Source organism: Atractosteus spatula, chromosome 10 (genome assembly GCF_055471065.1).
Source record: "Atractosteus spatula isolate fAtrSpa1 chromosome 10, fAtrSpa1.hap1, whole genome shotgun sequence".
Classification (NCBI taxonomy): domain Eukaryota; kingdom Metazoa; phylum Chordata; class Actinopteri; order Semionotiformes; family Lepisosteidae; genus Atractosteus; species Atractosteus spatula.
In genome coordinates this window covers 16,314,538-16,458,716 of record NC_142715.1, presented here as the reverse complement: position 1 = coordinate 16,458,716, position 144,179 = coordinate 16,314,538, and the positions used below count along the sequence as shown (strand labels likewise).

The 144,179-nt window shown below is 42.0% G+C and overlaps 1 protein-coding gene, 5 non-coding genes and 7 pseudogenes across 6 annotated transcripts; 7 read left to right on the top strand and 6 right to left on the bottom strand.

Moving 5' to 3' along the window:
* The first annotated feature begins 15,157 nt into the window (after nt 1-15,157).
* On the top strand, nt 15,158-15,276 carry LOC148825508 (5S ribosomal RNA; annotated as a pseudogene).
* Nucleotides 15,277-15,898: 622 nt separating this feature from the next.
* Nucleotides 15,899-16,039, bottom strand: LOC148825507 (U1 spliceosomal RNA; annotated as a pseudogene).
* Nucleotides 16,040-29,451: 13,412 nt separating this feature from the next.
* Nucleotides 29,452-29,524, top strand: trnak-uuu (transfer RNA lysine (anticodon UUU)). Its single transcript has one exon. It is a non-coding gene; the product is annotated as a tRNA-Lys (tRNA).
* Nucleotides 29,525-59,541: 30,017 nt separating this feature from the next.
* Nucleotides 59,542-59,660, bottom strand: LOC148825505 (5S ribosomal RNA; annotated as a pseudogene).
* Nucleotides 59,661-60,197: 537 nt separating this feature from the next.
* Nucleotides 60,198-60,306, bottom strand: LOC148825504 (5S ribosomal RNA; annotated as a pseudogene).
* A 537-nt stretch (nt 60,307-60,843) lies between these two features.
* LOC148825503 (5S ribosomal RNA) lies at nt 60,844-60,962 on the bottom strand. The gene has a single exon (XR_016092905.1). It is a non-coding gene; the product is annotated as a 5S ribosomal RNA (ribosomal RNA).
* A 488-nt stretch (nt 60,963-61,450) lies between these two features.
* Nucleotides 61,451-61,569, top strand: LOC148825502 (5S ribosomal RNA; annotated as a pseudogene).
* A 537-nt stretch (nt 61,570-62,106) lies between these two features.
* On the top strand, nt 62,107-62,225 carry LOC148825501 (5S ribosomal RNA; annotated as a pseudogene).
* Nucleotides 62,226-62,761: 536 nt separating this feature from the next.
* Nucleotides 62,762-62,880, top strand: LOC148825500 (5S ribosomal RNA; annotated as a pseudogene).
* Nucleotides 62,881-69,295: 6,415 nt separating this feature from the next.
* Nucleotides 69,296-69,408, bottom strand: trnal-caa (transfer RNA leucine (anticodon CAA)). The gene is made up of 2 exons: nt 69,371-69,408; nt 69,296-69,341 (listed from the first exon to the last, which is right to left on the bottom strand). It is a non-coding gene; the product is annotated as a tRNA-Leu (tRNA).
* Nucleotides 69,409-87,105: 17,697 nt separating this feature from the next.
* trnap-agg (transfer RNA proline (anticodon AGG)) lies at nt 87,106-87,177 on the top strand. The gene has a single exon. It is a non-coding gene; the product is annotated as a tRNA-Pro (tRNA).
* Nucleotides 87,178-102,594: 15,417 nt separating this feature from the next.
* LOC148825497 (uncharacterized) lies at nt 102,595-114,099 on the top strand. Its single transcript, XM_088926203.1, has 2 exons — nt 102,595-102,982; nt 111,923-114,099. Exons 1-2 carry the CDS (start codon nt 102,595-102,597, stop codon nt 113,875-113,877), a joined length of 2,343 nt encoding a protein of 780 aa, XP_088782329.1. The 3' UTR covers nt 113,878-114,099.
* A 10,562-nt stretch (nt 114,100-124,661) lies between these two features.
* Nucleotides 124,662-124,733, bottom strand: trnam-cau (transfer RNA methionine (anticodon CAU)). Its single transcript has one exon. It is a non-coding gene; the product is annotated as a tRNA-Met (tRNA).
* Between the last annotated feature and the right edge of the window lie 19,446 nt (nt 124,734-144,179).

Sequence of the window (144,179 nt, the reverse complement as noted above, 5' to 3'; positions counted from 1 at the left end):
GGAACAGACAGTGAGCCTGTCTCTCAATAATAATAATACAGTTTTTGATTTCCTGTCCCAGCCTGGGGAACAGTGAGCCAGACTCTCAATAATAATAATACAATGTGATCTACTGTCCTAACCTGAGGAACAGACAGCGAGCCTGTCTCTCAATAATAATAATACAGTGTGTGACCTCCTGTCCAAGCTTGGGGAACAGTAAGCCAGACTCTAAGCAATAATAATAGTGTGATCTACTGTCCCAGCCTGAGGAACAGTGAGTTTATCTGTCAATAAAAATAATACAGTATGATCTCCTGTCCCAGCCTGAGGAACAGTGAGCATGTCTCTCAATAATAATAATACAGTGTGTGATCTCCTGTCCCTGCCTGAGGAACAGACAGTGAGCCTGTCTCTCAATAATAATAATACAGTGTGTGACCTCCTGTCCCAGCCTGAGGAACAGTGAGCCTGTCTCTCAATAATAATAACCTAGTGTGGAATGTCCTGTCCCAGTCTGAGGAACAAACCGTGAGCATGTCTCTCAGTAATAATAGAACAGTATGTGATCTCCAGTCCCAGCCAGAGGAACAGACAGTGAGCTTGTATCTCAGTAATAATAATACGGTGTGTCATTTCCTGCCCCAGCCAGAGGAACAGACAGTGAGCATGTCTCTGTCACGAACAGTTCTTTCCGGACCCTATGCGGACGACACAGTCCGACGGAGTGGGGAAACACTGGGGAAACGTCATGCAGGAAAACGGGGCTGAAGACAAGGGGGCGTGTCCAAGGTGCGCTGGTGCACGGGGAAGGTGTGGCCGAGGCGAACAATCCGAGAGAGTAGTCCTTAGGGATAATCCAAAACGCAAGGGTAAGTCCAAAACCAGGAGATCCATCAGAACAAGTTAAAAACCACGAAGGCCGGGTCGGAACCGGCGGACGGGGAACAGGAACGGGAACAGAGGTTAAAACCTTAACGGGACCAGGCGCTTCCAGGTCCCGGACTCGCACGATATGGAAATCAGATGCAGAGCCCGGATGAGCGTCAGCGCCTGGCTTTTAAGGTGGGCTGGGAATGGGAAACAGGTGCAGAGAATGAAGTCTTAAGTGAAAGGGCTGGAGCACCCTTAAGGAGGGGGAACTAATATCGTGACAGTCTCTCAACAATAATATGAAAAAAACTGTGTGATCTCCTGTCCCAGCCTGAGGAACAGACAGTGAGCCTGTCTCTCAATAATAATAATACAGTGTGTGACCTCCTGTCCCTGCCTGAGGAACAGACAGTGAGCCTGTCTCTCAATAATAATAATACAGTGTGTGACCTCCTGTCCCAGCCTGAGGAACAGTGAGCCTGTCTCTCAATAATAATAACCTAGTGTGGAATGTCCTGTCCCAGTCTGAGGAACAGACAGTGAGCCTGTCTCTCAATAATAATAATACAGTGTTTGACTTCCTGTCCCAGCCTGAGGAACAGACAGTGAGCCTGTCGCTCAATAATAATAATACAGTGTGTGACCTCCTGTCCCAACCTGAGGAACAGACAGGAGTGAGCCAGTCTCTCAATAATAATAAAGCAGATTATGATCTGCTGTCCCAGCCTAAGGAACAGTCAGGAAAGAGCAGGTCTCTCTATAATAATAATACAGTTTGTGATCTCCTGTCCAAGCCTGAGGAACAGTGAGCTTGTCTCTCAAAAATAATAATATAGTGTGATCTCCTGTCCCAGCCTGTGGAACAGTGAGCCTGTCTCTCAATAATAAAAATACAGTGTGTGATCTCCTGTCCCAGCCTGGGGAACAGTGAGCCTGTCTCTCAATAATAATAATACAGTGTGTGATCTCCTGTCCCAGCCTGAGGAACAGACAGTGAGCCTGTCTCTCAATAATAATAATACAGTGTGTGATCTCCTTTCCCAGCCTGGGGAACAGTGAGCCAGACTCTCAATAATAATAATACAGTGTGATCTTCTCTCCCAGCCTGAGGAAAAGACCGTGAGCCTGTCTCACAATAATAATAATACAGTGTGTGATCTCCTGTCCCAGCCTGAGGAACAGACAGTGAGCCTGTCTCTCAATAATAATAATACAGTGTGTGATCTCCTGTCCCAGCCCAAATGACGACACAGTGTGCCTATCTGTCAATAATAATAATACAGGGTGCGATCTCCTGTCCCAGCCTGAGGAACAGTGTGCCTGTCAATCAATAATAATAATACAGTATGTGATCTCCTGCTCCAGCCTGAGGAACAGACAGTGAGCCTGTCTCTCAATAATAATAATAATAATAATACAGTGTGATCTCCTGACCCAGCCTGGGGAACATACAGTGAGCCAGTCTCTCTATGATAATAATTCAGTGTGGGATCTCATGTCCAACTCTTAGGAACAGACAGTGAGCCTGTCTCTCAGTAATAATAATACCGTGTGTGATCTCCTGCTCCAGCCTGAGGAACAGACAGTGAGACTGTCTCTCAATAATAATAACACAGTGTGATCTCATGTCTCAGCCTGGGGAACATACAGTGAGCCTGTCTCTCTATAATAATAATATAGTGTATGTCCTCCTGTCCCAGCCTGAGGAACAGACAGTGAGCCTGTCTCTCAATAATAATAATCCAGTGTGTGATCTCCTGTTCAAGCCCAAGCGAAGACACAGTGAGCCTATCTGTCAATAATAATAATACAGTGTGTGATCTCCTGTCCCAGCCTGAGGAACAGAGAGTGAGCCTGTCTCTCAATAATAAAACAGTGTGTGATCCTCTGTCCCAGCCTGAGGAACAGATAGTGAGCCTGTCTCTCAATAAAAATAATACAGTGTGTGATCCCCTGTCCCAGCCTGAGGAACAGTGAGCCTGTCAATCAATAACAATAATACAATATGTGATGTCCTGTCTCAGCCTGTGGAACAGAGAGTAAGCCTGTCTCTCAATAATAATAATAATAATACAGTATGTGACCAACTGTCCTAGACTGAGGAAAAGACAGTGAGTCTGTCTCTCAATAATAATAATACAGTGTGATTTCCTGTCCCAGCCTGTGGAACATACAGTGAGCCTGTCTCTCTATAATAATAATATAATGTATGACCTCCTGTCCCAGCCTGGGGAACATACAGTGAGCCTGTCTCTCAATAATAATAAAACAGTGTCTGATCTCCTGTCCCAGTCTGAGGAACAGACAGTGAGCCTGTCTCTCAATAATAATAATTCAGTGTGCAATCTCCTTTCCCAGCCTGGGGAACAGACAGTGAGCCTGTCTCTAAATAATAATAATACACTGTGTGATCCCCTGTCCCAGCCAGAGGAACAGACAGTGAGCCCGTCTCTCAATAATAATAATACAGTGTGTGATCTCCTGTCCCAACCTGAGGAACAATGAGCCTGTCAATCAATAATAATACAGTATGTGATGTCCTGTCTCAGCCTGAGGAACAGAGAGTAAGCCTGTCTCTCAATAATAATAATACAGTGTGATCTACTGTCCCAGCCTGAGGAACAAACAGTGAGCCTGTCTCAAAATAATAATAATACAGTGTGGGATCTCCTGTCCCAGCCTGGGGAACAGTGTGCCAGACTCTCAATAATATTAATAATAATAATACAATGTGATCTACTGTCCCAGCCTGAGGAAAAGACAGTGAGTCTGTCTCTAAATAATAATAATACAGTGTGGGATCTCCTGTCCCAGCCTGGGGAGCAGTGAGCCAGACTCTCAATAATAATAATAATACAGTGTGATCTACTGTCCCAGCCTGAGGAACAGATAGTGAGTTTGTCTCTCTATAATAATAATTCAGTGTGGGATCTCCTGTCCAACTCTGAGGAACAGACAGTGAGCCTGTCTCTCAGTAATAATAATACAGTGTGTGATCTCCTGTCCCAGCCTGAGGAACAGAAAGTGAGCCTGTCTCTCAATAATAATAATACAGTGTGTGATCTCCTGTCCCAGCCTGGGGAGCAGTGAGCCAGACTCTCAATAATAATAATAATACAGTGTGATCTACTGTCCCAGCCTGAGGAACAGACAGTGAGTTTGTCTCTCTATAATAATAATTCAGTGTGGGATCTCCTGTCCAACTCTGAGGAACAGACAGTGAGCCTGTCTCTCAATAATAATAATACAGTGTGTGATCTCCTGTCCCAGCCTGAGGAACAGAAAGTGAGCCTGTCTCTCAATAATAATAATATAGTGTGTGACCTCCTGTCCCAGACTGAGGAAAAGACCATGAGTCTGTCTCTAAATAATAATGATACAGTGTGGGATCTCCTGTCCCAGCCTCGGGAACAGAGAGCCTGTCTCTCAATAATAATAATACAGTGTGTGATCTACTGTCCCAGCCTGAGGAACAGACAGTGAGTTTGTCTCTCAATAATAATACAGTGTGTGATCCACTGTCCCAGCCTGAGGAACAGACAGTGAGCCTGTCTCTCAATAATAATAATACAGTGTGTGCTCTCCTGCCCCAGCCTGAGGAACAGTGAGCAGTCCTAATAGTTACCGCTTTCCTGATTTAACTCAGCAGCTTTTATTTCGCATGAAGCGCAGGGAACTTGTGAGAACAGGTTGGGTTTGCTGTGCTCAACTGGCTCGGCGTCTTCGTGTCGTAGCGCCGCAACGGTGTGTTTTACTTCCTTCTCTTTTCAGCCCGGAAGAAACATTTTACTTGTTCCTTTTGTAGCCCATGCATGCCGACGCCTGTGTTGTGTTGTGGATTTTCTCCTTCTTGAATTTGTATTCCTCCTCCCTTTCTCTCCCTACCTCTACCTCTCCTTCTCTCTACCTCTCCCTTTTCCCCTCCCTACCTCTCTCCCTAGCTCTACCTCTCCCTCTCTCTACCTCTCCCTCTCTCCCTAACCCCCTCTCTCTCCACCTCTCTCCCTCTCCCTCGCCCTCCACCTCTCTCCCTCTCTCTACCGCTCTACCTCTCTCTACCTCTCCCTACCCCTCTCTGCTCTCTCTCTCTCACTCTGGAGTTTATTTTCCAGACAGAAATCCAGCTCCGTCCCTCCTGTGGTAGATTGGTGATGCAGGATGAGAGCCCCTAACCGAGAGCACTGCAGCGGCAGGTTCTGTGGTCTGTTTCAAATCCGCCCGCGCTGAGACACCGAGGAGAAATGAAGAGCCCCAGTCGCGCTAGAAAATCACCCGGGAAAGAGACTTTCAATGTAGGAAAAAAAAGTCGTTAGTAACGGACATAATATGTATGTTTGTTTTTTTAATCGCTGCGATGTGTGACTAAGCTCATATGACTAAGAGTTGCCCCCTTTGTCTAGATCTGGTAAACTGCTCGTCGCTGGTGGGCCAGATCGTGTCCGCCATCACTATACTGGGGCAATAGGACCCACACAGACCGCAGGGTGAGCACCCCCTGCTGGCCCCACAGAGAGGGAGAGGTAGAGGTAGGGAGAGAGGTAGGGAGGGGAAAAGGGAGAGGTAGGGAGAGAGGTAGGGAGAGGGAGAGGTAGAGGTAGGGAGAGAGAGGAGGAGTACAAATTCAAGCAGAGGCCTGAGTGGAGCACTGTCATATGGCCCTGACATCAATCCCTCAACTCTCTGCATAAAGCAGTGTCTTATGGCCATGACATCCCACCCCCACCTTTCTCAGTGGAAAGCACTGTGGTATACCCATGACATCCAACCTCCACCGCTCTCTGCGAAAAGCAGTATCTTCAGGCCCTGCCATCCCACCCCCGCCATTCTCTGCGTAAAGAAGTATCGTCAAGCCGTGACATCCCACCCCCTCCACTCTCTGTGTAAAGCAGTATCGTCAGGCCCTGACATCCCACCCTCGCCACTCTCTGTATAAAGCAGTGTCATATGGCCCTGACATCCCAACCCCGCCACTCTCTGTGTAAAGCAGTGTCATATGGCCCTGACATCCAACCGCCACCACTCTCTGCGTAAAGCACTGTCGTATGGCCCTGACATCACACCCCCACCACTCTCTGCGGAAAGCACTGTCGTATAGCCTTGACACCCACCCCTCCACTCATTAAATAAAGCAGTGTCATATGGCCCTGACATCCCAACCCCGCCACTCTCTGTGTAAAGCAGTGTCATATGGCCCTGACATCCCACCCCTGCCACTCCCTGCATAAAGAAATGTCGTATGGCCCTGACATCCCACCCCCACCACTCTCTACGTCAAGCACTGTTGTATAGCCCTGTCACCCACCCCTCCACTCTCTGCATAAAGCAGTGTCGTCAAGCCCTGACATCCCACCGCCACCACTCTCTGTGTAAAGCACTGTCGTATGGCCCTGACATCACACCCCCACCACTCTCTGCGGAAAGCACTGTCGTATAGCCTTGACACCCACTCCACCACTCATTGAATAAAGCAGTGTCATATGGCCCTGACATCCCACCCCTGCCACTCCCTGCGTAAAGAAATGTCGTATGGCCCTGACATCCCACCCCCACCACTCTCTACGTCAAGCACTGTTGTATAGCCCTGTCACCCACCCCTCCACTCTCTGCATAAAGCAGTGACGTCAAGCCCTGACATCCCACCTCCGCCATTCTCTGTGTAAACAGTGTCATATGGCCCTGACATCCCACCCCCACCACTCTTTGCATAAAGCAGTGTCGTCAAGCCCTGACATCCCACCCCCGCCACTCTCTACGCAATGAAGTGTCGTATGGCCCTGACATCCCACCCCCACCACTAACTGCGTAAAGTAGTATCGTCAGGCCCAGACATCACACCCCCACCACTCTCTACGTCAAACACTGTTGTATAGCCCTGACACCCACCCCTCCACTCTTTGAATAAAGCAGTGTCGTCAAGCCCTGACATCCCACCCCCGCCACTCTCTACGCAATGAAGTGTCGTATGGCCCTGACACCCACCCGTCCACTCTGTACTTAAAGCAGTGACGTCAAGCCCTGACATTCCAAACCCTCCTCTCTCTGCGTAAAGCACTGTCGTATGGCCCTGACATCCCAACCCCGCCACTATCTGCGTAAAGCAGTATCGTCAGGCCCTGACATCCCACCCCTGCCACTACCTGCGTAAAGAAGTGTCGTATGCTTCTGACATCCCTCCCCCGCCACTCTCTGTGTAAAGCACTGTCGTATAGCCCTGACATCCCACCCCCACCACTCTCTATGTAAAGCACTGTTGTATCGCCCTGACATCACACCCCCACCACTCTCTGCGGAAAGCACTGTCATATAGCCCTGACACCCACCCCTCCACTCTTTGCATAAAGCAGTGTCGTCAAGCCCTGACATCCCACCCCTGCCACTCCCTGCGTAAAGCACTGTCGTATGGCCCTGACATCACACCCCCACCACTCTCTGTGTAAAGCAGTGTCATATGGCCCTGACATCCCACCCCCACCACTCTCTATGTAAAGCACTGTTGTATCGCCCTGACATCACACCCCCACCACTCTCTACGTAAAGAAGTGTCGTATGGTCCTGACATCCCACCCCCACCACTAACTGCGTAAAGTAGTATCGTCAGGCCCTGACATCCCACTCCCGCCACTCTCTGCGTAAAGAAGTGTCGTATGTCGTATGTCGAGGTGAGGTGAGGTGCGACACGCCGGAGCCCCGACGCTGCTAATGCGGAGCACTTGTTAACTGGCATTGAAAGGACGTGTGCACACAGAGCGAGCCTTCCCTGTGGCGGAGCGTGGAAACTTTCTCCCCGCGCTGCAGGAGTTGTGTGCGCTGCAGCGGTGCCGAGAGAACAGCACAGAAGGCAGCAGGCTCTGGAGAGCGGGTAAGAGACAAACCTTGTGGGCAGGCGAGCAGGCCCGTTTTTTGGAAATTGCTGAAAAGGCTCCGGTGTTTGTTCGGTGTGTGGCATCGCTCACGACGCGAGCTTGCGTAGCGATCTGCTGGACTGGTGTTATGCAAATGAGGCCGAATTGCGTCCCGGGACATGCTGCGAATGCGATGTGTAGGAAACGGCGCGCTCGTTTTCTCGTTTTGCGGGACAGGGAGGCCTTGTCATTGATGGTTACATATGAGACGGGGATTAGGAGGAGACCCCGACTGATTGGTAAAGGGGAACACTAACACCAGAGTGACACCCCCGGCGTCTCTTTTTGAGAGACGCCCTGGGATTTCTTAATGGCCAAGGAGGGTCGGGACCTCGGATTTACGCCTCCCCCGAATATCGGAGCTGCCTCTAAATCTGCAAATGAAGATGAGTCGATAAACCACTTGTTTTTCGTATAACAATACATATATTCATTTATTACTGATTTCATTCATTGAGCACGGATACAATAGAGGTACAGCCATTCACTGTTTGACATGTCTGCACTGGTACAGAACCTAGCAATCAGAAAACGGGTGAAACTGTCTTGAGAATTAGCATACAGTACCGAGGCCCCCATGACCAAATAAAGGCTAACCTCGATAATCAGCCTAAATAATGCAGACTACAGCAAAACGACTGACTTTGAAAAGGGAATGAATGTCCGGAAGGAGAAGTGTAACCAGCTTGAAATGCTTCTACCTGCTGCTACCTGCTGCCTTGACTGGGACCTCGATGCCTTTGAACAGCCCCATGTTCCTCACTCTTCACAGGGCGTCTTTCCCACTGTTCACCACGGTCCAGATCCTGTCAAACACGTCAGGAGGAAGTTTGACAGGAGAGATGCCGTATATGACGAAAGCAGCAGTCAGGGTAAATTGGGGCAAGAGAGCTTGCAACCAATCTTCAAACTGTGCCCAGAAGGCCTTAGCAAAAAAGCAGGACCACAGGAGATGGGTCACAGTCTCCTCCTCGCCGCAGCCCACCCTAACGCAGCGAGGGCTGGGGGTGAGGCCCCTACGGTACAAGAAAGTTCGTACCGGTAAGCACTGGTGGACGACACTCCAGGCTAAATCTCTGTGAATGTTGCACAGAAACTTAGAGGATGTGTGTTTCCACACCTTCCTTGTTTGGGCTGATGTTAAAATGCCCACAGGGGTCTGCCTATTGTTCTGGGGTGCAACGAAATCTTCCAGTTTTTGGACGCTGACATCTCGGAGGGGAATATGGCCAATTGGGTGAGATCTTAGAAAACTTTTAACTGTCCCATAAATTGCAGGGCATGTGTCAGAGAGTGGGACATCCAGCTTGGGTCTGACACCCCACACTCTGAACACCTCCCTACCTATCCAGAGCCTGGAAAAATAAGTCCAGGTACGCGCTGCAGGTGCTGTTGCAAAGCCTCTCAGCACAGAGGCCAGGAAAATGCACAGCAGCTTCGTAGCAATATCTGGGACAGACTTCCCCCCTTAGGGTAGCGGCCTGTACATTATTTCCCTTCTGAGTCTTTCCTGCTTCCCACCCCATAGAAAATGAAACATCAATCTCCTCAGCACTGCCGCAACACGGTGTGGGATTGGGAAGGTAGAAGCCAGAAAATTCAAGACAGGCAAGAGCTCGGCTTTGATGACCAGCACCTTCCCTGTCATGGTGAGGTCTCGGTCCTTCCATTGCATCAGTTTTTTGTTTAAGATTGGCAATTTGTTCTGCCAATTGACTGTTCCCATCTCTTCTCCAAAATACACCCCCAGGACCTTAATTCTCTTCTCTTGCAGCCTGAGATCATGTCCTTCTTTTGGCTCCCTACAGTTCTGATAACAAATCTCACTCTTAGATTTGTTAATTGTTGCAGAGGAAGCCAAAGAGAAACGATCACAGCACTTCAGAGCTCTGCTAATTGAGACATTGTCAGAGAGGAGCAGGGTGACGTCATCCATGTATAGATATGTCTTTACCTCTCCTCCCCCACTTCCAGGCACTGGTATCCCATTAATGGCCTGATCCTGGCGCAAGGCACAGGCTAAGGGCTCCATAGCCAAAACGAATAACAAGGGGGATAATGGGCAGCCCTGCCTCACCCCTGAAAAGACTTCAAAGGGGCGTGATCTATTGCCATTAACCATTACTCTGCTGTTGCTACCTGTGTACAGCAGGTTAATCCACTTTCTCATGATGGGGCCAAACTTCATGTGCTCAAGTACCGATGTTAAGTACTGCCGGTTTAGGCGGTCAAAGGCCTTTTCTAGGTCTACACCTAAAATGCACAGAGGGAGGGAGCGATCCTCCAAGTACAGACAGACATCCCTCAACAAGGCCAGGTTGTCGCTCATCAGGCATCCTGCTATCCCACAAGTCTGTTCTTTCCCTACCAGTGAGGCCACTACATTTTGTAGGCGCAGGAAAAGGGCTATGGACAGGATCTTAGTGTCCACGCCTAACAGGCTGAGGGGTCTCCAGTTCTTTATGTCATTCTTTGCTCCTTTCTTAAACAAGAGAGAGATAGTGCCTTCTCTTAAGGAGTCAGGCAGCAATTCTGTCTTATAGCTTTCCTCGAATAGGAGCAGTAGCTGATCCTGAAGCAGATCCCAAAAGGTGCAATAAAATTCTTTAGGGAGCCCGTCAGCACCCGGAGTTTTCCCCTTCTGTAAGCTCTCCATAGCCTGTCTCAGCTCTTCTACTGTCAAATCCCTCTCAAGTACTTCCCTATCTTCTTCACTCAAAACGTTTTCTAGCTTTGAGGTGAAAAAATGAATTTCTTCATCCTTTACCTCTGTAGAGCTGTACAGTCTTGAGTAGAAGGCCTCGGTGCAGGAGAGGATAGCACTCGGCTCTGTTCTCTCTCGTTCCTCCTCATCAACTACACTTTCCATGACAGACTTGGAGCCTACCACTTTCCTGAAAAAGAAGCGAGTACACTTCTCATTTTCTTCTAAGAACTGCATTCTGCTTCTTAACAGCACTCCTCGACTACTTTCTTCGGCTATGCTCCGGATATCCTTTTTTAAAAGGGTGATATCCTCGAGCACATCGAAACCACTGTGCAGCATCGTGTAGAGACGCTGCAGCTGCCTCTGTTTCCTGGCTAGCACTCCTCTCCGTCTGGCAGCAGCCTTCCTTCCCTCAGCCATGAAAAAGGCCTTTGTCCTCACCTTCACCTCCTCCCACCACTCTCCTACTGACCCGTACAGACACTGCAAGGACAGCCACTGTGATAGTTTCTCCTTGTAGCGGGATACTACCCCCTCGTTCTCTAGCAGCTTTGTGTTGAGTTTCCAGAGGCCTGGGCCAAATACAGTCCTGCCCTGGAGTTCCACTCTACACCCTAAAGCCTGATGATCTGAGAAGAAGACAGGCTGAAGAGTGACCCCAACAACTTTCACTCTCGCTTAGACAAAGCAATAGTCAATTCTGGAGCTGCTATTCCTCCCATGACCATGTATATCCTGCTGTTGTGGGATATATACATCTATATGTGTCTGAGAGTTTAAAGTCTTAAACTAAGTTTTGCAGGGCCAGTGAGCTGGAATCCAATTTTATCGGGGAGCTAGACTGCCTGTCTGTGTGCTCTAAGATACAATTAAAATCCCCTCCCACTATCACGTCTGTGCTACATAACAATAGGGGAGAGAGTGCCTTGAGTAGCTCCACCCTTCCTCCCACGTCAGTAGGACAATACACATTGATTAGCCGCAGGTCAACGGTCCCCCATTCCACATCCACACACAGCAACCTGCCATCTATGACCCTCTGAATACTTTTCAATTTGAAAGCCCATCCTTTGAAAAGAATGGCCACGCCAGAGGCTCTGTTGTTATTGTCCCCTGACCAAACAGAAGGCCCTTTATCCCACCTATCTTCAAAGCTTTTATACCTCTCTTGATAGGCTAAAGCACACTCCTGCAACATCAACACATCTCCCTCTCTCTGCTGGAGGTAATCAAAGACAGACTGACATTTAACTCTGTCATTGATACCTCTGGTGTTAAGAGAAATAATGTTTAGAGCCATATTACATAAGAAAGTGGATCCAGTCTTTACAAAACACATTTCTCTTCTGTCTCACCTGTTACCTTCTTCTTTTTCTTTTTCTTCTTACCAATTTCCTGCCAGCCATCCTCTGAATGAGCCTTCATCAGGGTGGCAGCAGTAAAAGCGTTCACGGAGTCCATTTCAAGGAAGGGGGTAGAGGGAGGGGTGGAGGGGTTCCAGCTGTCCCCATCGCCATGCTCTCCTTCCTCCTCGCTCGGGGAGAAAACAGAGTCATTTTTCCTTTTCCTCACGTCCAGCTCCTGGGAGCACTGAGGGGAAAGGGGTGCAGCCGATGCACCAGTCTCCTCTTCCCCCTCACCCACCAGCTGCTGCAGATCCTCCGTGATGGACTGGATGGAGGAGAGGAGGGCATCTGTAGCACTTGCAGAGTCTGAGAAATGCAGCTCCGCTGAATCCTGGGTATCCTCGCTGGACCCGCTCCACCGGGGGGCCCCACACTGGCCCTCGTTCTGAGGAGCAGGAGTGGGGGAGGGGTCCTCGCCGTTCTCGGGGGTTTTCAAACCCTCGTGCTTGTCTGGTGTAGTCTGGGGTTGTGGGGGCATAGTGGATTTCTCTTCCACCAGCCCCGGAGCCACAGCAGGACTGATCCTGGCTGGAGGCTGAGAGTCTTTGTCCAACAAGGGTTCTTTGTTTGACTTGTTGTTTGCTTTGGCTTTTCGGGCCGGTTTGGCTGAAACAAGCACTGCCTCATCCTTTCTCATTCTGAGTTTATTGGCGTAGGCGTGAGGGCAGTTCTTAAAAACGTGTCCTTCCGAGCCACATAAATTGCACTTTGGCAGCATTGAACAGTCAGAGGCTAAATGTCCCTGTTTGCCACAGGTCTTGCAGCATTTCACAGTGCAGGACGATGCCAGGTGTCCCACAGCACCACAGCGCCGACACACCTTTGGTTGTCCCACATAAAAAACATAGCCATTGCAGGCGCCCAGCCGGATTGTAGAGGGCAGGTGCCTTAAGCCTCCATTTACATTGTCCTGTAGCAAGCGAACCTCGAATTTCCTTGCTCCTGTTTTTATACCGTCAACATCTCTAACCTCAGTTCCATGGTGGACGGTGCAGTACTGGTTAAGCCAGGTGTGAATGTCCTCCGTCTTTGCCAGTTCCGAGAACATAACAACATGCACGGTTTTCCTCTCTCTCTGTGTCAAAGGCTGCAAGTTGATCTTCTCAATAGCAGGAACTTTCCCTCTTTTTGCCTCAAACACATCCACACATTGTTCAAACAGAGGATAGGTAGCAAATACAACCTCAAATGCTTTCTGACCTGGGAGAGCGAAGATGAAATCCAAGTGCCGAGGTTCAAAGCCAAGTTCCTTCTGCAACACTTTTCTGCTGAACTGCATACGATCCATGAAGAGGTCATCCAAAAGCTCAAAACGCACAGCATTCTTGCGGGATCCAAAAGTTGCCATTTTGTAAACTGCAAAACAAACACTGCTTCCACAAAATAAGAAAACAATCCAACAACTCCACCTACAGGCTGATCAAGGTATCTCCCCTGCCAGGTAAGTATGAGCTGTACAAGCCCCTGCAAGCGGCCCGCACCTGCAGCACAAAGCTCGCAGCCTAGGCCAGCTCCTCGCCCCGCACACCACCGCCTCCTGCTGGGCCCACTCTTTCGCACACTCACACGCCACACTAACACTCAAAAGGGTGGGCAAAACGAGAAAACGAGCGCGCCGTTTCCTACACATCTGCAGTCGCCAATGCGCATTCGCAGCATGTCCCGGGACGCAATTCGGCCTCATTTCCATAACACCAGACCGGCAGATCGCTATGCAAGCTCGCGTCATGCGCCTGCCACACACCGAACAAACACCGGAGCCTTTTCAGCAATTTCCAAAAAACGGGCCTGCTCGCCTGCCCACAAGGGTCCGTCTCTTACCCGCTCTCCAGAGCCTGCAGCCTTCTGTGCTATTCTCTCGGCACCGCTGCAGCGCACACAACTCCTGCAGCGCGGGGAGAAAGTTTCCACGCTCCGCCGCAGGGAAGGCTCGCTCCGTGTGCACACGTCCTTTCAATGCCAGTTCAACAAGTGCTCCGCATTAGCAGCGTCGGGGATCCGGCATGTCGCACCTCACCTCACCTCGCACAGCCCCCTCCTTGAATGTCTGGCGCTGGGCATGCCCCGCTCTCCTCCACCTTATCTTATCGCATGTGACCACCGACAATGGCCACAATGCCGGGGAATGGCACCTGTAAAGTGTTAATTGGGGCACAGGAACAGCCCGTCTCGTCTCGGGGGCCGGCTTCAAAGACAATACAGCAAACACAGCGAGGCGGGGGAAGTAGACGACACGACACATGCAGGTACATTCAGCTCCGGCGGGAACGAGTCATTTGTCGGTCTTTTCAAGTGCTGGGAGCCGAGTAATCCTTTGCTTGTATCGTTTCTCCCCGGTGACTAGATCTCACCCTGCGACTCTCGACTGGGCTCACCCACGGCAGCCCAGCAGGTGTGAGCCTAGCCGGCACCCGGATGGGAGATTCCCCCCGGAAAAGCTCAGGTTGCTGCTGCTCCTGCAAGAGGTGTGACTGGGACCAGTAGGGAGCGCTCACCCTGCTGTCTGTGTGGCTTTCTTATGCCCCAGCATCCTGATGGCGACACTCTGCTGCACAAACAGGCGCCGTCCTTCGGGGGAGGCGTAAAACCGAGGTCCCGACCCTCCTTGGCCATTAAGAAATCCCAGGGCGTCTCTCAAAAAGACACGCCGGGGGTGTCACTCTGGTGTTAGTGTTCCCCTTTACCAATCAGTCGGGGTCTCCTCCTAATCCCCGTCTCATATGTAACAATCAATGACGAGGCCCCCCTGTCCCGCGATATTGTACTTGTCTCCTGGCCGCTGGCTGGTGCCGTGAGATTTAGTACTCACGCAAGAGACCAGGGGCAGAGCGCGAACGCGGTCCCCCGCCCCCACAAAGTGTGCGCTCCAGGTTCCCTCTCGGGGCTCTGCAACACAGCGGAAAGGCAGCGAGAAGGAGCCTCTTGCTCTGACGCCGCAAGGCCACAAGAGGGCGGAGGCGCCGCGCGCCCGGCCGACGTGTTGGACTGGTGCGCTTTATGTGCTGAAATAAGCACGCGACAGCCCAGAAATGTTTTGAGTGCTGTGCACTGGAGGTTTTTGTCTTGTGAAGACTTGCCTTGTGCTCCTCCGAGCAGTTTGTTTGTTCTCCTCCAGTGCGGGACAAGCCAACACAAGGGAGCACATTCGCCAACATCCAGGTAAGCAATGCGATTTGGAAAGAAGCTCCTTTCCAAAGAGTTGCACACGAACGATCCTTCAGTCCCACTCGGGGGGCACGGAGCCCCAGCCACACACAGCTTCAAGTAGCAAGTCAAACGGCATGGCTTGTGCTTGCGGCCACACCACCCTGAATGTTCCCGATCTTGTCTGATTTCAGAAGCTAAGCAGGTTTGGGCCTGGTTAGTACTTGGATGGGATTCCGCCTGGGAATACCAGGTGCTGAAAGCTTTTGCTCTCTCGGCCAGCAGGGGTCGCCGTTGGTACCGTAGGCTTTGGGAGGAAAACCTGGAGGATGGAAAGATGATCTATAGCCTCATCTCTAGAGATGTTTTGTTGCTATGGCATGTGTGTGACCCATATTAAAAAAACCCGTTTGTAAAACAAATATCGAAGCTGCCTCTAAATCTGCAAATGAAGTAGAGCTGATAAACCACTTGTTTTTCGTATAACTATACATATATTCATTTATTACTGATTTCATTCATTGAGCACGGATACAATAGAGGTACAGCCATTCACTGTTTGACATGTCTGCACTGGTACAGAACCTAGCAATCAGAAAACGGGTGAAACTGTCTTGAGAATTAGCATACAGTACCGAGGCCCCCATGACCAAATAAAGGCTAACCTCGATAATCAGCCTAAATAATGCAGACTACAGCAAAATGACTGACTTTGAAAAGGGAATGAATGTCCGGAAGGAGTAGCGTAACCAGCTTGAAATGCTTCTCCGGACCTCTAACTAAAAGAAACCGGGAACCAGCAGTGGCATCGACTCCTTTCAAACTGGGATCCTATCGCAGCTCGTGGGGTCATAACTCTTCCGTATCTGATATTGGACCAAGCACATCAGGGGAGAGCGCGAACGCAGTCCCCCACTACCAGAAATTATGCAGTCGAGATTCCCACATTTGGGGAATTCGCAGGGGTCAGCACAGCCGGAGTGCAATGGCCGAGCCTCGCTCTGGGTGAACCGATTCAATTTCGATTTTTAAGAACTTTATTTTCTTTTCACAAAAAAATACAGGACATCACAAATTAGAAAGCTTTACATTAATATACATACTTAAAACAGTATAAATGATCACATCTCATTACATTTTGACACGGTACCAGTTACATAGCAACAATTTCTTTTTTTCTGGTGCAAATCACATTCTTTACTTAAACATGATAATGTTTTTCACAGTCTCTTGAGATATTGACCTATGCTCTCTATTTCTCACAGATTTTCTGCTTCCTCCCTCCCTTCTCTCCACAGATCTCTGAGGTAATAGTTCTCTCGGGTGATGAACAGGGCCAGGCTACCTGCTGCCTTGACTGGGACCTCGATGTCTTTGAACAGCCCCATGTTCCTCACTCTCCACAGGGCGTCTTTCCCACTGTTCACCACGGCCAAGATCCTGTCAAACACGTCAGGAGGAAGTTTGACAGGAGAGATGCCGAATATGACGAAAGCAGCGGTCAGGGTAAATTGGGGCGAGAGAGCTTGCAACCAATCTTCAAACTGTGCCCAGAAGGCCTTAGCAAAAAAGCAGGACCACAGGAGATGGGTCACAGTCTCCTCCTCGCCGCAGCCCAACCCTAACGCAGCGAGGGCTGGGGGTGAGGCCCCTACGGTACAAGAAAGTTCGTACCGGTAAGCACTGGTGGACGACACTCCAGGCTAAATTTCTGTGAATGTTGCACAGAAACTTAGAGAATGTGTGTTTCCACACCTTCCTTGTTTGGGCTGATGTTAAAATGCCCACAGGGGTCTGCCTATTCTTCTGCGGTGCAACGAAATCTTCCAGTTTTTGGACGCTGACATCTCGGAGGGGAATATGGCCAATTGGGTGAGATCTTAGAAAACTTTTAACTGTCCCATAAATTGCAGGGCATGTGTGTCAGAGAGTGGGACATCCAGCTTGGGTCTGACACCCCACACTCTGAACACCTCCCTACCTACCCAGAGCCTGGCAAAACATTTCCAGGTACGTGCTGCAGGCGCTGTTGCAAAGCCTCTCAGCACAGAGGCCAGGAAAATGCACAGCAGCTTCATGGCAATATCTGGGACAGACTTCCCCCCTAAGAGTAGCAGCCTGTACATTATTTCCCTTCTGAGTCTTTCCTGCTTCCCACCCCATAGAAAATGAAACATCCATCTCCTCAGCACCACTGCAACACGGTGTGGGATTGGGAAGGTAGAAGGCAGAAAATTCAAGACAGGCAAGAGCTCGGCTTTGATGACCAGTACCTTCCCTGTCATGGTGAGGTCTCGGTCCTTCCATTGCATCAGTTTTTTGTTTAAGATTGGCAATTTGTTCTGTCAATTTACTGTTCCCATCTCTTCTCCAAAATACACCCCCAGGACCTTAATTCTCTTCTCTTGCAGCCTGAGATCATGCCCTTCTTTTGGCTCCCTCCAGTTCTGATAAAAAATCTCACTCTTAGATTTGTTAGTTTTTGCAGAGGAAGCCAAAGAGAAACGATCACAGCACTTCAGAGCTCTGCTAATTGAGACATTGTCAGAGAGGAGCAGGGTGACGTCATCCATTTATAGAGATGTCTTTACCTCTCCCCCCCCACTTCCAGGCATTGGTATCCCATTAATGGCCTGATCCTGGCGCAAGGCACAGGCTAAGGGCTCCATAGCCAAAACAAATAAAAAGGGGGATAATGGGCAGCCTTGCCTCACCCTTGAATAGACTTCAAAGGGGCGTGATCTATTGCCATTAACCATTACTCTGCTGTTGCTATCTGTGTACAGCAGGTTAATCCACTTTCTCATGATGGGGCCAAACTTCATGTGCTCAAGTACCGATGTTAAGTACTGCCGGTTTAGGCGGTCAAAGGCCTTTTCTAGGTCTACACCTAAAATGCACAGAGGGAGGGAGCGATCCTCTGAGTACAGGCAGACATCCCTCAACAAGGCCAGGTTGTCGCTCATCAGGCGTCCTGCTATCCCACAAGTCTGTTCTTTCTCTACCAGTGAGGTCACTACATTTTGTAGGTACAGGAAAAGGGCTTTGGACAGGATCTTAGTGTCCACGCCTAACAGGCTGAGGGGTCTCCAGTTCTTTATGTCATTCTTTGCTCCTTTCTTAAACAAGAGAGAGATAGTGCCTTCTCTTAAGGAGTCAGGCAGCAATTCTGTCTTATAGCTTTCCTCGAAAAGGAGCATTAGCAGATCCTGAAGCAGATCCCAAAAGGTGCAATAAAATTCCTTAGGGAGCCCGTCAGCACCCGGAGTTTTCCCCTTCTGTAAGCTCTCCATAGCCTGTCTCAGCTCTTCTACTGTCAAATCCCTCTCAAGTACTTCCCTATCTTCTTCACTCAAATAGTTTTCTAGCTTTGAGGTAAAAAAATGAATTTCTTCATCCTTTACCTCTGTACAGTCTTAAGTAGAAGGCCTCGATGCAGGAGAGGATAGCACTCGGCTCTGTTCTCTCTCTTCCCTCCTCATCAACTACACTTTCCATGACAGACTTGGAGCCTACCACTTTCCTGAAAAAGAAGCGAGTACACTTCTCATTTTCTTCCAAGAACTGCACTCAGCTTCTTAACAGCACTCCTCGACTACTTTCTTCTGCTATGCTCCGGATGTCCTTTTTTAAAAGGGTGATATCCTCGAGCTCATTGAAGCCACTGTGCAGCATCGTGTAGAGACGCTGCAGCTGCCTCTGTTTCCTGGCTAGCACTCCTCTCCGTCTGGCAGCCTTCCTTCCCTCAGCCATGAAAAAGGCCTTTGTCCTCACCTTCACCTCCTCCTACTGACCCATACAGACACTGCAAGGACAGCCACTGTGATAGTTTCTCCTTGTAGCGGGATACTACCCCCTCGTTCTCTAGCAGCTTTGTGTTGAGTTTCCAGAGGCCTGGGCCAAAGACAGTCCCGCCCTGGAGTTCCACTCTTCATCCTAAAGCTTTCTTGATCTGAGAAGAAGACAGGCTGAAGAGTGACCCCAACAACTTTCACTCTCTCTGAGACAAAGCAATAGTCAATTCTGGAGCTGCTATTCCTCCCTGACCATGTATATCCTGCTGTTGTGGGATATATACATCTATATGTGTCTGAGAGTTTAAAGTCTTGAACTAAGTTTTGCAGGGCCAGTGAGCTGGAATCCAATTTTATCGGCCTTTTGGCTAAGATCAAGTTCAAGTGGCATGCCCGCAGTTCCTGTCTTTCCAAAGTTCGAGAAGGCGATCGAAGATCCTGAAGAGTGCTTGAGCTGGTATCGCCCTAGGTTGAGCCTAGGGGGTTAAGGCCAAGCAGCAGCTGAGCTGGGTGGAATCCGGCAGCAACGTTCTCTCTCTCTGCTCTCTCCTCTCCCCTCCCCCTTTCTCTTGCTCTGCCTCCTTGGCCTCTTGGCTGGGAGTAGGTACTCGTGGCCTGCCCGCAGTGCTTGTTTTCTTCCTCGAGACTCGGAAGCGCTATCCGCTCCCTCTCTCTCTCTCTCTGCCTCCTTGGCCTCTTGGCAGGGAGTAGGTTCTCGTGGCCTGCCCGCAGTGCTTGTTTTCTTCCTCGAGACTCGGAAGCACTATCCGCTCCCTCTCTCTCTCTCCTCCTGCGCCTGCACCTAGCTGGGCTTTGCCCACAAGGACACAAGGACGCTGCTCCTTTAGCAGCTAAACCCTCCTCTCCACAGGACCTTGCTCTCTCTCTTTCTCTCCTTTTTTCTTTTTTCTCCTTTCCAGATGGCAGACAAGAAGACACTGATCCGGTTCCACTGGACCAAGAAAACAGAGACGATGCCAACTGCAAAATCCTTTTTCATTACCTTCCTGAGAGGGATCCTGCAGTTGGTGGCCGGAGATCTCTACTGCCTGCAAGACAACAAGGCAGAGAGATACATGGAGGCCTACATGGCCACGGACGCCTCATATGAAAAGGCAACGTAAATGATCAGAGAAAAAGGTAAGCACCCCGGTTACTCTGAATTCAGGCCGGAGCCTATGAGGAAGACAAACCAGAGGACCATCACAGTCCTCAGATACAACCCCTACGTACCAATGGAACTGGTAACAGCGTACCTAGGGAGGTATGTAACTGTGGTGGGCAAACCGACGGAGATCAGGGACAGTTGCGGCGTCTGGTACGGCAAACGCCAGTACCAAGTCCTCCTAAAAGAGGACCCAGAGGGCGTCGACGGTTTCCAGCACCCCCCGGCCCGCTTCAACATCGGAGCCGACAGGGGGTACCTTTACTACCCCAGGACGCCACAAGGAGAACACGTGTGACATCGTCAGATGTCACAACTGTAACAAAGAGGGGCACCTGGCAAAAACCTGCAGGGCAGCCAAAAAGTGCAACGGATGCGGCGCCGAGGGACACCTCCTTCACCAATGCAAGGTAAGCAAACCTTCGTTTGCCCAGGTGGTGGAAGCCGGCCGGCAGAAACCGGTCTCAAGACAAAGGGAGAGAGGTGAGAACAAAGAACCCGCACCTCCCCCGCAGAGAACCGAAACTGCCGAGGCCACACCCCCAGCCGCACCAGTGCCACAAGATGGCTGCCAGGACGACGGACAAAATGGCTGACCGGAGAAAGGGCCCTAATAACTCCCAGCAAGAAGGGAAAGAGAAAGCGGGAGAAGAGATGCAGGGCGGATCCACCTTCGGAAGGACAAAAGAAAAGAGTGGTAAGGGAGAACCGTTTCCTCGTCCTAGAGGAAACTGAACTTTCTTCCCCCGAGGCCCAGGAACAATTGGAGGAGGCAGCCCAGGAAATGGAAACCCTCCCCCCTGAGGCCCACAGACTACAGGAAGTGACAGCCCAGGAAACAAAACCCCCCTCCCCCGAGTCCCAAGGACAACAGGAGGAGGCAGCCCAGGAAGAGGTAACCCCCTTCCCCGAGGCCCAGGGACAACAGGAAGAGGCAGCCCAGGAAGTCGGAACCCCCTCCCCCAAGGCCCATGAACAACACGAAGAGGCAGCCCAGGAAGTGGAGCCCCCCTCTCCCAAGGCCCAGGAGCAACTGGAGGTCCCCGAAACTCCTGGAGAAAGGGAAGAAAAAAGCCTTCCTGAAGCGGTGGTGGAGAGTATCCTCAAGGAAGACAAGGATTACTTTGAAGCCACCCTGGAGCCGGGACTGATGGTAGGGCTGGACCTGTCCAGCATGTTTACCTTTCAGTCCCCAGCGAGACCTGGAGGGAGCCCAGCATATTCCCCCCAGGACCCGAACGAGAGGAGTTACCTCTAGGCTAAACAGTGCCCAGATGCAGACTCCCAAATTTTCCACTGTAAGCACAAAGAGAGGAGGTTCAACTTTCACTTGTTTAATCATGATTGTGAAACTTACCTTTCTAACAACTAACGTGAGAGGGCTAATAGACCCGTTGAAAAGACGGGGAGTCTTTCATGATCTGGCCTCAAAGTCTCTCAGTTTGTTTCTTACAGGAGGTCCACCTGAAGGATGAAAGCGACAAGCTGACATTCACCAGGGAATGGACGAAGGGAGAATCATGCTGGAGCGTAGGAGGGGTCCACTCTTCCGGAGTGGGAATCCTCCTCGGAAACCCAGAGATGACGCTGGTTTCCTCCTTCTCGGTGGTGCAGGGCTGGATCCTGGTCGCAGACATCGACTGGAGGGGGCAGAAGTTGAGAGCAATTAATGTCTATGCTCCAACAGAACCCTCTATCCTGAAGGAAGTGTTTGCTGACCTGGCCAGCTGCTGCACCACCAACAGACAGGTGGTGCTCGGCGGGGACTTCAACGTCGACCGGGAGAAGGGGAGCGACGCTAACACCGCTGGTTCCGCCTTTGCCTCTTCCAGACATCTTCTAGTTATCAGCTGTGAACACGACACACACTGCTCATCTTTGATGTATAATAGACATCTTTCTTTGATGTCTATTATACATCAAAGAAAGATTTTTATAGGTGTAGAAACTAGTAAATAAAGCCAATGATTTGTTTTAGAAATGTATTCATAAAATATACAATTATTCACACCTGAACACCTGAAGTTCAAATTATACATTATATACAATATTGTATTCATTTGAATTGTATTCAAATGTCTAATCATCATAAAAAACACAACTAGTAAACTTCAGTTACAAATTCTAGTAACATGGCAATATATATAGTAATGACAAACACAAACTAATTACATGAACACTCTAATATTTAACTCAAAACCACATTTCGATTCAAATACAAATTTTTAAAATTTACAACTTCTTTATTTCCACGAAAATATTATTAATGTAGCATAAACGCTACTTTCTAATAAAGACAGAAAGAAACTGTTTGTTTTGTGCCTACTGGTGATCCTCCTCTCGATACTAATGAAATGTTTAATATGATCCCTCGAGAAAAAAAAGGAATCAATTTCCGCCTGGAATGATTGATGCCCCATCAAACATTTTGTAATATCCCTGGAAGTTTATACAGTAGAATTCTGGTTCGTGGCTTAAATTCAAGGTAAATGAGACTAAGGAAACAAGTTGGAAACTTAATGTCGAAGTGGGATTTAAATCACCCATTTCACATTTTACTTCATTGGGCAGTATGTGCCAGAGAGCAATCCTGCAGTATCCCTTCAATAGCTCAGTTGGTAGAGTGGGGGACTGTAGGGGGGTCAGCAGGGAATCCTTAGGTCGCTGGTTTGATTCCAGCTCGAAGGAAGGTGCTTTTCGTGTACTTTAATCAAAGAGTTAAAAAAGCGAATCTGTTTTATTCAGACATTGATCAAAAGCTCAATAATCGACGAAGCAAAGGCTCCTGTTCCGAATTCAGCCCACGTCTGATTGTCTTGTTTTGGCCAAGATCTGATCTTTGAATTAAGGGACTACACTGTCTGCTTTGTAATTAAAAAATACATACAAATGTCAAGTTTTTTGTAGATATAAAGGTGTTCTCTGTTTTCAAAGGATAGTTACTTAATTGGCATAATGATTTGGTATTGATTTTGTATCGTTGTATTATAAAGTTTGTGCTTTCTGTGTTTTTATCGTATTGTGAACTTATTTTTTAAACAAATGCTTACAAAGGCAAACACGGCACACATCTGTTTATACCAGCGGTGAATTGTACATTTTAATTAAGTATAAGCTACTGTGCATTTCTGGGAGTATAACAGGTTCAATATAAAGTGGCAAAAATATAAAAGGGGAAAATACCCCAGACTGCATGTAAAGCCCTCGTTGTGACTGTTTTAGATAAAATGGCATACTATGCGCGAAATGTTGCAGAAACACAATCTGATATTTTGATACAGGTAGGCCAGTGCTTCCAAAGCATGCAGGTGTAGAACAGGACTTAATGCATTTTTATACAAAAATTTGTATTCTATATTCTGGTCGCTTGCAGATTAGAATGGCATATATTTAGCAATAATATTATTTATGGTACCTGAAAGTTTCAGGTTGTTGCACAAAGCTAAGGTATCCGTATACGTGATCTGACAACTGGAATCAATTTCCTGTCGTTATTTTTAAGTTGAGGCCCAGGATCCAAATCTTCAGTTCTGATTTTTTAAAGTGATATCTTTCCTTCCTGTCGTGGAAGTCACACAATGTGAGCAATTGTTTTTTTTACGTTGCGATCCAAAGAGCCTCAGACGCACAGTCTAACAGTAACCAAACCAGAATGGATTCTGCTGGGAGCCGGGCTGAGCTCATTCTCACTCCCTGTGCTGAAAACAGAATTATTTCTTCCCCGAACATCGTCTACAGATCACTTGTGCGCTTTTAACCTTCTCGCAGCTACGGGCGAGACTGACGCTCATGATATGAAGGCACCCGCTGGCACACATTCTCTAACTCTCACAATCGCGACAGACATCGCTTTTTAAAAAAAAAGTAGATATAGCCCTGAAAAAAGCATTAGCTTTATCAGTTTTTACATTAACCTATTTTGAATCAAAGTTTGATTTTTTTATTGCATTTTACATTATAATTATAATAATCATTATTGCTTACACTTATATAGCGCTGTTCTGGATACTCCACTCAATGCGCTTTACAGGTAATGGGGACTCCCCTCCACCACCACCATTCTCCTGAATGATCACAGAGAGTCAGGACCTCGGTTTTAAGTCTCAGCCGAAGGACGGCACCTGTTTACAGTTTAGTGTCCCCGTCATTGTACTGGGGTATTAGGACCCGCATGGACCGCAGGGTGTGCGCCCAGCGACAAAAACCAGACGTGTGTCGGGCTCGGCTGCGAGCAGGACAATGACGTCACGGGGACAAAGTAGAGGAAATCAAAACGGTTCTATAAAAGACCTGTGTCAGCTGTTGGTTTGCACTCTGGACTCTAAATCCTCCGATCTGATTTTAAATCTCTCTAATACCTGAGCTGCGGCTTCTTCCGAGTATTTATTCGTATACTTATTATGTGTAAGTGTATAGATGAAACCTTTCATATATTGTTCAGTTTAAATCAAAATGCTTTACTAATACAAGAGAGAAGTATAGTATGAAGGATGTGACAAATGTATGATTTCTTGGAACAAAACGGTTTTTATTTGCGTTCGAAATGAAGCAGAATTTTAGCGCGACACAAACCCTTTGTCTTTTTTAGAGTGATTTTTAAACAGACAAAAATGTAGAAAACGTGTTTTTTTAGTCCTACAATAGCAGGGTCAGTGACGTAATGAATAACGCGTCAGGCCTCGCGTCAGAAAATTATAGGTTCGACTGCCGTCTGGCTTGTTGAGTTTATACCACTTCCATTGTTGTCTGCAGCCTCATGCGAATTTCGACAACTTACCCAAAACACTGTACTGTCTGGAGATCAGCTCCAGCTCTGAACTCAATTGCAATGAAAAACCATGCGTAACAAAACTGGAGAATAGCTGAACTTGTCCTCAGTTCGGTGATGAGGGTTCAGAACTGGCGTTGTTGTAATTAGCCCGAACTGCACAGGCTCTGAATCAGACCATGTCAATTAGTCTGATCAGTGTAGGACACGTTAATGTAGAATTATTAATAGGTTTATTAGTTAGTTAGTTCAGGTTTACCCACCTGAACTAATGTAGAATTATTACTTGGTCTGTCTCTTGTTTGTATATAAATGAATGTCTCTGACAACTTAATGTTAGTTTTTAATTTAGTTTTACGATGTAGGTCAGGCGTTGACATATGCAAGAGTTTACGAAATGTCTCACTCCTGATTCAACTCATGTTCTATAGAAGATTGGCGATTCCTCCTGTTTCTCGTACAACCATATCAGAACAGAAGCCCGTGTCACCCAGCTGTGATTCAAGATCGACTCGCATCTTTATCCCTTTTTTGTTCGTGATCATTATTTTCTTTAGTTATGATCAATATTGAACTTTTTCTAAATGAAATGACAATAATCAAACATGCAGGCAGATTTTTGAAAAGTATTCGGAATTGACAGGGTGCCCCTTTGGAACAGTCGTCAGGAAATGTGAGAAAATGAAAGTTATGTAAGCTCTCACACAAAGCATTGAAGATTGGAATCTGAGTGTAAAAAAGCTACCCGTCTCCCAATGATAGGCAGGGATACACACCATGACTCGAATAGACTCAGCGAACTTTAACACCTATGATATTACGAGTGCGTTGCACGTGTCGAATTTCAAGAAGGAACTACTACAACAGTTGTGGACATAATTCATTACCACCGGCAAAGTCCAATGCCGGCAACTTCTGAGAAAATAATGTTCACTCATGGAATTTGGTCTTTGAACGGCTGGCGGGAAAATTCATTTATACTCCTGTTGCACCCTCAGCTGAAACATGTTAAAATAACAACGCAGATTTGTTGGAGAACCTGACAAGAATTATTGGGTTAGCACTGTATGTATTCTGGTATATTTACTTTAATTTTAATATAAATGTAAACATGCATGCTGTATAATCTATTGTAATTTTAAAATATGTTAGCTGAGGATGCAAGGGGGGCTATTATACCTTGTGAAACACGCAAGGAACTGTAAAAAAGGCTGGTATTTGAAAAAAATTGGCGATCACAAGAAAACCACAATTTATGTGGTATTATCATCAATATCCTTCAAAATCTATGTTCAAATGAAGGATTTAAAGAAACTATGAAAAAAGCAACAGTAATAGCAGAGGATTTTGATTTTTGCTCTTCAAGTCAGTAGATAGACGTAGAGTTGCACCCCTACAAACAGCACAACGGATGAAACCCACCTCTTTCGTTATTGCTGTTTGTGCCGGTGAAAGTAGCATTTGTGCTATTGAAAGCATCTCAGAAGATGAAGGTGCAGTCACTTCCACATGTCATGATATCATTAGATCCGACGACAAGAGCTGAAGCCCCCGACATTTCCAAGCCAGCAATGTGAGGAAGTTGGGCATGGAGGAAGGTAGCGTGGCTGAGCGGTCTAAGGTGCTGGATTTTAGGCTCCAGTCTCTCTGGGGGTGTGGGTTTGAATCCCACTGCTACCAAGCAGTACGATCAGTAAAAGCGCTTTTTGTTAGGCTGCGGGAGGTGTTTAGTGATAGACTTTCTAAAAGACAGGCTGTCAGCTTAACATCAAGGCAGAAAAAATATTTTTTTTTCTCAACATAAATTCTCTTTGGCATGTTCAGCTTTATGTAGGGAACAACATCTGCCGAGATCACTTTTGAGGCAGTGCACATGATAGTGTACCGGCAAGTACATTTAATATTGGCTGTGGTGGTGAGCTGCTTTTGTCTGTGAAACTTTTAATTTTTCACGCCGAATCGTTGGCAGGGGTAAAGCTTATTAAATCTTTGAACATAGCGCTCCATCAGAAATACTTTGTTCATGGTCAAAAGAGATCAGAGGATTAACTTCATGAATTCACATAGCATACCTTAAAGGAAAGATTTAAAAGGGGAATTGATTGTGCTTCCTGATGTTGTTCCTGTGGTTTCTTTGGATACAAAGGTGAATGTTCTTTGACATTCTGCTAGAGTATCCACTGGGTGGGCTTTATCAATCAGCTCGGATAGGTCATCAGTGCTCCATCTCCGGAAAATAATCAGCACTGTCGTGTTTTCCTGTGCTGTCTTTTAAAACATATAAGATCACGCGTTTACAGATTTCTCCAAATAACAACTATACATTTTAACCCAGCGGTTATCATTCCTTCAATCCAATAGTTTTACTCCTGGTAAAAAGCAGCGAAATATATAGAGAGATGATATTCAAATATTTCAACATTCTTATTAGATTACCTGTATGGATATATCGCTCAGAATTCCTAATATGATTTTGAGTTCAGTTTTGCTTTACTACTTTCAGAGTCTTTTATTGACCTTGCTGAAGCAGAGAAGTGACATAATCACAAATGCGACCTACCTGTGCTGCTGTTTTTGGTTAATAATGATTCAAAAAAACAGCTCTTGCATTAAGAGCAAGAGCAACCAACACGCTCGTTGGTTGTGTTTGGTATTTTCCATGGTGCTCTTCCTCAGCTGCAAAGTTCTTTGCTCGCCAAATAACTCTGAGAAGGAGTCTGAATCCGTCAACAACACAGGAATTCTAAGATCGCACTGCCGTCTTGTGTACAGAGATCTGCTTTTTCCTTATAGAGTGTTTTGGTGTTTAAGAACACATATCCTACCTTGAATGCTAGTTTCAAAAGATGTTACCGGATCACAGATTTTCTTGAAAAGATTTGGGGATGCGCTTACAGGGATTCAAACCCGGCTCAATTATTTAGAAGGCACTTATACCACCAACGCACTTCTGAGAAACACCGGCACATTTCCGCAATCCTCCCTCTCACCTACAAAGTTATGAAGAGACAGACGTCCAATGAAAACTAATTTGATTCACTCAAGGCTCCGCTCTTTTGTTGTTATGTCATTTTAATTAATGTTAGCTGTGATAATGTGTCGTTTCTGTCTCTTAAAGTTTAAGTCTGCTCCTTTCTTCCTGGTTTAGAAATAATGTTCCATGATTGTTTACAAACACCACTATCAATTATTTGTTCAGCTCTAACACCTGTGTGTGTCAACAAGGCATCTCCAAAGGACATATTAAATAACATGATCCTTCCTGTTACCATTCCTGTGGTTGGAGCGTTGTTTCGCCCTTTTTCGTTCTTCTACAATATTTGCAGACAGGACTTTATCACTCGAGCTGTACAAAACAAGTCGGTCCATGAAAATCATCAGTACTGCTGTTGTTCTATGCGTAGTTTAATCAAGGTAGTTGAGTGAGGAGGTAAAAAAGCACTCCCCGTCGATAAATCAATCATCGTCGCCCATGTGACTGGATATAAACATAACGGATTCATTTTAACCAATTTCTGGAAGCTTCGATGCGGTTATTTTTCCTTCCTTATTTCTTCATTCCTATGAATTTACTCTGTAGTAGAGGAAACGCAAAAGTGGGAAACTGCAGGCATCCTTCGTTAGTGGTGGATTGTGTTCAGAGAGCATCAGCACATCTCAGTTCCGTTAATAAGTCTGTTGGGGATATACCTCAGTGGTAGAGCGCATGCTTCGCATGTATGAGGTCCCGGCATCTCCAGGTGCTTTATATTTCTGTGCTCACATTGCAATCTTCTGTTGAATGTGAACTCTTTGCTCATGTTCATAGAGAGCCAAGTTCACACAATTAAACTCAGGCACACTCGAAGTGCTACAGTGTTGCTCTGCTGTTTTAAATGTACCTCTAAAGCATTTAGTTCTGTTAACTACCAAATGATTTGAACTAATTTTATGTCATATTCAGGGAATCCAGAGGTCTTCAGACGTGTCGTGGCTGTTGAAGAAGACACCTTTTGAATCTCACCCGGGATTTCTTGAGAGATCATTCAGTGAGCGAGTCCTCCCTCTGGACTCCACACTGAGCTGAAAACTGCACGAATTCCATTGTACAACCGAGAAAAAAACTGATGGACCAAACAACGACATTTGATGATTACAAGAAATTCAAGAAACACAACAGTCCGAACACAGGTTTGAATCCCGAACGCTTAATTTAAAAGACAAAGCGAAGGATACGACCTGTAAACTCTCTTTGTGTCTTACAGTTTATGATATAAAAAATCTTACTTTCAGAATAATTTCTTGCTGCTGATAGACTATTTATTGAATTTTAACAAAATGTTTTTTAATTTTTAACAAAAAAGTGTGCACACTTATAGAACCAAGGCATTGAAAGTTTTTTTTAATTGTTGTTCCAAAAAATGTTCCATTTGTTTTCGTTCTTAATGTTGTTGATTAAAAGATCTTATTAAATGCGAAAAAATCTGAATGTGAAAAAAGGTCAAAATGCTATTGAAAAAATCAGTAATGTGAGGAAAGATGAATTGTGGGAGCCCCTTACCTCCCCATGTCATGCTGTATTTCTCACTCATTCTACTGGGAGTGGTGCTGTCGCTTCTGGATAAAGTCTGTCAGTAGACATTCCAGAAGGGTCAGGTACTGTATGACTGCGCTTCGGCACAAGAAGAGACATGTGACTTGCGAGGATCACGATAGTGTCATTCACCATCCAGAGCCCGGATAGCTCAGTCGGTAGAGCATCAGACTTTTAATCTGAGGGTCCAGGGTTCAAGTCCCTGTTCGGGCGTTTGTGTTTTCCTTAAGTGTATTGTGAATTTAATTATAAATCGTATTTTATCTTTCACTCTTCTAGCTGTACTATCGATATTTTAAAAGTTAATCACTTGTATTTTCTTTAGTGTTTCCTTTCACAAACCGAAAATGTTCAAGACTATTTTGTCACCACACTCCACGTAGATAATCACAGGAAAAGAAAAGGAAACGCAGTGAGGAGCTCACACAGTGAGTACTCTTGAATACAACAAGAGGAAAGGCACACTGTACATCTGCGGAACATCACGTCCGAGTTTACAGTGACGGCTTCTATTTCCACTGATGAATGAGACAGATTCATGAGGAGATCCTACGCACAACTAAGCGAACACATCGCTATTTTGGTCTGATGTAGAGGCTCCATTTGTGTCAGCAGTACTATAAATGTAAGTCTTATACACTTTCAGGGGCTGCATCTGTAGCGCTTCATCTAAGAAGACTGTTTTACTTTACCACACGGTTACATTCACCCACCCAATTTATTCTCAGAATACCCAATGGCTCAATAACCCTGTTTTCCCCTGGGAACCACCAGTGTACAGTCCCATTCCATTCAAAAATATAACAAATATATTAAATTAAGATATTCAATGAACAAATATATTCAATGAACTGTGTAACACAAAGCTGAAACTGTTTTTTGGGATGGCTGAGTGGTTAAGGTGTTGGACTTAAGCCCAATAAGCAAAGGTCTATGTGGGTTTAATCCCTGCTCCTGTAATTCGCTTTTGAAGTGACAGAACACTTTGAAGATTTACACTCTATTAAAATATGTATTTACTAAATTTCAGTTCTCTTCACTCCCTGGGATAACTGAACTCTCACTATCACATACTTAAGGCTTTACATGCATTAGCTGTGATACAGCTCCTAATAAAGACAGAATGAAACTGTATCAATAATAAATGACATGTTTTAAACAAACGTGTATTGATAAACTTCATTATTAGTAAAAGTGGTGTGACGGAAAAGCAAATTAAATATTACAATGATATTCCAAGCAACTGATGTGTGCCGGAACCAAATGTCATCCACTGTGGGCTTTGTAAATTGTTTAAAAATTGTAAGTGAAGTTGAGATAATTAACAATTTGTTGAATCCTGCAGTTACAGATTAAAATGTGAAGATTTTCTCTGGGTTTATCTCTGTCCGAGTGCCTGATGTGAATATGCTGAACGCAGTGTCTTTGATTTATGTACTCAAACAACCAAAGAATCCCATTCTTGTCATCCTATGGTTTGTCAAACGTGATTTTTTCAAAGTGGGTGCGATTTCGTTTAGTCTTTCGCTCTTGTACTAGAGCAGTAATGTTTCTAGACACGCATGAGCATGGTATAGCAGGCTGACAGCAGGAACACGTGGCCAAAAGCAGTGACAGTATCAGAGGTGTCTGCAGTATGTTGGATTGTGAGCAGCGATAAAATAAAATGCCGAGGAAGCAGATGTGCCTGCATTAATAAAGCTCCATCGAGCGGAAAAAGTAACAGAAGAACCAACCTAAATCCAACAGAAAGTTTCTGCAGCTGAAATCACAGGCAACACTGCCGCAAGCTTGAACTCACAACCTCAGCATGACTTCACTATGTACTGCTATATAAGTACGATGCACTGACCAACTGTGCCACTGGAGCTGCACAATGGGTTTGTTACATGTCTTAGATGTATTTATTGGAAGGTTGCAGAAATCATAAATCACTGATTTCATTATCTGCATGTTTAATATCCAGGAGAGAGAACTCCTTCAGGTTCTACAGCTCATAAGTGCACTTTAAGAAGTCTGCTTTTGTGAGATGGATCTCCGAGGTGCAGCTTTTTTCTTATTACTAAAGATACCTCTACATTGTAAACTATTTGAAGACCTAGAAAAAGGAACATGGCGTTAGTTGAAATAAGCACTGAATGGGTTAAAACCCACGCTCTTTGAATTGCTAAAGCGATGCCTTGAGGAGAATAAATCAACATACTGTATTCACACAGGTCACTCGGCCACGGACAAGAACGATCAGCTACCACCACTATTATTATCATTATTATTATTATTCAACCATTTGGGGAACAATACAGTTGAACAATCCCACTGTTCTTATGGCAAGAAAAATAACATGAGACCACTGTAAGAGGACGAGTGTTGTAATTGTTTGAACAATTGATTTCTATTTTTCCCTCTTATGGGCGACCCTGTGGTATTTCTTTTTCTCTTCGTTGTTGTGCACGGGCTAGTTCTGCAGCGATATTTGTCGCAGAAATTTCTGCGCAGCTCTGTATTAAATCTGTTCTCAACTGCAATGGACAGAAGATGACTCCAGTAGATAGCTGTGTAGTTCTGTAGGACCACACACGACACAGTGATAGTGCAGCTCTTAATGGACCGGTACACAGACCACATGAGAGGCAAGCAAAACGCTTTTAAAATTCCAAAGGCTCACCAAGTCAGAGGAACAGCAATGAACTGAAAAGATCTGTTACAGACGTCTATGTCAACCTCTTTAGAGCTATAAATGCCATTTGTTTAATTTATCTGTAGATTAACACTCCCAAGTTACAGCACTTTACAGTATATTAATGTTAATTCCGCTGGTGGACATTAGCTGGTGTTTTTTGTAACAATTTGTTTGCTCTGCTGTAAGGAATAGTAATAATAACATCACTTTATTAACCCTTTACAATTTATTGCATTAGGAATGATCTTTTTGCATACCCCAGCTTGCTCTCCATGAGACACACAGATAAGGAGAGAGCCTGGGGTCAGAGCACAGGATCTGCCATTGTATGGTGCCCTGGAGCAGTTGGGGTTAAGGGCCTTGCTCAGGAGCCCAGTGGAGTAGGATTCCTCTGCTGGCAGAGGGATTTGAATGAGCAACCTTCCAACCACAGGCGCAGATCCTTAGCCACAGAGCCACTGCTCCACCCCAAGTATGTAAAGTATAGTAAAGAATATACAGTATATAAAGCACGCAAACTTAAATGTTCAAAGTTTTCAGGCTCTTTAGCATTTTCCTTCACATATGGAAAAAGTTTGATGTGTTCTTGTCACATTTCTCCAAGTAAATAATCTACACAAGAGCGCATGTAACAGTACAGGACATACACTAAAGAATTCTCACAGCTTTCAGCTCAGTGCAGAGTCCAGAGGGAGGAATCGCTCGCTGAACGATTTCTCAGGAAATCTTGGTTGAGATTCAACAGGTGCTTCTTCAACAGCTATGACAAGTTGGAAGACTCATTGAAGTCTGAAGAGATCAGCCTCTGTGACAGAGTGTCCAGTGACACTAACTAACTGTCCTACTGTTCTCTGCTAACATAGAGGGTGAATGTTGATTTAGGTGAATGTAAGGTTTCTTTCTTGTAAAATATTTTCGAGTGTATTTTTGCTGCTGAAAATTAATCTTGTGTATTTGAATGAATTCTGATATTGTCACCTAATTCTATACATTGTTTCATCAGACTAGAACATTTAGAGGAGCTCAATTGCATTAATTAATTGCATAGTGATATTATTTCTTGCCGTTTAAATACTTCAGTCAAAACTGTAGAGAAGTTGCTCCTGTTTTCACCATTATAAGAACTGTGATGCACCAGTATTATTTACTCTCATAAAAGTATTGTAATTGTATTGTTCTGTTCCGTTACAGCCTTGAGTGACACAAATCTTCTCCTTTACTGCACTACACTTCTCCAGAGGCCAGTTCAGCACACAAGGATCCTCAGTCAAACAAACACTGCAATCATTTGATAAATGCCATTTCTCATCCTTTCTCTTAGTGTTGGTGCTACTATTGTATGCAAAGGAGGCGACTTGACAATGAAAGGTGTAATCATCTTAAAGAGAGTCTTCATGAAGGTGTGTGTCAGCAAGCTCTCCTCTGGCAATTGACCGGGCTTGTGAAGAAACCAATCTCATTCAACAACCATACAAATTGCACAGCTTAAGGCACATGAAGCACAATTCGTGGGCTAATTGACACAAAACAATGTCACTTCACATTATCCACAAAGCTGTTTTGCTTGTTGACCACCTCTTCCTACATTACAGTGAGCACATACTGTATATTTCAGTATCTTTTATTTACCTTACTATTTTACTGTCCCTTTCAACCATGTGGAGATGTATCCACAGCCAAAACCACGAAAACGTTCAAAAGACTTAATGCTCCAGGGAAGGTCTGAACACACAACCTCATTATAACTCCACTGTGCACAGCTACATGCATACCACACACTGACCAACTGACAAAAACTACTACTAGACTAATAATACTTATAATAATAGTAATACTCTCATGAAAACTAACATGATGATGATGAGTGTTAATACTCTGACACTAACACTATAAGTATCACTAATATTACATAAATACTAGCATTAAAACTAAAACTATCAGTAATGCTATCATCATTAATACTCACATAGACACTACACACACTGACAGACATGCCCACACATACACTTACAAATATAAAACTACACACTGACAGACACCACACACTCACGGACACAAACCATACACACACATTCTCAGGCATGCATTCACAGAAACAAATAGACACTATGCATACTCATAGACACACACTTATAGACACCAAACACTCAGAGACCCCACACGCTCACACATTAACAGACACAACAAGCTCACAGACACATACCTACACACTCACAGACACACAGCCCACACACACAGACACCACACACTTCCAGAAACGCACCCACACACGCACAGATACCACAAACTCACTTACCTACAGATACACTATAACACAAATATAAATACTACTAATACTACAACAGTAACACTATAATTATAATTAATATTAACATGAATATGAACATTAAAACTAAAACAATCAGTAGTGCCACTGTCATTAATACTCACATGAACACTAGCATTAAAACTACCAGTTGTAATCTCACTAATATTAACATGAAGACACTGATATTAGTATTAGTTGCTGCTCGTGACGTCACACCGCTCTCTGTGACAAATGCGAGACACTTAGACGCGTGCAGTGACGAGGCGCCTGTTGCCGTGGTTACCATTCTTATGATTTATAAACACTGGAAAAATGCATTTAAACTGTTACTTACATACATTTATGAACTTGAAATATCATTTTCTAGCTCTAGGATACAGTTACCTAAATAATAATATGAATAATCATTGTTTAATTTCGGATTGAATATTATTAACCCTAAATGCACTATGGTAATTGGTCGATACAGTCTTTATTAACTGTTTTCTAGATACTTAAACAGGGTCAAGAAAAGAATCAGTACTCACCAATCGGTGAAGTTAATCGATTTTTCTAGGGTTCTTCAGTTGAAATAATTGGTTGTCGATAGATAAGTGATCAATAACTCTTCTCCGTGAGCTCCGTGCGCCTCCCGCGCTCTCTCTCTCTGATCCCGGCGCTCTGGCTGGTGTCTGTGACGTCACAGCCCTTATTCTGATAGAGCAGAGCACGTCTCTGCTGCTTTTGTGTGTCTTTTTCATGAATGCCAGAGGTACTCGAAATGTTGCAAAAAGACAAGCGTTTTTTTTTTGTTTTGTAAAAAAGTGAGTGCTGATTTTTATTTTATACAGGAAACGCATGCATGTTGAAACACTATTTAAATTCTATAAATAACTGAGAAATAATAAAGCAAGGAAAACATGATATATGTAAAAATACAATTTGATCACATAATTTACTTCATTACCTCTGGTGGTTATATGTTTTTTTTCTGTTGTGTTTTTTTCTCTTGTACATGTTTCTTAATCTTCTGGTTGTAGTTAAATTTGTAAATTCTATACGTTTAATAAAAAAAGTTTTAAAAAATAGCGCATCTCTGCTGGAGGAGACTCCTGGTTTTCATACAAATATAACATCTCCAAAAAACTAAACCGGGCTGTGAAGAGAGGCGATTTATAACAGTTGGAGAAGGAGAGCGACAAACCGAGGAATGAAAATCATTAAACAGAAAAAAAATAGTTTACTTCACAGATTAATGCGTTACAAAGCGTACCCGTGTGGAGCAGTAGAGAACGAGCACAAGTCCCTGAAATAAGCGCTTTTAAGGGTTTTACACGAATCTTCAGAGTAAAAGAGCCAGGAGGATCAGACTCCTGATCCTGGAGGTGTATACTGGTTTTATTTCCACCAAGCTCTCACTTCTATAGGTAGTCTGATGATTTCACTTTATAACTGTAACAAGACTTCATCTAATTGTACATTTATAAGACTGTGAGACACTTGTGAGAGCAGCTGAATCCCAGGGCTGGTGTGGAATCACACACAGACAGATCTTCTTCTGTGTGATCTGAGTCCCACTGCTCAGAGCTACAGACTGGTCAACTGGTCACTATTGTAGTCATAACCATCGGTCTTTGGCTACTAATAATCAATATACTGATCAGAGTGTCAATACTGGTGTTTATTACATAAATACAAAAATAATTCCACACTCACTTGTGTTATAAAACACTTAAAAAACATGTTTGGAGGCTGATATACATTAAAGAAAGTAATACTGAAGGGCTGGAAGTCCTGGAAAGGGTTTATTGAAGTTTCTTGCTTCTGCCCTGGAACAGAGCCCACAGCTGCCAGATCAGTGACCCCTGAGCCCAGTTCACAGAGAGGAGAATCAGGAGCTCTTTTATGTCTCTAAGAGGGCTGGGAGAAAGGGGAAAAGGGGGAAATGTGACTTGAGTCCAGGCTGTTCTGTCTGATATTGTTCATGTAGCACTGATTGTCTGAATATCTTCTGGTTCTGGATTGTGAGGATAGAGAGCAGTACAGCATTGAGCTTCTGTCTGAGTGTGAGTCTGAGCTGTGAATCTGACTGAGAAGAGAATAATGATTTTTTATTATGCCTCTGAGAATTTTTCTTCTTTGCCAAGTGGTGTTACATCCCCTTCAGATACTCTGCACAGACTGCCAGAGTGAGAGAAGAGGAGAGAGAGACGGACAGATAAGAGCACACACAGCGAGAGAGACATACGTCTTGATTTACTTTGAAGCAAGTTTCAACGGTAAACGCAGACGTCACTTTGAGCACTTGGTCTTTTATAGTACAAATATCACACTGTGCTCTACATGGGCGTGTCTCCAAGATCGTTGTGAACCAAACCTTCTGCTTTCCGAGGCAACTGATTCTTTCGTCGTTAATTCCCAAATCTTCAATGAGAATCAGTGAAACGAAAACCAAGCACATGTACACACTCGCGTCCTAGCGTGAAAAAAATGATGGAAGCATTTGAGAAATAAGAAGAGTAGTCTGAACAGCTCCGGCCTATGAACTGCTCTACAAAGTGATCGCTACCTCCACACCCAGTTTATAACACTGACAATGATGCAGGAAGCACAGCAAAGTTCTAAAACCAGCGGTTTTCTCAAAAGTAAAATCTTCATCTTTTAAATATTGTCATCCATATATTTTCGTTTTTCTCTTTTTCACATTACACGCTTTCGAGAAATAGACTGTCTTGTAATGAAGGCTGCATTAGAAAATGTGTATCTAAATTAAAATCGGGTTTATGACTTGCGTTATTCAGCTTTCTTAGCGCTTGGGTCTCGATTCAGATATTGCAATGAAAGCAACAGGGGAGTAAGTTTTCCTTTTCTAAATCAAAGGTGATCTGCTCACAAGGAAGTATAAAAACTTCAGCGTTTACTTTTTGAAGACCGCAAATTGTCGAAACACTGTTGCTTCATAAGCTAATAAGTAACGTTTCTGAGCACGCATTGTATTACTAATGCTGTTATTAATACAAAAAAAGCTTAAATTCACATAATGGAATTTGGAAGGCTCAAAGTAGTCTATTCCTTGTACAACTCTACTTGCCCGCTGAGTAGAGTTTAAAGCAACGGCAGCAGATGTAGCAGTAATAACAACGGCATGGTTAGAGTGACACAATACACTCTATGAAAGAATTGCGGCTTCAGATCGTTTTGTTCTGTTGAAGCTACCTACAGGCTCTGAACTGTTGACATTGGCTGTGATCTTCTTTTTTCAGGTTTCATGAAATTCTTCACATATTTGAAATATTTCATTCGGGTTCGTCCAGTACACGGTGCAAACCGTACCTGCAGCAGAATGCTGTGGCACATTAAGCCGTTTTGTTTATCGGTTGTAAGGATTGAGGAGCATACTACAAATCGAGCAAGCGAAAAGAAAATTAAACAGGAGTCACTTTCTGGATTGCTAATCCATTGTGCTCTGCTCGTCTAGGTTCAAATCCCATCCTTGTCATGGTTAAGGCCTGAGACCTGTGTGTTTTTTCTAAACGGTGTTTGCATTTGTTTCCTCTTCTACTCTTGTACTGGAGCAGTAATATTTCTAGCGGTGGATGAACATGGTATCACAGGCTGACAGCAGGAACACGTGGCCACAAGCTGCAGTACATTGGTTTGGGGACAGCAATAACTTTCCTGTGGAGACAGGTGCGCCGGTATTAATACAGCTCTTTCGAGTGAGAAGAGTAACAAGAACTGACTTAAACTTACCAGTTATATTTAATAGCTAAAAACACAAAACCAACCTCTTCAGTGGTTGAATCTAAATTACAGATGCCAATGCTGCCATCAAGGAAAAAAAAAATCTTGAGTTATGTAGTTTTGAGACTAAATATCCGACTTTCAGTTTGAAGAGGTACAATGGATTCCAGGTCACATTCATTCTTAATTCATATATATGAGTGTGTTAATGGTTAAAACTGTGTTTACATGAGGTACAAACGGAAACCTTTTCATTCCGAGAAGAAAGTCAGTCTGTATGCATTTCTCAGCGTGCACATTGTCAGGAACACTAAACCCAAAGTGGCAGCAAACCTTTCGATAGTCTGTAGGTACTGCCATTGCAAATGTAACAGGTTGTTCATACACACACATGATATCGTTGCTATCTCGCAATTAGGAGATAATTTTGTATTTCTTAATTAGGAGAATTCTGGATTTTTTTCCTTGGTGGCAACAATGCACTTCCGCAATAAATCATAGACTCTGCTTTCAAAATAGCTGCACCAGGCACTTGGACACAGATAAACATAGGGATTTAAAATTCAGGAATATGAATGGTCAATTGCTTAAAGTTGGGTTTTCTACGTTTCGTATTTCGTGATTTGTATATCAATCTTTTAACAATTCATTAAAATGCTAACAATATATAAATATATAAAATAAAAACAACAGCACCGTTAAATGCTGGGGAGACGGGTAGTTTTTTTTTACAGATGCCAATCTCTAATGCTGTGTGTGAGAGCTTACGTAACTTTCCTTTTCTCACATTTTCTAACGACTATTCCTAAGGTGCACCCTGTCAACTCCTAATACTTTTTAAAAGTCTGCCTGCATGTTTGATTATTGTCATTTTATTTAGAAAAAGTTCAATATTGATCAAAACTAAAGAAAATTATGATTAAGAATAAAAATGATTGTATGAGAAGCAGGAGGAATCGCTTCTCTCCTATGGAGCATGAGCTGAATCAGGAGTGAGACATTTCGTATGCTCGTGCATATGTCAACGCATGACCTACATCGTAAAACTAAAACTAAATTAAAAACTAACATTAAGTTGTCAGAGACATTCATTTATATACAAACAAGAGACAGACAAAGTAATAATTCTACATTTACTTTCAATTAGTCCTACACTGATCAGACTAATTGAAATGTATGGAAGCCCGTTTCCGGTATCTCAGAATTCCGACAGCTGGCAAGGCCTGGGTTCGAGCCAATGCAGTGAACTAGGGTGGGAGCGGTGAAGGCACAAGCCCTAGAACCCGAATCCGTTACAATAACAAAAGGACAGACAATTAAATATGGGCTATTTCGAAGTCGCAAATGTGAGATATAAAGTCAGAATTCTGAGTTTTTAAGTCGCAATTCTGAGATACCATAGCGCGTTTTTTTTACTCCCTGGCGCAAACGGGCTTCCATAGGTTCTCAGTGCTGCGAAGCAAAACCAATCTCCGAAAAATCAGACAATTATTATCAGATCATGTCAAAAGCTGATCAGTATTTCTTTACTGGGAAGCAAAGAAATGCTTGTATTACACATTTTAATGTGACATGCAATTACACGTGAAAAATAGTAAAATTATTTTCATTGCGGTACGTCGATAGAACACCCCCCTCGATAAAGGAAAGTGTGGACGGACTTGTCGCATGTTCCGTACTCTGTCTGACAGCGAGTTTAACACACTGTCCTTGGAAATTAGAAACTAATTGAACAATAAATTCATCTGAGCCAAATCTACACGTGTGGGTGATTTAATTCTGTCGAAATTGCGTGGAACTCCTCCGCTGAGGTCGGATACACACAGGAAAGTGTTCAGGCGGCTTCACGGAGTCCCGCCTCAGACTGGAAGCAGGTTCTAATTAGACGCTGAGAACAATCCGGGTCTCTGTGTGTAATTGATTGTGTTGATTGAGCGGCAATGTGACCAGGTGTGTGGGAGGAGGTCCTGCCAGTATAAAAACCTAGTCACCGCACTCACACTTTATGCTCTCTTGCTTCAACACAGTTTGGTGGTTTACTTGTCTTACTCCTGTAGCAGTTTAGCGGGACGTCAATTTGGCGATGCGCTTGTTTCTCTTTGTGCTGTGCCTGTGCGCAGTGGCCGGGCTCCCTGCACTGATCTCAGCCGGCCGGCTGGCTGGGACTCTCGGGAGTTAGCGGTCCAGGCCGACTTCCCAGCTCTCGAAGACGCAGCCCAGTCCTTAGTTAGTCATGGAAGAAAACAGAGAAGAGGTCGGAGTGGCCTCTGTAGTTCATCAACGATCCAGTCAGGCAGTACTCCTCTGTTTCTGACGACGCGTCATATACGACGCGTCAGTCGTATATACTGACCCCTATACGATCACGGCGAGTTACAGAGACACACACAGCTCCGACCTTTTCCGCCCCTGAATAGGATTGGTGAATTGAATTCACATTGAATATCACTGCCAAAGCTCAGCGCTGGGCCACTGGGCATGGTTTCGCACTGTTTCCTTAGTATTGTACCGTTTGCAGGTTCTTTTCAGAACTAAAGAACAGTGGAGACGCGATTAACCAACCAAACACTAGCTTTATTTGTTAACCACACGATATACACACACATGAGGAGACTGACGGAACACGTACACTTCTTTAGGGTGGTAATTACCAAACAACACACTATACTTTTACAGGACTACACAGGGCACTAGAACTACTAGGACATTATTTACACAGGTAGGGTCAGCCGCTGGTCATCGTGCTGACCCTCAGACTCTCCCCGGCTTCCACTCCCAGCATGCCCAGCGGTACTACGAGCGCCTAGGGGCGCTTCCTCCTCACCACCAGGCGAGGGCGTTACAGTATCATTAAGGACAATCACATAGGGCTTGATTTTGTTAAATGCAAGTATTTATTTCCTTTCTTGGAACCACTTGTTTTTCGAGAAATTCAAACACTTGTGAAATATGAAATAGAAATCGTGTTTATCGGTGCAGAAGAAATTCTGCCAGCTGGCAAGAAAATGACAGCATTTTTTTTTATCCAAAAACCTGCATATGGAGATGTAGAACAAAAATCCACTTGAGACGTTTTCGTTGGGGAGGAGGGTTGTGGAAGGGCAAAAAAATGAATCTGTTCCGTTATGAACGGCGAATGTCACAGATGATTCACTCCTCTTGACTAGGTGGCGTTAGGAGGTGCAGTGAAGATTATATCCGGCTGCAGAAACTCCTCTTTCTCAGCTCCGCTTCTCAATTGTTTTGAAGCCGCGGCCGCGCTAACGAAAGACGTCATCATACTGCGCGACCCTGCATGTATTTCACCCACGTGTTGGTGATTCAGTCATTTTCTTCAGATAAAGAATAAAGTTGTTGTTGTTGTTTTTTTTAAAATAACTTCAGGTTATGAATACTCAACGTCTCGTCAACTGTGTTTATGCTTGAACAGATCACAGCCCCGACAACAGGATCTGTGAAGAATAAAATAGTTGTTCTGTTTAAACTTCGGAAATCAGCCTTTGTTTCTGATCGGCTCTGAAGAAGGATGGCGGAGTGCTTGTTAAATCTGCAAACCCAGCTTGACTCTTTCATGCAAGTTTTGCTCAAATCGATCGTGTATGAAGTGTCTGAAGTTTTTCGAAACAGGATGTCTGACTCTGAAAAGGAGTTTCAAGACAAACTCCGCAGCGTCTCCCAGATCCTGGTGAGACGGGCCGTGTTTAAAATCACACAGTGTGTGGAGGACAGTGTCGAGAGTGAAATGGCGGAGCTGAAGAAGGAAAACGAGAGCCTGAAGTGGAGATTGCAGCTGTGGGAGAAGGAGTCGGGAGCAGGAGGAGATCAGGGATCGACAGATCGTGTTGGACACACGCTTCCCTGTGAAGTCACTGCAGGAATAAAAGAAGAAATGGACACGAAACTGGAGCTGCCAGGTCAGTGTGGTGACTTGTATATAGTCAAGGTGTGTGTTAGTTCAAAAACAGTGTCTTTAACTTCCTCACTGGTGCGAATATAGTGGAGAGATGCAGAGTTAAGTGGGAAAGTATGAAGTCAGTGTGTGTGTGTTTAAAACCACTTTCTCACTGGTGAGATTTTTTTAAATAACAAACTTATTTTAAAGAAAACATCTTACAGCAGTAAACATTCTCATTATCAGTACGCGTTCTAACAATCAAACTGTCATCAAATAAAAAAAAAACTTTCCTCCCTGGTGAGAATTTAGTGGAGCGATGCAGAGTGAAGTGGAAAAGACTTGTGTGATGTACCAACGGGATTCTTTTCTGGAAACTGAACTGTTTTGTCCGGTTACGGTGCTGAAAAAAACTCGTTCACATTCAAACATTGTTCCACTGAATCAATTTGTAATCAAACGTCATTAGGAAACAACATTTATAAGTATTGTATTTACGTTGTATTGGTCTAGATTTTATATGTATACTAATGATTGTGTACATAAAAAATATTTTAATTGGTTTAAGTATTACTGTCCAGGGTCTGTGTCTGTATTAACTCCTCTGGAATATTAATCCAGTGTGTCTGTATTAACCCCTCTCTCAGTGCAGTGTTCATTTACTGGAGTGTCCAGTCAGTGTGTCTGTATTAACCACTCTCTCCCAGTACAATGTTAATGCATTGTAGTGTCCAGTCAGTCAGTGTGTCTGTATTAACCCCTCTCTCTCTAAGTGCATTGTTTATGTATTGTACTGTGCAGTCAGTGTGTCTGTATTAACCCCTCTCTGTCTCAGTGTAGTGTTAATGTACTGTAGTGTGCAGTCAGTGTGTGTGAATCAACCCCTCTCCCTCTCAGTGCAGTTAATGTACTGGAGTGTACAGGCAGTCTGTCACCCCTCTCTCTCATTGCAGTCTTTATGTCCTGTAGCGTTCAGTCAGCATGTCGCTATTAACACCTCTCTCTTAGTGCAGTTTTAATGTACTGTTATGCCCAATCAGTGTCTGTATTTACCCCTCTGTCTTAGAGTAGTGTTAATGTACTGTAGTGTTCAGTCAGTTTGTCTGTTAACCCACCTGTCTCTCTCAGTGCAGTGTTAATGCACTGTAGTGTCCAGTCAGTCTGTCTTTATTCACCCCTCTCTCTTCGTGCAGTGTTGATGTACTGTTGTGTCCAGTCAGTTAGCGTGTCTGTATTAACCCCTTTCTCTGATTGCAGTGTTAATGTCCTGTAGTGTCCAGTCAGTCTGTATTAACCCCTTTCTGAGTGCAGTGTTAATGTACTGTAGTGTCCACTCAGTGTGCCTGTATGAACCCCTCTCTCTCTCAGTGCAGTGTTAATGTCCAGTAGTGTCCAGTCAGTCTGTCTGTATTTACCCCTCTCTCTCTGAGCATTGTTAATGTACTGTCATTTCAAGTTTGTCCGTGTCTGTATAAATGCCTCTGTCTCAGTGTAGTGTTAATGTACTGTACTGTCCAGTCAGCATGTCTGTATTAACCCCTTTCAGTGCAGTGCTAATATGCTGCAGTGTCCAGTCAGTATGTATCTATTAACCTCTCTCTCAGTGCAGTGTTAATGTGCTGTTATGTCCAATCAGTGTCTGTATTTACCCCTCTCTCTCTCAGTACAGTGTTAATGTAAATGTAATGTGATTGTGATATTATTACAGTAGACTTACTTTTTACATGGTAGTTAGGTTTCTCCCAAAGCTAAATCAGAACATCCCCTTATACCCACTTATTCCGCTATGTTTAAACAACCCAAATTGATCATCAGTGTACTAGTACGCGTGTGTGTAGTGTAAAGCTTTTTAAAACACATGGCCTCAGCTATCACTACTGAAGAATGAAGAGATAAGAGAGATGCCCAGGAAGTGGGATAATAATATCATTTTCATGTTTTTGTATGTTTTTTGCAAACTATACAGTCTAGTGGCTTGACGTAGGCTTTGTGCTCAAATGTATATAAACATGCTGCCTGTCCTTGGTCAGTAAGATTAGGGCATGCATTTGGTAAGCAGGCTGTACGCCCAGAATATGTAAAGAACTAACTGTTGTCTAGTCTGCAACTTAGATATAATTAATTGGCAGGTGTTGGTTTTTCATCATTTGTTTAGAATATGTCATTGTAACTTTTTGTGTCTTAAGGTATTAAGGACCATCTTCAGCTACTTATTTTTTAAGTCTGGTGGTCGCAAGCCGGACATATGAATAAAAGGACTTCTGCTTCACAGACACCTGAACTTTGTCATTTGTTTGACACTACACTACTATGCTGATGATACTCAAATATACATCCATACCAAACCTGACGCTGATGGGGCTGTCTCTATTCTATTTAGTTGCATCTCCAATATAAAATATTGGATGACTCAAAATGTTCTTCATCTTAACTGTGACAAGACTGAAGTCATGCTTATTGGCACCACCCATCAACTTTGTAAAACCAATGCTATAACTCTATCTGTAGATTGTCTTATACTTGAGCTTCAGTCTATATTGGAAAAACTTGGAGATGATATATGACGTTCAACCCACATGTGCGGCATGTTGTCAAAACATCTTTCATTCACTTCAGAAATATTGCCTGACTACGCTCTATGTTATCACTAACTGTGGCTGAAAAGTGTTGTCTAATCTTGAATCGACTACTGTAATGCTCTACTCTCTGGGGTTTCTAAATCCACATTGAACGAACACCAGTATGTCCAAAATTCGGCAGCCGGAATCCTGACCAGGTCTATTGCAAGTGTTCAGATAACTCCTATCCTGGAGTCCTTGCACTGGCTTCCTGTCAAGTTTCATGTCAACTTAACAATCCTCCTGCTCACTTATAAGGCTCTCCATGGCTTGACACCTCAGTACCTGTCTGAGTTATCGCTCTACTCCCCACCTCACAACCTTCGCTCTTCTAATTGTGTTCAAATATTTGTCCCCCAGTCCGTCTACACTCTTTGGGTGACATGGCCTTCTCCTGATTTGCCACAAGCTCTGGAACTCTCTCCCCAAGAATATCAGAGAGTCACCTTCTCTAAACTCCTTCAAATCCAGACTCAAAACCTTCTTCTTCAGAAGAGCCTTTATTTAACTGTTCTTTACCCCTCTGCTCCTACTGGACTTAGTACCACCATCTACTGTCTCGTCTAACTGTGTTTTCTCATCGTGCTTATATTGATATATATATTTTTTGTTATTGGCCTTTTGTAAAGAGCTTTGAGAAGCTACCTTTAAAGGTGCTATATAAAATAAAGTTTATTATTATTATTATTTTATTATTATTATTATTATTATTATTATTATAAAGGTCTTGTCTTTTTGTCCTGTGTTTACAGGCTCAGAAGCCAGTGCTCTCTCTGATGCTGGGGAAAGGGCTCCTCTTGAACAGCAACACAGTGAGGAGGAGTGGGGGTCCAGTCTAATGCAGGAGACAGAGCTCACTGCCGCAGAAGGGAAAGAGACACTCAGGGAGCAGCACACAGTGAGCAGACGGATTGTCGAGGATCTGTACTCTGTGCCCATGATGAACACAGAACCTGAGAGTGAGACACCTGGGCTCTTAGTATGTGATGATTTTACAGAAAAGAGAAATAATCTGGACACAAACAATATTACACAAGGTTGTAATGAACTGGGCTGTGTCTCTGTACAAGAGCACAGTGAAGAACTGGATGTTTTAAATCTTACAGAGCAGGACATGGAGCCCAAGTTGATTGTACCTGGTGAAGAGAACAGTACTGATTCACAGCACACAGAGAAGAGTCAGAACAGGGAGGAGCAACAGCAGCTCTTACAGCGCATGATGATAATTAGGCCTTGTTCTGTTCAAGTGGAGAGACTGTCATTGCAGAGTCTAAAACAATCATATGATCCCTTGGTATCTGATCACTTTACACCCAGGTTTAATAATCTGATTACTGAGAACATTGTTGAAAGTTTTAATGAGCTGGAGAGTATGTTTGTTCTTGGGCAAAGAGAGGAAGAACTGAATGAACTTGACAGTTTTAGTCTCAAAGAGCTGGAGAAGGAGCCCCAGATGATTCACACTGCTGAACAGCACACTGAAGGACACGGTGGAGAAAACAAATCTCAGTTTCAGCACACAGAGCAAGACCATTCCATGGAGCATTTGCAGAATAAGAGACCCCAGCATGATCAGAGAATGAGGAAGAGTCACTCAAGGCCTTGCTCAGATGGAGTGGACAAACTGCAATTATGGCACAGGGAGGAGCAGCGTTTCTGTGAGTCTAGCATTTCACAACCCTACCAGCACCTTCACACAGGAGAGAGACCTTTCAGCTGTAGTCATTGTGGGAAGAGTTTTAGTTGGTCAGGTGACTTAAAAACCCACCAGCGCATTCACACAGGAGAGAGACCATTCAGCTGCAGTCAGTGTGGGAAGAGTTTTATTCAGTCATATGACTTAAAAATCCACCAGCGCATTCACACAGGAGAGAGACCATTCAGCTGCAGTCAGTGTGGGAAGAGTTTTGTTAAATCACATAACTTAAAAATGCACCAGCGTATCCACACAGGAGAGAGACCATTCAGCTGCAGACAGTGTGGGAAGAGTTTTATTCAGTCATATGACTTAAAAATCCACCAGCGCATTCACACAGGAGAGAGACCGTTCAGCTGCAGTCAGTGTGGGAAGAGTTTTATTAAATCACATGACTTAAAAATGCACCAGCGCATCCACACAGGAGAGAGACCGTTCAGCTGCAGTCAGTGTAGGAAGAGTTTTATTCGGATAAGATACTTAAAATCACACCTGCTTATTCACACAGGAGAGAGACCATTCAGCTGCAGTCAGTGTGGGAAGAGTTTTATTAAATCACATCACCTAAAAATGCACCAGCGCATCCACACAGGAGAGAGACCATACAGCTGTAGTCAGTGTGGGAAGAGTTTTAGTCGGTCAAGTAACTTAATAACCCACCAGCACATTCACACAGGAGAGAGACCGTTCAGCTGCAGTCAGTGTAGGAAGAGTTTTAGTCAATCGCTTGTCTTAAAAAGGCACCAGTGCATTAACACAGGAGAGAGACCATTCAGCTGCAGTTAGTGTGGGAAGAGTTTTTTCCAGTCAGGTGACTTAAAAACCCCAATCTAGTCACCAGGTCAGTCACCAGTCAAGTCAACTAAAATGTCTTTTAGTTCAAGTAGGTAGATGCGTCAGCATGTGACATCCGAAGAAGGCTCCACAGCCGAAACATTTATTTTCTTCTCTTTTCAGCATGAAACAAACCTTTACTTGTTCCCAAAATGTCTATTAGTGATGTCTATTAGTCACTTTGTAGTCAGACACTTTTGAGTTCGTCTGGTCAATTAAATTATGACTATACTCTTATTTACAGTTAACTAAAACTGAAATAGTTTTGTCATGGAGTTTAATTTATGTGTATAATGTATAAAGTTTTTAGTTTTATTCAATTTTAAAATGAATTAGGTCTACATTGAATTAATTTCTTAATTGCATTGAATTCCTTATAGTCTTGGAATGTTAAGTATAGTCCTGTTTAATTTAATAATAATAATAATAATAATAATTGCTTACACTTATATAGCGCTTTTCTGGACAATCCACTCAGAGCGCTTTACAGGTAATGGGGACTCCCCTCCACCACCACTATCCAGCATCCACCTGGATGATGCAACGACAGCCATAGTGTACCAGAACGCTCCCCACACATCAGATATCAGTGGGGAGGAGAGCAGAGTAATGTAGCCAATTCATAGAGGGGGATTATTAGGAGGCCATGATTGGTAAGGGCCAATGGGAAATTTGGCCAGGACGCCGGGGTTACACCCCTACTCTTTTCGAGAAACACCCTGGGATTTTTAATGACCACAGAGAGTCAGGACCTCAGTTTTACGTCTCATCCGAAGGAAGGCACCTGTTTACAATATAGTTTCCCTGTCACTATACTGGGGCATTAGGACCCACATGGACTGCAGGGTGAGCACCCCCTGCTGGCCCCACTAACACCTCTTCCAGCAGCAACCTTAGTTTTTCCCAGGAGGTCTTCCATTCAGGTACTGACCAGGCTCACACCTGCTGAGCTTCAGTGGGTTGCCAGTTGTGAGTTGCAGGTTGATATGGCTGCTGGCTTACAATTAATACTGTTCTCATTGGATAGACTTGTAATTGTGTAACAGCTTTTAACTTACCATGTTAAGCAAAGAATGTGTATAAAACAGATTAGGGTCCTTAACTGTCACTCTTAAGGAAATAAAAGTCACATCTGATTAAAGTCTACAAAAAGAGCTCAAAGTCTTTGTTGCACAATCTAAAGTGTATTTATCCCCAGAGAGGATATATATCAAATACAATAAATATTTATGCAATAAAGGGTAAATAATAAAGAATAAGATATTGTATGACTCTCTTTTAATATGATAATCTATTTTGGCACCATTAGTAATAATTCCATATTTTAATTTTAATTTCAGTGCAGCTATTTTTTTTTAAACAAGACAGGACAAGAAATATATACAGTGCCTTCAGAACGTATTCATGCCCCATTGTTTATTTCTCATTCTGCTGTTTTGCAAAGTAAAATTAAATAATATTTAAATGGGTTTTTTTCCACTCCTATAGAAGCAATACTCTATAATGTTAAAATGAAATTAAGTATTTATAATTCTGAAATTCAGGAACAAATGAGAAACAGAGTAATTGAGATTTATCAGTCTGGAAAAGGTTATAAAGCCATTTCTAAAGCTTTGGGACTCCAGCAAACCACAGTGAGAGCTTCACTTGCCTCAGTTAAGGTCAGTGTTCATGACTCCACCATAAGAAAGAGACTGGGCAAAAACAGCCTGCATGGCAGAGTTCCAAGATGAAAACCACTGCTGAGCAAAAAGAATATAAAGGCTCGTCTCAGTTTTGCCAGAAAACATCTTGATGATCCCCAAGACTTTTGGGAAAATACTCTGTGGACTGAAGAGATAAAAGTTGAACTTTTTGGAAGGTGTGTGTCCCATTACATCTGGCGTAAAAGTAACACAGCATTTCAGAAAAGGAACATCATACCAACAGTAAAATATGGTGGTGGTAGTGTGATGGTCTGGGGCTGTTTTGCTGCTTCAGGACCTGGAAGACTTGCTGTGGTAAATGGAACCATGAATTCTGCTGTCTACCAAAAAATCCTGAAGGAGAATGTCCGGCCATCTGTTCGTGACTTCAAGCTGAAGCGCACTTGGGTTCTGCAGCAGGACAATGATCCAAAACACACCAGCAAGTCCACCTCTGAATGGCTTAAGAAAAAAAAATGAAGACTTTGGAGTGGCCTAGTCAAAGTCCTGACCTGAATCCGATTGAGATGTTGTGGCATGACCTTAAAAAAGTGGTTAAGGCTTGAAAACCCTCCAATGTGGCTGAATTACAACAGTTCTGCAAAGATGAGTGGGCCAAAATTCCTCCACAGCGCTGTAAAAGACTCATTGCCAGTTATCACAAACACCTGATTGCAGTTGTTGCTGCTAAGGGTGGCCCAACCAGTTATTAGGTTTAGGGGGCAATCACTTTTTCACACAGGGCCATGTAGGTTTGGATTTTTTTTTTCCCTTAATAATAAAAACCTTCATTTAAAAACTACATTTTGTGTTTACTTGTATTATCTTTGTCGAATATTTCAATTTGTTTGATGATCTGAAACATTTCAGTGTGACAAACATGCAAAAAAATAAGAAATCAGGAAGGGGGCAAACACTTTTTCACACCACTGTATATATCTCGCTTATCCAGATTCACAGTATCACCACCTAAGCACATTGTGAGAGGTATTGATGGGGTCTGTTAATTTAGCATCAAACAAAAGTTAAACTAAGATGCCATAAAGCTGACTTGCTTTAGCAGCCCCAGTGGCTTAACTCTACATAATAAAAGATGGGAACAACACCCACAAACAGGATAAACCAGACTAATGTCTGCTGCATATCAAAGGACAGAACCTAGAGCAAGGCAGAGTAGGACAAGGAGTAATTACATGTCAAAGAGCAGGACAAGCACTCAGATTGTGGAACAAACTTTCTTCTGACTGTATATATAAGATCTGGGAAACCATTGCAGTTTGTCTGTTCTGTGGGGCGGTTTGAGCTCAATAAAACTGAATCTGCACAAGACTGTGTCCTGCTCCTGTGATGAAGAATTTCCCACAACAGTTGGCATAGTCGACAGGATTCTCCAGGTCTCCGGTAATTCCCAGATGGCACACAGGGTGAGTATATTTTTGATGTTACCACCCAATTAGGTTGCCGAAAAGGAAGGACAGGAAACATACAGAGAATATAAAGAATCATTTATAGGGAAAAGAGTAAGGACCGAGACAAGACACGATTCCTCTGAGCTTGGTTTCGAAACCAAGACAAGAGGTGGTTCCACTGAGCTCGGGGCAGGTCTCTAAACCAGGGCGCTTAACCCCTGGGGCGAGGCAAAATCCCTAAACAGAACAAGGTGAGCTGAGCGATGGTTTTGTGCCAGCAAGATTCCCTCTGAGTCCAGACAGGCATCCCTAAGGAAGCTAAGGTTAATATAATTAATAATATGAGTATAGACCAGTTGTGCTAGCACTTTAATCACCAGTGACTACTGAGCTGAGTGTTAAGCGAGGAGTTGGCCCTGTATGCTAACACCAGACTCATATTCACTGACTGCCTCACAAGGGTACTTGTAAGTGTGCTGGCAGCTCCACTGGGAGCACTGATAGATCTGGATATGGTATCTAGTCCAGATAAAACAGGGTCGGTTCTAGACCACTTAAGGAGGAGTATTATAAGGGCTAAAGGTAAAGGGAACATGGAAACAAAAGTTGTGTATTAAGATTGAAATAAAACATCATAATAATAATAATTGCTTACACTTTGATAGTGCTTTTCTGGACACTCCACTCAAAGCGCTTTACAGGTAATGGGGACTCTCCTCCACCGCTACCAATGTGCAGCCCCACCTGGATGATGCAACGGCAGCCATAGTGCGCCAGAACGCTCACCACACATCAGCTCTCAGTGGGGAGGAGAGCAGAGTAATGAAGCCAGTGCAGAGATGGGGATTATTAGGAAGCCATGATTGGTAAGGGCTAATGGGAAATTTGGCCAGGATGCCAGGGTTACACCCCTACTCTTTTTCGAGAAACGCCCTGGGATTTTAAATGACCACAGAGATTCAGGACCTCGGTTTTACATCTCCTCTGAAGGACGGCGCCTGTTTACAGTATAGTGTCCCCATCACTATACTGGGGCATTAGGACCCACATGGACCTCAGGGTGAGCACCCCCTGCAGGCCCCACAAACACCTCTTCCAGCAGCATCCTTAGTTTTTCCCAGGAGGTCTCCCATCCAGGTACTGACCAGGTTCACACCTGCTGAGCTTCAGTGGGTTGCCAGTTGTGAGTTGCAGCTGCTGCTAAATGAATGGCAATAGTATTGTTATTAAGTTATGAGAATATGGGAAGGGAATTAATACGAATGTTGTTTAGCAATGCTAAGTCAAGAAAAGAAGACAAACTTTTAAAAAAAGTTAAAAGAAGGGTTGTGCGACAAGCAAAAAGGGTAAAAAAAACAGGTAGTGATGGGCTGCGAGAGGTGGTGATGACGGAGAAGAATGTGAGGTGTGGAGAGGACAGAAGTATAAGCCTGGATGGGTGATAGAAGAAAGAACTGGGGTATAAATGTAAAGAATAACCTTCTGCCTTCCACCTTATAACCCTGGTGAGGCAAGAAAGAATAATACAGCACACAACAGTAGAGAACGTGTGCTCAAAAGTACGATAAGCAAAAAAAAAATTGATTGCAATCTGATTGGAAGTAACAAACATTGCTTGTTGGAAAAAAACTGAATGGAATACGTGATACTGTGTTTATTAAAAGTTACACAGCTGTTAAAATAGATACATGTAAAAGTAAAATGGACGCTGTCATTTCGTATAGTTTTCACTGGAATGTTATTTTGTTCAATCTTTTTATCTGTTATCTACCCGTAGAGTCTACAGTTTTAATCGATAATTTACTACTTATGTCTGTGAAACACAGTGAGAGGGAGCTCCCATTGCCTTTCCTCATTCACACTAATCAAAGCCACTGATGAGGAAAGAAAGAGTTGAGTAACTATAAATCATTTCCCTCTTCAGGTAAAAAGTGTATAAAACACAATTGTGATTTGCAGAAAACTTGTCAATGATTTATTATGACAAAAGTATTTTCCGGTCAGATTTGAGTGTATTTGTTAAATTATATCGAGTTATTAGAACAAAGTTGGTAGCGCCAATCCTCATGGTTAGCATAAATGCCATGTATTTGGTATATTAAATGAAATGTGAATGTTTTAGTGATTAGCAATTTAGTTAATGTTCGGTAATAGCCTTAGATTATTTCACTGTTCCTGGTTTTCTTTATTTATTGGTGTTTTTTATAATAACCAAAGTGCTCCACATTTATATTGCTAGTGAACATTATGTTTTTAAAGAAATACTATCGTGGTCTTGTGATATCGCCGATTTAGATTGTGTTTTACTGAAATGTAGAATATACTAAGGAGAAGACTGAATAAGACATAATGCAGAATATTTTCTTAATGTATAATTAGAAAAATATTAAGAAGCATTTGTGTAACTTTCAGCTTATATTCTTTGTTATATTGTATTACTGTAAATTGTTTATCCTATATAGAATCACACTAAAAGCCACTGATGAGGAAACGAGTTGAGTGACTGATTATTTTATCATTTCCCTCTTCAGGGGCGCAACACTTCCCCTCTCATGGCAAGATCTCGACTTCTTTAACACCTCTGGATAATGTTCTTCTGTGGAGCACGCTTCAGACCTCTGCGTACAGCACCCTTGATGTCATTTTATTTTTACAGCATCCGCAATCAGTACAATCAATACAGCAGTCTTACTGGATTTGACTAGGATTCTGAAATGTCTCTTGCAAAGTTATTCAGGTTTGCTTGAACCTTTAATAAAAAAGTGATTTGAAACTACCCAGCTTACAATCTCTGAGGTAGTTGTCACTAAACTCAGATGTGATGTGCCGTGTGCCTTTACCTTTTTTGTGTTCAAGAGTATTCGTTGTGTGAGCTCCACACTGCGTGTCCTGTACTGTACTGTAATTTCGTTTAGATTATCTACGAAGAGTACAGCGACTAGAACACCTTGAACGTCTATAAGAATGTGTATATATAAAAATGCTAAAGAATTTTCTGATTATGTCTCGGCATCATTTAATGAATTCTCTTAGTGACAGGTCATTTCTTTCTGGTATTTTATTCTGGTGCTGTTATTGATCGCATACGAAACCTTATTCTCATCAGGAAAATGTCACCTACAAAGTCACTGTGAAACTTGTTTTGGGAAAAGTTTCTTAATATTTCTTTTGATTAGCATACAAGAAAATTTAATCATAACCTATGGAATTTCCCGCAACTGTGGAGCTTGAAATCACAACCTTAAGATTTAGAGTTTAAGAGTCACAGGAGAGGTCGGCCTGGTCTTCAGTTTGCCAACGATAAGCTCCGGCAGTGCTCCTCTGTAAAGCAGATTGTTCGGATCGGTTATGTGGGACGGCACTTCGATACTAAGATCGTTTGCAGCACACGCATGGTTTCCCCCCTTCATGCAAAAAACATAGACGAAGGAAGCTCTCTTGTCTTGGGCTGCTGTCTCCCGGATTTAAAGCACTCTGGGTGCCAGCTAAGTCTCTAACAAGCACACTATAAAGACAGGAATTACACTTTGCTCACGTCACGCATTGAATGGCGAGGCTACTTGTTCCAATATTATCTAGTCTCACCTCATATGGTGCCGATTCCTGGTTTTCATTCAGGAAAGAGCACTGCAAACACCGTAAACAGTGCAGCACGTGAGATGAAAGAAGTCTTTTCCCCCATTTGTCTAAAGCAGAATCATGCCGAGGGTTGTGAGATCAAGATTTCAGTGGAGCACTGTCGTCTACATCTTTAGCTACATGAGTTGGACATCCTCTTGTACACGGAAAGCAGATTGAGATCCTCTGACATGAAAAGTGCCAGATAAAAGCCATTTCTCATCCTTTCTCTTAGTGGTGGAGCTATCGCATGTAAATGAGGCAACTTGCAAGGCGAGCAGGCTCGGTGCACACCGAACGCAGATGTCTCAGAGCAGTTGAGACGTGTCCAAGTGGCTGTCAAAGGACAGCACTTCGCCGTCGCCGTGGCTTAGTTGGCTAAAGCGCCTGTCTAGTAAACAGGAGATCCTGGGTCCGGTTCCCAGCGGTGCCTGTCTTACTGTACAGAATTTATCCTTACGGGCAAATCCCATGCCTTTTAATTCAGGTGAATGCAAGTGTTCATTTCCTTTCTGGAACAACTTGTTTTGAAAGAAATCTATACAGCTTGCGAAAGATGAAACACAAATCTTGCTTATCAGTGAAGAAGAGATACTCCCAGCAGGCCAGCTAATACCAGCAAAGTTTTTTGTTCACCCTAACCCAGAGAATGGAGAAAAGCAAGGCGCCTGTGGCTCTGCAGTGTAATCAGTTCGTGAGTTCGGCGGTTAGCTTAAAGAGTGGTAAATGGAGCTCGCCCCAGCCCGTCCTTATTCTTTTAAACAGGATAAAAAATTACCTTCGCCGCCATTACTACCAGCTTTAAAAGACAGCCATGGGCATAGAAAAAAACACACTACAGATGACTTTTCTGGAACCGAAGCAGAGATTCCTTTACGAACCAACTGATAAAGCTCAGCCAGTGAATACTGTTAACAGAATGTGAAAGCACGATCAACTTTGTAACTGCAACCACAGGAAAAACAGCAAGAAGCAGACTCCATTCCCCATTTAAATCTGTCGTGCGAGGCATGCTTTTTGAATGCATGAAGTAAATCCCACGATCGCTTTTGAACTTGGACAAAGTACTTCCAAAGGAGCGCTATGCGCAAAGATTTAACAAGCTCAACCCCCGCCGACGATTCGGTGTGAAGAAGCAGAACATTCAAGTTTCACAGACAGAATCAGCACGCCAGCACAGCCAACATTAAAACAGAGGGCACACTACGATTTGCATTGACACAAAAGTGATCTGGGCAGACGTCGTTCCCTGCATAATGCAAAAAGTGGCAAAGCGCTTTTGGGTTGAGAGGACGCAAGAAGGTTTTTGTTTTGTGCCTTGATATCAAGCTGAGAAAGTATCTTTAAACACTTTGCTTAGTTTCTCGAGAGACTGCCAAAAAGCAGTTCCCTCCCTTTCGTCTGAAGCCAGCTGAAAAGGGGTCTCGACAGAAGTACCTAGCAGCAGTGGGATTTGAACCCACGCCCCCGAAGAGACTGGAGCCTTAATCCAGCACCTTAGACCGCTCGGCCACGCTACCCACTGTGTGCTGTTTCTTTGTCTCATTACTTGCCCGGAGGAAGCCGGGTGGGTTTTGCTCTTGTCACCCGACTTAGTGGCGTTATGACCATGGAACCGACTGCACCTGCTTTTTCTGAGATGCTTCCCCTCTCATGGCGAGATCTCGACTTCTTTAACACCTCTGGATAAAGATCTTCTGTGGAGCAGGTTTCAGACCTCTGCGTACAGCACCCTTGATGTCATTTTATTTTTACAGCAGCCGCATCCGGAAAGTTGTGTCTTTTACGTTTCATTTGAACAACAAAACTACATAAAATACAAACAAGAGCACACATAACGTATCAAGAAAATCGTCAGGGGCACATGCTATAATACAATTACACTTTATGAAAAACGATTACACAAGGTAAATAAAGATAAGGTCCGCACAGCTTGTTCTTACATTTCGAAAGAGTCCGTAAATACCCCTTTACGTCTATTTTGAACTGTTCAAACGTAGGACTCTTCCCAGACCATTTCACTTTATACCACATTCCTAAATGAGGATGCATCTCCTGTTTTAGAACTATTTTGGGCGGTATGGCTTATACAACACACCCACAGTATTCTAATGGTGGACTGCAGATCTGTGCTATAGTTCAGTCGAATTCGAAGGATCCAGCAATCGTACTGGATTTGACTGGGATTCTGAAATGTCTCTTGCAAAAGTATTCGGGTTTGCTTGAACCTTTGATAAAAAAAGTGATCTGATCTGAAACTACCCAGCTTACAATCTCTGAGGTAGTTGTCACTAAACTCGGACGTGATGTGGCACACATGTGCCATGTGCCTTTACTTTTGTAAAAAACTGGTATCGGGAAAAGTTTCTTAATATTTCTTTTGATTAGCATGCAAGAAAATGTGATCATTACCTATGGAATTTCCCGCCAGCGTGGAGCTTGAATTCACAACCTTGAGATTCAGTGTTCAAGAGTCACAGAAGAGGTCGGCCTGGTCTTCAGTTTGCCAACGATAAGCTCCGGCAGTGCTCCTCTGTAAAGCAGATTGTTCGGATCGGTTATGTGGGACGGCACTTCGATACTAAGATCGTTTGCAGCACATGCATGGTTTCCCCCCTTCACGCAAAAAAACATAGACGAAGGAAGCTCTCTTGTCTTGGGCTGCTGACTCCCGGATTTAAAGCGCTCTATTTAAAGCTGTCTCTAACAAGCACACTATAAAGACAGGAATTACACTTTGCTCACGTCACGCATGGAATGGCGAGGGTACTTGTATTCATCCAAAAATGCCAAGTTTCCCACTGGTGATACACACAAGGAAATGAATGTACATTTCCCGCCCCCCCCCCCCAAATCAACCAGTTTAAAATCAAATACCTCCCTCCTCATCTGTAGGTGGAGAGATTAATGTCAGAAGAAATACAGGTTTAAAAGTCAGGAGCATTGATAGTCCTATTTTAAAATGACACTAAAATGCTCACAATATATTAAAAAGCTCTGTAAAATGCAATAATAATAAAAAAATATTAAAACAAGGTAAAAAGAAATAATACACAGCTACAAAGCTCAGGAATTATCAATGGGAAGTTACAATGGGTTGATTGTGTTTCATATGATTTAAAAACAAAATGTTTGAAAAATATCCACTTACAATATGCTAAAAATGGCAAGAATACTTAAAACAGGTGTGTATTTTTTTTTACAAAAATAAATAAAACAAGTTAAAAATAAATACTAAATGCGTTTAAAATTCAGGAATGTAATTGGTCAGATGCTTACAATGAGTGATGCTTTTGTGTGATTTAGCGAATTCAAAAAAATATTCAAGAGCAAGAGCTCGTATGAAAGTTCGTAAGTATGTACGTATACATTCGGAATTTTTCATTCTTCTCACGATGGCACACCTGTGTCTGTAAAACAGAGTGAAAGCTCTATTCACATTGCGAGTATTTCACAGCCCTGGTTTTACATAGATCTTTTTTTTTGTATAAATAAGTATAAAATAAGTTTTGCAATGCACCAAAAGTCACGTCTAGTATTTTTCCATCTACCTTTACAAGTAAGGAGCGTACATACTCATATGGCGAGCGGTCGTCAATTATTTTTCTCAGCAAGTGCTTTATACTCCGCTCAGTATCATCTGTAAAAGTATAGGCACCCAGGCCTCTGGCGATGTACAGAACAGCCGATAAAATTCAGGCTAAACTGAGACACTTATACATTTCTAATGCGGCAAACAACACATCTTTGTACTGTAACATGACTAGGGGAAGGGTCATTCATAACAGGTATTTTCGGAATGACCTACTTAAAATACTAGATATGGACCTTAGCAAAATGGCTGCCAAAAAGAATCAGATGACCAGTAAATGGAAAGGGTCTACCCTGAGAAACAATGAGACACAGCTGAGCCGCATCAGGAACCGAAATATAAGTGCCCCGGAGGCAGTGAACAGGGCGGAAGCCGATAAGGTGAATGCGGTTTGGAGGAAAAGAGAGGAAAGAGGTGTATGTTAAAGATCGGGCTAAGGAATAACGGACTACTGAAAGGAGAAAAGGTTTATGGTTTTTGGATTACGGACACTGGATAAGGATACATCGCGGATTGGCTTTATTACGGACTTTTGGAACTCGGATCGGATCAGGATTAAGGGAACGGATTACGGACTGTATTTGGAAGATAGTTGGAGGAAGAAAAGCCACGAAACTCAGGAAAGAAAAGTGTGGTGTGAGTAATACTTTCATTTACATAAACTTTCCCCCGGAAACACCACAGTACTCATCCGTGCACCGGACAACCAGGCATGTGTGACCCCATTGACCTGGATGATTAATCAAACAGGCCGCGCATTCATCAACCACAACCCCCTTTAAACAATGGTTGAAGGTGCAACATACCACCGACTTTACAGTCTGATCCATAGCATCGGGCTCATTAGAGCCATCGTTAGCTAAACTAGGTTGAACATCATCATTAATCACATTTTGGCAAACACACATGAACAGACACGAAACATTCAAGCTTGATGGTAGTTTGAAGATTGATGCGTCGACCTCTTCGTTATTCTATTAAAGGAAAAAAGAAAAGGAAGGCTTAACAAAATAAATAGGCATGCTTTTTACCTAAAATATTTACAATTGTAATGCCTCTTTTGTGTTAGAGTTTTTCGTTTGCTTCGAACTTGCTGTGGTTTATTATTTACCATTTGTAGCAACTCTTCATCAGTCGTTGATGGACCCCCAACACCTGAATCACCGTCAGAGTTCACATGACAGCCACTGTCACACACCACTGAGTGCTGGGTCAGCTTTTGCTAAAAAGAAGACAAAGTGTTGAAAACGAAATACGCTAAACACAGATTGAAACGACAATTCCACTATCAGAAAAAATATTTTAGCAACCTACTTCTTCAGTTTGCATAGCAGAGGAATCCGATGATTCACTACTCAAAGAAGCCATCTTCGCAGCAGTCAATATCGGGGCCTGACAGCTCAGGTGTCACACTTCAAAACCGGCAAGTCGGCTAATTTAAGCATAAACTCCAAATTTGTAACCATGCCTACATAGTTCAAGACAGTTTTCAAATGGTTGTGATGTTTTAGAACGCCCCACCATATTCCCCCGCCCCAAAATCACACGTGTTTTATCGAGAGTGAAAAGTAATCACGTTGAATTAAAATATGTAAGCTTATTTCAATGACAAATTCTCAACAACTTTTCAAAAGTTTGAAATGATTTTCCACGTACCGTGAACGTAAAGTCTTTAAACCTTAAAAATATTAACATGCAACCCAAGCCTCAAATGATGTGTTTCTCTAGAAAAGAAATTACATTGAATCAAAAAATGTAAAACTTATTTTATCTTTTGAGAAGAGCGTTGTAGGGCAGCTCTTTATATTTTAGTGGATAGGTCATAAAAGTGTTAAAATAATTGAAAAAAGACACATTTAGCAGCGATAAATTATAAGCACGAGCAAAAATTGATATTTATAACGCTTATAGATTTTAACAATATAACAGAAAATGTTTACTTTTAAATTAAATATTACATCAGAACATGTCCACACCCAGGCACCTGCCGTTAAAGGTTATGGGATGTAGAAATACAGTATATAAGGTTCATGATGAGAATTAAAAACGCTCATGCTAATACACAAGCACCTGTGTCTCACCAAAGCTGACAAATAAAAAGCCAAAAACCCGCACTGCACGTGTGAACAGGAGAATGAGCGAGTGAGCGAAGATAGGGTGCCTCCTGCAATTAAAGGCTTACAGCACCTGGTATTCCCAGGCGGACTCCCATCCAAGTAGTAACCAGGCCCATCCCTGTTTAGCTTCCGAGATCAGACGAGATCAGGAGTGCTCAAGGGGGTGTGGCCATAAGCAAGAGGAAGGCTCGCTGGCACCATTCTTATAGAGAGGACAGCTCCGTCACCTCTTTTACGACGCTGCTTTTGTTCCTTTGCGTTTTTCTCTTCTACCCACGTTCTCTCTCTTCACTGCCTTCGTCCCCGCTCTATTTCACATCAGCCTTTCACTCTTGCTTCCTTCCAATGAGGACGGAGCTGCGGGAGAAAGGGCGCTATAGAGGATCGCTGTGGAGAGCTGCTGCTGTGCTTTGACATCTGAGCTCTGTGGAAAACGATCTCAATACAATTATGAAAAACGCGACTCCCCGAACGCCAGCTGAACAAGTCTCCACAGCCGAAGCGCTGTGTCTCTTTTCAGCTGGCGATAAACCTTTCCTCGATCCTTTGCGGACTTGTAAAACTGTTCATGATCAGAATAAAAAACGCTCACGCTAATACACAAGCACCCGTGTCTCGCCAAAGCTGACAAATAAACAGACGGACAAGCCGCACTGCACGTGTGAACAGGGGAATGAGCGAGCGAGCGGGGATAGGGCGCCTCCTGCGCTTAAAAGCTTACAGCACCTGGTATTCCCAGGCGGTCTCCCATCCAAGTACTAACCAGGCCCATCCCTGTTTAGCTTCCGAGATCAGGCGTGCTCAAAGGGGTGTGGCCGTAAGCGAGAGCAAGGCTCGCTGGCACCCTTCTTATAGAGAGGACAGCTCCGTCACCTCTTTTACGACGCTGCTTTTTTTCCCTTGCGTTTTTCTCTTCTTCCCACGTTCTCTCTCTTCACTGCCTTCGTCCCCGCTCTATTTCACTTCAGCCTTTCACTCTTGCTTCCTTCCAATGAGGACGGAGCTGCGGGAGAAAGGGCGCTATAGAGGATCGCTGTGGAGAGCTGCTGCTGTGCTTTGACATCTGAGCTCTGTGGAAAACGATCTCAATACAATTCTGAAAAACGCGACTCCCCGAACGCCAGCCGAACAAGTCTCCACAGCCGAAGCGCTGTGTCTCTTTTCAGCTGGCGATAAACCTTTCCTCGATCCTTTGCGGACTTGTAAAACTGTTCATGATCAGAATAAAAAACGCTCACGCTAATACACAAGCACCCGTGTCTCGCCAAAGCTGACAAATAAACAGACGGACAAGCCGCACTGCACGTGTGAACAGGGGAATGAGCGAGCGAGCGGGGATAGGGCGCCTCCTGCGCTTAAAAGCTTACAGCACCTGGTATTCCCAGGCGGTCTCCCATCCAAGTACTAACCAGGCCCATCCCTGTTTAGCTTCCGAGATCAGACGAGATCAGGCGTGCTCAAAGGGGTGTGGCCGTAAGCGTGAGCAAGGCTCGCTGGCACCCTTCTTATAGAGAGGACAGCTTTGGCGAGACACGGGTGCTTGTGTATTAGCGTGAGCGTTTTTTATTCTGATCATGAACAGTTTTACAAGTCCGCAAAGGATCGAGGAAAGGTTTATCGCCAGCTGAAAAGAGACACAGCGCTTCGGCTGTGGAGACTTGTTCGGCTGGCGTTCGGGGAGTCGCGTTTTTCAGAATTGTATTGAGATCGTTTTCCACAGAGCTCAGATGTCAAAGCACAGCAGCAGCTCTCCACAGCGATCCTCTATAGCGCCCTTTCTCCCGCAGCTCCGTCCTCATTGGAAGGAAGCAAGAGTGAAAGGCTGAAGTGAAATAGAGCGGGGACGAAGGCAGTGAAGAGAGAGAACGTGGGAAGAAGAGAAAAACGCAAGGGAAAAAAAGCAGCGTCGTAAAAGAGGTGACGGAGCTGTCCTCTCTATAAGAAGGGTGCCAGCGAGCCTTGCTCTCGCTTACGGCCACACCCCCTTGAGCACGCCTGATCTCGTCTGATCTCGGAAGCTAAACAGGGATGGGCCTGGTTAGTACTTGGATGGGAGACCGCCTGGGAATACCAGGTGCTGTAAACTTTTAAGCGCAGGAGGCGCCCTATCCCCGCTCGCTCGCTCATTCCCCTGTTCACACGTGCAGTGCGGCTTGTCCGTCTGTTTATTTGTCAGCTTTGGCGAGACACGGGTGCTTGTGTATTAGCGTGAGCGTTTTTTATTCTGATCATGAACAGTTTTACAAGTCCGCAACGGATCGAGGAAAGGTTTATCGCCAGCTGAAAAGAGACACAGCGCTTCGGCTGTGGAGACTTGTTCGGCTGGCGTTCGGGGAGTCGCGTTTTTCAGAATTGTATTGAGATCGTTTTCCACAGAGCTCAGATGTCAAAGCACAGCAGCAGCTCTCCACAGCGATCCTCTATAGCGCCCTTTCTCCCGCAGCTCCGTCCTCATTGGAAGGAAGCAAGAGTGAAAGGCTGAAGTGAAATAGAGCGGGGACGAAGGCAGTGAAGAGAGAGAACGTGGGAAGAAGAGAAAAACGCAAGGGAAAAAAAGCAGCGTCGTAAAAGAGGTGACGGAGCTGTCCTCTCTATAAGAAGGGTGCCAGCGAGCCTTGCTCTTGTTTACGGCCACACCCCCTTGAGCACGCCTGATTTCGTCTGATCTCGGAAGCTAAACAGGGATGGGCCTGGTTAGTACTTGGATGGGAGACCGCCTGGGAATACCAGGTGCTGTAAGCTTTTAAGCGCAGGAGGCGCCCTATCCCCGTCGCTCGCTCATTCCCCTGTTCACACGTGCAGTGCGGCTTGTCCGTCTGTTTATTTGTCAGCTTTGGCGAGACACGGGTGCTTGTGTATTAGCGTGAGCGTTTTTTATTCTGATCATGAACAGTTTTACAAGTCCGCAAAGGATCGAGGAAAGGTTTATCGCCAGCTGAAAAGAGACACAGCGCTTCGGCTGTGGAGACTTGTTCGGCTGGCGTTCGGGGAGTCGCGTTTTTCAGAATTGTATTGAGATCGTTTTCCACAGAGCTCAGATGTCAAAGCACAGCAGCAGCTCTCCACAGCGATCCTCTATAGCGCCCTTTCTCCCGCAGCTCCGTCCTCATTGGAAGGAAGCAAGAGTGAAAGGCTGAAGTGAAATAGAGCGGGGACGAAGGCAGTGAAGAGAGAGAACGTGGGAAGAAGAGAAAAACGCAAGGGAAAAACAGCAGCGTCGTAAAAGAGGTGACGGAGCTGTCCTCTCTATAAGAAGGGTGCCAGCGAGCCTTGCTCTCACTTACGGCCACACCCCCTTGAGCACGCCTGATCTCGTCTGATTTCAGAAGCTAAACAGGGATGGGCCTGGTTAGTACTTGGATGGGAGTCCGCCTGGGAATACCAGGTGCTGTAAGCCTTTAATTGCAGGAGGCACCCTATCTTCGCTCACTCGCTCATTCTCCTGTTCACACGTGCAGTGTGGGTTTTTGGCTTTTTATTTGTCAGCTTTGGTGAGACACAGGTGCTTGTGTATTAGCATGAACGTTTTTAATTCTCATCATGAACCTTATATACTGTATCTCTACCTCCCATAACCTTTAACGGCAGGTGCCTGGGTGTGGACATGTTCTGATGTAATATTTAATTTAAAAGTAAACATTTTATTAAAGTCTGTTATATTGTTAAATCTATAAGCGTTATAAATATCAATTTTTGCTCGTGCTTATAATTTATCGCTGCTAAATGTGTCTTTTTTCAATTATTTTAACACTTTTATGACCTATCCACTAAAATATAAAGAGCTGCCCTACAACGCTCTTCTCAAAAGATAAAATAAGTTTTACATTTTTTGATTCAATGTAATTTCTTTTCTAGAGAAACACATCATTTGAGGCTTGGGTTGCATGTTAATATTTTTAAGGTTTAAAGACTTTACGTTCACGGTACGTGGAAAATCATTTCAAACTTTTGAAAAGTTGTTGAGAATTTGTCATTGAAATAAGCTTACATATTTTAATTCAACGTGATTACTTTTCACTCTCGATAAAACACGTGTGATTTTGGGGCGGGGGAATATGGTGGGGCGTTCTAAAACATCACAACCATTTGAAAACTGTCTTGAACTATGTAGGCATGGTTACAAATTTGGAGTTTATGCTTAAATTAGCCGACTTGCCGGTTTTGAAGTGTGACACCTGAGCTGTCAGGCCCCGATATTGACTGCTGCGAAGATGGCTTCTTTGAGTAGTGAATCATCGGATTCCTCTGCTATGCAAACTGAAGAAGTAGGTTGCTAAAATATTTTTTCTGATAGTGGAATTGTCGTTTCAATCTGTGTTTAGCGTATTTCGTTTTCAACACTTTGTCTTCTTTTTAGCAAAAGCTGACCCAGCACTCAGTGGTGTGTGACAGTGGCTGTCATGTGAACTCTGACGGTGATTCAGGTGTTGGGGGTCCATCAACGACTGATGAAGAGTTGCTACAAATGGTAAATAATAAACCACAGCAAGTTCGAAGCAAACGAAAAACTCTAACACAAAAGAGGCATTACAATTGTAAATATTTTAGGTAAAAAGCATGCCTATTTATTTTGTTAAGCCTTCCTTTTCTTTTTTCCTTTAATAGAATAACGAAGAGGTCGACGCATCAATCTTCAAACTACCATCAAGCTTGAATGTTTCGTGTCTGTTCATGTGTGTTTGCCAAAATGTGATTAATGATGATGTTCAACCTAGTTTAGCTAACGATGGCTCTAATGAGCCCGATGCTATGGATCAGACTGTAAAGTCGGTGGTATGTTGCACCTTCAACCATTGTTTAAAGGGGGTTGTGGTTGATGAATGCGCGGCCTGTTTGATTAATCATCCAGGTCAATGGGGTCACACATGCCTGGTTGTCCGGTGCACGGATGAGTACTGTGGTGTTTCCGGGGGAAAGTTTATGTAAATGAAAGTATTACTCACACCACACTTTTCTTTCCTGAGTTTCGTGGCTTTTCTTCCTCCAACTATCTTCCAAATACAGTCCATAATCCGTTCCCTTAATCCTGATCCGATCCGAGTTCCAAAAGTCCGTAATAAAGCCAATCCGCGATGTATCCTTATCCAGTGTCCGTAATCCAAAAACCATAAACCTTTTCTCCTTTCAGTAGTCCGTTATTCCTTAGCCCGATCTTTAACATACACCTCTTTCCTCTCTTTTCCTCCAAACCGCATTCACCTTATCGGCTTCCGCCCTGTTCACTGCCTCCGGGGCACTTATATTTCGGTTCCTGATGCGGCTCAGCTGTGTCTCATTGTTTCTCAGGGTAGACCCTTTCCATTTACCGGTCATCTGATTCTTTTTGGCAGCCATTTTGCTAAGGTCCATATCTAGTATTTTAAGTAGGTCATTCCGAAAATACCTGTTATGAATGACCCTTCCCCTAGTCATGTTACAGTACAAAGATGTGTTGTTTGCCGCATTAGAAATGTATAAGTGTCTCAGTTTAGCCTGAATTTTATCGGCTGTTCTGTACATCGCCAGAGGCCTGGGTGCCTATACTTTTACAGATGATACTGAGCGGAGTATAAAGCACTTGCTGAGAAAAATAATTGACGACCGCTCGCCATATGAGTATGTACGCTCCTTACTTGTAAAGGTAGATGGAAAAATACTAGACGTGACTTTTGGTGCATTGCAAAACTTATTTTATACTTATTTATACAAAAAAAAAGATCTATGTAAAACCAGGGCTGTGAAATACTCGCAATGTGAATAGAGCTTTCACTCTGTTTTACAGACACAGGTGTGCCATCGTGAGAAGAATGAAAAATTTCGAATGTATACGTACATACTTACGAACTTTCATACGAGCTCTTGCTCTTGAATATTTTTTTGAATTCGCTAAATCACACAAAAGCATCACTCATTGTAAGCATCTGACCAATTACATTCCTGAATTTTAAACGCATTTAGTATTTATTTTTAACTTGTTTTATTTATTTTTGTAAAAAAAAATACACACCTGTTTTAAGTATTCTTGCCATTTTTAGCATATTGTAAGTGGATATTTTTCAAACATTTTGTTTTTAAATCATATGAAACACAATCAACCCATTGTAACTTCCCATTGATAATTCCTGAGCTTTGTAGCTGTGTATTATTTCTTTTTACCTTGTTTTAATATTTTTTTATTATTATTGCATTTTACAGAGCTTTTTAATATATTGTGAGCATTTTAGTGTCATTTTAAAATAGGACTATCAATGCTCCTGACTTTTAAACCTGTATTTCTTCTGACATTAATCTCTCCACCTACAGATGAGGAGGGAGGTATTTGATTTTAAACTGGTTGATTTGGGGGGGGGGGGCGGGAAATGTACATTCATTTCCTTGTGTGTATCACCAGTGGGAAACTTGGCATTTTTGGATGAATACAAGTACCCTCGCCATTCCATGCGTGACGTGAGCAAAGTGTAATTCCTGTCTTTATAGTGTGCTTGTTAGAGACTTAGCTGGCACCTAGAGCGCTTTAAATCTGGGAGTCAGCAGCCCAAGACAAGAGAGCTTCCTTCGTCTATGTTTTTTTGCGTGAAGGGGGGAAACCATGCATGTGCTGCAAACGATCTTAGTATCGAAGTGCCGTCCCACATAACCGATCCGAACAATCTGCTTTACAGAGGAGCACTGCCGGAGCTTATCGTTGGCAAACTGAAGACCAGGCCGACCTCTTCTGTGACTCTTGAACACTGAATCTCAAGGTTGTGAATTCAAGCTCCACGCTGGCGGGAAATTCCATAGGTAATGATCACATTTTCTTGCATGCTAATCAAAAGAAATATTAAGAAACTTTTCCCGATACCAGTTTTTTACAAAAGTAAAGGCACATGGCACATGTGTGCCACATCACGTCCGAGTTTAGTGACAACTACCTCAGAGATTGTAAGCTGGGTAGTTTCAGATCAGATCACTTTTTTTATCAAAGGTTCAAGCAAACCCGAATACTTTTGCAAGAGACATTTCAGAATCCCAGTCAAATCCAGTACGATTGCTGGATCCTTCGAATTCGACTGAACTATAGCACAGATCTGCAGTCCACCATTAGAATACTGTGGGTGTGTTGTATAAGCCATACCGCCCAAAATAGTTCTAAAACAGGAGATGCATCCTCATTTAGGAATGTGGTATAAAGTGAAATGGTCTGGGAAGAGTCCTACGTTTGAACAGTTCAAAATAGACGTAAAGGGGTATTTACGGACTCTTTCGAAATGTAAGAACAAGCTGTGCGGACCTTATCTTTATTTACCTTGTGTAATCGTTTTTCATAAAGTGTAATTGTATTATAGCATGTGCCCCTGACGATTTTCTTGATACGTTATGTGTGCTCTTGTTTGTATTTTATGTAGTTTTGTTGTTCAAATAAAACGTAAAAGACACAACTTTCCGGATGCGGCTGCTGTAAAAATAAAATGACATCAAGGGTGCTGGACGCAGAGGTCTGAAACCTGCTCCACAGAAGATCTTTATCCAGAGGTGTTAAAGAAGTCGAGATCTCGCCATGAGAGGGGAAGCATCTCAGAAAAAGCAGGTGCAGTCGGTTCCACGGTCATAACGCCACTAAGTCGGGCGACAAGAGCAAAAGCCACCCTGTTTCATTCAAGTAGGTAATGTGGCTGAGTGGTTGAAGGCTCTCGCTTAAGGCTTCAGTCTTTTCGGAGGTGTGGGTTCCAATCCCATTGCTGCCTGTTTTTTTTGTGTTAAAACCACCTTCCTACTGTTTAGGAATCCAATGGGGGACATGTGTTTTTTTGATAAATGGAACAAAAGCTATTTTATCAGCTTAACATCAAAGCAGGGAAAAAATGTTTCGTCTTCTCAACACAGATTCTCGTTTCCACCTTCAGCAGGGAAGTTTGTCTACCAAGATCACTTTTGAGTCAGTGCAAATCACAGTGTGCCCTCAATTATGATGTCGGTTGTGTTCCTTTTATCGTTCTGCGTCTTCAAATCGAGTCGTCCTCAGAGGTAGAGCTGATAAAGTCTTTCTGCATAGCGCTCTATCAGAAATAACTTGTCCAAGTTCAAAAAAGATTGTGGGTTTTACTTCAAGCGATCACAAAGCATACCTCACATGTCAGATCTAAGTGGGGAATTGATTCTGTTTTTTTTATGTTCTGCTAGAGTATCTATTGGCTTGCCTTTATCAGCTGTGTTGGAAAGATAATCTGTGCTTCGTCTCAGAAAAAATCATCAGTACCGTCATTTTATTCTGTGCGTATGGCCGTTATTTAAAGTATATAAAAATCACGAGTTCATAGATTTCTCCAAATATCAACGACACCTTGTAAACCTGTGATAAGAATTCCTTCAATCCAATAGTTTCACTCCAGGGAAAAGGCAGGGAAACATAGAGAATTCTTATTTAAAGACAACATCCGTATTGGATTGCATGTAAGCAGGCATCACTCAGAATTCCTAATATGATTTTGAATTCAGTTTTGCAGTTCTTTAGTGTTTTACTACTTTCAGAGAGTCCTTTATTGACCTTGCTGAAGCAGAGAAGCGACATAATCACAAATGTGACCAGTTTTTTTGCTGTTTCTGGTTAATAATGATTATTATTTTGTATTTTGATTAGTATTTTTCGTAGCGTTCTTCCTCAGCTTTTAAGTTATTTGGTGAGCAAGAACCACTGAGAACGAGTCTGAATGTGTGAGCCCATTTCAAAAAATAAAAAAATAAGTTATATAAATCAAACCTTTTCTTCTGTAGTAATTTCATTTGATATTAAAATTAGTCCTGATTTACAATTTTTGGACATGGTTCATCTTAAATAATTTTGTAATAAGTTTCAGTTTAGGAAAATCATGCCCAGAAGCTACCAAAACTGGTAATGTTCACATAATGTGTAATGCAATAGCAGCAGTTGGGGTGGGAAACAAAAGGCATTTTTTTGTATGAATCCTAAAACTTCATAGAGGGCGTTCTAGGATTTCTTGCTTCAGATAAAGCTGTCAATACAACATAGATTTCTACTCAGTCAATATCAGCAGTGTTATCACTACCGAACGCTAAATATAGATTCTGGCAATACTTCATGAGTTGTTCATTAGAAAATTGTTTATGTTTTTTTTAACATATTTTCAATACCAGACAAAAAGTCGAAAGTTTCAATTTCATGCAACTGATGAAATCTCTCTTCGATGGAAGTTATAAGTACAGTACATCCAAAATACTGCGGAATCAATCAAATTTACATGTTTCTTGTGGATCCAGAAGATCATTTTGAGACTCAAAACATGCCTGTCTTTTCTTTTTTCGAGGACGAAGGAGTAGCAGCAGGAGTAGCAGTAATGGCAAGAACGTGTTTAGAGTTCAGCACTTCTCATTTCTAATGCAAAGCCATCGACTCAGAAAGCACCGCCCGTGATAAAAGAAATTGCAGAATTGCTGCCTACACGCTTTGAATTGCTGGCATTCTCTGAAAGCGTTCCTTTTTGAGGGTTCATGAAATTCCTCACATTTGAGCCAACACTAAAATATTTCATTCGGGGTGGCCTAATTCATAGTGCAAACCGAATCTACAGGGGAATGCTGTGGCACATGAAGCCGTTTGTTATTCTGTTTTGAGGTGTGAGGGGCGGAATGCAAATCGAGTTGGTGAATAGAAAATGAAACAGGAATCACTTCTTGAGCTACGAATTCCAAAAAGTATGAAAACCTGTGCATTTTAACAGTGCAGAATACTCACAAATTGCACTGAGTTGCTTGCTTTCTTCTGCTGCTTTTATATTTCAGTCATTCACTGTCAGCTAGCACTGGAACAATTCAAGAGAGGTAAAAACAGGAGCAGTCAGGAGTGGGATTTGAACCCACACCTCTATTGGGAGACCAGAATACCCACGCTAGCTGGAAAGACACAGGTTCTTGAATCTGGCACCTTAGACCACTCGGCCACCCTGACAAACAAGAGAAAGGGGTGTGCTGAATGCACCAGTAGTTGACTAAACTGAGTTTCTTCCCTGAAATTATTTGCTTGCGAAGAGCCAAGTTGCCTTGAATGGATCTTGGAAAACAAATATACGGATGGATTGTTATTCGGTTGTGAGTTTTGAGGGGCGTATTATAAATTGAGTTGGTGAAAATGCGCTATTTGTTAGTCTGTCGGGAGGCTGCACAAGGTGTTTAGAGGGAGAACGTCTAAAAGGTAGGCTCTCTATGTTTAACATCAAGGCAGATTTTTTTTTTCTCATTGGAAATGCTCTTTAGCGCTTTCAACTTTACGTAGGGAACAACGTCTGCCGAGATCACTTTTGAGCCAGTGCACATGGTAATGTGTCACCCAGTACATTTAATATTGGCTGTTGTATTGAGCTGCTTTTGTTTGTGAAGCTTTTACTTCTTCAAGATGAATTATCGGCAGGAGTAGCTTATTAAATCTTTGCTCATAGCGCTCCATCAGAAATACCTTGTCCATGTTCAAAAGAGATCAGGGGATTTACTTCATACTTTCACATAGCATACCTTACACGAAAGATTTAAATGGGGAATTGATTGTGCTTCTTGATGTTGTTCCTGTGGTTGCCTTGGTTACATTGGTGTACATTCTTCCACGTTCTGCTAGAGTATCCACTGGGTGGGCTTTATCAATTGGCTCAGATAGGTCATCAGTGCTCCATCTCCAGAAAAATAATCAGCACTGTCTTTTTTCTGTGCGCATGACCGTCTATTAAAACATATAAAATCACGAGTTCATTGATTTCTCCAAATAACAACAATACATTTTAACAAAGCGGTTAGCATTCCTCCAATCCAATAGTTTTACTCCAAGTAAAAAGCAGCGCAATATATAGAGAGATGATATTCAAAGATTTCAACGTTCTTATTGGATTGCCTGTATGCAGATATCGCTCAGAATTGCTAATATGATTTTAATTCGGTTTTTCTCTACTACTTTCAGAGTCTTTTATTGACCTTGCTGAAGCAGAGAAGTGACATAATCACAAATGCGACTAGTTGTGCAGCTGTTTCTGGTTAATAATGATTAATGCGAAAAAAAACAGCTCCTTGCATTCAGAGCAAGAGCAACCAATGCGCTCGCTTGTTGAGATGGGTATTTTACAAGCTACTCTTCCTTAGCTGTAAAGTTATTTGGCAAGCAAGGACCTCTGAATCCATCAAGAAGACAGAAAATCTAATATCGCACTGCCGTCTTGTGTACAAAATATTTGTTCAGCTCTAACGTCTGTGTGCTTTGACAAGGCATCTCAAAAGGACGTATTAAATAAGAAAATGATCCTTTCTGTTACCATTCCTGTGGTTGGAGCATTGTTTCGCCCTTTTACATTCTACAATTTTTACAGACAAGGTTTTATCACTGGAGTTGTACAGAACAAGTGTGCATCAGTCCATGAAAATCATCAGTACTGCTGTTTTTCTATGCATAGTTTAATCAAGAGCACTTAAAAGATGCAAAAGATAGATTGTGTTCTGTGAGCACCTGCACATCTCTAAGTCACTTCCACAGCCTTCTAAGTTGGGGATGTAGCTCAGTGGTAGCTTGCATGCTTCACATGTATGAGGTCCTGGGTTCAATCCTTGGTATCTCCAAGTGCTTTATGTTACTGTGCTCACATCGCAGTCTTCTGTTGAGTGAGAACTCTTTGCTCGTGTTCATACAGAGCCAGGTTTACACAATTAAACTCGAAGTGCTGCGGTTTTAAATGTACCTCCAAAGCATTTAGTTCTGTTAACTACCAAAGAATGTGAACTAATTTAAAGTCACATTCAGGAAATCCAGAGAACGTCTTCACACTTGTCGTGGCTGTTGCAGAAAAACCTCACCCGGGATGTTGAATCTCACCCGGAATTTCCTGAGAGATCATTCACCGAGCGAGTCCTCCCTCTGGACTCCGCACTGAACTGAAGCTGCGCGAATTCCTCACTGCGTGTCCTGTACTGTGTAGCACAGTGACAAGAACGCCTTGAGCTTTTTTCGTATGTGAAGGAAAATGCAAAAGAGCATGAAAAGTATTGATGGTATAAAATATCCATGGTACAACTCGAGAAAGAACTGACGGACAAAACAATGCCATTTGATGATTACAAGAGAAACACAACCGTCCGAACATGGGCTTGGATCCTGAACGCTTGCGTTAAAAGACAAAGCAAAGGATATAACCTGTAAATGTCTTCATGTCTTACAGTTTATGAAATAACACAATTTCTTACTATTGATAGATGCTTTTTTGAATTTTAACAGAATCACAGAATTACAAACATTTGGGGTTAAACTGTTATTCACATACTCTAACGAAGAGAAACGTTAGTGTCTTCCGGTGTGTGAGCCCATTTCTCAAAAAATAAAAAAATAAGTTATATAAATTGAATTGTTCTATTTTGTAGGTTTGCATAGTCTTATTCATATTTCAGTTAAACCTTTTCTTCTGTAGTAATTTCATTTGATATTATATTAATCCTGATTTACAATTTTTGGACATGGTTCATCTTAAATAATTTGTAATTAGTTTCAGTTTTGGAAAATCGCGCCCAGAAGCTACTAAAACTGGTAATGTTTGCATAATGTGTAATGTAATAGTAGCATTTTGGGTGGAAAAACAAAAGGTATTTCTTGGTATGAATCCCAACACTTCATAAGCGGCGTTCGAGGATTTCTCGCTTCAGATAAAGCTGTCAATACATCATAGATTTTTACTCAATCAATATCAGCAGTGTTATCGCTACCGAACGCTAAATATAGATCCTGGCAATACTTCGTGAGATCTTCGTAAGAAAATCCAAAAAAGTACAGAAGCAATCAACGTTTTTTTTGGATCGAGAAGAGGATAATTATGAGACTCAAAATATGCCTGTCTTTTCTTTTTTCGAGGACAAATTGATTATTGAGGTGTAAAGATGGGTTCAAAACCAAAATCATCTGCTATTGCTGCTGTATCTTTGATAGTTTCTTCAAATCCTTCAATTGATCATTGATATCGAGGAATAATATTATACAAATTGTGGTTTTCTGTTAATTCCCAATTTTATTGTAATTACATCTTCGTTTACAGATGTCTTGCATGTATCACAAGGTATAATAGTCGCTGTGTGTCCTCAGCTAAAATGTTTTAAAAAGTACGACAAAAGTTCAATATGCTTAACATCATTTATGGTTATATCTATATTAAAATGAAGGTAAATATACCAAGATATTAAAAAACAATTTTACAGTCCTAAACTAATAATGCTTGTGAAGTTTTCCAATAAATCCGAACTGTAATTTTGAAATATTATTGCTGAGAATGCAAAGAGAATACAAAGATCAAATTCAATGGGTGAACATACAAAAGTAGTTCACTAAACTGAGTTTCTTCCCTGAAATGATTTGATTTGCTTGCAAAGCACTAAGCAGCTTTGAACGGATCGCGGGAATCAAATATACAGATGGGTTCAGAGTGTGCTTTCCAACTTTTGTGTAACATTTTCCTTTGATAGGGCAGAGTTGTCTTTACAATCTGGGTTACATAAAAAGGAGTGACGTCAGTACAAAACAGCTTTCCTTCTTGGGGATCATATTTCTAACTATTTTGGTTTCAAGATCTCAATTTAGCGTGAAACATAAAAGCAAGCTGGATAAATCTCTTACACGTCATTTACAATGGCCTTTCAACTAATAGCCCGTGCAGGGATCAAACCTCAGCTAATGGTACGGGTTGCGTAAGGCTCTGCAACATGCAGGTAAGAAACTAACCTGTGCTTCTTCATTATAGATGCAGCCATTCAAAGTGCGCGTTACAGACACGTACCGCAGGTGACGTCGCTCAGTATGACGCAAGATGACGCGTGGCACCGCAGTACGTGATTGGTTGACCGATAGGGGCACTCGTGGTCTGTTGGTCTGTCGTAGAAAGACTTACAGTAAACGTCTTTGCTGTGCCCATTGTAGGTATTGAATTTTACCACTGAAGGGAAATCTTAGTAGCTGAGCATAAAAAGAATAGGAGCATACTGTAACGCGTGTGAAGGCCATAAACGATATTAATTTTGGAACATAAACATACAGTGTATAGCTGGTCTTGGTACTTTAAAGAAAAAAATACACACCAGTATTCCATTTCTCCCTAAACATTTTAAGCTTCGAAGTCTTTAACTAACGCGATACCGGAGTCAACAAGCATACTTTTAGAATTTGATTAAAAGGGAATATAATATGGAATCGCGTATCTAAAGAATTTAATAACGGTATTCGTGTGCTGCGACAGGGCTGTGTAGGGCTTTTTCGCCTACCTGTTCATGCGAGCTGTCTTGTAGCTGACTGGTCTAGGTGCGTGACTACCAACTGGCAGGTTGTGTGTTTGAATCCAGAAGGTGCCGGACTTTTCCTTTAACAAACATTTCTTCGAAAAAATAGAATAGCGATATTATGGACAATCAATTGACTTTTATATTTCAAAATATCGCAACATGATCGATATTTGCGATATTTTGAACATATCTTCCCTTCCGACAGCGGTTCCTGCTTCTATTGTGTGTGTGTGTGCAACAGAGTAAATTTTTATAGAGAAATGGAGGCTGGACAGTATGCGTTACAATATAAACATTTATATTGATTTAAATCGTGTTCTGATTTAAATCGCAAACGCGTGTTTAATTATGTGTTCTTTAATCATAATCAGGATAATGCATTTCTACATTTTCTGTATAAACCAGCTTAGAGGTTCATACAGAAAGACAGCTTGTGTTTAAATTGAGTGTAAGGTAATTTATGCTTCTAAAGTCATGGTCAGCATTTATTATTGTACTTACTCTAAACTTTTTCTGTGCCTAGTCACATTGTTTTATAGCGTTTTTATTGCGTTATTAAATCCGGTGGCGATGTGTGTTAGTTTCCTGACTCCCATTATTTAAACTGCAACACTGATCATTCATCTCTAAATAAACTTTATTTTATATAGCGTTTTAAGCGAATAGGTAATTAGATTGCTCATAAACCTAATCGCTTTTTCTACATAAACACAGCATGATTGCTCTCTGAAAATGCTTTTCCTTTATTTTTAAAGTAGGCTCAGATTTCAACTATAGATCGTATTATTATAAACTTTCTTGGAAAAATGTATTTTATGTAAACTATGTTTGCTATTAATTCATTTAGGGCTAAAATACGTTCATTGTCTTCCAATCGAGTCGAGTTGACATTGGAAGCCTGCCACACCCGGACTGTTAAACCAACGCATTAGCACGTCAAAGCCCATTGAGGGTATTGAGCCAGTATTGGCTTTAGTATTCCCCCCCTCTCCCCTCAATTCAATTCAATTCAAGGTGTTTTATTTGCATGACAGATGGGTACAAGCAGTGTTGGGTATGTATATTGTAACGCTTACGGCAGACAGGCACTGTGTAAGAGCCGGCGCACCAGAGCAGCGCACCGGGGGAGCGTCTGCATTTATAACTTAGTTTTTAAAATTAGTCAAGCAATATGAAGCATCTCCTTTTACTTAGTGCCTGAGCATAAAAAGAATAGGAGCATACTGCAACGCGTGTGAAGTCCATAAACGATATTAATTTTTGAACTTAAACATACAGTATATGGCTGGTCTCGGTACTTTAAAGAAAACATACACACCAGTATTCCATTTCTCCCTAAACATTTTAAGCATCGACGTCTTTAACTAACGCGATACCGGAGTCAACAAGCATACTTTTAGAATTTGATTAAAAGGGAATATAATATGGAATCGCGTATCTCAAGAAATTAATATGCAATAACTGAGTCAAGGGACTCAGAGGATCCAAGGCTAGACTGAGTATAATAGGCTTCGGGCTTCTATTGTGACATCTACTGTAAATTACAGAAATGTTAAAAGTAAACAAAATAAAGTAACTAAAATGTGGTCTGAAATCACCCCTTTAGACACCCCTTTTACTTCACTGGTGTCAGATATGAAAGGCAATAGTCTCCCGTTCTGTCTGCTGTGTGTTGCAGCAGAGGGACTCCCTGCAGCTGAAAGGGGCAGAGTAACTTGCATGCCCTCTAGTACAGTTTACACATGCACGACTTTAAAAGCTAGCAAGACAGGTTTCGATTCACATTAGCTGGCGAGCCTTGTTAAAAAAACGAATGATAATGTAACATGCCACTGTTCATGAACAAAGTTATACTGAGATTTCCTAAGATACGCGATTAAAAAATAAATAAATAAAAATTTGAATCTCCTGCGGAACACATTCCATAAGAATCAGTGGTTTTACAGTATATATCGCCTTTAAAGGTGGCTTCTCAAAACGCTTTACGGGATAAAAACAACCAGAACAGCAGCAACAACAATATTGTATTTCGTTGCACTTTGAAAACCAAGTAATAACTTAACTATAAAGTACGTGCAAACGTTTCGTATGTTGCTGTCGTGAATGCCTGCGTACCCATAAGTATCTTATTTGCCTTGAGTCTGTCTACAGTATCTCTGTCCCACTACCCCATCTCTCCCTCAATTCAATTCAAGGTGTTTTATTTGCATGACAGATGGGTACAATTCTTGTTGGGAATGTATACTTTGATATTTACACCCGGCGCGGCACCGAGGGAGAGTCTGCATTTATAACTTGTTTTTTAAAATTAGTCAAGCAATATGAAGCATTTTTACTTTTAAGTCCCTTAAATACATTGAGCACAGCTTTCTCACCATCCTTACACAAAGCAGAAACTGTCCGATGACTCACAGTACAAGTGGAAAGATTACAGATTTTAATCTTCTTTAATTTTGTCTTTAATTTTGCCTGTGGGGTGTATCTTATTAAGCTCTAAATTGCATTTTGAGCGCGGTTTTTTACTTTTTTTTTTAATTGCATTTTGGGCGCGGACAGCACATACAAGGGTTAATGAACTGCGCCAAGAAATTTAAAATAGTATTCTTTAGGTGTGAGGGTAGGAGTGGACCGCAGCAGGCATAATCAGCAAACCAGGAAAACAAAGAACAGGACAGGTGAGATGTGTATCCAGAAAGTGAGTGATCAGAAAAAGGAAATGGAAAACGCAGAAAAAGGAAACGCTTTACAGGATAAAAACAATAACAACAGTAGTGGCTGGGCAAACGATTTTTTTTATCGAAATACAAATTGAGATACTGTACTGTATAATGATGTGCATGAACAAAGGTATACTGCAATTTTCCTTAGATACGCGATTAATGCTTCGTAGGAGGAGGCGGTCTTTTCCTCTTGTCTAACAGTCTGTCCACAAACAAAACATTCCTGTTAGACAAGAGGAATTGAAAAAAAACAATTTTGTCAATGAAAACCGGTGTGTGTGTCTCTCCCTGCTGGATGTTCCTCTCACAAACTGCTGAATGAATAAAATCATTTTATTGAAAATGCGTTTGCGATTGTCTGGTATTTAATTTGGTCCCTTTTAACTGTTTTTCGATCTACTGTATTGCTTTGAGATGCCACTTTTAAAGGCGATATGTAAAATAAAGTTTTTTTTATTATTGTTATAGAGAAACATGATCAGATTTTCCCTGGTTCAGAAAAAAGATCTAAAGTGCTACACATAACTTTCTTAATTCGATGTATTTAAAGCAGTGAACTACTGTAGGTGTCACATAACATTCAGAAATACAATCACGTATTTGACAAATAAAAACGATTATAATCTAATCCTTCCACGTTTGATCCCAAAATCCCAAGAAATATAAATCTTGACGGGTAGAAAGCTATGCTGAAAGTTTATTAAGATACTTAGAAGACAAAGATACTGTATCAATTTATGTTGCATTAGCCTGATTATGATTAAAAAACACATATAATTAAACACGCGTTTGCGATTTAAATCAGAACACGATTTAAATCAATATAAATGTTTATATTGTAATGCATACTGTCCAGCCTCCATTTCTCTATAAAAATTTACTCTGTTGCACACACACACACAATAGAAGCAGGAACCGCTGTGAGAAGGGAAGATATGTTCAAAATATCGCACATATCGATCATGTTGCGATATTTTGAAATATAAAAGTCAATTGATTGTCCATAATATCGCTATTCTATTTTTTCGAAGAAATGTTTGTTAAAAGAAAAGTCCAGCGCCAGCTGGATTTGAACACACAACCTGCCAGTTGGTAGTCACGCACGTAGACCAGTCGGCTACAAGACAGCTCGCATGAACAGGCAGGTGAAACAGCCCTACACAGCCCTGTCGCAGCACACGAATACCGTTATTAAATTCTTTAGATACGCGATTCCATATTATATTAGCAGAAAAGCTTAAAACTACCACTTTTTCACACGCTATTTCACATGCTAGTTAAATACTTCGATGCTTAAAATCGTTAGGGAGAAATGGAATACCGGTGTGTATTTTTCCTTTAAAGTGCCGATTCCTGGAATCTGACTGGCTGACACCCCTCTGAAGTGGTTCCATAAAATCTGGTATACGGAAAAGAAAGCGTTGATAAATACAAGTGTCTTTTAATACACTCTTTGCTGTGCTCTTGAGGATCCTTGTGATATTTTAAGCTCTAGTTGAATGATAGGTGTAGCATTTTAAATCATTTTCGTAGTTAGAAATTATGAAATGCCCAGTTAAAAGCAAGGAAGTTTTTATGCCCGTTGAAGTAAAACAAAATGCCTGACAAAGTATGGCTTGGACAGATTCCAAGTGCTTGTACAAATGTGCTAAAGAAATTATACTTTGAGTATACAGCTTGTCCAAAGTCATCCATTATTAATACTATTAGTAATATCTTCAGTAAAGGCTTTGATGCATAAATATTTCTGATAAAGGTAGGTTGTGTACTTTTGTCCAACTGAGCAATCTTGCTTTCATAAAATATACCAACATTTTAATGACTGATGATTAACATGCTGTAATACACAGTTCAAAATTAAAGGCTCAAATGCTGTACATGAGAGGTTAAACTCCCCCTGGCGGGTTTACAAGGCGACGCCGGATAGTTTACCACGTGACACCACGTTAACTGCATCATACCGCGTGATACTGCAACACGCCCACCGGGGTATCCCGTGAAATACCTCACGCATTTTGAATGGCTGCATCTGTATATACACAGTGAGCTATATTTGCGAGCCTACTACCAGCTGCGGGCTCCGTATTTAATTGTGGTACAAGACCGGCCGTGGAGATGAAGTGAGACAGGTGTATACATTAAAAGGCTCATAGCGTCCCTGAGAGGTCTCAAACCACCACCCTTTTGGTTAACAACCGAGCCACAAAGACTCATATAGAGCTTAACACTTCTCGGTCTCGGTGAAAGTGATACACTCCGTAAAATTTCCGGAGATTAATTTGTTTTTAAAGGAAAATCACCAACAGCGGCCGAGATCTACTGGAGTTTTTCATTCTATACTGCGATTTCTGTAGGGTACCCTGTGAAAATACGAGTTTTGACGAGAAGGGATGGACATATAAGGTCAGAAGGCTTGGGGAATTGAACTTTAAGGTGAAGACTGCGGGTTCAGTAGCAGCAGAACCTGATCAGTATCAGTTGACTCCGATATACTTTGAAAATTAACTTCGGGATTTAGAGTCAGACGTGCTACCGTTGCACCATGGGGTATTTAATTAAAAAAAATTGAAAAACAGTCAGTGTTCCTGGATCTGTTATCGAGAACAACACCTGCACAAGAGCTGCGCAGGAAGAATAAAATGTGGTCTGGGATGAAGAGACTCTCTTCGGAAGAGCGGCGCTCTTCACAGGAGAATTTTTTGTGAAGCTGATTTGTCTCCTTTGGGGAATTCAAAAGTGCTAATGGCTGTGACCTCGTGGCGCAAAGGTAGCATGTCTGATTCGAAATCAGAAGGCTGCGTGTTCAAATCGCGTCGAAGTCTCCTATTAGTTTTTCAGGTTCTGCTGGTCCTCAACACGGAATTCACACCATGTAGTTGAGTTCTATCTGTACACCACATAGATAATCTAAACAAAATAGAACCCTACAGGACACGCAGTTAGGATCTCACACAGCGAATACCCTTGAACACAAGAGAGAAGGCACAGTTCAAATCTGCGAAACATCACCTCTGTCTTTAGAGACAGCTACATCAGAGAATGGAATCCCGGAAGTTTCAAATAACTTCTTTTAATACAGGTTCAAGCAAACCTGAAAGTTAGGGAGTTTCCGGACACTTTTGTTTTATTAAAAAGTGTCTGAAGCCTGAAAATGTAATTTGAAAAAAAAAAACGCTATTGGACATGAGCAGGTACTTTTTGTAACGATTTGCTATTTCATGCTGGAAAACAAAGGAAACAGACCCAATGTTTGCTTTCGGGTGCGGTTCATTACATAAAAGACATCTATTACTGAGGAGCTTGAATAAAATTTACGCGAGCCAGGTAGAAGTCGAACCTACAATCTTGCGATCCGAAATCAGATGCGTTATTTATTAAACCGCTGGTATTTCACATAACCTGAATTCCCCCATAGTGTGCTCAGCATCGCTACTAGTAATCCACCGCCCTGTCTAAAATTTCAAAGTGAGAAACATGTGTTTTCTGATTTTTTATGAGTTTTAAAATATTATCTCTTTAAATCAGACAAAGGGTTTATGTTTCGCACTGAAATTCCGATTGATTGAGAATTCAAAGAAAGACTGTTTTCTTCCACAACACCGTATAATTATCACATCCACCAGACTCACCAACTTTTCCAGACCTTGCTGGGTGAGCATTTGCTCCGATAAATTAGGTCACGTATCATGTTAAATCACTTCTTCTCAACACAACATTTCCTGGTGCACGTTTTTTCTATGAAAAAAAGACATTTTTCCCTTGCACGATTTTTCGTTTTTTATCAAAGCATACAGAAAGAAAAAAGAAGAAGAAATAGTGTCGCAAAAGAACTCTGTCACCCTTGGGAGATGTCAAACGCATTGGACATGAAAAATGCCCAATAAAAGCCATTTCTCTTCGTTTCTCAGTGTCGGGGCTGCTACTGTATGTAAAAGAGGCAATTTTCTCTGAGAGCAGTTTCAGCGCTTTCTGAATGCAGATGTCTCAGAGTGGTGTGTCCAAGTAGCTGTTAAAGGTGATGGCAATTCTGTTACCATAGCTTAGTTGGTTGAAGCGCCTCCCTATTAAACAAAAGAACCTATGTTCAAATCCCAGCCATGTATTTCTTCCTATCTTGTAGTACAGAACGTACCATTTTGGGCACTCACAAAGGGCTTGATTTCGTTAAATGCATGTGTTCATTTCCTTTCTGGAAAACTTGTTTTTGATGAAATTCACACAGCTTGCGAAACATGAAATTCAGTTCTTGGTTATCAATGCAGAAGAAATATTACCGGCTGGCAAAATAAACGGTAAGAGATTTGTTTTTGATTCGAGGAAAGTCCCGTGCAATCGGTTAGCGCGTTGGGCAATTAACTGAAAGGTTGGTGGTTCAAGTCCATCCAGGGACGGGTTTCTTCTTCGATGTAAACATTGTTTTCGCATAGGTCGATTGGATTTCTCAGCTAAACCACAGCCATTTTAATATTTGTAGGAAATGCGACTGTTCAACACGTGTCAAAAATGTCCAATAATGCCCAACAATGCAACTCCCCAGAAAACCATATTCACCCAAGAAAAATGATCGTCGAATCGTCATTTATACTCCCGTCACATCCTCTGCTGAAATATTTTAAAAATACAATGCAGATTTGTTTGAGAACTTGACAAGCATTGTTTTGTTAGCACTGTGCAGTTGGATTTTGATATTTTGACATATTCACCTTAATTTTAAACTGTAAATACTGTACAATCTATTGTAATTGTGTTGTAATATTAAAATATGTTAGCTGAGGATGCAAAGGGGTGAAAGGGAAAGGTCAGAGGGTAAAGTAACAACAAGGTTAGGATTGGTGGAGGTGGTAGGGGTGTTGATGGTTTTTCTCTGTAGAGGATGATTGAGTTTTTTATCCTTCTCTGAAGTGAGAAACTGGAAGAGTTGGGAGTTGAGAGATCTGATGAGGTTAGTTATAAAAGGAAGTTGATGTGGAGCTGTTAGCTGTAAGAATTCCTTAATGTCTTTGATGTTGTCATCAAAGATAAACTGCAGTAAGCAAAGATAAAAAGAAAATTATCTTTGCATACTGCCCTGTCTTTCTAACACCTGAAGAAGGCTCCACGGCCAACACATTGTGTTTCCTCTCTTCTCATTTCAGCATGGAATAACCCTTTACTTGTTCCTTTGCAGCCTACGCATGCTGACACAGCTACTCACCTGATATATAACATTCCTATAATCACAACTATGAATGTCCACTGTGGGTATTTTTTCCATGATTATTTATTCTGTCATTGAAGCATATTTTATGTCATACCGAAGTGTCACAATCACTGAATTTTTTTTTCATTTAGAAAGTAAGAAAATGATAAATCACTATGAATTGCCTTTAGCCTGTTCTGATCTAGATTTTCTATATACTTTAACATGCCAAGTTCACAATGTCACAACTGATATGCAACAGTGAAGTGTTGTAATGTACATAGTGTTGGAACATTGAGATGTTTTGGTAATGAGGAAGGAGGGACATGCCATGTTCACAGGGTCATATTTTAAAAAAATGGCACAGTAAAATTTCCTAAAGTTCAGGATTTTGATAGTCTGTTCCATTCTCTCTCACACCTCAGTGTCAGAATTTGTAGATGTTTTTATAACCAGGGGGTAGGTTTATAGCAAGAAGCAGAAAGTGCCATCACCCGTTGCTCATCCTCGGTTAACCATATATTCTCATGCCATGTTCTAAATGTCCCATTTATATTAAAAAGTTCTTGTAAAATGCAAGATTTTAAGACTTTTTATGATCAGAAGGTAAGGTCATGGTAAATATGCAGAAAGTGCCTGTGAACTTATGTTTTGCCTTTGTCTTATTTACTTATTGTGTTTGTGTTATTGTGAGTTTTGAAAATTGGTTTACAATTTTCTGAAATGTGTTTCACACAAAAATTCTATTTGGATAGTCACTACTTTACCCTTTACTGAGGATAAATACAGTAATCCATCCCGATTAGTACTTTTAAAAATTACTGTAAAGAGCCATCTACAGGTGAAAGGTGGCATAACATCACAGCAGCAGCATTTAAGGCAGAAGAAGAAGCTGGCGAATAAGAAGCCAGCTTCAGCCTCGTTAATGCAATACCATTGGGTGAGGTGGAAAAATATTTCTTCCTCTGAATCCAAACATTTTTATAGGAGGTGTTCTAGTACTTCTTGCCTCAGATAAAACTACCAATACACTTAGTTGTACTCCATCAATAGCAGCAGTGTTATTGGTACTGAGTCCTAAATGTATGTCCTGTCATCATATAAAATGTCAAAAGTTTCGACTGCATTCAACTGATCAAATTTCTCTTCGATGACAGTTATAATTTTATCCAAAATACATCCGAAACAAATTTGCACTGTTTTTTTTATCCAGAAGAGCATCATCATGAGACTCAAAACATACCTGTTTTTTCTTCTTTCCAGGAGGAAGGATTGTTCAGATGCAAACATTGGTCCAAAATCAATGTACTCTCCTATCGCTGTTGCTTCTTTAAATCCTTCATTTGAACGTCGATATTGAGGGATGATATCATACACATTTTGGTTTTCTTTTAAAGCAAATTATATTAAAATATGAGCCTCTGTTATAGTTGTCTTGGAAGTTTCGGAAGGTATAATAGACCCCCTTGTGCCATCAGCTAAAATATGATAAAATACAACAAAATTTATTTACATAGAACAGCATTTATGGTTACATGTATATTAAAATTAAGATAAATATACAAAAGTATTAAAATACAAACGTACAGTCCTAACATCATCATGCTGTCCAACTGTCTTTTTTGCTTGTCAAGTTCTCCAACAAATCTGTGTCGTAATTTTAAATATTCTAACTAAGGGTGCATCGAGAGCATAAATGAATTCTTCTGCCAGCCGTTCGAAGATCAAAGTCCTTGGCTGAATATGATGTCCTTGAATGTTGGTCATTATTGGCCATTCCCAGTGATATTGACTTACGTACTTAATTGTTTAACAAAAACATTCACATTTCTTGCAAATATCAAGTGGGTTAAGGTTTTGCTAAGAAATCCGAATTAGTAGAGATGAGGTTTACATTGCAATAATGAGAAGTGCATTTCTGGGTGGGCTCAAACCACTAACCTTTCAATTAACAGAGACTCACGTGTGTCCCTTTTCTCCATTTGCAAGCTTCTGATTAAAAAAAGAAAATAATGCTTCTTTCTTACCAGCCTGCGATATACAAGGCAAGATTTGTATTTCATCTTTAACAAGCTGTATGAATTTCATGAAAAGCAAGTTGTTCCAGAAAGAAAATGAAAACTTGCATTAAACAAAATCAAGCTGTACGTAATCATCCATAGTGATACATTTTGTAAGACAAGACAAGAAGAAAAGCACTGTTGAGATTTGAACTCAGCATCTCCTGTTTAAGAAGAAAGTATATAAACCAAATCAGCCATCAGGGTATCAACACCATGTCTGACTCAGTGATTGCAGCTGACTGTCACTGGAGGACACTTCATCGTGAACAAGTCAGCCTGCATAATGAGGGGGAAGAGACTGACCTCTGTGATGCAGTATCGACAAATACTAACCTTCTGTCCAACTGTTCTCTGCTGCATTCTGGATTAGCAGGTAATTTTGGTTTCCATGCGTGTGTAGGGGTTTTGTGTATTTACTGGGACAATTATTAATTGTAGCAGTAAGTCCCAAAATGATTCTTTGATGGCTATTAGAAAACCGACCGTGCGGGTTAACTCATTAATGCACACACACAGATACTAATACACTTATTAATACATAAAATGTGCATATAAACATAACAGATCTTAAGAGTGTGGGTTAGCAGAATACAAAAGGTATATATTAAATCACGAAGAGTTCCAAACCAAGAGGGACATACATTCAGTATACCATTCATTTAGACTGTTTCGTAAATGAACTGGGATTACAACTTCTACACTAGATACTCAAAAGCAAGTACATCACTCATAGGTATTAGATTGATATCAATTGTGGTTGAGGTAACAATTGAATTCTCGAGCTGTAATGCAAAATGTTGAATACTCATCCGATCTGTGTGGATTCAGATCTCCCGCGGACACAAAGAAGCAGTGGCAGGCTGTTGCTGTGTGCAATCGGCACTCTCTGGCTCGGTGCCAGGCAGTGGCCGGTGCGGCTGGCAAGAAGGAGAGGAGGGAGAGATTCCTGCTGCGATGCGCTGCTAATGCTCTTTGAAGACCGGCTAGTTAGTGTTGGCTGAAACTAGCAGAGCTTGTGCACATGGAAAGTGACTGCGGATCCAAGCAAGTCACACTCTTTAGATGGGTAGAAGACCAGTTCGTTCCCGATGTAGCGCTAGTCCTGAATCCTGAGATTCAGCTGTCGACAGTTCCAACCGTAGTTCACTCGTTGATCAGGCGAGCTTTGGCGGTGGAGTACCGGTGGTTCACATGGCTGTCAGCTGGGCTAACCTCGGGCAGATCTTTTTGTTATGCACAGGCAACCTCCATTCTCAATTCTTAGAACAAAGTTAAGTCCTGGCACTCGGACACACTGGCCATCACGTGATTGTCCGAGCTGAGCTACCAACATTACAAATGCTGTTTACACATTAGATGGTTATTTTTGGCTTCTGATATTATGGTGGATAAAGAGCCCTGGAATCTTTGTAGAAGGACAAAAGACGTAAAGAAAGGGCAGTGTAACCATGGCCAAGAGAAGGGAAATGTTGGAGAGATCTTTTTTCATTCACTTTTTATCATTGTTTTTCCAGCCCAACAAAGATCAAAATATATGAGCAGGCGTCCTGTGCCAAATCCAATCTGCCTTCCTTCCAAGCATACAGGAATGTCAGTGAATTAAATATTGACATATGAAAATACACAAAAATATGCAATCACACATATGCAGTTTGAGCAAATATAAGACAATAACCAAGTACCACAAACTACCAGGCATCTAGTATCATTAGCAGTTCAGGTGGGGAGCTGCGTCAGCATGTGTAGGCTTCAAAGGAACAAGTAATAGGTCTATTCCATGCTTAAAAGAGAAGAAAGAAAACACAACATTTCAGCCGTGGAGCCCTCACACCTGAAGAAGGCTCCACGGCTGAAATGTTGTGTTTTCTTTCTTCTCTTTTCATCTAGTGTCATTAGCCTTTTAACAGTTCATGTCAAAATAAAACAGAAATGGATAACAGGAAGCCCCACTGCCTGGTGTGGACGGTAGCTGTGCATGTTGCAGCAGAATTGTGCATGTGAGATCAAGGGGGCATGTCATGTGTTTCAGCACTTCACTCCCTTCAGTAGCACATGATTCCCTGAGTTCTTTGGATGACCTGTGGACCGATCTTTCATGATGAAGAATTCCTTAAGAAGAATAGATCTCGGCCCACCATCCCAATGCCTTCATCTCACAACAACAACCTCCCACTGCCCTTAGTCTGCAAGGCAGACCTTTCAAGTGCAATGACGATGCCTGGACCTTCGTTGCCTATTGTACGAGCTGAACTTTTGTGCTCATCAATTCAACACTCTTTCCATCAACTCATCTTGTCTTTTGACGCTTCGTGTTTTGCGCTCCTTTGACTATCGGCATATTGGGTGACTGCAAACACTGAAGTTCTTGCTTACGGAGTGTGGAACATTGTTTTCAAGTGATCGCTGTTCTGTCATGTTGACGCCGAGTGAATCTTTCTTTGGCAACATGGGCAGGCTGACAGCAGTGCGAGCGAAAGTAATGGCAAATTTCTTGACTTATTTCTGAATGTGAATGTTCTTTAGAAAAGGGATGCGGCGTTGCTTCTCGTCCGTGTAAAGGTCGTGCATTCCAGACATGTTTATGAGCGAACAGTTGCCACAAGTGATTGAAAAGAGCAAGAGAGGAAGCAGCCCTGCCCCATGTGAGGATCAAACTCAGGCCTTTCAGATGATGAGACTGACGCACTACCAATTACGCCAACAAGTCCAGCTGCAGTACACACACCGGAAAGTTTGCCTCACATGGATTTCAGTCGCCAGTTCCCTAATCTTTAGACGCCATCTGCTGAATGTTGCATTTGCCTTTTGATCTCACCGATACATTTTTGGTCTGTTTCTGTTGCGAGTCCGTCTTTCAGATCTCACCTAGCACAAGTCTCTCTGGCTGAAGTGGCCTCTCTGCTTCAGCATCGTGCCCTCACTCAGCCATTAAAAATGTCACTCGGACTTCTGACATGCTGACATGAAATGTCAAGAGAGAGTGGCGGAGACGCTTAAGCTAGAGAGAAGATGAAAAGGGGGCGTGGCTGCGAAACGCTTGACAGCTGGACAATACTCTCCATGCAAGGCGTGACCACAGGCTAAAGGACACCTTTTGGCACATCAAGCTCTAAGCACACACCTGGAGGATGCGGGAATTGATCCCACTACCGCCCACATGCAAAGCAAGCGCTGTACCATACAAGCCAACCCCCCTCGCTGGGGCTTATACCTCGGTGTCACCTAGGGCCGCTTGTTCCCCTCTTACCAGGCGCAGTTCACTGCCCTTCGTCTGCAAGGCAGTCGTGTAATTGCGGCTTTCTTGACTTATTGATGAAGGTCTGACTGGACGAGCGAATGACGCCTCTCCCCCATCCTCAAGCTCACTGACAGATTGAAATGAAAAATGCTGCTGTGGCTCGTTGGTCTAGTGGTATGATTCTCGCTTAGGGTGCGAGAGGTCCTGAGTTCAACTCCTGGACGAGCCTTTGTGTGCTCTCTTCCTCCTCTTCCACAAGACTGGGAACTGATATCCACATCACTTCGCAGCGTCTGCTTATGGCAAATGATGGAATGTGACTAATGACTGAACGAGCCTGGTGAATTCTCATCACGTGGCACAATGAGAGCGTGCAGTCAGCTGTCCAAGGCGGCAACCTCATTGCTCGTTCAAAAGAACATGTACTGAAAACTCATCACCACTATGTCGTAGATGAGCACCGCGATCGCTTGTTGTCATGCGTCCTTACTTGGGAAATGCAGAAGCAAAAACTGCCCTCTCTCAGCCACCGAAACGTGTGAGGCTCGCCTTGCGCTCTCTGCGCCTCGCATATTTGTGGAGCTGTCTGCTCTTCTTTCTGTTGAAGTACTCAAGTTACGGGGCGTCCTGCAGCCTATGATGTTCTCACTGAGAGCTTTCAAGATTTGAAGGAAAACTACGAGCTTGATGGCTCAAGTCGAACGAATGTGATTGTTAAGCAATCGATGATCAAAAGCACGTCTTCTAACAATTCGTGAGAGTATTATCAGCACTGTTTTCACTCGGATATACTTTTCACTTGCTAAGCTGACAAATTGAACGAGAAAATGCCGGAGACGCACTCAGTCCAGACTGAGGTTGGGAAGGAGGTGTGGCCCTTCAACGCTTGACAACTGAAGGACATTCTCTCTGCAACGGAGGAGCACCTGTCAGAAGTCGCAGAGGCTAAAGGAGAGCACCGGGAGCCCAGAGCTCTAAACTCAGACTTAGAGAAAGCGGGCATCGATCCCGCTACCTTTCACATGCTAAGCGAGCGCTCTACCATTCAAGCTAATTCCCCTTGCTCCATGCTTCTCGGCATCATGTCTTACCGCCTCTGCCCCTCTTACTGGGCACCGCCCACTGCCCTTGGTCTGCAAGGCAGTCCTTTCAAGTGCAATGACGACGCTGGGACTTTCGTTGCCTATTGTACGAGCTGAACTTTTGTGCTCATCAATTCAACGCTCTTTCCATCAACTCATCTTGTCTTTTGACGCTTCGTGTTTTGCGCTCCTTTGACTATCGGCATATCGGGTGACTGCAAACACTGAAGTTCTTGCTTACGGAGTGTGGAACATTGTTTTCAAGTGATCGCTGTTCTGTCATGTTGACGCCGAGTGAATCTTTCTTTGGCAACATGGGCAGGCTGACAGCAGCGCAAGCGAAAGTAATGGCAAATTTCTTGACTTATTTCTGAATGTGAATGTTCTTTAGAAAAGGGATGCGGCGTTGCTTCTCGCCCATGTAAAGGTCACGCATTCCAGACGTGGTTATGAGTAAACAGTTGCCGCAAGTGTCTGAAAAGAGCAGGAGAGGATGTAGCCCTGCCCCGAAACTCATGACTTTCTGATGATGAGATTATGAGGGTGCGAGAGGTCCCTCATTTGTAAGGAATCCAAAGTAACAGCTGCTGCCCTGTAGTCGTTGGTGAGGTAGGGGACTAAGCAGAACACCAGATGATATGAGAACGTTCCTGAATATAGTGGAAATAATATCCTCAGTCAGAAATGAACTTGCTTCAGTCGCTTGAATTTTATTGTAATATTTCCCTAAAATTGCTTTAAATACACGTCAGAAATATACACAATGAAGTTTAATTAATTCATGTTTTTTAATCAGTGCAATTTAAAAATGTATTTTAATGTCTATAAGATTCAATATTTTAGCTAATAGATGTAGAGCCTTAATATGCAATAGTAAATTTTCAGAATACCTGGGGAGCAACGAGAACAAAAATTAAATAAATATTTAAATCCAGTGTACAGATGCAGCCATTCAAAGTGTGTGGCACAGACACGTACCGCGTGTAATTGGCTACGTCCTTGCGCATCATGACGCGCGGTGACGTGAAAGCCACTGAGACATCAGGTACTACTGTTGTATTTATGAAGAAGAAACAAAACAAAAAGTGTACTAACAACTGTGGCATCCTACTCCTTGGTTAATACATTTTATTATTTATAAACAGTAAAAAGAGATGCTTCATATTGCTTGACTAATTTTAAAACCTAAGTTATAAATGCAGACGCGATTGGTGTATTAAGTGCCCAAGGCAGCAGAACTAAGCTCCGCGCCTCCTCCTTCTCTTGGTGCAGCGCCGGGTCTAAATATCTAAACATATGTATCTACAGTATATAGCAGGTAGTGTCACTGTATTCCACTTTCTTTGTAAAAGCGGAAAAACAGATTCACAACGCGATGCTGTGTCACTGTGTAAAAAAAACGGAACACCCTATATTGTAAAGAGCTGCTGAGCTACTGTAAGAATAGGAGTTCCTGCTGTCAGAGGGGCTGGAAAGTGCCCGCGGTCATTTAATTAGCATTACAATTCACACTGAATTGACCCATTACATTTCAGCATTTCATTCACGTCAGAAACCCTCACACCTGAAGAAGGCTTGAGTTTTCTCTCTTCTCTTTTAAAGGTGTGTACAATGCTGTAATACAGTTTAAAATAACATTTTAAACAGTATCAACTAAACTCCATTAAGGAACAAGTAATAGGTTTATTCCATGCTGAAAAAAAGAAGAAAGAGAACACAACGTTTCGGCCGTGGAGCCTTCTTCAGGTGTCAAACTCCATTAATATAAGTATAGAGTGGTATTAAATAAATACATCTTTTTAGTAAAAATTACACTTTTCTAAAATGTATTTAAAAAATAAAAACGATTACAATCTAATCTTTCAACGTTTGATCCCAAAATCCCAAGAAAAATAAATCTAAATGGGGAGAAAGCTATGCTGAAATGTTATTAAGATACTTAGAAGACAAAGATAACAATTTATGTTGCATTTGTCTGATTGTGAATCAAAAACTACATATAATTAAACACGCGTTTGCGATTTAAATCAATATAAATGTTTATATTGTGTAGGGAAAAACCGGTTCAGGGACGCCAAATATGTAATCATAGTGGCTCTCTGAAGGCACCAGTTCTGTAGGGTTTGGGCATTTACTGAGACAATTATTAATTGTAGCAGTAAATCACAAAGTTGATTCTTTTGATGGCTTTAGAATCCAATCAGGCGACATAACTCAAACAACGCACACACACAGGTACTAATACACGAGGATACATTTATTAATACATAGAATATGCATATAAACCTAACAGATCTTATCGAGAGGGTTATCAGAATACAAAAGGTATATATTCAATCAGTTACGAAGTGTTACACATCAAGAGGACATACGTTCAGTATATCATTCATTTAGACCGTTTCATAAATGAACTTGGTTACAACTTCTGCATTAGATACTCAAAACAAGTACATAACTCTTAGGAATTAAATTGATACCAACTGGTTTGGATAACAATTGAATTCTCGAGCAGTAATGGAGTGAAGTTGAATACTCATCCAATTTCTGGGGATTCAGATCTCCTGCGGGCTGAAAGAAACAGTTGCAGGCTGTTGCTGTCCAATCCGCGCTCTCTGGCTGTGTTCCAGGCTGTGCTGTGCGGCTTGCGACGGTGCGCTGCTGATGTTCACTGTTGGCTTTAACTAGCAAAGTTTGTGCACAGGAGAAAAGATGACTGTGGGTCCCAGCAAGTCAGGAAGAGGACCGGTTCGTTCCTGATGAAGACTAGTTCTGAATAGTGATTCAGCTGTCCACAGTTCCGATCTGTTCACGAGGCCTGCTGCTGGTTACTCTCTGGCAACCTCCACTCTAGACTCTTAGAACAAAGGAAAGTTCTGGCACTCGGACACACTGGCCGTTCCGTGGTTGTCCGGGCTGAGTCTCAGGATGGTCAGGAGGCGCGCTGTGAGAATGTCCTGCCCTTGGGAGCCTTCTGCTCCTGGGCCGTCCTGCCCTGGAATTCTCCTTTGAATTTCACTGAATCTTCTGAATCTGAATCTCCCAGGCTCTCTGTGTTGCCTGTTTTTACCTGGAGGAACTTCAGCTCGTTGATTGGCTGAAAGTTCCATGGGCATCAGAGTCCCACGTGGGTTACTCGGCCCTACCAGTCCCTGATTGGTTGATCAAGGTGAGATATGAGTCACTTACTCCTGACACTTAGTAATGCAGTCCAGATGTCCAACTGGCACTCCCTAGACAGATAGGCGCCAATGGATGACCATTGATCATGATAGCCAGGCTTAGCTAAGTGCATCCCCCTTTGGGAGCTGTCCTAGGACCTTAAATCACCCTAATGGTCTCTCTGTGGCTGCACCACAGAGATGAACAGAGAAATGGGGCCTCATTTGGGAAGCTCAGAAACACTTAATTCTGCCTTATTATTAAGCCTTGCCGCTACAATTGCAACGCATACTGTACAGCCTCCATTTCTCTAAAAAAAAATTAAAAGATTGTTTGTGCAGCCTAAGAGGGGGGGTCTACTCTCAGTGACAGCTGACAATCCTCCATACACTCAAGTGAAAAATTAATTATGTTAACGTCGTATTTACAATTTGCTGATAATAGAAATGTTAAGTTCTCTAAAGCTTTGTGATAGTTTACCCAGGCAGAAAAAGATCGGCTACACTGGGAAGATGCAACACAGAAGATATGATTAATAACCTTTTAAATCTGAAGGGAGATGTAAAGGGATCACACACACACACTAGAAGCAGGAAGCAGAAGAAATGTTTGTTCAGAGAAAAGTCATGGCACCAGCTGGATTTAAACACACAACCTTGGGCTCAGAAGTCAGAAACATAGACCACAAAACCTCCCAGAGCAGTCACATGAAGCCAGGTGTAACAGCCCTACACATACAGAATCAACAGACATTGTACAGCGTGTATTACTGTGTTGCAGTACACAAATATAATTATATCGTTATTAATTTCTTTAGATATGTGATTCCATATTATATTAGCAGAAAAGCTTAAAACTACCACTTTTTATACACGCTATTTCACATGTTAGTTAAAGACTTTGATGCTTAAAATGTTTAGGGAGAAATGGAATACTGGTGTGAATTTTTTCTTTAAAGTACCGAGACCAGCCATATACTGTATGTTTATGTTCCAAAATTAATATTGTTCATGGCCTTCACACGCGTTACAGTATGCTCCTATTCTTTTTATGCTCAGCTTCCCTTCAGTGGTAAAATTCCATATAAATATATAATACTTAAACGGGCACAGTAAAGACATTAAATTTACATATACATACTGTATACAGTACAGTTTGCATACAGTAATATGTTTATGTCCCTAAATCAATATCTTTTATGAGCATGTGAAAGGCATGGTGAATCGGAGATTCTCAAAAATTACTGTACTTTGCATGATTGGAAACAAATGCGTGATTGCGAAATGCTGTGCTGTTACTTTTACAAAGATGGTCAATGAAAAAAAGAACATGGACCAGGGCAATACTTTGAGTTCACACTTACAGCTTGTCCAAGTTCATTCATTATTAAAACTATTAGTAATATCTTCAGTAAAAACTTTGATGGCGACAGCTCAAACATGAGAGGTTGGGCTTTATTAGCTCCACCTTGCGGAAATTCCGGATACTATTATGTTACTTGTGGTACCACGTGGTATCATGCGGCACTATGTGAGAATTTAGAGTTATTAATACTGTTACTTGCGGTAAACTGCGTCAAACACAACGCAGAATAATGCGGTATCGCCCACTTTTTTTTGGCTGCATCTGTACATGTGGCTTGATTTTTTAATGCAAGTTTTCATTTTCTTTCTGGAACAACTTGCTTTTCATGAAATTCATACAGCTTGCGAAAGATTAAATACAAGTCTTGCCTTGTATATCGCAGGCTGGCAAGAAAGAAGCATTATTTTCTTTTTTTTAATCAGAAGCTTGCAAATGGAGAAAAGGGATACACGTGAGTCTCTGTTAATTGAAAGGTTAGTGGTTTGAGCCCACCCAGAAATGTACTTCTCATTATTGTGATGTAAACCTCATCTATACTTATTTGGATTTCTTAGCAAAACCTTAACCCACTTCATATTTGCAGGAAATGTGATTTTTTTGTTAAACAATTAAGTACGTAAGTCAATATCACTGGGAATGGCCAATAATGACCAACATTCAAGGATGTCATATTCAGCCATGGCTGGCAGGAGAATTCATTTATGCTCTCGTTGCACCCTTAGTTAGAATATTTAAAATTACAACACAGATTTGTTGGAGAACTTGACAAGCAAAAAAGACAGTTCAACAGCATGATTATGTTAGGACTTTACATTTGTATTTTAATAGTTTTGTATATTTATCTTAATTTTAATATACATGTAACAATAAATGCTGTTCTATGTAAATAAATGTTGTTGTATTTTATCATATTTTAGCGGAGGGCACAAGGTGGTCTATTATACCTTGCGAAACTTCCAAGACAACTATAACAGAGGCTTATATTTTAAGAAAATTTGCTTTAAAAGAATTTGTACGATATCATCCCTCAATATCGACGTTCAAATGAAGGATTTGAAGAAGCAACAGCGATAGGAGAGTACATTGATTTTGGACCAATGTTTGCATCTGAACAATCCTTCCTCCTGGAAAGAAGAAAAAAAAAACAGGTATGTTTTGAGTCTCTTGATGATGCTTTTCTGGATAAAAAAAAAACATGCAAATTTGTTTCAGATGTATTTTGGATAAAATTATAACTGTCATCGAAGAGAAATTTGATCAGTTGAATGCAGTCAAAACTTTCGAAGTTTTATATGATGACAGGACGTACATTTAGGAATCAGTACCGATAACACCGCTGCTATTGATGGAATAGAAATAAGTGATGTATTGGCAGTTTTATCTGAGGCAAGAAGTACTAGAACACCTCCTATAAAAATGTTTGGATTCAGAGCAAGAAATATTTTTCCACCTCACCCAGTGATATTGCATTAACGAGGCTGAAGCTGGCTTCTTATTCGCCAGCTTCTTCTTCTGCCTTAAATGCTGCTGCTGTGATGTTATGCCGGCTTTCGCCTGTAGATGGCTCTCTACAGTAATTTTTAAAAGTACTAATCAGGATGGATTACTGTACTTATCCTCAGTAAAGGGGAATATGTAAGTAGTGACTATCCAAATAGCATTTTTGTGTGAAACACATTTCAGAAAATTGTAAACCAATTTTCAAAACTCACAATAACACAAACACAATAAGTAAATAAGACAAAGGCAAAACATAAGTTCACAGGCACTTTCTGCATATTTACCACGACCTTACCTTCTGATCATAAAAAGTCTTAAAATCTTGCATTTTACAAGAAATTTTAATATAAATGGGACATTTAGAACATGGCATATGAGAATATACGGTTAACCGAGGATGTGCAAAGGGTGATGGCACTTTCTGCTTATTGCTATAAACCTACCCCCTGGTTATAAAAACATCTAAAAATTCTGACACTGAGGTGTGAGACACAATGTAACAGGCTCTCTTAATCCCGAAATACAAGAAATTTGACTGTACCATTTGAACATGGCATGTCCCTCCTTCCTCATTACCAAAACATCTCAATGTTCCAACACTATGTACATTTGTAATTACAACACTTCACTGTTGCATTTCTGAGTTGTGACATTGTGAACATGGCATGTTAAAGTATATAGAAAATCTCGATTTGAACAGGCTAAATGCAATTCATAGTGATTTATCATTTTCTTACTTTCTAAATGAAAAAAAAAATCAGTGATTATGACACTTCGGTATGACATAAAATATGCTTCAATGACAGTATAAATAATCATGGAAAGATACCCACAGTGGACATTCATATTTGTGATTATAGGAATGTTAAATATCAGGTGAGTAGCTGCGTCAGCATGTGTAGGCTGCAAAGGAACAAGTAAAGGGTTGTTCCATGCTGAAAAGACAAGAAAGGAAACACAACTTGTTGGCCGTGAAGCCTTCTTCAGGTGTGAGAAAGACAGGGCAGTAAGCAAGGATAAATTTCTTTTTATCTTTGCTTACTGCAGTTTATCTTTGATGACAACATCAAAGACATTAAGTAATTTTTACCGCTAACAGCTCAACATCATCTTCCTTTTATATCTAACCTCATCAGATCTCTCAACTCCCAGCTCTTCCAGTTTCTCACTTCAGAGAAAGATAAAAAACTCAATCATCCTCTACAGAGAAAAACCATCAACACCCCTACCACCTCCACCAATCCTAACCTTGTTGTTACTGTACCCTCTGACCTTTCCCTTTCACCCCTTTGCATCCTCAGCTAACATATTTTAATATTACAACACAATTACAATAGATTGTATTTATGTTTAAAATGAAGGTAAATATGTCAAAAACCCAACTGCACAGTGCTAACGTAACAATGCTTGTCAAGTTCTCAAACAAATCTGCATTGTATTTTTAAAATATTTCAGCAGAGGATGTGACGGGAGTATAAATGATGATTCGACGATCATTTTTCTTGGGTGAATATGGTTTTCTGGGGAGTTGCGATGTTGGGCATTATTGGACATTTTTGACACGTGTTGAACACTCGCATTTCCTGTAAATATTAAAATGGCTATGGTTTCGCAGAGAAATCCAATCTACCTATGCGAAGACAATGTTTACATCGCAAAAGAAACCCGTCCCTGGGTGGACTCGAACCACCAACCTTTCAGTTAACAATCAAACGCACTAACTGATTGCACCACAGAGACTGACTACTGGGCTCTCGAATCACAAGTTTCCGGTTAAAAAAAAATCTCTTACCATTCTTTATGCCAGCCGGTAATATTTCTTCTGCACTGATAACCAAGAATTGAATTTCATGTTTCGCAAGCTGTGTGAATTTCATCAAAAGCAAGTTTTCCCATATAATGCCAGCGAACTCTTGTTTTTATGTCCACTATAACTACACTGGGCAAACGTTCTGAGGTCAAATTCTTCCAGCACGGGGGTACCTTTAAAGCGGAGACGATGGCACCGACATTTTTTGGCGCGCCTTCTCTTTAAAGCCCTGGCCAAATATGAAGACATTACGTACAGTTATAATTCAAACGGAATTAAAAACTACACATCCCAGTTACCATGGTGGTGCTTGTGATCATTGCGTTTAACCAACGAAACAGGGCGAAAAATCAGTCACATGATTTTGGGGCAGAGTTTCGAAAGCTTAACCTATCACCAACAAAGCGAAATTTACACGATAGGCTACCTCAAACTGTCAGTTACACGACTGTGTATGTCGCTTAAGCCACTCCTATTTGGCATTTTAGTTATGGAGGCGAGAAGACGCCCCCCCCCTCTCTCTGGGTGTCTGATTTGCCGCCATCTTTAACTGTTCGGTGTCCGAATCGGAGTAGCTACGCGTACGAAATAAAGTTAATCCCAACTACAAAACATATATTTTAGTGGTAAGAGGGCGCAAAACATCAGTATTTACTGCTATTAATTACTGTACGATTTATAGTTGAAATCTGAGCCTAGATATAAAGTTAGATATAAAGTTAAAATCTCGACAAAGCAATGTAGGAAATACAGAGAAAATAAATCCTTTCTGACATCTAAAATCAGTTTCGATCAAGGTCTCTAAAACGAACAAGAAAAAGAGGATTTTCGGAGGGCAATTACGCTGTGTTTATATAGAATAAGTGATTTATGAGCAATCTAATTTCTTGTTAGTTTAAAACAGTGAAATGTCAGCTGCAAAAGATCGCACCAGAAACAGCACTCTCTCTGCCTGTCATAGACGTTCAGGAAAGGCTGAATGAAGTCATGTCAAGTACAATAATTCGGTGATCAATAATAACAGTTGTAGGACAGTATATAAGGAGGATATGGATTTTGAAGTTGACTCGAAATCTGATAGGTAACCAGTGCAAGGACTTGAAAACAGGTGTAATGCATCCCTGATAGGATTCTTGCTGTCATATTCTGAACATATTGAAGATTGCTCAGTGTGGATTTAATTTCCCCAGTGAACAGGATGTGCATTTATTAATTCTAGAAAAAAAGCCTTTCTTGATTTCTCTAGTTCTTAGTTTCTCTAGTTCCCTTTAAAATAAATTATTATTCCACAATGCAGAGTATTACATGGCCAGTATTTACACATGATATTTGTGATTTAAAGAAATTAACACAAGCAGCTTTTGGAGATTTAAGTGTTGGCTGAGTTATTGCAGGATAAAAGACTAGAGATGTTGGCAAGAAGAAGATAATTTGGGGAAAGCTGAGGAATACACTTATAACAAGAACACTTCCTAATGGGGTTAGGCATACTTTTGATGAAGATGATGAAGTTAACAGACTATATGTTTATATAGATACTGAAATAAGGATTGTATTTTAGATTATGTGTAGTTGCTGGCATTGAACTGTGTGTTGGATGCACATGAATTGAAGGAATGGGCAAACATAGCTGATGCGGATCCACAGAGCCAGCATATTAAGATGTTTATAATTAGAGGCCATTTGTTTAAATAACTAGGTATGGATACTGATGTGCAAGAGAGGTGGAAAGGCTGTTTCCTTAAGCCAGCACTATAAAATATTTTATTCTCAGTGAGATGCTGCCATTTCATAGTGGGTTTCTAACACTGTGTATAGTTCCATCCACACAGTGCCTTTACTTCCATTTCTAATCTCTTTATCCAGTACAGAGGATTTGGAGCCTATCCCAGTAAGCAACGGACACAAGGCAGAATACACCCTGGACATAGCGCCAGTCCATCACAGGACAGACGGACACAAACACACACACATCAGGGCCAGTTTTCCCATAAACCAATTAACTTACCAGTATGTTTTGGAGTGCGAGAGGGAGTCATATCACACATATGGAGAAAAACCATGTAACCCAGAGAGAACATGTAAACCCCACACACACAGGATGGCAGGAATTGAACCTAGGACCCCAGTGCTACAAGATAGCAATGCTAACCACTTCACCACCATTATATATGGATGGATATCTTAGTTATCTTTCTAGTTCACAGGTTTGCATGCATAATATAATTTTGAAAGCCACTGAGACATCAGGTACTACTGTTGTATTTATGAAAAAGAAACACAACAAAAAACATACTAACAACTGTGCCATCCTACTTCTTAGTTAATACATTTTATTATTCATAAACAGTTAACATTGTTAGCAAAATATTTTGAATTATATTTAACCCTATTTTTTCTTTAGTTTTGTATTTAACTTATTATATGATAGTCAGACTTAATGTATATTTGAACAATGAAAATATATTTTTACAAGATTTTACATTAAGCACTTAAAATTAATATGGTTAATAATAGTAAACTGTAACATGCTGTAACAAGATCGGTTAAACTGCGAAGAAAATGCTTTCAGAGAAAATGTTTCAGGTGTGAAGAACATAGATCTCCAATGCAATTTCAACCAAACCTGTTCCCACACACCCTGCCCCCACTACCATTAGAATATACACAAAGCACTGAAATCTTTCGAGCTAATGATCAGGTGACCCGAGAGAGAGCGAGAGAAACACCAAGGGGTGCGGAACCAGGGAACTATTTACATGGAAAATGGGCGATCTCCCCAGACTGTCCGCCCATTTCACTGTTACCTGGATACCTCTTTATTTAGAACTCACTAACACTGATTTTTAGTTTAGAAGGATTCAAGTAGGGTTTTAGATGAAAGTCAGCGACCTTAATCAAGCCCAAATCATAATTGAACCCATTCAGAGCCTACATTACATTTTAGCGTTTCATTCTGAGCAGAAGACCCTCACACCTGAAGAAGGGGGAGGTGTCTTTCACTGGAAATCTTGCCTGCTTCTACTTCTACAACCCCCTCTCTGCCGGAGTGCTGGCTGTGGCGAATTAAACCGGTTTCACAGGTTTCAATCACAGACCATGTGACATGGGAGTCAGGAAACTAACACACAGCGCCACCGGACTTGATAACGCTATAAAAACGCTATAAAATAATGTGACTAGGCACAGAACAAGTTTACAGCACAGTACAATAATAAATGCTGACCATGACTTTAGAAGCATAAATTGCCTTACACTCAATTTAAACACAAGCTGTCTTTAGCCCTCTAAGCTGGTTCATACAGAAATGTAGAGATCCAGGCTCAGAACACACAGCTTCATTAGCGAATACATATGCAGGACAACTAGAGAAGACGTTTTACAGAGGATGGATTTTTAGAAACATACCATCAGTGACATCACTGAAGTCAACTCCTAGGTACTGTAACTGTCGTGTGGATAGTTTCACAAGAATCAGACAAAGGTTTAAGCATCGCTTGTTCTAGATAAAACTGCAAAAAAAAAACAACAACCCATAATGTACTTCTTTGCGGCTCTGTTTGCCCAAATCATATATTCACAACGTGAAATCTAGAAAATAATATTACGTAACCAAAATCCGCAATATGGATACAGAACCTGTGTAATTGTTGATAGATGATGTACTCGTAACATTTTTTCAAGACGAACTACAACATTTAAAAAATGACTTGTATGTACTTGATATCTCTAATCAATCCACGGGTCCCAGCACAAAACGAAACTAAAACGCATACCGTTTCGCGCTTCTTATTAGTTGCTCAAAAGTAATTTGACCGTATGAAATGCATAATATAAACCTAGAAACATATACGTGAGCAGTACTTAAGCACTGTAGTATCGGTGTTAAGACATACCTCTCAAATACTGTAAATCAAGTTAAAAATATCTCAAGACCGATTCTGGTCATAATGAAACCATGTTTCGTGTATGTTTTCTTTAAAGTACCGAGACCAGCCATATACTGTATGTTTATGTTCCAAAATTAATATCGTTTATGGCCTTCACACGCGTTGCAGTATGCTCCTATTCTTTTTATGCTCAGCTACTAAGATTTCACTTCAGTGGTAAAATTCCATATAAATATATAATACTTAAACGGGCACAGTAAAGACATTAAATTTACATATACATACTGTATACAGAACAGTTTGCATACGGTAATATGTTTATGTTCCTAAATCAATCTCTTTTATGAGCATGTGAAAGGCATGGTGAATCGATTCTCAAAAATTACTGTACTTTGCATGATTGGAAACAAATGCGTGATTGCGAAATGCTGTGGTGTTACTTTTACAAAGACGGTCAATGAAAAAAAGAATGTTGACCAGGGCAATACTTTGAGTTTACACTTACAGCTTGTCCAAGGTCATTCATTATTAATACTATTAGTAATATCTTCGTTAAAGACTTTGATGGCCACAGCTCAAACATGAGAGGTTGAGCTTTATTAGCTCCACCTTGCGGAAATTCTGGATACTATTATTTTGCTTGTCGTATTATAGGAGAATTTACGGTAACTCGCGGTATTTACCGGTAGCTTGCGGTAGACTGCGTACAGCGTACCGCAAAATAATGCGGTATCGCCCGCGCATTTTGAATGGCTGCATCTGTATGTGGGGCAGCACTTCAATTCGATGATTATTTTCTGCACGTACATGGTTTCCCCCCCTTCACTCAAATAAATATAGAGGAAGCTCTTTGGCTACTGTTCTCGTAAAGGAACACCAATGACAAAGAACACTTATTAAACAGTTTCAAATAGGAACAGTGAACACAACACAACAACGATAGGATTCTAACCCATGCGTGCAGAGCACAATGGATTAGCAATCATCACCTTAACCACTCAGCCACCTTGTCAGGGCACTGCCACTAGACTAGTCATGAGGTGGCGAGATCAAGATGATCATCTTTTCCTTGTACTTGAGGGTCATTTTCCTCTTCCACCTACAATTTCAACATATTCCTTGGGAGATGTCAAGCTTCTGAGTCTGTGCTGTGCTTCAGTGGCAGCTGTATATGGAAAGCACATTGAAGTCCTTGGACACGAAAATTCCTGGATGGTAAAAGCTTCTCTCAATAAACAGGAAATCCTGTTTCTGAAATCCTGTGGTATCTTTCTTTTTGTTTTGTCCTATAGAATGTATCATAATTATTGAAGATCAAATATGGCTTGATTTGGTTCAATGCAAGTATTCATTTTCTTTTTGGACAACTTGTTTTTCAAAAATTGCATATAACTTGTGAAAGATGAAATACAAATCTTGCTCATTAGTGCAGAAGGAATTCTGCCAGCTAACAAGAAAATCCTGGTGATTTTTTTTTACCAAAAACCTGCGAATGGAGATGTAGAACAAAAATCCACTTGAGACGTTTTTTGTTAAGTAGAAGAGGAGTTTATTGAATACATGACCAAGAAGAAGTATCCTCCTTACAGTCAAGAGAGTAGTTCTGACAAGAAGAGTTACAGCTGACTTTTTATACACTTACCTGATATGGAAGACTAACAGTTTAAGTCTCAACAAGAAAAACTTCAGTTGTATTTGATTTCTACTGGTTAAGCAGACTCCAAGGTGACTGATCACAAAATGTATATATGACTGAACTGGTATAACACCTAGAAATACAGGTACAGTTTTGGTTAAGCTCTTGCACTAGAAAAATTCTTAGAATTATTACAATAGGCATATTTCTTTTCTGCAACATTGGCTACGCTTACATTTTGGAGGAAGAGCTGTTCTGTAGAAACAGATGAAAAATATGGGGCCAATCAACCTGTTGGACAGACTGAAGATGAAAACACTGTTTATAGCCTGGAAGGAAAAATAAATCAATTTAAACAAGTATGTGGCCTTGTTGAGACATATTTCATCTAAGATAAACAAAGCTATAAGTATGGAGAGATGTGAGAGATAAAAAAGATTGGGAAAAAATAGTAAGGAAGGGAAAGAGAGGTGTATAAAGAAAATGAAAGGAAGGAAAAATGTATTAATTAGATAAGATGAATTTGAGTGGGTTGTGGAGGGGCAATAGAAGAATAAAATTTAAACCTGTTAAGTTATTGTCTGCATTCCGTCCTTTCAGTTGGTCTGGCCCAGTTCAGTGACTTATTCAGAGATTGCATTTAATATTATATCACAAAACTGAGCAGAGCAGGTGATAAGTGATGTGTGCTTCGATTTAAAAATAGCTTTACATGAAATCCTGCGCTGATAATAATGTACATTATAGTGTCCTGCAAGTAAAACGTGGAAATACATTTTCTGTTTCACAAAATTCACACTGCGTAACTCGCAGGTGATTCACTCGTCCTGACTAGATGGCGCTAGCAGGTGTGGTGAGGTTTATATCTTTGCAGGGGTTACAGAAATACAGATACGTCTCAAAATTCCTCTCCTCAGTTGTTTTGAAGCTGCGGCAGCCCTAAAGAATGACGTCATCATGCTGCGCGACTCAACACAACAGATATTTCACCCACGAGACAGTGATTGAGTCAGTTGTTTTAGCTAAATAATCAAGAAGAAAGTTATTTTGTTTTTTTACTATGCTACGATTTGTCAGCTGTGTTGAACGGAATGCTTGAACGGAATACAGGCCTGAATGCAGGATTTGTGAAGAATAAAATAAGAACGTTTTTGCGTTTAAACTCCACAATTTAGCCTTTGTTTATGACCGACTCTGAAGAAGGATGGCGGAGTGTTTGTTGAATCTGCAAACTGAGCTTCACTCTTTCATGCAGGTTTTGCTCAAATCGATCGTGTATGAAATGTCAGAAGTTTTTGGAAACAGAATTTCTGATTCTGAGGACGAGTTTCAAGACAAACTCCGCAGCGTCTCCCAGATCCTGGTGAGACGGGCCGTGTTTAAAATCACACAGTGTGTGGAGCACAGTGTCGGGAGTGAAATGGCGCAGCTGAAGAAGGAGAACGAGAGCCTGAAGTGGAGATTGCAGCTGAGGGAGAAGGAGTCGGGAGCAGGAGGAGATCAGGGACAGACAGATCGTGTTGGACACACGCTTCTCTGTGAAGTCACTGCAGAAATAAAAGAAGAAATGGACACGAAACTGGAGCTGGCAGGTCAGTGTGGTGACTTGTATGAAGTCAGTGTGTGTGTGAGTTTAAAAACAGTGTCCTTAACTTCCTCACTGGTGAGAATATAGTGGAGAGATACAAAGTGAAGTGGAAAGACTTGTGTGATATAGCGACAGGATGCTTTACTGGAAACTGAAATTGTTATAATCCGGTTATGATGCTAAAGACAACTCAGCATCTCAGCAGATTCAGCATCTGTTTCTCTAAATCGGTGTGTAATCCGATGTTATTAGGAAATATATATACAGTATATAATATTACACAATTATTATAATACAAATACAGTATTTGTTTAGCTTTTATATTTGTTTAACATTCCAGTCCACCAGGGTCTGTCTGTAGTAATTCCTCTGGAATATTCTGTCAGGAATATTCGGAATATTCGTGTTTTTATTAACCTTTTTCTCTCAGTGAAGTGTTAATGTACTGGAGTGTCCAGTCAGTGTGTCTGTGTTAACCCCCCTCTCTCTCAGTGCAGTGTTCATGTACTGGAGTGTCCAGTCAGTGTGTCTGTATGAACCCCTCTCTCTCTCAATGCTGTGTTTAATGTACTGTAATGTGCAGTCAGTGTTTCTGTATTAATCCTTCTCTCTCTCAGTGCAGTGTTAATGTACTGTAGTGTCCAGTTATTGTGTCTGTATTAACCCCTCATTCTCCTCATCCCCTCATCTGTATTTCAGTAACAAGGCCGAGAACACATTGTTTAGACGTTGTTTAGCCTATATTAGTCAGTAACTGGAGTAAAAAATGATGAGCTACTGCATTTACATCATTGTTTCAGAATACATTGGTATCTTGCTTGTTTAGTGTTTTTTTATCTTTGGAATTATGTTTGATATATTTTTTATGTATTTAACTTATTTTTAATATAATCTTGGCCAAACGTTTTTTCAGTGATTTAGGTTTTACAAAAGCAAATAAAATCTGGAAGTAAATGTGACATTTTAAACAGGATAAAAATGGTCAATCAGTTGATAGATATATGCAATCTTATGTTTTCTATGGGTCAGGGGTTTGAGGTGCAGGAGCAAGTGAATATTGGATTGTCTCTGGTGGGCTGCAGCATATTGGGATGTTTTAAGTTTGGGGATTCTGCTGTATTCATTGATCTTGGAGGAGTGTCCTGGATTTTGGAGGAATCTCTGTTCCCAGGGTTTTTTTCTTTGTGTTTCTGTGCTACAATGTCTGGCCAGTGTTGTCTGCTTTTATTGATCAGTTGAGTACCAGCACTGTTTTCTTCCTGACCTCTTTGGATTAGGCACAGAGAAGAATGTGTATGAGTCTTCTAGAGAGAGTCGTTTCCTCTCAGTTGAATTCACTACTCTATCCAGTACAGGGTCACGGTAGAGTCGGAGCCTATCCCAGCATGCAAGTGGCACAGTTTGGGATACACCATGCATAGAATACCATCAGAGAATATTGTTGACACCAATGGTTACAAATGGGGAGTTTTGAAATTAGAGGAACAGCCTGAAATGGCCCAGAGGGTAAATCAACAATTAAATTATATATCTATATCACCCATATATAGAAATAATTAGATTGACAAGCACTTGATTTATTTGTGCTCCGACAGAAAAGAGTCAGAAGTAAGACACACTGGGCTAACAAATATTTATTAACAGTGACAATACACACACTAAACTACACACACAATAAACATACAAAATGCAAGTTATGCAATTTATAAATAAGGTGACCCACAGGCCAACCTCCTATTTACCCAGAAAAACCTGACTGTTGCTAAGTATTCAACTCTTAAATAGCTCCTACAAAGACCAGCAGAAGAGATCAACTGCTTCCAAACTAAAAACAATGTTACCTGCAGTTAAATCTCTCTCCCTCTCTTAACCCTGATGTTACCAAATTAATGGCAATTTACCTGCTTATTCTCAAAATCCACCCACTAATAAGGAGAAGGTGTTTTTAACCAAGGCATCCTTTACTCTGGCAATCAGAGATCTCTAAAAATTACAGAATAACAGGCTATCTTAACAAGGTTCAAATACTTAGCTACAGTCTGGTCTTTCAGTTGATCTGAGACAAGGAGGTCTCGCCTTCATGTTCTCTTGTCTTCTCTGTTCTTATCTCTGTCCCTTTCTTTTAGGCTGTCTTTCTGGACTGTTTATTAACACTTAATCATTTACCTAGGATTTCATTAACTAATTTAAACCAAGGTAAATATTACAATTGCTTTGATCACTGAATCTGGGGCTTCCACATCCCAGCGAGCATCCCCTTTGCTGTGAAGCTTGAAATGTTGACAATAACCAGGAGTTACCTGTTGTATCTAGATTCACCTCATATTATTATTTTATCTCATTTGATATTTGTGTTTTTTTTAGAATCTATGCCCTCCACTTTCTAATGAATCAGGTTCAGATCATTTGTGTGTTTGGATCTTTGCTTTTTTGGGGAGTCTCAAATTTGTATTGTCATGCCTGGACTGGGTCCGACCCATGTCCTACGGTTGCCAGGGGCAACATGAGAGCTCTCACATTCTTACCCTGCCATCCAAACAGATTTGGACACCTTTCTCTCAGACTGCCCGTTTTTCAATGAGAATCTCAATCTAGATCTCAATCAGTTTAATCAAACTCCTTATTGCCCCTTTCAAACCCTCACTGTACCTGTTTAATTCTGCTGCCTCCTCCCACTGTGTGGCTTTTTTCCTCTGTAAAGAGCTTTGAGAAGCCCCTTTTAAAGGTGTTATATAAAATAAAGTTTTCTATTTATTATTATGATTCAATCCGCTGTTGTTAATAAGTGTCACTCACTCGTGTTAGCGTTATCTTCAGTAAAGTATATTCAGAACAACCCTTTCCCCCCCTTATCATATCAAGTAATGATAAGTAATGATAACCCAGTGGAAAATCATCTCCGGTCTCATTTACTCCCACTGGTTATCTCTGTGCCTTTTTGCCTTTTTTCCCCTCTTTGGTTTATTTTCTGGATCACCAGCTTGCCTCTTTCTGTTTCAGCTGGGAGCCTCTCTGTAATTAAACAGTTCTGTATCAGACTGTCTCCCTTCCTGCCTGGTTCATCTCTCTCCCTCTCCGAATTCACTGTCTAAGCCATTCGTGGCTTCTAGAGTTCAACCTTAAACAGCACACTGAGGACTGTGCTTGGGCTTTGACCAGTCACTACACTGTTTTCACATTTAATCCTTGACATGGTTATTAAAAGACTTTGCTGGTCAGTGTTGATTGTTGCTGTAAATAGAGGTATATGATACCAACAAATGTAATGTGTGTTTAGATAAGTTGTTTGCAGTGTTAATTTAGTCATCCGTTTTTAATTTAGTCCAGTCAACTCAATTTTCACTATATGTATTCTTAATTAACTTAATTAAACTGATTAAAACAAAATTAGTTTTAGTCACATTTTAAGTATTTAATTTATTTGTATAATAAAATGTATCATAAATACTAAAAAAATATGATAAAAAGTATCATAAATACTAAATTGTAATAAATAATAAAATGTATGTCTTAGAAAATATTTACAACATTTTATAAGATATTGTCAAAAAGTACAAGTTTTTCTTGCACAGTCTAAAGAGTTTTGATCCCCCGAAATGTCAAATATCAATACAATAAATAATTTATTTTTGATTAATAATAAATAATCTTATAGAGGGACATTGTATGAATCTTTCCTAATAAGAACATCTGTTTTGGCACTGTTAATAATTCTGTACTTTTCTATAAGTTTTGTTTTGAAATTATGTTTTCAAAGGAAGTGTTTTCAAAGTTTGAAAACAACATTATTTTCAGTTTATTTAGTAGAGGCTTCCACCAATACTGAATTTGTAATAACTATAGAGTAATTACTGCATGAATTACTTAAACTATTACCACAGAACAGAAAAAGTAATATAAATGTTCTTTATTTCACTGATATTATTAATAAATAGGTCTTTTGATGCCATAATAATTCATCTGAAAAACTGCTGTAGTGATAGTGTTAATCATGTTTTGCCAGTATTATATTAAGTATAAGTATTATAACAGGCCTGTGTTTCAGTCTATCACAGTGCTTTTTAAAAGGCTGGACAAATGATTTTTTAAATATAAATAAGATACAATGATGTGTTCCAGCCTAACTTAAACATTGCATGACTTTAAAAGCTATAAAAAACGGGTTTAGTTAAAGAACACTTTGTAAGCGGAAAAAGTGGGCGATTTTTCTTAGGAACAGCTTAGAAAATTTGTGTTTGCTGTAGGTTTTTTACTTTTTAAGTAAATGTTTTAAATAGTTGAATTTCATAAATGCAACACACATTTCTTACAGGAAAAATCACATTCTCCTTTCTTCCTCTGGTGTGAAGCAGATCAGGTTTTTGTTTCCCAATTGGAGGCTGGAAAAATAGCACACTGCCCTCTGCGCTCTCTCAGAGAGAGGAGGTGCGGAGCTCAGCAATACAGAATGAGTGTTCTATAGCGCAAGTTGTGAATGGCACCCATTGGTTCTGCATTTATAACTTAGTATTTAAAATTAAACAGTGTAAATTTTCTTTGTCTTCTAAGTCCCTAATTTCTCACCATTTAGATTTATTTTTGCAGAAGCTTATTGTTCTTCCTTATGAGTGAATGAATAATCAATGTTAACTGTTTATAAAAATCAAATGTATTAACTAAGGAATAGGAAGACAGGTGTTAGCATGCTTTTTGTATGTTTTTTCAGTAGCTGTGTAAGTATTCAGTCCATTAATTTGATCATCTTCTTCTGCAGTCTGTAACATCCATCTATCCATTCTCCTAACCACATTATTCCATTCAGGGTTGTGGGAAGAGCTGGAGCCTAGCAACAGCAAGCAACAAGCGCAAGGCAGGGTACACCCTAGATGGAGCGCTAGTCCACCGCGGGGCAAGAGCAAGCCAATTATACAGTGTCCCTGCCATTACAGTGGGACTTAGGACCCATACAGACTGCAGGGTGGGCACCCCCTGCTGGTCCCATTAACCCCACTTCCAGAGGCAACCTTAGCTTCCCAGTTAGTCTCTCATCCAGGTACTGTCCAGGCTCAATCCTGCTTAGCTTCAGTGAATAACTAGTTGAGAGCTGCAGGGTGATATGGCCACTGGTGCAGTCTACAACATCTCCTGTCAATTTGTCAAATGTATGTCTAGCCCTTTTAGGAAGTGTTCTTCCTAAATCTACGTCTCTAGATTTGCATCCTGCAATGACTCAGCCTATACTTAAATCCTCAAAAACTGCTTGTGTTAATTTGTTTAACAAATATCATATGTAAATACTGGCCATGTAGCACTCTGCATTGTGGAATATCACACTGATTCCCTTTCCTTTAAAGGGCACTAGAGAAACTGAGAGTTTTTTTTCTCCTAGAATTAGTGAGTGCACATCCTGTTTACTGGGGTAATTAAATCCACACTGAGCTATCTCCAAATCTGTTCAGCATTTGACAGCCAGAATCCTGACCGGGTCACTAGCAAGCAATCACCTTACACCTGTCTTCAAGTCCTTGCACTGGCTTCCTACGAGGTTCCGAGTCAACTTCAACATTCTCATCCTCATTCAGTACCTATCTGGCTTATTATCCATCTACTCCCCACCTTGCAACCTTTGTTCATCTGACTCTGGTCTTCAAGATTATCTACATTCTGTGGTTAACGGGGCCTTCTCTAGCTGCACCTCAGAGCTCTGAATTTATATCCCTAGTGATATCAGAATCACCTACCCTGAGTGCATTTAAATTTAAACTCAAAACCTTTGTTTTCAGTGTATGTACTTTGTAATTTGTGGTCCTTATAACTGTTTTTACACCTATTGTATTGCTTTGAGATGCTAATTTTAAAGGTGCTATATAAAATAATAAAAAAACTATATTATTATAGAGAAACATGATCAGGTTTTCCATGGTTCAGAAAAAAAGATCTAATGTATGCTGGTTTTTCTCTCTTTGCTAAATGGCTTTGCATACTAATCTGATACTAATCTAACTGCCTTTATACTGTGCTTTCTCTATCCTGCTAGATTTGTAATTATTATGAAAATCTCCTTCCTGAAATGAGACACTTCTAAGTACCTGATTTCACTGTTAACATCTTGCACTATCTCAGCGATAAAATATACACTGACCTCAGCCTGTCAGCTGTTGAGTCCAAGTTTATCTTGCTACCAGCATTGAATTAAAAATCTTTAGTTTTCTAGATTTATGTCTTTATCTAGTGGTTCCATTAGTGACAAAAGCTAAATTACTTTCTTGGAAAAATGTCTTTGTGTTGCTTGGAAAAATGTTTTATGTGTTGCAAAAAAAAACTGACTTGCTTTAACAAAATATATTTATAAATCCTTTACACTGGCAATCTACCTGAATGCCCAACCGATTGAGAAGCCTTTCATGAAACCATGTTTGCTAATAATTCATACACGGCTCTCTGACCGAAGTGCTCTGTTTGTCATGTGAGCTGATTTTCTGGCTCTCTAGCCTATCAAACCTTCATACTGCCAAACATGCAGCTGAGTATTCAAGTCCCTCGCTTTCTGCCAAATCTGCTTCAGGTTTACATGTTCTTTTCTAACACACAGCTTTCTATTATTTTTATTTGTATGCCTGAGCTTTTGCAAGTGTTCCTGCATCCCTCTTCTTATTATATCTAATTATTTCTGATTGCTTATTTCAAGGTAACACCTGTTCCATTTATAAGCCTTTTGCTCATTTACATTTTTATTTTTTTTTCATTTATTTACATCTCTAACACCAACATTCTAAATTTTTATTTGCCTTAATTTTTTAGACTGAAATATAGTTTCAGCCTTAAAAAGTTCAAGTTTTATCCTCCTTTTGTTTCTTGTACTACTGACCTTCTTAATTGTGAAGTTCCCAGCATTTTTACATTACTCTATGCACATTTTAAACTATGATTACTGCACTGAATTATTGCACTTAACATGGCTTATTCCTTTGCTGAACGTCTATAACAAGAAGAGCTACTGCTGTCTCTGGTGTGATCTTAATTTTAGATTAGATTGCTCCAATTTCTATGTAAATGTAAACACAAAGTAATTGCTCTCTGAAAATACTATTTTTCTTGTTCGTTTTGATCAAACCGATTTGAGATGTAAAAAAGCATTTATTTTCTATTTGTATTTCTTCTCCAGAAAAATTGTGGATTTCCTACATTGCTTTGTTTGTCGAGATTTTAACTTTATATTTAGGCTCAGATGTGAACTATATATTTTGTACTAAATACTGATGTTTTGCTCCCCCTTACCATAAAAATATATTTGTATTGTAGTTGTGATTCCCTTTTTTCTGTCTGTCTATCCCTACTCTCTCTCACCCTCTGCGATTCAGACACGGAACAGTTAGGGGGGGGGGGGGGGTAATCATCCTGACTCCATTACTAAAAAGCCAAATAGGAGTGGCTTAAGCGACATACAGAGTTGTGTAACTGACAATTTAAGGTAGCCTATCGTGTAAATTATGCTTTGTTGCTGATAAGTTAAGTTTTCAAAACTCAGCCCCAACATCATGTACTGATTTTTGGCCCTGTTTCATTGGCTAAAAGCAAGGATCACATGCACTGCCACATTAACAGGAATGTGTAGTTTTTAATTCAGTTTGAATTTTAACGGTATGTACTGTCTTCATATTTGGCCAGGGCTTTATAGAAGAATTCTGACCTTGAATGTTGGCAACACAATTATACTCCACACACACTCTTCTTAAGAAATTAGTAGAAAATGCGTGCACATGCTATAATATGTTGTTACAAAATATTGTCTCGTTAGCTTAATACCCAGCCACATACACAAACTACATGTGATTAAATAACATTCTTTTCTACTGGTTATTACATGCTGTGAAATGTACAGTACACAAAAAACATTTTACTGTCACTGTAAACTTATGAAAATAAAATATGACCAAAAATCACATTTCTGACAGAGCACCGTTATGAAGCTGAAATGCAGCACATATAGCGCATTCGACATACATTTTAAAAGCGTAACTTATCTCTTGCACAATAATCTCAATCCAAGACAGGAAGATTGTAATTTCCTAATATACAAGCTTTAAAACTGTTTATTTCTGCTTAGCTTTCTAGTTAATGTGTTGACTAGCGGCAAGGTAAATGTATCTGATGTATCTGGTAAATGAGTTCAGTAATGTTGTACAAGAGTTTTTCTTTGATTATTAATGAAATACTGTCCGACTCCAGATCTTTTTCTTCCAGCTGAAAGCATGGAGAGCCACAAGCATGTCTTTTTTCTCTGCAGCTTTTATTTTTCTTTAATCTGGTTAGCTGAGTGTATACATCTCAATGTACCAGTCAATTAACACATAAAGAATTCATGACATGAGGTGTTGAAAAGACCATCCAGAAATGGGAGACGCCTAGAACACAGAAGAAGATGGAAAATGGCACATCCTGATAACTGCGATTCTTACACATTCGTAGCCATTAGGCACCGCACAGTCCACATACAGCCTCAGACTTAGGATTGTACCCGTTACAGCCAGCCTGCTATTTGCCAGATAAAGTTAATACACAAATGGTGAATCTCATGTTGCAAAATTAATTTCAATGTGAGTTTTACTCCAGTTTGTCTCATCTTAGTGCACTGAAATAGAAATACAAAGCAATCAAGTCTTTGTCATTATCATTGTGGATTATATTTGTGTTTCATTTTCTTTCACTAAAATGAAAAACGGTTTGCTGACAAAACCTTTCGTACTAATTTTTGTCAACTAAATTAACACTTTCGACTAAATGTGTACTATAAAAGGATAAAGTGATCATTGGGATATTTTAGTATTCTGTGGTGGTCTGTGTAGATGCTAAAAATCCTTATATCTTAAAGTTTGTTTTATTGTATCTCCATGGTGTTATTTGCATTTTAAATTCTACTGTCAGCCCATATTAAAGGTCTTGTCCTTTTGTCCTGTATTTGCAGGCTCAGAGGCCAGTGCTCTCCCTGATGCTGGGGAAAGGGCTCCTCTTGAACAGCAGCACAGTGAGGAGGAGTGGGGCTCCAGTCTGATGCAGGAGACAGAGCTCACTGCTGCAGAAGGGAGAGAGAAACTCAGTGAGCAGCACACAGAGAGTAGACAGAGTGTGGAGGATCTGGACTCTGCTGTGCCCATGATGAAGACAGAGCCTGAGAGTGAGACACCTGGGTTCCTACTATCTGATGATTTTATAGAGAAGATTACCAATCCGGACACAAACAATATTACGCAAGGTTGGAATGAACTGGGCTGTGTCTCTGTACAAGAGTACAGTGAAGAACTGGATGTTGTTAATGTTAAAGAGCAGGACATGGAGCCGAAGTTGATTGACCTTGCAGGGCAGACGACTGATGTACCTGGTGAAGAGATCAGTACTGAGTTACAGCACCGAGAGGAGAGTCAGGACAGGGAGGAACAACAACCGCTCCAACAGGGCTTGATAATAATTAGGCCTTGTTCTGTTAAAGTGGAGAGACTGTCATTGCAGAGGTATTTTAAACAGTCATATGATCCCTTTGTATCTGATGACTTTACACACAGGTTTAATAATCTGGTTTCTAAGAAAATTATTGAATTTAATGAACTGAAGTCTGTTCTTGGGCACAGAGACGAACAACTGAATGAACTGGCTGTTTTTAGTCTTAGGGAGCTGGAGAAGGAGCCCCAGGTGATTTACACTCCTGAGCAGCACACTGAGGGACACGATGGAGAAAACAAATCTCAGTTTCAGCACACAGAGCAAGACCATTCCATGGAGCATTTGCAGAATAAGAGACCACAACACAATCAGAGGATGAGGAAGAATCATTCAAGGCCTTGCTCAGAAGGAGTGGACAAACTGCAATTATGGCAAAGACAGGAGCAGTGTTTCTGTCAGTCTAGCATTTCAAAACCCTATCAGCACCTTCACACAGGAGAGAGACCTTTCAGCTGCAGTCAGTGTGGGAAGAGTTTTAGTCAGTCACACCTCTTAAAAAGACACCAGCACATTCACACAGAAGAGAAACCGTTTAGCTGCAGTCAATGTGGGAAGAGATTTAGAGCCTTATCTAATGTCAGAACCCACCAGCGTATTCACACAGGAGAGAGACCATTCAGCTGCAGTCAGTGTGGGAAGAGTTTTAGTGACTCAAGTGCCTTAAGAGCCCACCAGCGCATTCACACAGGAGAGAGACCATTCAGCTGCAGTCAGTGTGGGAACAATTTTAGTCAGTTAAGCAACTTAAAAAGACACCAGCACATTCACACAGGAGAGAAACCATTTAGCTGCAGTCAGTGTGGAAAGAGTTTTAGTCGGTCAAATACCTTAAGAACCCACCAGCGCATTCACACAGGAGAGAGACCATTTAGCTGCAGTCAGTGTGAGAAGAGTTTTAAAGATTCAAGTTCCTTAAGAGCCCACCAGCGCACTCACACTGGAGAGAGACCATTCATCTGCAGTCAGTGTGGGAAGAGTTTTAGTCAGTTAACCAACTTAAAATGCCACCAGCACATTCACACAGGAGAGAGACCATTCAGATGCAGTCAGTGTGGAAAGAGTTTTAGTCAGTCAAATACCTTAAGAGCACACCAGCACATACACACAGGAGAGAGACCATTCAGCTGCAGTCAATGTGGGAAGAGATTTAGTGATTCAAGGACCTTAAGAGCTCACAAGCGCATTCACACAGGAGAGAGACCATTCAGCTGCAATCAGTGTGGGAAGAGTTTTAGTTACTTAAGGACCTTAAGAGACCACCAGCGCATTCACACAGGAGAGCGACCAGTCAGCCCACCATTCAGCTGCAGTCAGTGTGGGAAGAGTTTTAGTGATTCAGGTAACTTAAGAGCCCACCAGCACAGTCACACAAGAGACCTTCAGAGTCCACCAGTGCAGTCACACAGAAGAGAGATCATTTAGCTACAGTCACTTTGGGAGGAATTTTATTCAGTCAGTTGACTTAAAACACACCAAATTAGTCACCAGTTTTTGATTTAATCATGTCTTATGTCTAAAATGTCTTATTAGTTCAAGTAGGTAGATGAGTCAGCATGTAACACCCTCAGAAGGCTTCACAGCCAAAACATTATGTTTCCTCTCTTCTCTTTTCAGCATGGAATAAACCTTTACTTGTTCCTAAAATGTCTATTAGTCATACTTACTTTGTAGTCACCCACTTTTGATTTTGTACCCTTACTTATGGTTAACTAAAACATAATATATGTATAATAGAACATAAGTTCTAGTCATGCAGTACAATTTATGTGTATAATAAAATGTATATAAGTTTTCATTTTATTCGATTTTAAATTGAATCAAGTCTAAATTGAATTAATTATTTATTTCTTTGTAGTCTTGGGATGTTAAGTTTAATCCTGTTTAATTTACAGTTAAGACTGTTCTCTTTGGATAGGCTCGTAATTGTGTAACAACTTTTAAGCATGAAATGTATAGAACAGAATAGGATCCTAAAGTATCACACTTAAGAGAAAAAAAACAAATCTCATTAAATTCTACCAAAAACCTCAAAGTTTTTGTTGCACAATCTAAAATGTGTTTATACCCAGAGAGGATAAAAATTAAATACAATAAATATATCTGAACTAAAGGGGAAATAATAAAGAATCAAGAGATGTTGTATGAATCTGTCCTAATATGAAAATTTATTTTGTCAGCATTAACATAAAAATATGGAATTATTAGTAAGTTTTGTTTTTTTCAATGCAACTATTTTTTTTGTTTAATCTGGACAGGACAAGCAATATATATATATACACTTTACCAACCACATAAACAAAATGCAATTAAATATTATTTCCTGATAATTTCGTAGCAATATGATTCGCAGTTCCTGCAGAACCTGTCATCCCCACCTTAGTGAGCATCTTCGCTTTACTCTTAGATACACATCCACTCCACAAATAAGATGGATTATAAAAGCTAACACATTTGTTCAAAGTTTTAAATACTGGTGTCACTCTGGAGGTACGGGTTTGAATCCCACTCTTGACAAAGCTTGCTCTGTGGTCCTTCTAGTATCGTTCAAATGAGAAAGGCACTATGATGTAGATAATACGTTGACATATGCACAAACACACAAAATGCCCCTTTCTTATCCTGTTTCAGTTTATGCTTAATAGGAGTGGAGCAATTCCTCCTGTTTCTCGTACAAATATATCCTGACCACCACAGAACAGATACCCGTGTAGCCTGGCTCTGATTCAAGAATGACTCGCATGTTCGGCACTTTTTTTGTTTGCTGGAGATTATGATCAATAATGAACTTTTTTTGGGAATAAAAATTATCAAACACATAGGCATCATTTTAACCACTCGGCCACAACTACAGAGAGTGCCCCCACCCCCATGCTGCATTCTTGCTACAATCCAACATGGAGTGCAAGGTGGCATCTGAAACCTTTTTCATATTTGATCTCTGTTTAAAAACAAAAAAAATACAAAATACATGCTAGCAGACAGATAGGCCTCAGAGGATTAAAGGGTGAGTTAAAGTTAGAATTATAAAGTCTCCAAGTTTGGACGTGAAAATGGAACTTTGTTAAAAAAAACATCAATAACAGAGAAATGTGTACAAGGATTTTAGAAGCTGCACCACACTGCAGTTTGAATAGCTTATTTATGAGTTTTAGATGAAGGAATTGTCTTTGATTTAAGCTCTTACAAATGAGATGGAAAAAACACCCCTGAAGTCCTGCAGTTGAATATAATGCCATTACATGTCAAAGCAGTATTTTACTTCACCCTACTATTCCAACACAAGGAGTGTGTGGAAATGATCATACGTTATGATACGTCTCTGATCAGTTGTAAGGCACCTTGAAGGTACACCCCCATGATTAATATTTGTGCATCAGTGAAAGGTACACTCTTGGACAACCTTGAAGGAAACTAATGCTATTAGACATTGGAAGATCTAAAGAGTCTCTTTACACCACTTCTAGCAGCAAGCTTAGTTTTTCCCAGGAAGTCTCCCCCATCCAGGTACTGACCAGGTTCACAGCTGCACAGTTTCAGTGCATTTTCAGTTGTGAGTTGCAAGGTAATGTAGCTGCAAAAAATGTTTAATTGGTTGAGAATCAAACCCAGGCCTCCCCCATGACAGGCAAGAATTTTACCACTGAACCACCATGATGATCTGTAAAAGGTTGTACTCAGACATTTTTTACACTCAGTCCTGGATTGTGGGGTCCAAAGGGAACTTTTGGACGAGTGAGAATATTCTCCTATCTGTAAATTTTATTTTGGATTCTTTTTTTTCCTGCTAGTGTTGTATAGTGCAGCATTCGGGAATATTCCAAAACTGAGATCGAATGGTTTAAGAAAACCTGTTCAACTGGAACATGGAAGATCAAAAAAATGATAAAACAGTTCCTATGTTAAAACTGAAACAAAACAACAACAACAGAACTGCAGTACATCACACTATAAGCAAAACAAAAACAATAACGTTATGACAGAAAAGAAAACATAGAAGCTGTTAAAACATAACAAAAGAACTGGTATGTAACATCTTTGCTATTGGAATCACATAAAACAGAACATGAGATCAGTTCGGTTTCTTTCTTTCTGGGTTATCAAGCCAGTCACTGGTTGGTGCTTTTCAACAGGGCTCCATGAATGGTAGCCTCATGTGAAGTCAAATCACCACAGGTGACTTTGATCTGCCCAGCACAAGAGCAGGCCCGATTTTCTGAAGCATCACTGGGTTACAAGGAGCGATGCTGTTCTGGCCCAAATCGGTATCCACTTGCTCATGTCGGTACTGCAGTGTGAACTCCCAGATGAGTTGAAAATGGTGCTATTGTAACTTGTTGTTTGGATTGGGAGAAATGGCAGTGAGGCCGTTGCTTTCTGGAGAAAAGATGGATTCAGTGTTTAGTCTCTGCTCCTGCTGCAGTGAGGGGGATCGTTCAGGGATGAAGTCTAGTCCTGGCTTTCCCTTGCAGAGCTTCAATGGAGAGGCTGTGCAACCCTGCATGTGTCTGCATCACTGATGCAGACCGGTGTATGTGGTGAGACAGACAGGTTGTCAGTGCTGCAGACAGAAGTGTATTCTTGAAGAGGCATATATGCAGTGCTCTGATGCAAGGAAAACCTGTCCCTGCTGTAGCATACTCTAAAATGACAGAGCAGGCCTAAGAGCTGTTGCCCAGCTCTTGCAGTGTCTCACAGCTCACCCCATCGTCATCTGTAGCCAGGATGTTGAATGGGCTCTCGTTTGGTGAATACACAGGCCTCTCACAGTGCACCTCTGCATCTAAATTATTGGTCACTCCTGTCAGCATAGGGGCCCAGGGGCTCAGGTTACTGACACTAGTACTGTCAGCACAGCTGGCTTAAGGCAGAATTCTTATGCTGCTGCTGTCCTCTGTCAGCTGGGGCTCTTCCTCCTCTGGCAGTCTGTGGAAGCCAGCTGGAGATGGAGGAAACTGAGATTGTCTCTGAGGTGGTGATGTCCCTTCAGTTGTAGAGAACACTGAGGTGGAGGTCCTCTTTAAGCTGTAGTTGTACGGTGATGTGCTACTGGAACAGTTATTCATGAGAGCATGTGGGTCTTTCACAGAGGCTCAGGACAAGCCCCCTGCCTGAAAGTCTCCTTTGTGCATTCACAGGTCAAGAGCCAGGGGACAATGGACACAACAAAATAAAAATAAAATAACTACAGTGGTACTAGAAGGTTTGTGAACCCTTTAAAATGTCTGAATTTCTGCATACATTTGACCTAAAATGTGATCAGATCTTCATCTAAGTCATTAAAATAGACAACCCAATAAAACAAATAAAATACAAAAGGATATACCTTTTCATTTATTTATTTATCAAAACGTATTTTAGATTAAGCGGCATGGGACCCTATGTAAAATATTTCCACTGGCCCTGATCATGGTACAAAATTTTAATGAGCACCTTTAAATGCATTTCAAAAGCTGCAACATCTGACAAGCTAATTTTCTGATTCTCTGAAAAACCCAAATTGCAGTGTAATTGCTCAGCCCCTTGTAACTTTTCCTTATTGCTACTACCAGTATTCACCAAGCCGTACGCACAACCTGCAAAACAGATTCCTGTCCAGATAACGTAAGGCGATGAGATGTGCTTGTTTCCATTCAATTACCCTACTGTACAAAACGGATTTAAACCTTCTGCGGTCACCGCCCTCCATATTCCGTACCACTGTGACCACTGTGTCATCTGTAAGAACTTCTGTGTGGCTCTGTAAGAGGTCTGAGATGTAATTTAAAAAATCAGCAGCATTTATTCTCCGGGCTGCCTTCTGAGCGAGAAAAGCAGGTTATTATAGCTGCCGGAAGACAAACGCAACTGTACAAAGTCATAAGGACCTACACTTGACAAACATTCATCTCATATTCTTTGGACTGTTCCACGCACAGCATTTATAGCCTGTACATGAGTCTATTCTGTCAAGATTAACAAAACAAAATTCTTCATAGTGCCCTGTTGCTTTAAAATGATTAATTACTAATTATGATTAAATTATACGTCCTATCATAATGTCGCACAAGTTCCAGGAAAAGTGAAGGGTGTCTATTCACATTGCCACCACCACTATCCTGATTCTCATTGTTAATCATAACCAGCTCTCGGTTTTCAAAGTTATCGTTATCAGGTTCTACTACAGTACCCCTGACCATTAAATTATTTTCTGCCCCAGCATTCTCATTGTGTGGATCGGGTTGGTCATGTGGAATGTTGTGTCTTTGAATCTTTTGTGTCTCAACAAAAATGCTTTTGCAAGCTAAATTCTTTTATTAACATACTGACGCTTGATGTTGGTAAGGGGTCGGTCTTTAAACCACTTTTAAAACCGCATGTTTAGTCATTTACATCCATCAGCATTCAGCGCATTTGTACCATAAAACGCCATTGCCAGGTCGTGAAATGCTGCCTATAGAGCTGCATTCTCTGTAGAAGTTATGTCAAAAAGGAAAGTGGGAAACGACTGGACTTTTTTTGGTAGATCGGTTGTACATCTGCATAAACAGATTTTAGGCGCTCAGATTCTCTCTTTTTACCCATTTCATTAGTGCTCACCATAGCTAGTAACTGAGCTATGCAGCTCATACACTTTAAAAAATTACCATTTGGCAACTCTCTAAACGCACTACTAGTTCTATCCAAAGGTCTGGCACGTTTTTAATCCGGACAGTGTTTTGTTAACTACGGCCTTCCATGAAGAAATGCTCTCCACTGGGCCTAGCGTCTGCTCCCCCATTTCTCCCACATCTTTTTCCACTCTCAAAAATGCCACATCTGTGTGATTAAGAAATAGGTATTAAGGATTAGTCAGCAATGCTGAATATATTAAAAACAGAAAACTGAGTTAACTAGGAACTTTTAATTATGTTAACATTCCTCCAAAAGAAGTAACTGTTTAAGTGATATGGAACCAAGTTCATGTTTGTTTTGGGGTAACCTTTTAATTGTAACTGATGAAAGAGGTGTTTTAAAATACAACTTGCCACCGCTTAAATAATACTAACCTTTTTTCATGGTTGTGCTGTGCCTTATGTTTTGGGCTCCACTAGCATTATTTGAAGCCGGAGCAGTGTCTTTACGTAAGCAGGACATTTTTTTAATTAGTTAAATTCCCCTTTAAATGTGATTGATAAAAGTGTGTTTTATAATGCATCACAGACAACTCTTAAGTAATACACACCATTTGTCAAAGATTATTTAGAAATGCTCTGCTTCTCTTTCGCACATTAATTCCCCGTTGAGCCTGCTGCCTGCAGCAGTTGTATAACAGAAGCATCTAATGGAAATGAATAGGCATCTCGTTAGCAATGGTGTTAAGTTCTCTGTAGCTGACACTTGTGACACCATTTATGTTCGCTACAGCCATTGGCTTATACCCAGACTCTAACACTGTCCACAATACAGATGTACACGGTTGTAATTCTTACCCACTGATGCCGGAGAGTTCTGACAACTCGCAACACCACAGATTTATTCCCTGTTGAGCCTGTCGCCTGCGTCAGGTGTATATCTGCTGCATGTAATGGAAACGATATGGATGCATGAGACACGCTCTCACTAGCAACGCTGTAATTTCACTTTCAATAAGACGAATGTACATACCCAAGAAAAATTCATCGTCATCCATCAAATGCTTCAAAAAAGGGAGTCTTCCACTGTCTATATCTGCTCTTTGCATGCCACTGTTCTATTTTTCTGAAGTCCAAATATCTCCCAAGACTGACAGACTCGGACACTGCAATCCAAGTCCTTACGTAGGTTTTTAGGTCACTTCACTGTCCACGCCCGAAACCGTAAAGTTCTGAGAGATGTGTTTTTTAGAGATATGAACCCTAACCCTTTTATGACCTAGCAGTTCCAACTGCAGAGAAGTTGTCAGTAAAATGTAAAGATCTAAACATTCCACAAAAGCTTTACATTTTTTAATCTGATATAATTTTGCACATAATTTTCTTTTTCTTCCCCCAAATCATGAGGTTTGTGGTTGGGGTCTACTATAGCACCCCAACCAATTTAAAAGTGTTTATGCTTAAAATTAGCTGGGGTGTCTGGCATAAACTACCGACTGAGCTGTCTGGACCAGCCACTGACTGCCGCGAAGATGGCCTCTTTGAATGAGGAACACGTCGTTGAGGAAACTGAAGTGGTACATTATTACAATATTTTCTGATGGGGGTTTGTTGTTTCAATCTATGGTTAGGTATGTTATTTTCAACACTTGGCTTTTTCGCCAGACAGTGCATCAACCCAGATGGACTTCAGATTTCCTGTCTATTCTGAAAGTGATTTCGGTGATGAGGAACTGACAATATCTGACATGAAAGAGTCACTACAAATGGTAAATATTTTAGGAAAAGGCACAAGTTAAAGTTAAAGTCTTAAAAGTTATGAAGACACAGACATCCAATGACTGTATAACTGATTCATTTGTGCCCAGTCACTAGAAGCTTTAATGCGATTCTTTTCCCATCCTTATTTCTTCATTCCCATGAATTTACTCTATAGTAAAGGAAAAGTAAAAGCTGGCAACTGCAGGTATTCTTTGTCTGTGATGAACTGCTTGTGCAGAGAGTTATATTCGCTTTGAGGTTCTGGGTTCAATTCCTAGCATTTCTAGGTGTTTTGTTACCACCCTCACATAGCAAACGTCTTCGCTTGTGTTCAGAGAGAGCCAGGTTTATACAATAAAATCTAGATACTCTCGAAGTGCTACAATGTTGCTCTACTGCTTTAAAGGTACTTCCAATGCATTTAGTCTTGTTAACTATCAAATGATTTTAACTAATTTAATGTTATCTACAAGAAAGCCAGAGAAGGTCTTCCGATTTGTCTTGGCTGTTAAAGAAGCACCTGTTTAATCTCAGCCGGGATTTCTTGAGAGCTCGTTCAGCGAGCGAGTCCTCCCTCTGGACTCCGCACTGAGCTGAAAACTGCGTGAGCTCCTCACTGCGTGTCCTGTACTGTTACATGTGCTCTTGTGTAGATTAACTACATGCAGCACAGCGACAAGAACACCTTGAACGTGTTCCGTATGGGAAGAAAAATGATAAAGAGAACGTGTAAAATATCCATGGTACAATTCAAAAACATGAAGGACAAAACAATGACTTTTGAAGATCACAAGAGATTCAAGAAACACAACCATCCACTTGAATGCTGAACACTTAAGTTAAAAGACTGATTGTTTACCTACAAAGCGAAGGACATGACCTGTAAATCTCTTCATGGTTTATAGTTTACGAAATAAAACAATTTCTTTATTTCTTGATAGATGATTTATTGAATTTAAACAAAATCACAATTAAAAACCTTTTGTGTTAAACTGTTATACACACACTCTGACGAAGACAAACGTTAGTGTCTTCCGATGTGTGCACGCCCATTTCTCAAAAACAAAATGTAACGAACAGTTCTTTCCGGACCCTATGTGGACGACACAATCCGAAGAAGTGGGAAACACTAGGAAAAGGTCATGCAGGAATACGGGGCTGAAAACAGGGGGGCGTGTCCAAAGTGCGCTGGTGCACGGGGAAGGTGTGGCCGAGGCAAACAATTCAAAAGTAATCCATACAGGGAATCCAAAACACAAGAATAAGTCCATAGCCAGGTGATCCATCCAAACAGGAATTAAAAACACGAACCGGGTCGGAACCGGCGGACAAGGAACGGGAACAGAGATTAAAACCTTAAGAGGACCAGGCACTTCCAGGTCCCGGACTCGCACGGTGCGGAAACCAGATGCATAGCCAGGATGAGCGTCGGTGCCTGGCTTTTAAGGTGGGCTGGGAAAAGGGATCAGGTGCACAGAATTAAGTCTAAAGTGAAAGGGCTGGAGCACCCTTAAGGAGGGGGGACTATAATCGTGACACAAAAAAAAATTAATTGATTTTAATTTATCTACTTTTTATGCTTGCATCGTTTTTTAATATTTCTGTAAAATCTTGTCTTCTTACTAGTCTTGATATACATTTTTCGAACATGGTGCAATAATTTTGTTATTAGTATATTAACAATCAAATATACAGCTTTTCTTCCTGGGGAACAAAGGTTGTTTTCAATATTGCAATTTGCAATTTAGTGTGATTTTAAGAAATTATTTAACATCATACGTGATCTAATTTTCCGGAGCAAATGCGTTTTTCTATTGTAATCTCTTGTGAATGTGTGCATAGGTTTCATGGTTTCAATATAAGACTATAAAATGTCTTCTTTGTATTATTCTGTAGTAATTTGTGAAAAGACAATAAAGTTCTTAACAAATCCCATATATTTGATTTCTGCATTCTGTTAAGGCTATAACAGATAACTTTTCTCTAAAATTTTGAGACAGAGTAACAAGTAGAGACGTTTTGCAAGTTACTTGACAATCTAGATAAAATAACATGGCGGTGAATAAGGAAGGCACAGTAAGTTTAGAAGACCGACAACTTAGCTCTTGGCCACCAGCCCACTGCATTCAAAGTCTCAGCCTACTATACTATGTTGAATCACCACTAGTTATATTACTGTTGTAATAGAGGAGCAAAAGAGGCGCAGCCAGTAGAGCTGGCGACCCTTAAGTTCAAGATTGTGGATTCAGGGGTTGTTTGTGTCCTTTCTGATCCCTCTAAGCTTTTAGTAGGACAGTGCAAGCAGGACGTTGACAGTTACCCAGAGTGCCCAGAGTACAGTGACCCAGAGTGCCTTATGACCATTGCCTGATTCAGCTTTCTTTCCATTTTGAGCCTCGATTCAGATATTGCTCTGAAAGCATCGGGCGAGCAAGAGTGTGTCTGACTCGAGGAAGATCTGCTCACAAGTATTAAATACTTCAGCATTTACTGTTTGAATACCACACTTTTTTAAAACACGGCTGCTTCTTAAGCTAATGGGTAGCGGTTTTTGAGCGGGCATTGTATAGTTAATGCTGTTATTAATAAAACCTTAAATTCACATAATGGAATTTTGATGGCGCAAAATAGTCTACCTCCTGTACAACTGTACATGCCCGCTGATTAGAGCTTAAAACTACAGTAGCAAGAGTAGCAATAATGGCAACAACGAGTTCGGCATTTCTCATGTCTTCTGCAGAGCCATCTTATTGGAATGCACTGCCTGAGATAAAAGGGGACTTGTGGCTTCGTTTTTACAGACTGCTGCGTTGCTCTGTTCATGCAGACTACACGCTTTAAATTTATGACATTTACTGCAAGAGTTGATTTTCCAGGTTTTTTTTTGAGCACGCACTAAAATATTTCATTCAGGTTCGCCGAATACATCATGAAACCGGTATTTCCAACGGTCTTACATGAAACCTTTTTGTTATTCGGTTCTGAAGTTTGAAAATGAAAATGAAAAGGGGGTCCAAGCCACATAAAAACCCATGAATTCTCACAAATTGCCTTGTGCTGCACCTTTCTTCTGCTGCTTTTATAAATCTGCCTTAAACATTTGAATGCATACCTTACTGCTGCTAATCACATTCACGTGTTTACGAAGCTTTTTTCTGTCCGTTATGTTCTTGCGAAGCAGTTTCTCCATTTTCCTCCTATTGTGATTGTCAGCGAGCACAACAAGACTGGAACAGTGTAAGACGGGGTAAAACGGCTTACTGTCGGGAGTGGGATTTGAACCCGCGCCTCTATTTGGAGAGCTGAACACAAAGCTTAAAAAACACGAATCTATGAAATCGTTATTTTAAACCATTCGAGTATCCTGAAGAAATGTATGCTGAATGCACCGGTTGCATCCGATTTTCCGTAACTTTAGGACAATTGACACAACTGGAAGAACACAATTTGTGGCGTTTAGCATGACATAGTCTTGCAGGCAGACAATGTTTTGTCCCACTACTTATATAATTTTATTGTTTACTCGTTTAAAAAAAAACACGGTCTTCTCGTTCCTAAGTCAGATTTTAAGTGCTTTCGAACCTTACTTCCAACCTAGACTGACAGCTCACTCGATCTGTTTGTGATCAGACTGTGGAGTGGGGGCTGTACCAAATGCACGTTCCTTCCCAATGCTGAGGCGATCATTTGGAAGATGGGTGTGAAGAGAGACAGGCTTTGTCGACTAAAAAACAGGGCAGGATATGCAAGAGCACTAATCACTGGCGACAGTTATGTTCTTCTTACTATAGAAACTCCTACATTGCAAATTTTTTAAAGACTTTGAAACTAAAGGAAAGTGGTGACAAATGAAACAGGCACAGGTGGGGCTTGAACCCACAATCTTTGGTTTATGAGACCAACACCTTACCACTTGGCCACCACGCCTTAAAAGGTGGATAAATTATTTTTTTCTGAATCTTGTTTACATCGCCTGGAGGCAGCAACAACAAAAAATAGGGATTTTTAACAAGGAGATACGCAGCAGTGGTGTAATCCCAAAAGATGCCCCCGAAGAAACTGGAGCTTTAATCCAGCTCCTTAGAGCGCTCGGCCGCGTTACTCTCGACAGCGGCTCTTCAGCTCTTGTTGTCTGACCTAGTGGTGTTATGACGCATGGAAGCGACTGCAACTTCGTTTTCTGAGATGCTTTCTCTCACGAGGTGAAACCTCAACTTCTTTGGCACCTCTGGATATACTTCTTCTGTAGAGCAGGCTTTCACACCTTAGCTTATAGCACCCTTCAAGTCATTTTATTTTTATAGAAAGATGCATTCCTGTTTTAAAAATGCTTTATGAGGCGTGTTTGATTAAACGGACAGTTTTCTTATTGTAGAATGCAGATCTGTGCAGCAATTGTACTGGATTTGACTGGGATTCTGAAATACTTCTTGCAAAGGTATGTAGACTTTCATGAACCTATACTAAAAAACAGACCTGAAACTCCCTAGCTTCCAATCTCTGATGTTACTGTCCTGAAACTCGGACGTGATGTTCTGCAGACATGCAGTGTCCCTTTACTCTCGTTGTTTTCAAAACGACCTCCGTTGTCGGGCGCAGTTGAAGTGGAACTGGCCTGACTGCACTGGCTCAAAATGTCCCTTAATGGGACTAGAATGAAATTCTAATATACGTATATCGTTATAAGTCAATTAGACATCTCTGATTATACAGTATGTCCATTATACATAAATGGTTGAAGTTCTATTATACGGATACATTTAGAGGACTATTATACCTATATAGTTAAAGGTCTATTATACATCAAAGATAGGTCTTATAGGTGTAGAAACTAGTAAATCAAGCCAATGATTTGGTTTAGAAATTTATTCTGAAAATATACAATTATTCACACCTGAAAAATATGTAGTTCCAATTATGCATTTTATACAATATTGTAATAAACATGTTTATTACAATATTGTTTATTACAACATATCATAAAAAACGCAACTAGTAAACTTCAGCTACAAATTATAGTAACATGGGAATATATATATATAGTAATGACAAACACAAACTAATTACATTAACACGCTAATATTTAACTCAAAACCACATTTCGATTCAAATATAAGTTTTAAAAATCACAACTTCTATATTTCCACGAAAATATTTTTAATGTTGCACAAACACTACTTTCTAATAAAGACAGAATTAAACTGTTCTGTGTCTCATGGTGATCCTCCTCTCGATACTGATGAAATGTTTAATATGATCCCTCGAGAAAAAAAAAAGTGTCAATATCCGCCTGGAACGATTGATGCCCCATCAAACATTTTGTAATTTCCCCAGAAGTTCATACTGTAGAAACCTGCTTCGTGGCTTAAATTCAAGGGAAACAATGCTCCCTACACCCCTTCGATAGCTCAGTTGGTATAGCAGAGGACTGTAGGGGAAATAGTAAGGCATCCTTAGGCTGCTGGTTTGACTCCGGCTCGAAGGAATGTGCTTTTTGTGAACTTTAATCAAAGAGATAAAAGCGCAAATCTTTTTCACTCAGACGTTGATCAAAAGCTTAATAAACCACGAAGCAGACCCAGTGGGCAAAAGACGTATAATATACGTCTATTAAACGCATACCTTAGACGTCTAAATGTGGTCTGCAATTCGTCTAGAATGAAATTCTAATATACGTCTAAAGTTATACGTCAATTATACGTCTATGTTTAGACGTTCATTATACATAAATGGTTGGAGTTCTATTATACGGATACATTTAGAGGACTATTATACATATATGGTTGGAGTTCCAGATAACTTTAGAGGTCTATTATACGGATAACTTTAGAGGACTATTATACGTATATGGTTAGAGGTCTATTATACGGATAACTTTAGAGGTCTATTATACGGATAACATTAGAGGTCTATTATACGTATATGGGTAGAGGTCTGTTATACATCAAAGATAGGTTTTATAGGTGTAGAAACAAGTAAACCAAGCCAATGATTAGGTTTAGAAATGTATTCTGAAAATACACATTCACACCTAAAACATATGTATTTCAAATTATACATTGTATACAATCAATCAACAATCAACATATGGGCAATAATCATAAAAAACACAACTAGTCTTAAACTTCAGCTACAAATTCTGGTAACATGGCAATATACAGTATAGTAATGACAAACAAACTAATTACATTAACACACTAACTCAAAACCACATTTTGATTCAAATATGCATTTAAAAATGTACAACTTCTATATTTCCAAGAAAAAAAAATATTACAATGGACGATTTTTGTCCACTATTTGCAAACCCTGTCTAATTGTCCTAACAGTTAGAACCAAAAACCTATTATTTTCAGTGTCCAGATCTCCTTGCCCCCTGCCTTGCATATGCATTCTTCAAGTAACACATTGCGTGCTCCTTTATTTCTTTTTCTGTTGATGTAGGTGGGACTTCAGCACCACAGCTAGGAGAAAAGTATATAATATTACTTCCCAAATAAATGATGATTAATATCTTCTTTAGTATAATCTAAAAAATGAACGGTTTACTAAGCTCAAAGCTGAAATAAATGTATAAAATTTGGCTTGCATCATAGCAGTTGAGCAATAAAGTCTGTCCTAATTAAAGAGTACCCAAAGTTTGAAAGTACAACATAGAATAAGAATAGAGAAACGGCAAAACGATTTTGTGTCATCTTCCCCATTCACACTATTTTTATGTGCCATTTTTTGCTTATTCACGTACTATTTTAATCAAAATAATATTAAGAAAGATCTGTATGTATTCAGATAGTATTATTATTATTCATACTTACTCGTCAAAAGAGGATTGCTGAGATATTTGCGGATATACTTCTACGTTTGAAAAACGTGTCCGAAATGGTGACCAACGAATACTAGCAATGCATTGTGGTATATAACCGGAAAATATGCTGGGTTCGATATTTTCTCAACGTATGCGTTTATTAATGTTGTCGATATTATGGTTGAAATTTAACATTGATAATACATCGCGGCTATGTGCCCACTGCTATGAGCTGATGTGCAATTTTAACGCATGCAGTTAGTAAGGATCGTACTGTTGTATGGTATTATATATAATGACATTATGGAATAGGATGGGGACAGGCCTGGCATCACGGGGGGAGGGAGGAGTGTCTCCCCTTCAGTTCTGGGCAAAAAGATTTACCTAACTTAATTTGCGTCCTAAAAAAATAGTTGTACTTTGTCAATGGTCAGACAACACTAAATGACACGAACAGTCACTCAGTCTGTTTGATGGGCAGGAGGGCTATCCGTCCAGGAACTGCACATATCAGTGTCGTTATTGAGTGTCAACATTACGATCCTCTTTGCTCAGGTGGACCGATTCCTTGCAGTAGTTTATCATTATACTTAAAATCGTTATATAACTAGGACTAGTTATAGCAGTCTGTGCTTTCTGTTGGTTTTACAACATTTTTTTCTTAACGATTCAGAACATCCATGTAGCTGCAAAAATGAACGCTTATGGTACTTTTCGCTCCAGGCAATACAAACCGTGAGAGTGACGAAAAATGTGAAACTGAACTTCATCGCAAATACCAGATTGCTAGTCGTTATCTTCTATCATGAAGCACTAATCAATGGCATAGCTGCGAGATTTCATTTGGGTAGCTGCACCGTACAGCTCCGTTTCAACCGAAATATCACCCCCCCCCTCAGAATTTCAGATGCCCCCCTACAGCTTTTTCCCCGGGCACCGCGCACTGATGGGGGACGGGGTGTCCAGGAAATGGTATCAACTTTTCTCAAGAAAATAAAAATAGAAAATCTATAGGCACTCAAACATTTTACTGTTTTTTTTCAGGCAGGTGGCAAGACCCCCTCAGCAAAACCCTTGTATGCCAAGATGTGGGCATTGATTCGTCGAATATACGTATATTCACGGCAAAAATACGGCTATACGTATATATACATCACCTTGATGTATAATCAACGTCGAATTGCAACCATAAAATTGACGACATTAATAAACGCATATATATCGTCGAAAACACATCTAACACAGTGCCTGAGGCTTTTTACAGTATGTATCGTGTATGCCGCAACTAGGAGTATACGGCACTCTGCACAGTGTACGAAGTAAATTATTTTCGCAGTAATTAATTTACACGTGTATAATAAATATAGTAATAAATATAATAAATTAATTACTGCGAAAAAGTAATTAATTTACACGTGTATAATAAATATAGTAATAAATATAATAAATTAACTTCGTACACTGTGCTTTGATGTGGATGTTCATTTGAAGGATTTGAGGAAAATATCAAGGATCTCAGAACAACCAAAGATAAATTTGGGCATCTGCTATTGGTAAAGATTAACGAATACAGTAAGTGTGAAGTTTGCACACACACGAGAGAAAAAAATCAGTTTTAATTCACTTCATTAACTGACAGTGTGTATAGCAGAGGATGGTTTCAATCCATCGACCTCTGGGTTATGGGCCCAGCACGCTCCTGCTGCACCACTCTGCTGACAGCTGTTGTAGTGTGATTCAACACAACTGCTCTATCTTTGCTTTCTAAAAGTGCGCCCGAGATGAAAAGTCTAAACGGTAAACGCAGACGTCACTTTGAGCACTTGGTCTTTTATAGTACAAATATCACACGCTGCACTACATGGGTGTGTCTTCAAGATCGTTGTGAACCAAAGCTTCTGCTTTCCAAGGCAACTGATTCTTTCGTCGTTAATTCCCAAATCTTCAATGAGAATCAGTGAAATGAAAACCAAACACATGTACACACTCGCGTCCTAGCGTGAAAGAAAAAAGATGGAAGCATTTGAGAAATAACAAGAGTAGTCTGAACAGCTCCAGCCTGTCAACTGCTCTACAAAGTGATCGCTACCTCCACACCCAGTTTATAACACTGAAAATGATTCAGGAAGCATAGCAAAGGTCTAAAACCAGTGGTTGAAAAGCGTCTTGATACATAAAATGACAATTTCTCAAAAGTAATATCTTCATCTTTGAAATATTGTCATCCATATATTTTCATTTTTCTCTTTTTTACATATCACGCCTTCGAGAAATAAACTGTCTTGTAATGAAGGCTGCATTAGAAAATGTGTATCTAGCTTTGTTCAATTAAAACTGGCACATCCCAGTGGGCAAAAGATGTAGAATATACGACTATTAAACCCATACGTTTTAAATTGTAATCAACAAATGGCTAATCATTATAAAAAAACACAACTAGTAAACTTTAGTTACAAATTCTAGTAACATGGCAATATATATATAGTAATGACAAACACAAACTAATTACATGAACACGCTAATATTTGACTCAAAACCACATTTCGATTCAAATATAAATTTAAAAATTTACAACTTCTATATTTCCACGAAAATATTATTAATGTATCACAAACGCTACTTTCTAAAAAAGAATTAAACTGTTTGTTTTGTGTCTCATGGTGATCCTCCTCTCGATATGAATGAAATGTTTAATATGATCCCTCGAGAAAAAAAAGAGTCCATTTCCGCCTGGAATGATTGATGCCCCATCAAACATTTTGTAATATCCCCGGAAGTTCATACAGTAGAATCCTGGTTCGTGGGTAAACAAGACTAAGGAAACGAGTTGGAAACTTGATGTCGAACTGGGATTTAGATCACCCGAAATATTACGCTACATTGGGCAGTATGTGCCAGAGAGTGATTACCACCCTAAATATGTGTACGTGTTCCGTCAGTCTCCTCCTGTGTGTGTAGATCCTGTGTTGGGTTTTGTGTGGTTTAAAACGAATAAAGCTAATGCTTGTTTGTTAATTGCGTCTCCACTTGTCCTTGTTCTGAAAAGAACCTGCAAATGCTACATTGGTGTCAGAAGTGGGCAGAATGGACAACTCGTGGCAGACAGTACCCGATTCTATTAAGCGCCGGCTGACGCTGGAAGAAATAGAACCCATCGGCAGCGCACATAGGGAGCCTGAGCCTGAGCCTGAGCGACAGGTGGCTACAACCCTTACCAGGGCTATTCAATAGTGGTTCCGCCGGTAGAATTGGGGCGACCGGCCGCTACTCCTGGTCAGCGAGCACCCCAAATAGAAGATACTCTCCCTGCCGGAGCCGATCAGCGATTCCCACACCCATTGGCGCGGGTGAGACCAGGTCGCTACAATGGGGAAGCGCCGTGGGAAATCTACGAGGCGCAGTTCCAGCTCGCGGCCCGGACGAATGGCTGGAGCCGGGCGGAGATGGTCGGCCACCTGGCGGTGGCGCTGGAAGGAGCGGCCTGCCAGGCGCTCCTGGACGTCCCGGAGGAGGACAGAGGCGAATACACGGCGCTGGCAGCGGCTCTCCAGCTGCGCTTCGTTGTGGAGGAGGCGCTGGACTTGATGCTGGAGAGGCTGGCCCTGCGGCAGCGCCAACCAGGAGAGCGACTGGGCCCTGTTGCCGCTGATGTCGCGTTCCTCGCCCGCCGAGGATACCCAACTTTCCCCCGGGAGGCGCAGCGGGAGATGGCTCTCCAGGCTTTTCTCAAGGCCCTCTCACCCGAGGAGCTGCGGCGCCACGTGCAGCTGGCCACGCCAACATCGCTGGAGCAGGCCTTGGCCCTTGCTACACGGGCTGAGGCCGTATTCGGGGTGGCTGGAAGCGCCAGCAGACGCAGTGCGCCCTGCCGGCTGACCGAGACGGTGACGGAGGGATCCAGTGAGGGGGAAGAGGAGCCAGCCCGGGCAGCGACCCCCGCGGAACAGCCCTGCACGCTGATTTGCAACCGCTGCGGGAAGAGGGGACACCGAGCCCGGTTCTGCCGGGCACCCGAACCTCGCACTCCTCGATCGGCGTCGGGAAACGGGAACGGGGCAGCTCAGCGCAGGGAAGGCCGCCCCTCGAACACCTCAACCCCCGCTCCGGAGAGCGCTGTTAAGACCGGCGCCCCTCACGCCACCGTGGGGCGAGTCGGCTGTAGCCGGGGCCTGTACCTCCACTGCAAAATCGAGGACCAACCCTGCCTGGCCCTACTCGACACCGGTTCATCGGTAACCCTACTCCGGCCAGGCGTCCTCCCCGACACCGAGGGCACCAACCCCCCAGGATGGGAGGCCTCCAGCCTGCGGCTAAGGACCGTGACGGGACAGCTCGCTGCAGTCCGGGGGAAACAGGTGCTTGCCTTCCGTCTAGGTGCAGCGACAGTGCGCCACCCCTGCTACCTCGCACCCATCCAGGAGGACTGCATTCTGGGGCTGGACGTACTGCAGCGAGTGGGGGCCAGTTTGGACTTGAGCCGGCAGGAGTTGGTGTGGCAGGGGGAGCGACTTCACCTGGTGGAGGGCAGGCCCAGCGAAGGCCGAGGGACGCGGGCTTGCCGGAGCCGGGAGAAAAAGAGGCAGTGGCGGCGGCGGCGGCGGCGGCGGCGGCGGCGGCGGCGGCAGTCGCCAGGGCAGACCAGGCCTGTGAGCCGGAGAGAGAGCGTGCCGGATCCTGCTCCCGAGTCAGCTGGGGGGCCAGACAAGGCGGCGGCGGCGGGGGCCGAGCGTTGCGTGGAAGCGAGGCGTGCCGTGGAGGACCTCTACCAGCGGAGCTGTGAGGGCCTCAATCAGGACCAGCGGCAGCGGCTCCAGAAGCTGCTCGCCCAGAACGAGGATCTCTTTGCGGCGAGAGATGAGGACTGCACCCGCACTGCCCTGGTCCAACATGAGATCAACACCGGTGACGCTCGGCCCATCCGCATCCCACCGGGACGCATGATTCACGCCAAGCGGACCGCCGCCGAGGAAAAGATCCGGGAGATGGCCGCAGCGGGGGTGATTGAGCCCTCCGCGAGCCCGTGGTCGGCGCCAGCTGTACTGGTCAAAAAAAAAGACGGCTCGTGGAGGTTCTGCGTCAACTACCGCAAGCTGAACGAGGTCACCCGGAAAGATTCCTACCCCCTGCCGAGGATAGATGACGCCCTAGACTACATCACCGGGTCGACCTGGTTCAGCTCCCTGGACCTCCGCTGCGGCTACTGGCAGGTACCGCTTGCTCCCGATGCTCGCCCGAAGACGGCCTTTTCTATCGGCCAGGGCCTCTGGCAGTTTACTGTCATGCCTTTTGGCCTGTGCAATGCCCCGGCGACGTTCAAGAGGCTGATGGAGAGGGTGCTGGCATCTGTCCCGCGGAACCAGTGTGTGCTGTACCTGGACGATCTGCTGGTTCATGCCTGGGGCTTCGACCAGGCCTTGACAAACCTCCAGGTGGTGCTGGCCTGCATCCGCTGTGCTGGCCTGAGGCTCAACCCCCGCAAGTGCGAGCTCCTGCGGCTGGAGGTGACCTTCCTGGGACATGTTGTTGGACCGCGAGGGGTGGCTACGGACCCAGGTAAGGTCGCCGCAGTGAGGGGCTGGCCGACTCCACGCACTGTCGCGGAGCTCCGCAGTTTTCTGGGGTTGGCCTCATACTACCGGAGGTTCGTCCGGGACTTTGCCAGCATCGCTGCCCCGCTGCACCGCCTCACCGACAAGGGCCGTCGTTTTGACTGGGACTCGGGCTGTGAGACTGCCTTCGGCCGGTTGCGTGAAGCTCTGGTGGGGGCCCCCGTGCTGGCCTACCCCGACCCGCGGTTGCCGTATGTTCTCGATACCGACGCGAGTGACTCGGGGGTGGGCGCGGTGTTGGCGCAGGAGGGGCCGGATGGGGAGCGCGTAGTGGCATACTATAGTCGGGCTTTGACTAGGCCTGAGCGGAACTACTGCGTGACCCATCGCGAGCTGCTGGTGGTGATGGCGGCGGTCCACCACTTCAGGCCGTACCTGTTCGGGACCCGGTTCCGGCTGAGGACCGACCATGCGTCCCTCACCTGGCTGCTCCACTTTAAGGAGCCGGAGGGGCAGATGGCGCGATGGATAGAGATCCTGCAGGAGTACGACTTCACTGTCGTGCACCGTGCGGGGTCTCGCCATCTCAATGCTGATGCTCTCTCGCGGCGCCCCTGCGAGGCCGCGGACTGCCACCACTGCGCCCGGCGGGAGCAGCGTGAGGAGGCTGTCCGCACCGTGGCGGGGGTGAGCACCACGGCCACGGCCCGGGAGGGGCCGCTGGGGGTGAGCCTGACAGACCTGGCGCAGCGTCAGGCAGCTGATCCTGACGTGGGGCCGGTGCTCTGCTGGAGGGCAGCAGGAGTGCGGCCTACGCGAGAGGAGCTCGCCCCGCACCCAAAGTCCGTCAAGGCCCTCTGCGCCCTGTGGGAGGCCTTGGAGGTAAAGGACAGGGTGCTGCGCCAGGGATGGCGGGTACGGTGGCAGCTGGTGGTGCCTCGGTCGCTCCGCGGGGCGGTGCTCCGAGCGGTGCACGGCCAGCCGGGCGTGGGGCACTTCGGCGGTAAAAAAACCCTGCAGTGTCTCCGAGGCCATTTTTATTGGGGTCTTTGCCACCGGGACGTGGAGCGGTACTGCCGAACGTGTGCGGTGTGCGTGGCGCAGAAGGGTCCCCCCGAGCGCTCCCGGGCCCCCCTCCAACAACACCAGGTTGGGGCTCCTATGGAGCGGGTGGGGGTGGACGTTTTGGGCCCGTTTCCGCGCACCGAGGCCGGGAACCGCTACGTCTTGGTGGCCATGGATTATTTTACGAAGTGGCCGGAGGCCTACGCCCTCCCGGACCAGAGTGCCCCCACGGTGGCGGATGCACTGCTGGAGGGGATGTTTGCCAAGCTGGGGGTGCCGGAGGAGTTACACAGTGACCAGGGGCGTAACTTCGAGTCCCAGGTCTTCGCCAGAGTGTGCCAGCGCCTGGGGATCACTAAGACGCGGACCACACCGCTGCATCCCCAGAGCGACGGGTTGGTGGAGCGGATTAATTGGACGCTCGCCACCCAGCTGGCCACCCTGGTGTCCCGGCACCAACGGGACTGGGACCGCCACCTCCCCCTTGCGCTCTGGGCGTACAGGACCACGGTCCAGGAATCCACCGGGTGCTCCCCGGCCTCGCTCATGCTGGGCCGGGAAATGCGAACACCGGTGGACCTGGTCTTCGGCCGCCCGGAGACGGGTCGGCACCGCCGGCTGGACCGGACTATGAGTGGGACCTGCGGCAGCGGATGCAGCGGGTGCACAGCTTTGCACGGACCCACCTGACACAGGCGGGGGTCCGGCAGAAGCGGTACTACGACCTGCGCTGCAGGGGGCCTGCCTTCCAGCCCGGGGACTCGGTTTGGGTGTACAACCTGCGCCGCCGTAAAGGCCTCAGCCCTAAGCTGGCGCCGTCGTGGGAGGGGCCCGCTGAGGTACTCGGGGTGGTGGGCGAGGTCTGCTACCGTGTCTGGTTGCGAAAACACGGGGGAGAGTGGTGGTCTTGCATCGAGACCGCCTGGCCCCCTACCGGGCCCGGGAGGAGGAGCCGGGTGGGGAGGCTCTAGAGGAGCAGCCGGGGCTGGAGCCGGCCGATAGTGGGGTGTCCGTGGGTCGCCAGCCGTCACCGCGAGGCAGCGGCCGCTCACGCAGAGTTCCGCAGCAGTTGGCCGGATACAAGTACAGCCTGAGGGGGGTGTTCGACGTCGGCAAGACGCCAGACGCCAGACGCTTTAGGTGGGGGCAGTGTAACGCCCTCGCCTGGTGGTGAGGAGGAAGCGCCCCTAGGCGCTCGTAGTACCGCGGGGCATGCTGGGAGTGGTAGCCGGGGAGAGTCTGAGTGTAAATCTACCTGTGTAAATAATGTCCTAGTAATTCTAGTGCCCTGTGTAGTCCTGTAAAAGTGTAGTGTGTTGTTAGGTAATTACCACCCTAAATATGTGTACGTGTTCCGTCAGTCTCCTCCTGTGTGTGTAGATCGTGTGGTTTAAAACGAATAAAGCTAATGCTTGTTTGTTAATTGCGTCTCCACTCGTCCTTGTTCTGAAAAGAACCTGCAAATGCTACAATATAAAGGTGTTCTCTGTTTTCAAAGGATAGGTACTTAATTGGCTTTATGATTTGGTTTTGATTTTGTATCGTTGTGTTATTAAGTTTGTGCTTTTTGTGTTTTTAACACAGAATCGTGAACTTATTTTTGAAACAAATAGTGACAAAGGCAAACATGACACACATCTGTTTATACCAGCGGTGGATTATGCATTTTTTTAAGTAAAATCTACTGTGCACTTTTGGGAGTATAATAGGTTCGATATAAAGTGGCAAAAATATAAAGGGGGAAAATACCCCAGACTGTGTGTAAAGGCCTCGTTGAGACTGTTGTTCTCTTGTTAAATATGGCGTACTGTGCACGAAATGTTACAGAAACACAATCTGATATTTTAATAATTTATAATAATAATAATAATTGCTTACACTTATATAGCGCTTTTCTGGACACTCCACTCAAAGCGCTTTACAGGTAATGGGGTCTCCCCTCCACCACCACCAAGTGCTCTCGGATCCAAATATTAAGTTCTAATTTTTTTAAAGGTGATATCTTCTCTTCCTCTAGTGGAAATCACACGATGTGAGCAATTGTTTTTGTTTGTTTTTTTTCACGTTGTGATCCAAAGAGCCTCAGACGCACAGTCTGACAGTAACCGAACCAGAATGGATTCTGTTGGGAGCCGGACTGAGCTCATTCTCACTCCCTGTGCTGAAAAGAGAATCAGCTCTTCCCCGAGCACCATCTACAGCTGCTGGATGGTACTCTGCGTCCTGCTGCTCCAGCAAATATTTTGACGAAAGACAGATCACTTGTGTGCTTTTAACTTTCTCGCAGCTACAGACGATACCGAAGCTGGCAATATGAAGGCAACCGCTGGTACACCTTCTCTAACTTTCACAATCGCGATAAACATTTTTTTTTAAAAAGACCTTTGAAGAACAAGATATAGAAATATATAACTAGATAAAAACATTAGCTTTATCGGTTTTTACATTAATCGATTTTGAATGTAATTTGATCTTTTTACATTGCATTTTACATTGAAAAAAAAAAACGTGCATACCTAATCCACCAACGGACAGAGCAATATTTTACGTTGCCTTCCAGAGCTTCCAGCGTGTGATGGATTTGGATGGGCGTCTGTATGATACCACTACAGCACTGGCGCAGGTGCAAAATCGACTTTCACAGGACTTTTTCAGTGTATTCTCCTCTCTCAAATGGACCGAAGCACAGGAGCCAATATTAGAGAAAACGACAGGTGTTTAAACAGAGTATGTCCCAATGTCTGCGACAACGTTTTGTCATGTTGTATAAACGCAAACAGTTCATCATTTAAAAGCCAACATCATTCTTTTTCTCACTGGCGCTAATACGCTACCACATATGCGAGCTGTTGTGTGAAAGAAAATTCATATGTGCGTAGGAAGGCAGAATAAAATCCAGAACTGTATTGGTAATATCGATAAACAGGGCTCATGTTCACAATAAAACTTTATTGTATAAAACGTTAAAATTCGTAAATATTTATTTTAATCATGCAAAGTGTCTGTTAAACCATTCATGAAGGATTATATGAGAAAATATATTTACTATATGTGCATTTAACTTACTTTTTAAAAATTTTAGTTTCAAGGTTAATGAAAATTGTTTCCCTGCTTTTTTGTCATAAATACACAAGCTTGTTATGTCTTGTGTCAGAAATAAACTGCATGAAATTTGCTAAAGCAACAAAACGTAAGTGTGACAAAGAAGACAAACATTTGCGTTTATAGTGCAATGTTATCTCGAGCCTTTAAAATTACTTTAAATGCAATTTGTTTTTCTCTGTAGCTCTAAGGCTTTGTCATTTAGGTGTGCTGTTTTTTTTACATGTTGTAAAAAAGTCGCTAAATCATACGAAACATAAAAACTCCAATTGTAAACAATTGACCATTCATATTCCTGAATTTTAAACCTATGGAGTATTTATACCTTGTCTTTGTATTTGTGCATATTACAGAGCTCCTTTTCAAAAGCTGTCAGTATAGATTAGTGCTTAGGTTTCCTGTTTTTTTATCCAGGTGGTCCAGATAAGACTCTTGGTATAGGAGCGCGTCTGTGTTGCCTTCTGGATTTCAAATGAGCAGCTCAGTGCAGAAAAGAACCCTGTAGATTAGCATGTACATTTGCATGGACAGTAGATTTTTCAGAAAGTGTAATTGGATTATAGCACGTGCCCCTGACGATGTTGTTGATACGTCATATGTGCTCTTTTTTGTATTATATGTATTTTTGTTGTTCAAATAAAAAATATTAAAAAAAAACTTTCAGGATGCTTGCTGCTGTAAAAATAAAATGACAGTGTTAAAGAAAATTGATTTATTTTCCTGACTGCAATGTATGGTGAAGCATAAAATCTAGCTGCATAAATCTCTATTACGTGTCATTTATAAAGGCGTTTCAAATAGCAGCCAGTGAAGGATTAACGCTTTTGGAGCATGTATTATATTCTAAATACTCTTATTTAAATAAGCTTAAATTCGCATACTGTTATTTAGACATTGCAAACCAGTCTGACCTCATACAACATTCTGTGCCCGCTGAGTAGATCTTAAAGCAGCTTCAGCCAGAGTAGCAGTAATGGCAACACAGTGCTTGGAGTTCAGCTTTTCTTATTTCTTCTGCAGAACCACTGGTATCGGAATATACTGATCCGCATAAGAAGCGCTACCGGTTTCAGATAGTTTTTATTGAGCGCTGCTCTAAACTTTACATTTGCTCAGGCTTGTTTTCCCCATGAAAAAAGACATTTCCTTAATTACATTTAACTTTTTTTTCCCTTATCATCAAGTAGAAATAAATAAAACATATCGTTCTATTTAAGAACCACATGCAGGATGGCTGGTGGTCCAAGGCGTTGCGTTCAGGTTGTAGTTTCCCCTAGAGATGTTTGTTCAAATCCCACTTCTGACAAAGAAGTTAGAGTAGAAACGATAACATCCCTAAGTAGAAAACATCTCACATTTCATGTGTTTAATGTTAAGTGTCTTAGTGGTTGCCTCGGTGGTTGATGGCTCTTCTCTCTTGCAGGGTGATGGCAAACTTCTTGAGAAAGGGAGTCTCCTACGTAAGGCTGCTCTTCGTCAAGAGCGGAGACAAAAGGAACAGACTTCAAACTGACATTAATTACTGAGAGCAGGCGAAAATGTCTTTGGAAAAGAGGAAATGACTGCTGACCGTAAACAGAGCACCAGACAAGCGCTCCTCGTTAGTATAGTGCTGAGTACCCCTGCTTGTTGCGCGGGAGACCGGGGTACGTTTCTGTGACAGGGCGCTGGTTTAACTTTTTTTAATTGTTGAATCATATTTAAATGTTAAACAACTGAGCAGTATATTGCTGTAGACCAGGATGGCTGAGTGGTTAAGGCGTTGGACTTAAGATCCAATGGACAAATCCCCACTCCTGGTAGTGTTGTAATAAGTTTTAAGTGACAGAACACTTTGATGATTTGCACTCTATTTAAATATGAATTTACCAAATTTCAGTTCAGTTCTCTTCACTCCCACTCCCTGGCATAACTGAACTCTCACTATCGCATACTGAAGGCTTTACATGCATTAGCTGTGATACAGCTCCCCAATAAAGACGGAATCAAACAGTTTGTTCTGTTTCTCATGGTGATCCTCTTCTCGATCCAAATGAAATGTTTAATATGATGCCTCAAGAAAAAAAAAGGAGTGAATTTCTGCCTGTAATGATTGATGCCCCATCAAACATTTTTTTAACATCCCCAGAAGTTTATAAAGTAGGATCCTGGTTTGTGGCTTAAATTCAAGGTAACCAAGACTAAGGAAACAAGTTGGAAACTTGATGTCGAACTGGAATTTAATCACCCGGAATATTTCACTACTTTGGGTAGTATGTGCCAGAGTGGAGTTCTTTAGATCCGTTTGACAGCTCAGTTGGTAGAGCGGAAAACTGTAGTGGGAACAGTAGGGAATCCTTAAGTCGCTGTTTTGACTCCGGCTGGAAGGAAGGTGCTTTTTGTGAACTTTAATCAAAGAGTTAAAATAGTGAATCTTTTTCACTCACATGTTGATCAAAAGCTCAATAAACGATGAAGCAGAGGCTCTTGTTCCGAATTCAGCTAACATCTGATTGTCTTGTTTTGGCCAAGATCTGATCTTTGAATTAAGGGACTACTCTGTCTGATTTGTAATTCAAAAGTAGATACAAATGTCACTGTTTTCAAAGGATAGGTACTTAATTGGCTTTATGATTTGGTATTGATTTTGTATCGTTATATTATTAAGTTTGTGCTTTCTGTGTTTTTCATCGTATTGTGAACTACTTTTTTAAACAAATGCTTACAAAGGCAAACACAGCACACATCTGTTTATACCAGCGGTGAATTGTACATTTTTATTAAGTACAATCTACTGTATTTTTAGAAAAAAATGGCGTACTGTGCACTATATGTTGCAGAAACACAACCTGATATTTTCATAATTATTATTTTAATCATTTGACAAGTATGAGGTCCCGGATCCAAATCTTCAGTTCTGATTTTTTTAAGTGATATCTTCTCTTCCTCTCTTGGAAATCACAAGATGTGAGCAAATGTTTTTTGTTCTTTTTTTTTCACGTTGCGATCCAAAGAGCCTCAGACGCACAGTCTGACAGAAACCAAACCAGAATGGATTCTGCTGGAGGCCGGACTGAGCTCATTCTCACTCCCTGTGCTGAAAACAGAATTATCTCTTCTCCGAAACATCGTCTACAGCTGCTAGATATTGCTCTGCGTCCTACTGCTCCAGCAATTCCTTTGACCAAAGACAGATCACTTGTGTGCTTTTAACCTTCTTGTAGCTACAGGCTCTTTGATGGCTCATGCTGATCGTCCTCTGGATCCAACAGAAAATTTTAAAGCTCATGCATTTTCGATTGTAATTTGCATCTAGCTACAACGTCCCTGGAAAAAATATTTTATTAGTTGTGTGCAATCGGTATCTTTTACATTACAGATGGTAGTGGAAATAGTTTTAAAAATGTTTTCTAAAGAAGACTGTATTGCCAGGACCTGCCTTTAGCGCTCAGTAGCGATTACGCTGTTGATATAGATGGAGAAGAAATGTAAGATGAATTGATGATCTAAGTTAAAATATCCCTATCACGCCTCCTGTAACAGTGTTTGTATTCATAGCAAGTAATATTCTTTTTCAATCCCGAACGTTGCTTTTGCATTAAGTGTTACGTAACAATTACCGGTTTCAGTAGCTTCTGAAGAGCGCACTTTTCCAAACTGAAGCCTATAAGAACATTATTCAAGATGCACCATGGCCCAGAATCGTGCATCGGGACAAGGATTAACATCAATTGAAAGAACTCCCAAATAAAAGATTTGACCGAAAAATTAAATGAGTAGGCAAGTATTAAAACAACACCATAACTTCTTGACTTCCAAACTCTTTCCTGGTTCAGGCCACGTAAAATGACATCATCAGTGGAGTCATGCCGAGGTTGTGAGTTTAAGCCTCACCTGGAGCAGCCTGGTTTTCTGTCTTGACAGGTAAACAGTGTTTTGTGTTATTTGCTAAATAGTGAGAGGATTCTGTGTTAATTGTGCTCCTCCTGGAAGAGGTCAAGATGAGATGTTCACGAGGCTGGTGGTAAATATCCTATCCAGGAATATTTTTTGTTCTTTATCGGGGAATATCGAATATTGGGGCTGTATAAAGGGGCTGTAGGGGGTCAGATCTATAGATGTAGTAAACACATCAGTGGAGACGGTGTGTCTGCTCTCTGTGTGAGAGCCGGGAGGGAAGAATAATCTGTGGTCTGGGAAGAAGAGACCCTCATTGGAAGAGCGGCGCTCCTCACGGGAGAGAATGAAAAAAATATTTTTCAGGGACGCTGATTTTTCTCTTTGGGGGAATTAACGTGTGACCTCGTGGCGCAATGGTAGCATGTCTGACTCCAGATCAGAAAGTTGTGAATTCAAGTCATGTTGAGGTCAGCTGATGTGTTTGCAGGTGCTGCTGGTGCCGATCCTGGAAATTACACCACGCGGTTGGGTTTTATCTGTACACCACTTAGGTAATCTAAATGAAATAACAGAGCAGTACAGAACACGCAATGAGGAGCTTAGGCAGCGAATAATCTTGAACACGACGAGAGAAAAGGCACACTGCCCATCTGCGTAACATCATGTCCGACTTTAGAGACAGTAACATCAGAGAATGGAAGTTTCAGATCTCTTTTTTGTTACAGGTTCAAGCAAACCTGAAAGTTAGGGAGTGTTTGGTCACTTTTGTATGAAAACGTGTCTGAAGCCTGTAATTATAATTCGCCCTTTTTTAATTGTGGTTGAAATCCACTCCTATGTACCAAGACCTTACAGTATATTCATGTTTACTTAAATGACTAACGCTATTGGACATTAGTTGGTGTTTTTTTTTGTAGTGATTTGCTATTTCATGCAGGAAAGAAAGGAACCCAGACCCAACGTTTGCTTTCAGGTGCGGTTCATTTACATACCGGACATCTATTTCTGAGGAGCCTGATTTAAATCACACAACCCCGGTAGAAGTCAAATCGATAATCTTGTAAACCGAAATCAGACGCGTTATCCATTAAACCACTAGCCCGTCATGTAAATGAATTGCACCATGGTGAGTTCAGTACCGCTACTAGTAATACCCCACCCCCATCTTAAATTTCTAAGTGAGAAACGTGTTTTCTACATTTTTGTCAGTTTTAAAACTAGGAGTATACGGCACTCTGCACAGTGTACGAAGTAAATTATTTTCGCAGTAATTAATTTATTTACACGTGTATAATAAATATAGTAATAAATATAATAAATTAATTAATTACTGCGAAAATAATTTACTTCGTACACTGTGCAGAGTGCCATATACTCCTAGTTTCGGCACACACGATATATACAGTAAAAAGCCTCAGGCACTGTGTTAGATGTGTTTTCGACGTTATATATGCGTTTATTAATGTCGTCGATTTTACGGTTGCAATTCGACGTTGATTATACGTCGCGGCGACGTATATATACGTATAGCCGTATTTTCGCCGTGAATATACGTATATTCGACGAATCACTGCCCACTGGGAATAGGTTTATTCCATGCTGAAAAGAGAAGAGAGAAAACATAACGTGTCAGCTGTGAAACCTTCTTCAGGTTTGTTTTCTCTCTTCTCTTTTCAGCGTGGAATAAACCTACAGTATTACTTGTTCCTTTGCAGATACAAATGCTGACGTAGCTACCCACCTGAATATATTAAACGCTTCATCTATATGATTAACATAATGTTCTCCTGAATAACTACTCGAAAGAAGCCGCAGCTCAGGTGTTAGAGAGATTTGAAATCGGATCGGTGGATTTAGAGTCCAGACTGCGAACCGACAGCTGACACAGGTCTTTTATAGAACCGTTTTGATTTTCTCTACTTTGTCCCCGTGACGTCATTGTCCTGCTTGCAGCCGAGCCCGACACACGATACTGTCTGGTTTCTGTCACTGGGCGGGTCTGTGTTGGTTCTAATGCCCCAGTATTATGACGGGGACACTAAACTGTAAACAGGTGCCGTCCTTCGGCTGAGACGTAAAACCGAGGTCCTGACTCTGTGGTCATTAAAAATCCCAGGTCGTCTCTTGAAAGAGTAGGGGTGTAACCCCGGCATCCTGGCCAAATTTCCCATTGACCCTTACCAGTCATGGCCTCCTAATAATCCCCATCTCTGAACTGACTTCATCCCTCTGCTCTCCTCCCCACTAATAGCTGATGTGTGGTGAGCGTTCTGGCGCACTATGGCTGCAGTTGCATCATCCAGGTGGGGCTACACATTGGTGGTGGTGGAGGGGAGTCCCCATTACCTGTAAAGGGCTTTGAGTGGAGTGTCCAGAAAAGCGCTATATAAGTTTAAACAATAATAATTATAATTATTATTATTATGTAAAATGCAATAAAAATATCATGTTTGAATAATGTAAAAACTGATAAAGCTAATGCTTTTTTCAGGGCTATATCTACTTTTTTTAAAAAAGAGAAGTCCGTCGCGATTGTGAAATTTGGAGAACATGCACCAGCGGGTGCCTTCACATCTCCAGCTTCAGTCTCGCCTGTAGCTGCAAGAAGGTTAAAAGCGCACAAGTGATCTGTCTTTGGTCAAAGGAATTGCTGGAGCAGTAGGACACAGAACAGTATCTAGCAGCTGTAGACGATGTTTGGAGAAGAGATAATTCTGTTTTCAGCACAGGGAGTGAGAATGAACTCAGTCCGGCTCCCAGCAGAATCCATCCTGGTTTAGTTACTGTTAGACTGTGCATCTGAGGCTCTTTGGATCGCAACGTGAAAAAAAAAAAACAATTGTTCACATCATGTGACTTCCACGAGAGGAAGGGAAGATATCATTTTTAAAAATATCAGGACTGAAGATTTGGATCCAGGACCTCATACTTATCAAATTATTAATATAATAGTTATTAAAATATCAGATTGTG

Coding starts and splice junctions, on each gene's coding strand:
- LOC148825497 (XM_088926203.1), top strand. CDS start 102,595: ATGGCGGAGTGTTTGTTGAATCTGCAAACTGAGCTTCACTCTTTCATG. Junction 102,983..111,922: donor CACGAAACTGGAGCTGGCAG/GTCAGTGTGGTG, acceptor CTGTATTTGCAG/GCTCAGAGGCCAGTGCTCTC.